General features: G+C 47.2%; 5 protein-coding genes across 10 annotated transcripts; 3 read left to right on the top strand and 2 right to left on the bottom strand.

Moving 5' to 3' along the window:
• Window positions 1-456: 456 nt before the first annotated feature.
• HTATSF1 (HIV-1 Tat specific factor 1) lies at window positions 457-15,435 on the top strand (the record flags this gene model as incomplete). Its single annotated transcript, XM_082488466.1, has 9 exons — window positions 457-624; window positions 4,449-4,653; window positions 4,972-5,019; window positions 6,155-6,309; window positions 7,365-7,528; window positions 9,120-9,219; window positions 9,736-9,825; window positions 10,314-10,451; window positions 10,847-15,435. 9 exons carry the CDS (start codon window positions 457-459, stop codon window positions 11,126-11,128), a joined length of 1,350 nt encoding a protein of 449 aa, XP_082344592.1. The 3' UTR covers window positions 11,129-15,435.
• Window positions 15,436-20,704: 5,269 nt separating this feature from the next.
• VGLL1 (vestigial like family member 1) lies at window positions 20,705-24,732 on the top strand (the record flags this gene model as incomplete). The annotated part of the gene is made up of 4 exons (XM_082488002.1): window positions 20,705-20,926; window positions 21,457-21,873; window positions 23,954-24,013; window positions 24,692-24,732. The coding sequence occupies exons 1-4, from the start codon at window positions 20,716-20,718 to the stop codon at window positions 24,730-24,732; spliced, it is 729 nt and encodes a 242-aa protein (XP_082344128.1). The 5' UTR covers window positions 20,705-20,715.
• Window positions 24,733-47,835: 23,103 nt separating this feature from the next.
• On the top strand, window positions 47,836-54,511 carry CD40LG (CD40 ligand; the record flags this gene model as incomplete). The annotated part of the gene is made up of 6 exons (XM_082488286.1): window positions 47,836-47,991; window positions 49,839-49,976; window positions 51,248-51,293; window positions 51,540-51,596; window positions 51,903-51,965; window positions 53,954-54,511. The coding sequence occupies 6 exons, from the start codon at window positions 47,836-47,838 to the stop codon at window positions 54,322-54,324; spliced, it is 831 nt and encodes a 276-aa protein (XP_082344412.1). The 3' UTR covers window positions 54,325-54,511.
• Window positions 54,512-58,737: 4,226 nt separating this feature from the next.
• ARHGEF6 (Rac/Cdc42 guanine nucleotide exchange factor 6) lies at window positions 58,738-102,136 on the bottom strand. 5 transcript variants are annotated; one of them, XM_082488504.1, is made up of 22 exons: window positions 101,414-102,136; window positions 100,283-100,366; window positions 91,822-91,906; window positions 86,729-86,856; window positions 86,117-86,318; window positions 83,412-83,482; window positions 81,913-82,007; window positions 80,265-80,360; window positions 79,257-79,379; window positions 77,832-77,970; window positions 76,061-76,120; window positions 73,710-73,856; window positions 72,424-72,510; window positions 70,843-70,921; window positions 69,946-70,079; window positions 68,964-69,089; window positions 66,099-66,119; window positions 65,191-65,284; window positions 64,162-64,251; window positions 63,249-63,348; window positions 62,295-62,349; window positions 59,200-61,638 (listed from the first exon to the last, which is right to left on the bottom strand). In XM_082488504.1, the coding sequence occupies exons 1-22, from the start codon at window positions 101,576-101,578 to the stop codon at window positions 61,498-61,500; spliced, it is 2,322 nt and encodes a 773-aa protein (XP_082344630.1). In that variant the 5' UTR covers window positions 101,579-102,136; the 3' UTR covers window positions 59,200-61,497. The 5 variants fall into 5 exon arrangements, 4 of the variants coding, with proteins under 4 accessions (XP_082344630.1, XP_082344628.1, XP_082344629.1 ...); XM_082488502.1 differs by lacking the exon at window positions 101,414-102,136 and having other exon boundaries at window positions 100,283-100,362; XM_082488503.1 differs by lacking the exons at window positions 100,283-100,366; window positions 101,414-102,136 and adding an exon at window positions 94,952-94,995.
• Window positions 102,137-103,856: 1,720 nt separating this feature from the next.
• RBMX (RNA binding motif protein X-linked) lies at window positions 103,857-120,521 on the bottom strand. Of its 2 annotated transcripts, none has more exons than XM_082488181.1 (10): window positions 120,511-120,521; window positions 118,955-119,081; window positions 118,633-118,739; window positions 112,928-113,099; window positions 111,715-111,831; window positions 111,246-111,360; window positions 111,003-111,128; window positions 110,823-110,926; window positions 108,078-110,320; window positions 103,857-105,579 (listed from the first exon to the last, which is right to left on the bottom strand). In XM_082488181.1, the coding sequence occupies exons 2-9, from the start codon at window positions 119,061-119,063 to the stop codon at window positions 110,013-110,015; spliced, it is 1,158 nt and encodes a 385-aa protein (XP_082344307.1). In that variant the 5' UTR covers window positions 119,064-119,081; window positions 120,511-120,521; the 3' UTR covers window positions 103,857-105,579; window positions 108,078-110,012. The 2 variants fall into 2 exon arrangements, with proteins under 2 accessions (XP_082344307.1, XP_082344308.1); XM_082488182.1 differs by having other exon boundaries at window positions 110,823-110,911.
• Between the last annotated feature and the right edge of the window lie 3,727 nt (window positions 120,522-124,248).

Here is a 124,248-nt window from a genome sequence, read left to right as displayed (position 1 = left end):
CCCCCGTTAGCGCGCAGGAGCGGAAGTGGTACCCCCCCTCTCTCCACCCTCTATTCACGCCGCAGCCACTGAGTCGCAGGCTGGCTGATCACGTGAGGACGGCGGAGCCAATGGAGAGGGAGGGACCTTGGTGCTCGCTGCAGGGGGCGGGGCTTGCTTTCCCGCCTCTGGGCGGGCCGAGGCCTGCAGTGATGGCGCAGCGTCGTACCACTTCCGCTCCTGCGCGCTAACGGGGGCGCTGGGACGGTCACCGGCCACGTGAGGCGGAGGGGGCCCGCGCGCGCACTCGCCCGCCCGCCCGTCGCTCCCGGCTGCGCGTGCTCGCGCGCTCCCCGGCCTAGCTGCCGAGAGGGGCGGGGCGAGCGGGCGCCTCAGGCGGCGGCGGCGGCGGCGGCGGGTGCCTAGGCCCGGTGAGGGCGTCTCCCCCACCCCGTTCCCCCCGGCGAACGGGCCAGGATGAGCGGCGAGGACGGGAATGGAGAGTTCTACCGGCAGCTGCAGCTCCAACAGCAGTACGAGGCCGAGCCCGGCGGCGAGGGCGAATCCGACCCCTTCACCTACGTGGACCCGGCCGACGGGGCCGCCTACGAGTGGGACCGGGAGAAGAAGGCCTGGTTCCCTAAGGTGGGTGCGGGTGTCGCCTCAGCGCTCCCTGAGGGCGGGCCCGGTGCCCCCTGCCCCCTTCCCGGTGTGTGGAGCGGCCTCCTCGCCCAGGCTGCGGCCCTCTCGGCGGGGGGGGGGGGGGCTGGCCGCGGGCCGTACCCCCCGCCCGCACGCCGCTGCGGGACAGCTCTTCGGCACGCCGAAGTTTCCCCGAGGAAGGGTGAGGACGAGGAACAGTTGATGTTGGGTCTCTTCAGCGCGGGGGTGTCTCACTCGGATTCGGCCAAATAGATGTCTGCTGCGAAGTCTCTGTAGCACTGAGAGACTCTGTTTTTACAGGCAGAACCACGGCAGCTGGCGTTGTCTCCGTCTGTAACCTAACCGGCTGCTTTCTGCGCTTTTGTTGTGAAGAGCTTTTCTCCCTGGCTGTGAATCCGTAGAATTGCTCGGGCCTGGCATGAAGTCACAGTTATATTTGTGGATGTTGACGAATCGGTACTGCTTCTGACATGTTTAGGTTTCTTTTTCACAGTAGCTGTGTTGATCTTTGTCTTTCTGTTGGCAGTGAAGAAGCGAGCTAGTCTGTTAAGAGGTCTAGATGAAAATGGACTAGTATATTCCTTTTCTATTATTATTTCGAAGCGAGGCATGTGTAAAGATGTCTTGTTCCTTTTCCTTAGATCTTGGAAATGCACTCGAAAATTAAGTGTATTTGGCTTAAAGGCGTTCCACAGGGTGGAAACGTCATGGTTTTTCATCCTGTTTGTTTTTTTTTTATTAAATATTTTAAGTATTAAAAATGAACTTGCTGTAATAACGGGGTTCTTCAAGGTGAGGAGGAACATAAATTTAATGTGTTGAGCCAATCTACTGATCGGCGAGTGAAATAGTAGTTTTGTTACTATAAAACAACAAATGAGTACAATTACTTAATTTACAAATGTTAAGACATTTTCTAGCATATACTTCATAAATGCAATGTGCCAGCTTTTATTTGTGGCTCATTACAATTCGGAGAATCTGAGTGAGAATGAAGCCTGTAGTGACAAGTTTATATGTGTGTAAACCTAGTAAGGTGTATATGTAGCAGATGGTTTACGGGGGGGGGTAAAAACATATGAAAAATCCAGATTCCTAAAGTGGAGCAGTGGAGAACTGAGTAGCCCCAGCTCCCTGTTGAGTGCTATATCCAGTAAGTACAGTAACTTTTAAAAGGGTTCTTTCTTTCTTCTTATTTTTTTATGTCTCTCTTTTTCTCAGGACCATTGATCTTTCCTAAATGCCTTTCTATGTCAAATTTCCACCTTGGAAAGGAGATGACATTAAGAGTTGGACAGATTATATGGGAACAACAAAGTTCATTAGTAAATATGATGCGTGGTAGAAATTGGTAAAGAATCATTGTGAAGCTTTGTGTTATAGATAAGTTACTGAGCTAGATATCATAGTATCTCAGGTTACTTTGTTTTGCTGATGATTATTCATCAGAGTGTTTTATCAAAATAGATTTAAGAGACTGCAGGAGCAAAAAGTTGTGGTTCTTCTTTTACTCCATGAAGACTAATAAAATTCCTTATATCTGTTCTCTGGCAAAAGGTTAAAACATTCTGACTGGCCTAAGTAATCATCATCTATGGACTAGGGTTGCACTGCTATGCTACTTTGGGAATAGAGTAGCTGCTGAACTTTTAAAGCATTTTTCAAAGCAGTGCGAAAAATTAATGACATTACCTGTCAACATGTCTCAGAAAAATTTGGAGAAGTCAGGTATTTAATAAAAGTGATTGCAACTTTCGATATTATTTAATGATTTTTCTTTCAGTGGTACTATATTGATGGATACCAACTTTTTATAGTCCTTCACAGACATAGGAAAAAATCACATGTTGAATTCACCTGCCTTCCTTCATCACTTGCTATGAAAAAACAGACATTGAAAGTCTTCTGTGAGCGTAGGGTATCTGTTCTTCATTTGGTTAATCTATTCCTTTCCATCTCAGTGTGCCCAGTAGTTAATTACATGCTAGCATGTCCTGTAGTATTGTATTTCTCTTTCTATAAACTTAATTGCCTCAAACTGTACAACTCTGTGGGTATAGAGATAGAACTGATCGCTTTCTGTGATGTTCTCCACCAGAACTGGATTGAAGCCCCAAGTAAAAAATTCTGTGAGTGCTTGTTTTCCATGTAGGCATGATATGACTTAAGTTCCAATAAAAGCCTTTATACTTGTATAAATTCCTTTATGCTTGCAAAAATGCATTTTAAAATGAAGTAGTTGTAATAGTATGTATAGTAGGATGATGGCATGTTATGGGGGGGAAAAAATCTGTTATTGACTGCCAGAATTTGCTAAGAATAAATTTAGCTTTACATGATAATGCAGTTCCTCCTGAAGTTGAAAAATAATACTGCTGCAGGAAGGTGGTTAGTTGTTGAAGGTTTAATCACTAGTTTGTCAGTAAGTTCTGTGATGAAAATGAATAATGTTGTTCACCAGAAAGTTTAAAAGCTTAATTCTCTGGATTTCATCAACTGTGAAACTAAGGGTTTGCTAAGATGGCTAGTGTCAAATATGATGGACCTTATTAGAACACATATTCTGTTCTTCGCTAGATGTGCTTGTACTCTCTCTCTTGTGTTATGTCATGTCTGTGAGAGCAACCACTTACATTCCTGATCAAGGTGTGTTGCGAATCTTGTTTCTCATAGGAGCTATTTCATGCTAAACTTTTAGGTTATATAGGGCTCCACAGCATCTTGCGCTATGCCAAATTGACAGTAACAGGCTTGTCATGAATTTTAGATTTGTCATAATAAAAGCTTAGAGTTGAAACATCAAGCTTCAAATCACTACAGAAGGTATGAGATTGCATTGTCATCATTGACACTACTGTCTGTTTTGCTGCTCTCTTACAATAGCTTAATGACCTTAAGTTTTATTCCTTTTTGAATACAGATGAAGCAAGTGCAGCATGGGCTAGAGTCTGATAACATTTTCAAAGTTTAAGGCTCAGCTTTTGGCATAAATCATTTCAGAGTGTGTAACTTCAGAAAGTACTTCGTAGTGCAGTGGTGCTAGCAAAACGAGCTGTGATGTATGTTGTAAGCATGCAATAGCATGCATGTCTTTGCATGTTATTGCTGGTGGCTAGTATTAAAATTTTCCTGGCTGGAAATGCTGGGTGTAATTTGTAGGGTGTTTTTGTTTTGGTGTCTAAAAGATAGACATTAGCCAATCATATATTTTATCCTAATATGATCTCTAGAAAAGAGCAAGCTAATTATTTATCTATTAGTAGGTTATAAAGTAGAGTATACAGACTTATAAACAGTGTGTTAAGCTACTTCTCTGTCTAAGTGCAATATTTACTGTCTGTCAACACAAACATATGTCATCTCTGAAAATGTTTCTATGAAAAGACAGATGCCTACAAATGTCGGTCGTTCATCTGTGGATAAGTTGTTGGCTTACCTTCAGTGTCACTTTCTCTCTTCAATATGGTCAGGAGCGCTTCATTTCTATACTTAAGGCAAATCCAATTTATGTTGAAAGCAGAAAGCTTTGCTTGAAAAAAGGCAGAACTTGTGAAATACTTGTTAAAAATCTTCATGTGCTGTATGGAATTAGCATCTTAGTCTATTTCAGGTAACGCCTGAACTGATTGTTTTTGTTGTGCATATGGCTTTACAAAGATGATTTAAAAGCATTTTTAAAATACCGTTATTTTCTGCATTGCTGGATTAGAAAATGGCCATCATCAATGCACTAACATTAAAACACTTACAAACCTGAGTTTGTACTTCTTTGAAATTTTGGATTCATTTTTCTAATTTCTTTTCAGATAACAGAAGATTTCCTGGCAACATATCATGCCAACTATGGCTTCCATGCAGATGATACAGACAGTTCGTCTGCTTCTGGCACAACAACTGAAAGTAAGCAACCAGTAGTTTCCAAGACATCGGGAACACAACCATCAGCAAATGAGAAAAGACCACAACAAGCAGATCCAAAACAAAAAGCAGAAAAACGGAAGCTTGAGCCAGGTAAGTGACAAAGGGTTTCCCTCTGTAGGCTGCAACCTGTATAGTACTGGGTGGAAACTGGCAATTGTTCAGTGTTATAATGTACAGCAAAGATACAGGTGGTTCTGGAAATTTCCACAATGATTTTAAAATTGTATGGTACTTCATAGGTATCTTCCTAAGTCCATGTACAGGGTGGGGGAAAAAAGCAAATTAAGGTGTGTTCAGAGGTTTTCCTGTGGGCAAGCAAAAATTCTTAGAAATTTGATGGAATATGAACATTAGTGTATGCTCCCATTTTAATATGTTGGCATAACTGAATTAAAATTCTGTTTTTAGGATGGTTTCATGTTGAAGAAGACAGAAACACAAATGTTTATGTGACTGGTAAGTAATAGCGTTTATTTATCCACTTTGAGCTAAAGACGGTAAAAGAAACTCCTATATGCCTTCCTAACTTCTAATATTACCAATTTAGTTTGCTGCTGCCAAGCTACTTAACGTTAGTTCCTGACTGCATAATGTCTTTGTGACCTTTACATTACAGATGCGGGAAACAATATAAGGGACATATTGCATGCTTTTATCTCTTAAATGTGAGCCGTGTCAGCCAAGTCACTAATGATTTCTTTTTAAGTTACAGCCAAGAAAAACAATCTTTGCGAACTCTTAAAGAATAGGATAATGAGAACATGTTATAATAAGATTGCATTGACTATACATATAATTTAATGTTTTAATCTTTATTTTCTTTTATTTTATAAAAACATAATTATTATTAGATAAGAACGAGGAAACAGTAAGTACAAAAAAAAGCTAGAAGTGGAATGGCAAGTAACAGGGATGCTCCAATGAAACTGTGTGCATTTATTATGGAATTTCTCTAGCTGTTTTGAATGTTGGGGTGCTATCTCTAGATGCATATGCAAAGGTACATGTGGTGGTTCTGAGCAGTCACAGAAATGCACGTGCTTGAATTCTCAGAAATCTTCATCCAGGTCAAACTAGCTTGGAACATTCACATAATTTTCTCCTCCATTTTTTTTTCTTGTCCTCAGTTCAAAGTTCAGGCTTTGAAAACTCCATGCATCAGCAGTTGCTTTTTTTTTTTTTGTTGAATTTGTGGGTGGAGAAAATAGTTGTCTGTTTATAGGTTGTTTGTTGGGGTTTTTTGTTTCCAATCCCTAGAGGTGCAGTAGAACTTAAAACTTGGGCAGGATACTTGTGTCCACTGCAATGTCAGTGTCATGTATAGCACTAAAGCTCTAGGTCTGCATATTAGGAATGCTGTATGTTGCACCTATTAAAAAGTAAAAGAATTTTCAAAATACTGGTATGAAGTAATCTTAAAGGGTAATATAAAAAATATTGGTCCCAAGAGCAGTGGTTTCTTATTGTGCATGTAAAATTTCCTTAAGTTTGATACCATTCATTTAAAGAAACACTGTGGCGTTTTTGTTCCAATGAGGTATTAAAAGAAAATTTAACATACTCAAGCCTTCTATTTTAATTTATTTTGCAGGTTTACCTCCAGACATTACTAAAGATGAATTTATACAAGTCATGTCAAAATGTGGTATCATTATGCGAGATCCTCAGACGGAAGAACACAAAATCAAACTTTACAAAGATAAGGAAGGAAATCTTAAAGGAGATGGCCTCTGTTGCTATCTAAAGGTCAGTGGTGCACTGAAATGCCGATTTTTCTTCCCACTGAAGATACTTGTGGCCACTGTTTCAGAATCAGATTCAGAAGATCCTTGAAATGTCTGAAGTATAACTTAAAATTGAGGTGTCCGTTTTATTCCAGAACTGTCCACTTACTACTTGTGCACCTCATTTGTTTCCTCTTAGCCATTCCCATCCTCCATCTGAAAATATCTGTAATACCTGCTTAACATGTCTCTATATGTTCCTGTCTTGGGTGCCAGTAATCATGGGATGAAATGGGGGACCTCTTCACCTCTTACTTTGAAAATTTGCCACTGTGTGGCCAAGAATACAAAAATAACGAGACAGGAGGGAACATACTGTAGTCCTGCATTTACAGCTTTTAGTTGAGAATGGGTTAGGTTCAGAACTGTTCTTGCATTCTGTATTAACCTATAAAAATTTAGGCTGCAATACTGTTTCTTTCATGTGTCTCACTTGTGAATCATTTGGAAAGTTAGTGATTGCAAGCACTTGCAATCTGCTTTAATTCTGCAAGAAGCACCAGGCAGTACTAAATCAACTTCCTTGTAGTCTGTGTTAGTTTTGTAATTTTAGTAGTTAGGGCTGTTTAGTGCACAAGTATAAAGACCACAAGTATGAAGACCACCTGCACTCTAAAGGACTTTTAGGAAAACATTAAAAATTACTTAAGAGCCTCAACATCTGCTGTTCTTGGAAAAGCGATACAAGCTCTATAGAAAATCAACCCCCTGAATATATTTTTTTATTCTCGCTTTTAAGTTCATCAGCTTGCTTGACCATTGCAGATTAGTTTTTATTAAATAATGAATGAAATGTATGCAGTTGCTTTTGGGAGCGTTAATCTGCTATGACAGTGGTGAAAAAATACTGGGTTTTGATCGAGAAAGTATTGCCAACTGTGTGTCAGGAGGCTTGGAGGAGATGTGGCATTATGGTTTTCAGTGACAGGGAATTAATGCTTTGCACAATAATCTTTAATTAAATGTTATTGGAATAATTTGTGCCATGTGCTTGTGTTCTGTTTTATCTTCAAATAGAGAGAATCAGTTCAACTTGCATTGAGACTTCTGGATGAGGCAGAAATTAGAGGCTATAAATTGCATGTTGAAGTTGCAAAGTTTCAACTGAAGGGGGAGTATGATGCAAGCAAAAAGAAGAAGAAATGTAAAGACTACAAGAAGAAGTTGTCTCAACAGCAGAAGTTTGTATTTTTTATTTCAGTAAAATATTGCTTGAATTCTAAGTGCAATTAGTAAAGTGCTGCTTTCAAATGCAATGCTATGAGTTATGCAAAAATTGAAGTCTTAACTAATAGTGAAATAGCTTAACTGTCACACATTTGGAGGGGAGGAACTCCTAAATTAAATGTTGAGATAATGAATTTTGTGATTGACACATTAAAATAATGCATAGTGAACCAAGGTCCTTTCAGTTGTAGGAGAAAATATTGCAACTCTGGACTTTTTTTTTCCCTCAATGTACAAGTCCTGTCACCATATCTAGGGCTGTCCACATATTGTTTGTACTGTACTTTACTCATTGCAAAGAGGAAGAGATGCTAGGTTCTACAGGAGCAAATACTAAAATACCTCTGTAGATTCCCCTAGACCTCTCTCTCTGGTATATACATATTGTGTTTCTTAAATTTTACCTAGATTCATTGCTTTTGTCACTTAAAAACTGTTTTTCTGCCTTTCGGAATCAAGAAGATGCGGATTAATGAAGGAAAAAGTTTAAGTATATTGTACTCTTAATATTTTAATGAAATCATACCACTAAACATTTTAAATGGTAATGCAAAAAAGTATGTTGCTGTAGTTAAAGTGAACAAAGTCTACTTGACATCTTATCAATTAAAAATAAAAGCAGCTTGAAACTGCCTCAGAGATACATTAACAGTTCATGCTATAAGAAATCTACAGTGTGGTGAGAGAAGTACGAAAATAATGAACTTGCATTTGACAGCAATTTTTGTGAATAAACTGACTTCAGTTGGTGTTCCTTTTGAGTTGAAGAGCATAACTTACTTTCTACTGCCTTCATTGGAAATTCAAGTTTTCTTCAGCTGAAGTAGCAGATACAAGAAGGAACTTAAACAAGATATTTCCCCCCCCCCCCCCAATACAAGATTTTGAGTTTTAGAATTGTAAGTGAATGTCTCCTTTTTTGTAATAGCATATGAACTTGGTGTTTTTACCAGAAGTAACATTTTTTTGTGAGAAGGCAAAGTCATAGAACAGATGCCCTGGGTTACACTGCTAGTTTGTGGCAGTAGCTCTGTATGCTGCAGAACAAAATGCATCTTGTGGCAATGCCTGTGTAAGACTGAAGGTGTTCTTGCATGTTTGTTTAAGTAAAAGCAACTAAATTTTACCAAAGGGCATAGCGGATCTCCGTTTTAACAAAGTAAGTTAGGAAAAAATGGTAAAAATACTGACATTTTCATCATACTTGGCAGCAACTGGTTCATGTATCTGAGCTGATAATTAGGAAGGAAGTAAAACTTGAAGATTATTTTTTCAGTGTTTTATAAAATGCTTTGATTATTAAGATAAATGCTCATAGAGGCACTAAAAATTAAGTACCTTAAAACCTCAACTGCTTTGTAGAAGTGGTAAAACTGGATGATGATTGCATTTTTTAGAAGAGTAACTTAAGTCTTTGTGTCAAAGTACATGTTTTAGTTGATGTATTGCAAGAAATGCCAAATTAATGATTTTTTTTCAACAAATACTTGTAGAAACTGAAGAGACCCGCAACAATATCTTCTTACTGTTGCTTCATTTCATTAGACAGCTGGATTGGAGGCCTGAGAAGAAAGATGGCGCAGCTCGAATGCGACATGAACGCATCGTTATTATCAGGAATATGTTTCACCCAAAGGATTTTGAGGTAGGAAGCTGCAGTTTGGTATTGTAGATTGTGCTGTTATCATTAATGTGCTCTGACCTTTCTGTGCCATAAGAATTTTAGCAAAATTGTAGGCGGACAAGAACAAAATTAAACTTACTCTATAGGCAGGGTTTCTTTTTCCTGTGCCAAGCATCTATTCAAAATTCATTCATCTGTTTCAAAAAAAACTGAGAAAACAAGACAAAGATGCATACTATTCAAATTGATCTTTCCCACTGTGTGTATCCTGACAATACTCCTTTTTGGGATAGAAAGGGGAGTAGACAGTAACTGTGTTAGAATGGAGAAGCCAGCACGAAAGCCTTATTAATAAGTAGCATTTATTAAATTCATATAAGGTCTGTCTGTCAACTCCCAAGTGGCTTTGAAAATGCAGCATAACAACACTTAATTTCTGAACTTTTAATAGATAGCCAGGTGCGTTCCATTGGTGATTGAGCAAATATAAAGCCGAGAAGAAAGTGCTTCTGTTTAAACTGTGTGATTGCATTGCAGGAGGATCCTTTAGTGCTAAATGAGATCAGAGAAGATCTGCGCACAGAGTGTGAAAAGTTTGGTCAAGTAAAGAAGGTTCTCATATTTGACGTAGGTATCCTTTACGGGTTGTGTTGACAGAATTGATGTAATGTGTAAATGTGCAAAACATTTAGGGTTCTTTAAGTATGAGTGGAGCCTTTATTTGGGTTTGTGTGTTTATGTTATGGAAACTTGACCTAATCTTTCACTATTTTGAAATCAGCTGTTTTGGAAATTAATTTATAAGCACCTATCTACTTCAGCCTATATGAAGGCAAACTCTTAACTTTTCACAATAACTTGGATACATGTCACAAGTTTGAAAGTTTATAAATACATTTATTTATAGCTGAACTAGCTGAAACATTTGTTTTCTGTGTTCAAAACATCTGTTCCATGTACCAACAGAACAAAATGTGTAAACTTGCAAACTGAGTTTTTCAAACATGGTTGTGTGTGATTGGGGTGGAGCTATATTTTTGTAAGACAATCTAAAAGATCTTGTAATAAATACACTATTTGGAAAACTATTAAATGAAAGTTGTCTCTCCTTACAGCGACACCCTGATGGTGTGGCTTCCGTGTCGTTTAAAGAAGCAACAGAAGCTGATCTGTGCAAGCTAACTCTAAATGGAAGGTGGTTTGGTGGCCGTCAGCTCAGTGCTGAAACATGGGATGGTGTAACAGATTATCAGGTAGCCTTTCCTGGTCTTATTTTATCAAACGTTTCTTCCAAACTGAAAATCTGTTTTAATTTGAGAAATGCTTGGTGTTTCCATCCCTGTACCCTTCCCACCCGTGCTCCATCTTGCTTTTTGTCAAAAACTGCTAGGATGTCTCCAAAATCATCCTTAATTATTGAATTTAGCAAAAATTTAAAGGACCTGTTTGATGTTAAAAATTGTGTGTTGGAGGTGTCAACTTAGAGGATTAGTTGCTGGATGTACAGATCATTAGTTCACAGTCAACAGGGCCGATTGAAATCTTGAGATATTACCTCAATATAAATGTCTGTATAATTTTATCTGTGTAAATATTTGTTTTTACAAGTATGACTTTGTAATGATGTGTATAAACTTATCTTTAATAGGTGGAGGAGACTGCAAGAGAAAGGGAAGAAAGGCTCAAGGTGTGGGGATCGTTTTTAGAGGATCCTGATGCAAAGGAGAAGCAACCTACATCTGATTCAGATGCGGCAACAAGTAGTGTTAAACTGCCTGAAGGCAAACAACCTTCAAAAGTTAATGACACATCTAAGGATGTAAATGATGAAGCCCATAAGAGGGAGAATAATGGTGAGGGCATTAATGAAGATGGTGCTCCATCTACAGACAGCAGCCTTGCAGGCAGTGATGCTGAAGCAGACACATAACATCTTTAATGCTTTAAGAAAGCATGGTTTTTAGGGTGATACTGAGTTTATCCCTTTCTTCAGGGTGACTGCAGACAATGTTCCTATGAATATATGCATATTAGAATATCATCAACTGTGTGCTTTGAAGTTTTCATTAAAAGCAGTATTTAATGAGATTCTAAAAGTTTGTATTAATTGGCTGTTCAGGTAAAGTAACTCAAGTTGCCAAGATTGCAGTAAAACTCATCAGGCTTCTTTTGTTCTAACTATGCTTGTCAGTGTTCCATTATGTAAGTGTGAAATATGTTCCAACCCTTAAATTTATGTAACGATGTGTAACTTAAGTAATGCGAAGCTATTACAAGATTTGTGGATTTTCCTGTGGATTTACCTGTACCCCTTGGAACTCGGTATCTCATCCTTAAAAATGATTCTTGTCCTGAGTACTTTGGATCATTTTATGGAACAGATGCTGTGATACATAAAGGGTGAATGCGTTGGATATGTTGCTATGCATTACGTAGCAAATGATAAGAGTGGTACCAAGTCACAAACTTACAGTAAGTGGAAAACAAACAAGGTTGCCATAGCCAGGATAAGGCGAACTGAGTGAAGACAGATTATTAAATCACACCATTCAGTAAACTTTTTTTTTTCTTCCTGTGTTTAGATCTTCTCTTGATGCTCAGGTCTTCTGTTGAGGCTGGAATTATGTCAAGGAGACTAGAAATGCATGAGCACACACATTCTAGGGCATAATGAAATAAGATTGACCTTAAACTCTCATGGTCTGTATGCAGTAGGTATGCAAAATAGGCTTTTGATTGATGTGTTGGCTTTGTTTAGTTTTTGCTTTAATATTAGAGTAAAGGTTTTTATTTAACTTTGTTAGATGATGCGTGTGAGTTCTCTTCAGCATTTTAGTTTAGCCTTATGTGCTTTTCGAAGTGGGGAGGATCTACCACATTTCATAAAATTTAAAGGCTTTTGGCAACTTGAACTACAATTTGTTGTGCAAAAGTTAGAATACTTGAAAATATGCTTTCAAATAATATTCTTTTATATGGAAAAAAGCAAATGTTAGCCCTCTTAGAAATATTTCCAAAAGCAAGAATTTAGAAGACATTCTAACTTTAGATATCTTAATAAGTGGCAGGCTTTCAAAAACAACTTTGGGGGGCTGTTCTAGGCACAGTCATTCTTAGTTTAGAATCCCATTATTTTGGTACCTAAGGATAAAAGAATACAGATTTAGGCACTAAGCGATTAAAATATTGATGCTAAATTCATAGCATGTTTTCACATGGATGGTTACTAGTGCGCATTTGTAAGGAGGATTTTTTTTATTTTTTTAATTCATATTGGATTGCAAGAAACCATATATGCTAATGCTTACACTTCCATCCTAAAGTGTTCAGAATACTTTGAAAATTGATATTTTCAAACTTCGTGCTCTGAGATTACCAGATATATTTTTTCCAGAACTATATATGGTACTCTTAAATTTGTTTTGGTTTTTTTTTTTTTTTAACATGTAATTGATATGTATGGGTAGCTATGCCAACCAGAGCATCTAAGTTAACACTTGCCGCCGTGGTTATAAATTATGTCTTTTTGTGACAAAATATCTGATCTTATAACAAAGATGATATTTGAATTCAGGGTTTAAAAGTCTGGGGGCTTGTTGTAAGCTGGCATGACAAATTTCCAATTTTGAATTGCATTCTGAAAAGAACAGCAACTTGCCAACTAAGAAAGACCATTTTTCTCATCTTTGCAAGTGTGCAAATTGTATGTTTCAGCAAAACAGGTGTTCAGGGAATCTGAAACACTGCCTGGTGCGTAGCTGCACGTTGTGGTGTATTCACATTACATCTCTGGGTTGTGTTGGTTCTGCCTTAATTATTTTTATTGGTAATAAGCACCACAGACCTTTGAGGGCTGAAGGTTTTGGCATGTGAAGAGTGTAATTTAGCGTAGTGGATATTGCTTTCAGTGCTCCTTTTCTTCCAGCTTCTAGACTCCAGGCTTTAGGTCTGTTAGACTATTGTGATTTGTTAGCTTTTTTTTTTTTTTTTTTGAGAGCCTAATCATATAATGTTCTACACAGGTAAATCGCCTGTTTTACAGTGGAATTGCAACCGATATAGGGAAACTGGTGACAAATGTATAAATATTGTACAGTTCTATGAAGCCTTATCATGGTATCAGATATAAAAAATAAGGTTAGTGTTAGTGTTTGAAAAAAAAACTTTGAAAAATAAAAAAATCATTATATGTGCAGTAACCTTCCTCTCTCCAGTCGATGTACAAATTTGATTGGCTTGCTTCAAAAGTCAAACATGATGTTAGTCTTTTCACCTTTTCCTCTAGACTTCACACTGAAGTAGAGCACCGACAAAGACTGAGACCAAATGCTTTACTGGCTTTCCTATTAACTAGGATTCTTAAGAAAATAAAAGCTGTTTTTCCATGCAAATACGTTGTTCTGAAGTGCGGCATTACACTCAAACTGGTATTTTCCTTTTGTCTACCTCTGTTACTCCCCAGTAAAATGTAAAAATATATTTTTATAAACTATTCATTGAGTTATTGAGGCATTTAATAGTTTGTGGAGAGGTTAATGCAGCTGTGACTTTCTTTTCAGCAGATTTTCATTGAGATAGAATTCTTTTGATGTTTTCCTTTTTTAAATGATGCAAATTTTTATAAATTAATCTGAACATAAATTAAAATTTTTCACAAAAGTTAAAATTACTATTTTGAAGTATGATGATGAAAATCTTGTAGTATAGAGCAGTAATGTTTAATACCAAATTTTAAGAAATCTGAAGCTGAACAAGCTGAGTTGCTTTTTAAACTTACATTTTTTCTGACTGAGCAGCATAATAAATAAATTAGTGAGAAGTTAAAACGCCAATGCAATTTTCACTATATTCTCTAGTTAAAAGTGCTTTCTAATGATGTGTCTTGCTCATTAGAAGTGACAAATTCAAACTTTTGCTCAGTTTCTACTTTTTCTTAGGTCCCATTCCGGTGTTCCAGTATACTGCGTGTTCCTTCATCCCTGGGCTTTTGGTGAGAGGTTCATTTTAAGAAAAGTTGTCTCCTTCCCTCCGTATATTATGAAAACAATAGCTAACGGCAGGTCGAAACAATTTGTGATAATCAATGTTGTTCAATTTTGAACTAAAGAAATAGCTGTTTCTACTAATTCACGCAGGGTAACAAAGTGGATGTGAAGCCACTTAAATATAACAGCAGGGAAAGAGTATCAACTGGTACTTCAGCATAATTTAGCATAGATAATCACTTTCTAAAACATGCAATACAAAATCAAACAGTTGCTTAGCTTCAAGATATATTGGTAGTTTGCTTTACAATCAAATGCTATTTAGTGGTTTGCTGGCAAGGCAATTGTACGGAGTTCCATGCATTCATCGGAGATTACATGGTTTGAGGAGCGTGGCCAAGGTAGACATCTGGAAAGGAAAAGCCCCAAAAGAGAAGGCACATAAGTTTTAGCAGGTTCTTGAATGTTCATATACAGCTGTAAAGAGAGAATTAGTTTCATTTTGCATCAAAATGTTTATCTGTTTCTCCTGATGACTTTTTAATTTTTTTAATTGAATTTCGGTCCCTTGTACAACTTACATTTTGTATAAGGATTGCAATTCACTTAAAATCATTAGTATGTTAAATGCAGTGCATTTTGGCTAAAACATGTCCTAGACATTATTCAGTTAAGGTTAATCTATTTACAATTACATATACTTAGATTAAATCATTGAAGGAGGCTTAAAGGTATTGGATGCTTCATAGAAACCTGAACTTGCCTTTAAATTTTCCAGGAAAATCTATATCCATACCCTGAATTCTTGAGCTGTATAACCTAACCAAATTCTTAAAAATGAACGAACATACCTATAGGTTTTAATTGGATTTTAAATTCTTATTTTTATTTCTGAATTTGAGGAAACATACTGCAGTATGGTAAATGACCTATGTAAGTTGTGTGCTTGTATTGATTTAACCTGTGTGTATTTTAGTGCTCATTATACAAGGCTTGAAGTCTTACTGTCAGGATACTCTGAAAGTTCTGTAAAATATTTATAGAATTATGAAATCTTTTGCAGCAAATTGTTTTTTGCTCATTCTGTAATATGAAAGTATATTGTTAGATTAAACTTTTCAGTAAGTTGACTTGGAATTTTTCTGCCAGGTTATTTTCCTTTGATAAGATAAATTGATCGTTTTCATTTATCCTTTAGAAAACCAACATTAAAAAAAAAAATATTTGAATAATATATAGACCTGTGACAGCATCTGAGAATCCCTTGATTTGTCTTCAATTTTGTTTCTTAAAGGGGTTGTGTTTTATACTACCTTTTTAATAAACAAACTGTGAACAAACCAAGTCTTTTCTGATTAGTTTTGAGGTAATGTATTTGTCTTACTTTTTTCCCCAGTAAAAGATACTGTAGCATTTGGTGCCCAGTGACTTCTGTTTATAAAGCATATGTGTTAACAAGCCAGAGCTTTCCAACTGGAGTCCAGCGTACATGTTGCCAGAACTGTAAGTGTTCCGTGGGACTCTTGGTGGGTTTTGTCTTGGACTTCATTCTGGATTGGTGTGGTAATGGACCCTGCACGAAGATGAAAGGAGCAGGAGGAACGGCTGCAAACACCACAGTTAATGAAGACTGGAGGGGGGAGGGAGTTGTTAAGGGCAAACAATTTCCATTTTTACTTTCAAAAATGAAGATATTTTTTTTTTCTTCAAAGCTTGACACTTAGAATGCTTAAAAAGCACTGGAAATCAGCTGTTTCAATTCCTATACTACAAAAGAAACAGGGATGATAATCCCATTTTAACCCAATAATTCTTTAGGGTGTTCACTGCAGAGCTTTAACTTGATGCCAACGAACAACCTTGCGAGTGCTCTAACTGCCCAACCTAAGAGGGGATTCTTGAATGAGGTCTTGAAAAGCTTTAGCAGAAGAAAGCTCTGCTATATGAAACAGTTTAAAAAAGGGTATCAGAAACCAAATGATAGAGGTGTTGAGGGTTCTTCACCTGCTGATAGACTGGAATCCGGTCTGTCTCGCAATGAAAATGTGTTTATGCGCAGAGTGTGTCAATAAAAGGCTAAGCCCTGTCCTGGGAAATGTTACAGCCTGGTAGTTAAGTTGTTCTGGGAGATGGCAGAGGGTGGATTCATACGTATTTAGGCAGAAGGAATTGGATTGTGCTTTCTGGGTGAGTAAACAAACTCTTAAGCTACTGCCTAACAGACATAATGTCACCAGTTTGGTGACCAGTCCCCCGGTGTATTTTTCCAGCTGAGAATGGCAAATTTGGCTGTGATTCAGTATTTCTGGAATGGCTGCGACTTGGTAATTTTGGTTAACTTACTACAAAAGAACCCCAAACTACCTGTTGCTACAGCCCTTACAGAACGATATTTTTATTTTCTGAAGATTTCTGTAGTCATTTAAACAGATCTAGCAAAGAGAGAGAAAATGGGTTATCTGGTTTATCTGGGCTGGAGACAGGCGATCTTTTCCTTCCTGTAGATGTTTATAGTCGCCCACTTAGTACTGAAAATCCTATAACCTGGCATAGGAAAGCCCTTTATCATCCTGGCCAAGTTTGGTTCTCTGTCATAACTTGTTTATCATCGTACTCTAAACTCTTCCAAAGTCCAGATGCTGTCTTCTTTATTGTGTACACATTGTCATTAAAAAAAAAAAAAAAAAAAAACAAAAAAAAAACCAACCAAACAAACCAAAAAACCAAAACGGATTTACAATCCTATTTTCCTCATTCCTGAAACCTCCTAACCTGGTTGACTTGTTGGAGTGCATTTCATGCATTCTTAGCAGATAGGCTGAAGGAAACGCCTAGTTCCCTGGCAGCTAGAGGCTAGAAAGCATGTAGGGAGTTCATGAACGTTGCTTGTCTCCTCCTGCAGTCGCTGCAGAGCACACAGAGCTTGCCGGGGGAAAGATCCCGAACTGCTGGACGCAGCATGACCGTCCCACATCTGGGAAATCTTACCGGTGTGACAGCAAGTTAAGGTAGGAGAATTCAGTGATAATTTCAGCCTGTGTTTGCTGGCTTTCTCAAATGTTCCCTTCTTTGAAAGAGACTTGGTGAAAGAGAATGCCTGCTTGTTAAATCGTTGCTTAATACTTGGGAAGTGGAAAATTTTTTTTATTTATTTTTAAAACTGGTCTGGGCTGCATGAAATAAGGAACAAAGGGTTTCCTGTCTGATGCTGCAGTGATGGGAAATGAATACTGCTCGCAAGGGTGGGGAATGTGAAAAATGTTGTATTGTCTCTTGTGGTGAGCAGTCAACAACCATGTCTCTTAAGCCTCTGTTCACCCTGCATCCATACTTGTCCACCTGAAGGACAAATAACGTGGACAATTACTTGCACTATTTTGCCATAATTAACCCATTCTGAGGGTAGCGTGAGGCGAGCTGAGTCCACTTCATCCTGAGCTCCACTTCTACTATATTTTGACAACAGTTTGTGGCAGACACAAATCAGAAGGACTTCTGCTTTTTTGTGCAGACTTCCTGCTGGAGGATGGAAGAATGGGAAGTTCAGGTAATGAAGACCACAGTGCTCCAAATCCAAGTCCTGACTCTTGGGACATTAGATTCCTCGTGTGTGTGCGATAGCTGAGAGGGCTGAGATGTAACCTAGCTTACATCCAGCCTTCTTATGACTACTTGTTGGAAAGCACAAGAGGTTTTTAAGGGAAATGAGGAAAAAATAGATAAATGACCATCCTCTCTTTAAAAAAAAAACAAAACGTATTATTTTTCTAGCATTGTACCTACTGTGGTCACAATTCACACAAGCGTTAACACGCCAATAACCGGCGCTAAAGGAGCATACGATTAATGCCACGAGCAAGTTAAGCATGTTAATAAAGCAGTACAAAGACACAACGGCTGGCTTGCCCTGACCGAGGAATAGGAAAAATAGACCTCTGGGTCAGAGCTAATGCTTTTTAAATTGTACATTGATGTGGAGCAGTATAGGAAGAGCTGACTTGCTGCTTGCTCTCAAGGTGGCCTGATGGAGTCCTTTCTCGGGCCATACGGCCGCTGAGGACTTCGCCAAGCTTCCCCTGCCTGGTTTGAATTTTCTGTGGCAAGCGTTGGCCTCCAGCTGAGCAACCAGAAAGTTTCTTAACCTAAACAGTGGGTTGCTCGCTAAAATGGGAGTGGGGAAAAAATAGCGCCTCTTCCTGTGCTTGAAGTTCTTTTAGTTGTTTGGCTGGGACATGCTGGTTCCTGCTGCCCTCAGCTGCCTTGGGATGGTGCCTGTAAATTGGGAGGAAGGGTTTTCAGTTTAAGTTGCTGCGTTTGGAAAAGTTTGGTCAGTTTTAAAGTTCTGATAGATGGTCTTCTGAATCAGATGGCTGTTACAGAATATCTCCTTGCATTTCCTAGCTGGTGGCCAATCTGGATATGTCCCATCCCCACCACTGTTTTCAGGTGGACCAGAGGCTGGAGCTGGGGAAAGAATGGAAGAAGTACAAAGCAATAGAAATCCTAAGATGAGGACTGAGGGACTCTTGAGCTTTGAACATAAATTGGTAGTTGCTGACAGGGAAATAGGGCTAGCTGAGCAAGGGATCGTGACGAGGGGGAGAACTGAACAGAGAATACGGGGGAGGTAGAGCTGACAAGCAAAACTAGACGCAGAAGCAGATGATAAACATGGACAAGAAGTTTGTAAATGAAGGTTTAAGGTTAAAAAGGGGGATGGATTACGGCTGGTTAACCTTAATCCTCGAATTGCTTAATGTCTGAATACTTGGCTTTGCAGCCTCAACAGTCTTTTCCTATGTAAGAAACGGGCCGTTTGGCGGCAGCCTTTGCAGGTACTCCAGAATACCCTTCGACATGCAGATGAGTGCAATGTTTATTAGGAAGCTTCTGAGGATCAGAGGGTTTATGATTAGAAAAGAAATCAGATAAATGTATCGGAATAGGTTAAGCAACGCTGCATGTTGCAGGGTTAGTTGGATGGAAACACAAATCTAATGATTCATTAGGTTTTGCGTGATACGACTGGCTATCGGCCAAAGGCTTCCCCGGTCTTTGAAAAATAACAGCCTTCTTTTTGCTACCAAGGTAAATCAATTATGTTATGCGGTGTGATGAGCTGACAAGGAGACTGGAAAATTGAATAGAACCAGCGGGCCCTTCTCACTGCATTCATAGCCTGAGCATTGCTGAATATGATTTTGATTACAGCAGAACATATGAGCTCTGGTTGTAGAACTAGCCCCCCTGCGGCCAGAAACTGCACAAATGCATAAAAACAACGCTTCTCCAGGGCAAGCAGTGACATTCCTTGTCCTACTCTTACCATATCTGGCAGCAGAGATTTTTAAGGAGAACAAAAAGGAGTCTTACAGTTTTCTGTTGACTTCCTGCTAACTGTTTTAGAGTGATTCCTGCCTTAAATCCGTAACTTCTGGTTGAAACTACAGTGTGTGTTTTTGCAGTCTTGCTACCAAAGTTTTAAGCAACTGGCAGACCCACCGCCTTGCCAGGTAAGTTGTTTCAAACAAAAAAGGTTTCATGTTTGGTGGGTTGGTTTACTTGAATTTGCCATAATTTGAATTTCCAGTAATTTAATCTGAGTGTCTTTTTCTAACAGGTGAAGTAACTAATTACTCTGAGAAGTCTTTTCCTTGTGGAGGTCTGTACTGACAGTGATCAAGGTACTTTGAACTTCACCTTATCTAAAGTTCTTATTTTAAGTTCCAATGAGTATTTTGTCTCCTTTGATTTTTTTTATTTTTTTTTCCCACTCTGTCAGTGTGTTTTTTGAACAATGCAAAAACCGGAATTGGACAAAGCATTTTGATAAGTTCACCATGAACTTCAGCCAGAGCTAATGCCACCTCTGAATTATTTGCCCCAGTCCTTCAGTTCTTTTAGCACAGTTCCATCCTCAGGCCATATTTGCACAGTGCTGGCTCCTGTGCCTGGGGTTATAAAGGTGGATGAGGGCAGAGTGAGAAATGACAGCTGGTGAATAGATGTGCCCCTTTTATTTTTCAATAGAGCCGATGCTATGGCATTGACAGGTAACTCACACAAGGTTGGTGTCCATCAGAGCCTCTGCATCTCTTTGAGCCATACGCTGCTTTAAAGATGCAATATTGCTTACTAATGTTGTACAGTTATATCAAACTTAGAGTTCACCAGCAAAAGATACTGCTGTCAACAAGTTAAAGACAAACAGGACTCAGCGATTGGGAGAAGTGGACCTCCATCACAATTCTGCAAAATGCAATGCATGTGTATTTAAAGGTTTCTCTCTTTGTTTTATACGAAAAGTATTTCATATTAGAAGTACCTAGTAAGGAAATCTGTAAAGAAAAGGCACATGGAAGAAGCAGAAATACAGATAAAGGATCTCATCTTAGTAGTAACAGTTCTTGTGGCCCTACCAGTTTCAGGAGGAAGGTGGGCTCGCTGCTGGCTGTGCACTTTAAGTGGAATAGTGTTTCTTTGACCGGTCTGGTTTGGTTTTTTTTTTGGCAGGGGCTGTTAGTTACTGAAAATGGAAGAAACAAGGAAGCTCTCTCCAAAGCCGTGTAAAAGCAAAGAACCTGTGAAAACAGAATGGGGATCTCAGAGCGTTGTATTTACATATTTCCAAGGGGATATTAACAGCGTGGTAGACGAACATTTTTCTAGAGCTCTAAGCAATGCCAAGAACCCGCAAGACCTGAGCACAAAGCACAAGGGCGAGACCGTTGACCTGAAGAACGGTGAGCTGCTTTCTGTGCGTGAGGGTGGTGTTAGGCAGGGGTGACTGGATTTCACTCAGGAATTGAAGATGCAGCGTGCTTAAATTTGGAATTGTGGGCAAACAAAAAGCAAGAAAATCATGCCTGCAAAGCCCTGGATTATGTAGCTGGGACTTTCTGTGCTTGCTGGGGACCCCCTGGGTCCATTGGCAGGACCAGGTCCTCATTTGCTGGCCAAGAGCCTCCATCACTGTCAGATGCATTAAGTGCATTATGATTTAATTTTTTGTCTTTGCAAAAATATATTTGTCTAAGCTTGCAATTGTTAAAACCCTGCCTGTGCTAGCGGCCTGTAAGAAAACACGTGTAGTATTTATTTGAAAGTATTGGTGGTGGTGCTGTAGTCCGCTTTTAGTATGAATTTGTTGTTGATTTTTAAGATAAGCAACACTAAAGTGAGTATATATTTCTTTAAAAATGAATGTGCAATCTGGTTGCATTACCTTAGAAGTCCGTTGGACTTCAGATGCTTTCTTTCTCTTTTTAAGTAGATAGCATGTCTCCCCATCAATGGAATTTCTCTTCACATTGCTCCAAAACATATCCGTCATCTTCTGCTACAAGCGTGTCAAATTCTGGTCTGAATTTTTCTCCTGCTAGTATGGCAGGCCAATACCAGCCACCAGCTCTGCGGAGTCATCCAACTCAGCCTGCAGATTTATGGCCCTTCCCTTCGATTGGGACTCCCAGTCTTACCAGTTCGGTATATCATCATGCCTTGCCTGACCTGCACGTGGTAGATGAACCGATCTCTGACAGGAAATACGGTTCTCTTCTTGGTCTTCTGCAACAGGAAAGGTGCCTAACATCCATGCAAGAATGTGCCGTGAAGCAACACTCAAGTTCTGCTTGTATGACTGGACCTGCTAGGTTACAAAATATAAGTCAAAGTTCAGCTCCTGGGGGAGGTAAGGAAATATTTTACTATCGCTTTATTCTTTGATGGCATCTTATGTAAAGAAACAAAATAATACACTCTGTTCCCAAGGTTCTCGAATTGGAGCCATCTTCAGCCCAGCTCACAGAAAATTTTTTCAATAGTTAATCCATGCTGTGTGCTTGGAGTTGGTTAGTTGTATAGTATGGCTTAATCCAAAATATGCATTGCCCACTTGCGCAATATTTTTACCTTCTGGCTGACATTAGGGGGATATTTTAAGTGAATATAAACACTATCCACAGTGCCATTGGGATCTCTACCTTATAGGTAGCAGGTATAGTCCGTACCAGATTGTCCCTTATTATGACCCAAAAGGGTTGGCCAGGTAAGAGCCCTGAGTAACCTCTCTGGCTGTTAACGCTCTGTATGCGTTAACGATATTCTGAATACAGGATGGGAAACTGCAGAAAGGCACTTCTTTCTCTCCGTAGTCCCTGTCTGTAGCTGGAAGGAGCAGGCTAAAGGGGGTGGCAGGGCAGCCTTGCCTTGTCTCCCGGCTAATTGTTGCCTTCCGCCACCCTGCGTGTCAAAGGCTGCGATCGCTCTCAGCAGTAGATCTCCCAGAGCTAATGCCACTCACACAGGAGCGACAATTGTTGCTTATTTATTATTAACAATTAGCGGCGATCCCAATCCTATGTACTGCCAGCACACACGAGAAAGGATGGCTGGTGACTGAAGTCTGTTTCCCGGGAGCTGACGTCCCCACGGCATCTAGGGCTGCCGGATAAAATTGCTCCCTCGTGAGTAACTGCTGCCGTTGAGAAGCTCTGTGGGGTCAGGCTCCCTGGCCACAGCCCCGGTGCCCTGTTTGGGTACGCCTGCCTCGCTGTTCCCGGGCGTTACCCACATAGTCGGTTTGGCACTGGCCTCCAAGAAAAAGGGTTGTGAAATTGTTTAGGCAGTCTGCTGGAAAAATATAGCGCGTCCTACCTGGTGCTTCTAGATAAAAAAGGTCAGGCATGTCAAGGAGCGATCCTGAGTCTTTAAGTTTTCAAAAATAACCAGCTGTGAAATACCTACCGGTTACCCAGTTTGTAATCTGCGTCAGCAGGAATTTGGCAGGACATGGGCTAAAAGTACTGTTAATATCTACAGGCAGCCTTATCCTCTTTGGAGGCTACACCGGAGCTGTGTTATTATGAGGTGGAGGTGTTTTGCTAACTTATTCCTGCTATAGTGTCTAATGCCTCTCTGTGTCCATGCATGGAAAAGAGAGAGTGTGTGTCTTCGTCTGGAATACAAACTCTGCTCATGGTACATAGATAGATGTGGCTGAGACTGTACATATGTGTCGCACAAGCACGCAGCCTAGGCTTTTTGCAGCTAGGAAATGACAGTCTAATTACTTTAAAGACACTGCCTGGACTTCTAGGATTTAATTTAAGAACAAGGTTAGGTGCCCTCTTCCCCCAAGGGGGCAATGTGAGCCTACCAAGGCTTGGGAGCCCGAGGAACCGACTCCTCCAAAAAAGGAGATGTTTCATGAAACTAGCCTTGGGATCGAAAAAGGGAAGCAGTGCTAACAACAGTGGACTTCTCTTCCAAATTTCAGGAAGAAAATGACTGGGGGAAAATTGAAGAGGAGATTATACAGCTCAATATTCCCCAACCGTCACCAATTAAAACATTTTTTTCAGTGTTTACAGGGCCTCTCTGAATATTTGGGGAGCCTCCTAACACCAAATGTGTAATGCCATGCGTGTGTTTATCAAACAAGCCAAAAAGAAGAGATAAGAAATGACTGGCCTGTGTTCACAGGAAGTCTTTGGCAAGTCCCTAGGATGTGTGCATCTAGTCTGGCTGTGGGAGTCCCTGTTTCTTGGCTCTGTCTCTTAAATATACTTCTTGTTGCGCTGTGTCATGTTTAAGAACAGCTGATATTTATATTTATGGAAGTGTATGTTGCTGTGCCAGACAGCACAGAGCTCCCCAGCACCTGTGCTATAAGCTGGGCTGCAAAAGCACAAGGTTTCTTTAGGAACTACTGCCTACTTTTAGCTTTATGTTGAATCTGCTCGTCTCCAGTATTTTTTTTTTTTTTTAAGAGAGAAAAGCAAGCTCTTACCAAGGCTCAGAAAATCCAGGTGTAAGCCATGCCACTGCAGGTGAGTAATGAAACCAGCGGGTTTGGAACAAATTAATACTCACCTATGAAGGATAGCTGCCTTGCTTATGCGCTCAGAATTAAAGATGCTTCCTTGCTTGCTTCCAGACTGTATTTCAAAAGCTTGCTTTTCCCACAATATACACACCATCTCCCATAACTACATTAACAGAGAGGAGGGAAAACATTCTATTAAAATGAGATGCACTATTTTCTTACTCCATCTACCTTAGTTTTTGTGGTTATACCATCAGCCTGCCGCTTCACAATGCCTGTTTTGGGCTGGCTGTCCAAGTTGCAGATCCTGGAAAGATAGGACACCCCTTGCTTTGTGTCTCCAGCACCCAGCTTCAGACTGAGGTCCCTGTTGGACCTGGGTGCTGACATTACTGCAGTTCTCACCACCAAACGCACCGCACTGCTGAGAGAGTTGTTCTAAGAAATTATTCCCAAAATATTCAGGCTTCCGTGTTTTTATTAGTCTCTCGAGACCGTGTCATACCCTGACGTTAGTTCTTTGATGTGCAATATTTTGGGGATACTTTGGATGGGTCATTCTGGTTATTCTAGTAAGGGCCCTCTTGCATCAGACCCAAAGGTGCAATTTTGTTTGCACAACATCTTAAGAGATTGCACGGGCTGCGCTGTTTGACTGTCCGGGTACTGCTGTGTCTTTCAGGTATTCAGATTCATGACAGAAGACGAGATTTGTACTTTTAGCAACTGGATGTTTCTACTTTATTCTGAAAGAGAAAGTTCTTGCTGTGAACTTTTATTATTTGCAACTGTGAATCAAGAAGAAACGAACTGCAGCTATTCTGTGCTTTTTCTCTCAGCTGGAAGGATACACGTGCTACTTACTATTTGGGGAATGAAAAAATCATCTTTTTCTATTCAGTGAATAATTTCTAATAGCTGTGGCATTAAACCTGACGGTATGTTTGTTGTGAAGAAATATTGTCTACTTAAGGCTTTTCACGTAGCCCTCTTGAAAGGACTTGGCACCTTTTAATCTTTCTGTGTTTATTCATTTACCATCTCTTGATAAGAAGCGCATTTCTTATCAACGCAGGTGATAACTGGTAAGTGCAGGGATGCAGTTAGCATAAATTCAGTGCTGCAGCTTCTTAGCTTGATTTGAAACCTCCATGTTGTTTAAAATAGTCTGAGACCATGGGCAAGAGACTTCAAGACAACCACAGGTCAGCAAAGCAAGTAATCGTATTTATATTTTGGAAGTATGGTAATTTGTAACCACGCCTGCAATTCACAGGGACATTCTTCAGAAGCCATATTAATATGCATATGCCTCAAAGCTCTGTTTTGCACTCTCGTAATGTATAATCATCCTCTAGAAAACAGTGAATTAGCACTAGATCTGGGAAGAAATCTGGATCCTCGTTGGATGCAAATGAAATACCATTGAGCAGAAAGCTGGAGGTGGGAATGGTCTGTTTTCCCAGCCTCTCTGCAGGTGTAAAAGGTTCTTTTTCTAAATAAATCCTGTGGGGCTGAATTTTAAATTAATGAGCTTGAAGGACTTGGCCGCCTGAACAAGCAAAAATCAATCCCTTCATGGCAGCTGCATCCCACAGACCTCTGAGCGGCTGAACAGGGGGTGGTCTCGATGCTGCACGGAGGAGCAGAAGTGGCAGCGTGAACTGTGCATTGATACTGCACATTCAGATCCCCCCTCGCTTCACCACTCGCCGGGAGCAAATATGTTTGCTGAAGCGACTGTGAGTAAAACCTCGTGTGAGCGGTGTTTAGGGTTTGTGTATGTAATCCCTGCAGCAAGAGAGACTGCTCAGCCTTTCTTTAAAATCCTAAGGATAAAAAAAGGTTTGGGTTTATTTTTTCCTTCTTCATTAGCTATACATTAATTTAATATGAAGGAGCGCAATTAATGTTTCCTGACAGCTCTACGCAGTTGCTTAAGGAAGTCTGACCTTTGAGATCCTAGAGCTTGTGGTTTTATAGGAGAAATCCATTGCTGGTATAAGTGTTTGTGGCTCTGTTAATGCCAGATGTCTATGCTGCCACTGGTCTGCTGCAGTTATAACACCTTGTGTAATTTTATATATAATTTGAGTTCAGCAACTTTAGATGTTTATGGTAGCAATTTAAAAAGAAAAATTTCAAAACCCCCAGTTTGTATCATGTAAGTTTGCTCTGGCACATACATAAGTTAGACCAACCTGAAATCACGTGCAAGGGGAATTGTTTTAACTAAATAAACGGTTGGTAGACTGACATCCTGTCCTCCTATAGATGAGCACTGAAAAATCACTCATTTTTAATATTTCCACAAAATTATCTTTCTTCCCTTTTAAGTTTAGGAATACCTCTCCAAGTATCTTGTCATCCCAAATCACTTAATTCCCTGATTTTTAAGGCCATGTGGTAATACAATCAGACTTCCTCTATGGGCCAAAGCAAAGATTTCTAAGCTGTGCTCTGTACATCTGTCTCACTGGTGTGTGTTGTAATTCCAGCGAAGCTATTGCTCCAAAATAGGGAAATATTATTTTTGTCTCCCTCTGCCATCCCTCCTAAAAGAAAATGCTTCAATAACTTATCTCTAAGGTCTGAAAAGACATGCAATTTAAATGCTCTTAAAATGCAGTGCTTCTTGAAAGAGTTTGGTCCCGTGCACGTCACAGCTGGGAAGATTCAAGGTGACTTACAAAGCCTGTGTTTTTGAAAAATCAACCAATTGGGATGGGAAAGCACGGGGTGGGGAAAAAAACCTTGGTTTTAAATGCATGTCACTTAATGCAGGAACAGAAGGCATCAGGGGTTGACACGGTAACGCTTTGAGCCATCACTGCAAGGTTTGGCAACGCCGCGTCCTCGCCATCTGACCTGGGGAAAGGGAGCGAGTGTGCGGGCAGCTCCGAAGGGTGCTGCTCTCCTCCCGGGCTGGTAGAAGCAGGATGACCCTGGGGTGGGGGATAGAGGCTCTGCTCCTCCGGCCTTACAGCACCACGGCAACATGCACCGGAGCATGCCGGGGTTTGCAGGCGTCTTAATTTCTTCCGCAATAAACATCGTTAACCCATCAATGCAATTTACCTTTAATGATTTAGTTTGAATAGAGGTTTGAATGTTTCACAGCAGTTTCCTACGTTAGGTGGGCTTTTATATATACATGTATATAATATATATATAAAATATATATACATATATATTCGTCTACAATTTTGTTTGTCCAGAGTGGAGTGTTTCTTGCTTTCCCACTCAGACTAGCGCTGTGTTCCCGATGCTGCCGTACTGCCATCCTGCTCCAGTGATGGCATCTTCATTCCCATTCAGTCCGTGCGCTCTTTCACTCGGAAGGACTTGGCAGACGGTGCGCTGTGTTCAGCAGCAGCTGCCATCTGGTACTTCCCACGGTTATTTTCGGTTCTTCCTCTGAATGCAGCAATCACGGTGCAGACGGGAGGAGAAGGGATGCGGGATGGACCCGTTTCAACAGCTTCCGACTGCCCGAACGCTAGCGGGTTTCTGCAGAGACTGTTCCAAAGGACAGAAGGACAAATGTGGGCTGGGTGTTACGTTTTCTGGTAATTTACTGACCCTGTGGGAAACTGCTATTTCCTTCATTTGGGTACCATTTCTGAAGCTGTAGTCCAGGAAGAACTTTGCACAGGTGGTTTTTCTCCCGTCTTTTTCTGATGGGCAGATGAGATGCAAACCCCCTACCCTGCGAGCCCTGTTTGGAGATTCATGCAGAGCAAAAAATACCCGAGTGTTTGCCGTGCCTACCCTGTGAGGAGTCTGGGGCTTTTTTTTTTTTTAACAAGCTGCAGGAACCGTTGTATGTGTGGCACTGTGCACGTCTTCGGTGTGGTGGCAGGTGCCGTGCCCTGCCATCTCGTGCCGGATGGCCCTGGTCCAGCTCCTCCTCTGATGGTCCAATAAAGCTGGTGGGTGGCTGGGAGCAGTGTAGCTGCCTTAGCTACTCCACCCCATTTTAGTCACTCATTAGCAGTGTTAAAAATAGTCCTGGGCAGCAATGACAAACAAGAGAGATTCTTATGCTATTAAAGAAAAACCTAAAGGTGGTAGGTTGTTTGTTGTTTGGTTTTGTTTGATTGTTTTGTTGTTTTTTTTTTTTTTTAAAAAAAAAAAAAAGGCAGGCAGGAATGTTACCGTTTATATGGCACTCGTGCCCTCTCTTCCCCATCAGCCTGGCTTTTTACTTGAAGCCAGTCTAGTTCCGAAATGTCCCAGAAATGTGATGGATGTGTTGCAGTACGTTTGCACTTATGTTATTCCTAATTTTGGATGAGCAGCTGAAAGAAGGCAGTGTTAGGTTAACGATTGGACTAGATGATCTTACAGGGCTTTTCCAATCTAGGAGATTTTCCAATCTATGAAAGCAAGCGGTTTGGGGTGAGAGAGCAGTGAATTCACGGCATCCTTCCCCCTAGCATGGAAAACAGAAGCACAGGTAGGAAAGAGCTTGCCATCTGACCAGAGGGGCTTTCACCTTCACTCCCAAATGTGATGGCTCCTCGTTCCTGGGTAGGTGAGCTCCCGGTTTCCCCCAGGAGGATGGCAGCCGAGCCCAGGCAAGCCCTCTCTCTGGCTCTGCTCGCTTCACGTCGAGGCAGCCTGGAGAGGCTCGCGGGGAGCCAGAGCTGTGATAAGGAGGGGTACTGGAGCCCAACCTGCCCGCCCCATCAGCGCCTGTGCTCCGAGAGCAGAGTGCTCCGCAGCCTTTGCCAAAGCCAGGGTCAGTAAAAATGCCCCTTAATGGTTTGGTTGGTTTTTTTGGTTTGGTTTTTTTTTTTGCATGTGTGCATATTTGGGACTTTTTTTCCTCCCTTGCACAGATTTACGACTTAAGTGACTACGTGGCTTTGGGACCGATGAAGGCAAACCTGAAATAACTGGAAGAGGTGATTTCCTGGGAAGGGTAAAAGCGTTGTTGCACCACTTTGTTCTGCGAGCTGTTTTCCTGTACTGTCTGGTCTAAAACTACATGGTTTTGGCTCAGGGATCTAAACCACTTAGCTGCTGATCACTGAGATGTTGTTATTACCCTCTGGGTTATCATATTAGAAGACTGGAGCATCTTTCTCATGAGGAAAGGCTGAGGGACGTGGGGCTGTTCAGTCTGGAGAAGAGAAGACTGAGGGGGGATCTTATCAATGCTTATCAGTCCTTCAAGAGAGGGTGCCGGGGGGATGGGAACAGTGTTGTTTTCAGTGGTGCCCAGTGACAGGACAAGAGGGAACGGGCACAAACGTGACCATGGGCAGTTCCATCTCAACCTGAGGAGGGACTTCTCGCCTGTGGGGGCGGCAGAGCACTGGCACAGCTGCCCAGAGAGGGGGGGAGTCTCCTCCTCTGGAGCCATTCCAAACCCGCCTGGAGGTGTCCTGTGCCACTGCTGGAGGTGCCCCTGCTCTGGCGGGGGGTGGGATGGGGGAGCTCCAGAGGGCCCTTCCCACCCTCACCACTCTGGGATTCCGTGATACAGCATCACGCTTGGCGGATTTCAGCAGAAAACGGGTGCAAACTGGTGGGTTTGGTGCCTTGGCTGGTGGGAGGAGGATGCTCTCCTCATTTCAGTATCACACGTGGTGTCAGAGGGCTGTGTGTTCCCACACTGGTGATACTGCTGTGCAAGCAGCTCCGCTGTGGTCACACCATCCAGATCGCAGTTTGTTTGCTGGGGGGTGGGGGGGTATACAAAGGTGGTGAGGGGTGGGAAGCCGGCGGCTGGGCTGCAGAGCGGGGCGCTTTGGGCCACCTCAGGGGATGTTTTCGGGTGGCTGGAGCCATAACGGAGCTGGTTGCCCCAAACTGGCGTTGCTCAAAACCCAGCCCAGTGTGGGTCCCCCCCCGAGCCCACCGTGAAACCAGCTGAGCTCACCCGCACCCACGCTGCTGGTTCAGCCTGCACCCACAGCCCCGTTCTGGGTTAAGCTGGGTGCAGCGCTTCCCACGAGCGCCCCAAAAAGCTGGCTGCTTCCCTGAGCTCTGCCCTCTCCTCTGCACCCCCGTCTCCCCCCACCGCCCCAGCCCGGGCACTGCGGGCGCTGGGGTTGAGCCTGAGCAGAGCAATTCCTAATTTCTCTCTCTCTTTCTCTCTCTCTCTCTCCACCTGGCAGATGGCACAGGGCTATATAAATATTATCAAACTGTCTTTCATACTGAAATACAACAGAATTTCGTCTCCTGCTTACTACCTTTCCACCTGAGACAGGGATAATGTAAACAGCTCTCTTTTTTTAAAAAAAAAAAAAGTTTCTGCGCTCAGTGTTATGACTCACTCCCATTAACTCCCAATCCTGTATTTTTCCCAAAGCGAACTGTCGCTTTAGGTAAATCCCTCTGCCAAACGGAAAAGCAAATTGAGCGGATGGAAGGAAACTGAATGTACTGAACACCCAAAGGGCATCTCGTAACTGAGCACAGCCTAAAATAATCCTGTGCTGGCTGCCTGTCACACGCTGTCTCCCCGTGCCTGGGCACCTGCGAGGGACTCCACCGCATGGACTTCATCCGTTCCCCCGTGTTCATAGGCTCAGAGATGACCCGAGTCCTGCAGGTACCACTGAGGGACGGGGTCAAGGGATAACACTTTGTTTTGGTCTTTCAGAAGATCAACCCTTTCTCGATCTTTAAAGATCCCACAAAAGCCTTGAAAGTCTGTTTGTCTCAAAGTTTTGTGGACCCCATCCAGCTACCGGCCCCATAGAGCAGCTCCCAGGTCTGGCTGGGTCTGGTGGTGGCTCTGGAAACTGGGACCTCTGGATTTGTGTAGGTCACGGAGCAGCACGGGCTGATGCAGAACAGCCGGGTTCTCGGGAGGACAGGGAGGAACAAGACCATTTCTTGTCAACTACCCAAATATCGTCAAGTCTCGAGCGCGTTCCGGATAAATGCTGTTTAACAAAAGTCGCCATGTGCAGCTCACCAGGGTGAGGAACGTTGTGTGCAATCTGGACAGAGTACTCAAATCACTCCAGAGAAAAACACAAGGGCTAATTAAAAATGACAGGCAATTAGGAAAGTCCTCCAGCTGGACTTTTTGATACATAAAGGATTTCTTTTTTTTTTTTAAGTTGGAATAAGTAGATTTTAAGGAAAAATCTCCTGGCTTTAGTCAAGTTGTCACATAACTAAGACGCTTGAGACGTGTGATAATATCACAGTTCCTCCTACCACACGTTTTTTGTTGGTGCTGGGTTTGTGCCACGTTTTAAGAAAAGATTAACATCGAAATACTCTCTTTCCCCTGCCTTAAGGTTGCACCAACAAGTGCTGACTGTGAGTGTGCAAAGAGCAGCCAGGCATTAGTTCGCTCGTGAATCATAAAAGCGCTTTGCTGGAACAGCGGCGTCGAGGACGGCGTCGCGTCGCGGGTAGCGCGAAAGTCAGTGATTTATGCTGAGTAAAAGGGCTGGGGCAGGAGGGGCAGGGGGGTGTTTCCACTCTGCTCTGTGCAGGATCATAACCCCCTCTCATTGAACTCTACAGTTGCCGACAGAGTGGGAAGTGATTGCCCAGCGCCTGCCCTGGGTGGTTTGGATTGTTTTTCCAGGTTGTCCTGGAAATGAGGATCACGGTTGCACCATTTATCCCATTTCTTGGGAAAAAAAAAAAAAATATTGTGGAGGATTGAGTTTGTTAGGTGGATTTAAGGCGTAAAATCCATACGCATCATCTGTAAGATGGCATGAACAAAGCCGGTCAGCGCGTGACTAACACTTGTTTGCACCCGGGCAGGGCCGGAAGGATGAGCTGGGTCTGATGAGGCGTTTTCTAGGTCTGTCACTCAAAACACGCTGTCACGGACCGCCTGTCTCTCAGGAACGCCCGTGGGATGGCACGATGACGGGGAAGACCGGGAGGCAAAGGCACGCTGGCGCTCACAGCCATGGGCAGGCAGGGAGTTGAGAGATGCACCGTGCATCGTCAGCCCCACGCAGCATCCTCCCAGCCCGGGCGTGAGCCGTGCCCCCCTCCCTGCATAGAAACCCATCGGCTGCCCACAGATAGTGGTATCCCAAAAACTTGGGGGGTTGGGTTTGGTTTGGTTTGTGTTTTTTGTTTTTTTTTTTTTTTTTAATTTTTTCCTTGCTTATACAGGAAAGCAGCCTGGAAATACCGGTGAGAAATACCGGTTTGGGAAGGAGCTCTGGGATCACCCTGCAGGGCGCTGGTGCTGCCGGGGCTGCGGGAAGCTGCCAGGCTGCTCTTATTCCAGGCACATTTCCCACACTGACGCACTGTGGGGCACAAAACAACCCACATAACAGCGGCGAAGGAGAATCGCTGCCCGTCTCCGCGCAGAAACGCGTGGGAAGGGAGGGGCTTCAGGGAAATAAGAGCCTTCTCCATCGTTCCTCCTTGCCTGGGAAAAATGTTTTCCGGGGCTTTGCGAACTGGTGAGCGAGGGAACCCAGAGCCGGGTTTATTCTTCTGTGCGTATCCATCCCCCTCGTCTCTCTTTATGCTTATAAAGGCAGACGCAATCTTCCTGGCGTGCAGCGGTGCGCCGGGAGTTTCAGCCTCCCTACTTTGTTTATGTCAATAAGAGCAAAAATGTTGCGCATGTCTGCAGGCCCGACGAAAGGGGGAGGGGGGGGGAATAAATCAGTGTATCTCGTCAATCTGGCTCAGTGCGAGCGGTTCTGGGATTGCGGTCTGAATCTTTTTTAGCGATCGTGAAAGGAGGGAGGGAAATCTGTAATTAAATCAATACATATGTAAACGAGCATCTGCCGCAGAACCGGTTTAACTTCTTTGCGTTAAACGTGTATTTCTGTTGACGCGTTATTTGTGACATATTCTTTGTATATAAGGGTGTTATTAAATTGGATTTTGGCTTGATTTAAGCAATTAAATGAGTCAAATCCCTCTGTGCATTTGCAGGATTTGTTAAGCTGTTATGTTGGCTCTTGATGTGTGTTCCTGAGGCTGCCTCTCCGCTGACGGCTTCTTTTCTGATTTATGGTTATTCAGAAGTAGGTTCGGGCAAATCGTGCGGCTGATAAACTGTCAGTGTTCGTGTTTTCACTGACCAAACGTGGTTTGATGTGAAACTAAGAGCTCTTCTCGACAGGCTACGTTTGGATTTGGTTTGTTTCTGTGCTTTCTAAGAGCCCTTCTGAAACCTCAGCCAACGCTTCGGTAACTTCAGTCTAGCTCTTTGGTGGCTCTAAACCCCAGTAGCTCTCTTTCGGTCGTCTGGCATATTGTAAAAATACCGAGAGCCTGAAGTCTTTATGGCATGAAAGAAGATATTGTTATTTTCCATGTAGGAAATGAATCTGCATTTCCTGAACGCTCAGTGCTGCCATTTACTCCCTGGATAAACATGATTCATTATTCTTTGTTTCTTTTCAGGGCCTGGTTCGGAGCTTAGACCTCCCTAAATCTCCTTTAAAAAAAAAAAAAAAAAAGGAAAGAAAAAAGTATTCCTTTGGAAAAAAAAAACATTATCTTGGTGATTTTTGCTGTCTATGATCACTCATTCTGCAGGAACGCTCCACCCTGCGCAGGGCTTGTGCATTGGACTGGGTGCTGCTGGTGGGTGGCAGGATCAGAGGATGAGCACCTCTTCTTCCTGAGGTGTGCACTTGTTTCTTCCTAAATCGGGAAATCCAGCTGTGTCGATGTGGCTCAGTCAGAAAGGAGGCTTGGTCTGGCCTCATTAGATGTATATTTTTGGCTGCGGCAGGTTTTCACCGTGCGTGTCTAGTCCTGTGTCTGGGTCCCGCAAACGCTGCCTGCGTCTCTTCCCTCTCGCGGGGTATTTCTCTGCTCATAGAACATCTCCAGCTGGAAGGAACCCATATGGATCATCGAGTCCAACTCCCTGCTCCTCATCTCCTGCCTTGCGTTGCTTCCAGCGCCGCGGCAGAAGGAGAGTGGGAGCAGTCCAAACAGCAAGGGGCACCTCTGGCTGCTTCTGCGTGTTATAGCAGATTGGGATTGTTAGTGCTATTAGCGGCGCTTTGTGTGCCTAAAGGTCTGCAGTGTGTTTGCACCTATGCAATTAAGTTTGTCGCCCGTTTGTGGGTGGATTCATTGTGCTGCCGGTGGTTGCAATAGGTATATGGTGCAGCTCCCGGGTGACAAATGCCATGGCATGACGCTGGTATGGTAATTCCGGGAGGCTCCATCAGGACAAGGCTCATCCGCTGCGTAGATGCCCAGAACGAAAAGATGCTCACTGATCCCAAAGACGGTAACATTTGTCACGCTCTGCTGTCGCTGCAGTCTTTGAACATTACGTTTGTTGTGTAGACAGCAGAAGACACGTGAATTAGAAACAGGTTGAGGCAAGGAATGCAAATAGTACCTTTTTGCCTGATGAGAAAACAAGATGATGTTTGGAAGAGCCACCTGCAGTGCCCACTGGGAGAGGGATACCGCAAAGCTCATGCGTGCGTACCTTAGTCCTCAAAAGGAGGCAGTAACAGGCTGCAGGTAGGTCAGTTCTTCTTCCACAGGTGCTGGATCCCACAGTCACCGCTGTTTCCCGGGGAGTTCACCGTGTCCCAGAGCCGCCGTCAAACGGCGCAGTGTGGGAAGCAGACTTCCCACCAGGTTTAGCTTTAAGAAGTGCTACTTTACCCTATTGCACCAGTAAAACTAGTGAATTCCCACTGCTAAGGAAATGAAAACTGTGGAGCAGCTCGGCAAGGATCAGCCAGACAGGTGGAACGAGGGAAAAGAAGTGTTTCTATCGCAGCGTGTAACCAAACCGTGGTGCTCCCAGCTCGGGGGCACAACGGGGGACAGCAGTACGCGCGTGGCTCTCCTAAACGCAACCCCCAGTGTGGGAAGTTACAAACTTTGATGGGCACAAGGTGGCACAAGGTGGGTCCTTCCTTTCCTTGGTTAGCGGCTACTCTTGGAGGTGGGCACTGGATCTTTGATTTTGATGTAGGGTGGCTTTTATGCCTGGTGTCTCCGGAGCTCCGGCTGGGCTGCCGTTGTAATCCAGCCCTGAACCCATGTGACGGTGTGTGCTGAGCATCATGCAAGCCCATCCCGCACCCTCTAACGCCGTGTGTGGGAACCAAAACTGCCGGTCAACGTGCTGCCAATCCAGGTGAGACTTTCTGCCCTGCCACCACCGAACCCTGTAGGGACACAGCAATTCAGGAGTCATGTCTGCTGAGGGCTTCCTTGGCCTTAATCACGTCCCAGAGCTGCTGAGCTCTTGGTGTTCACCAAGGCTGTATGCTGGGCTGATGTATGAAACGCTCAAAGGCTCTTTATTAATTTTGTATGTTAATATCCCCAGGACAGCTATGTAATTTGAAGAGCATTTCATTTCCCATGCAGAGCTCTGGCCTTTTTCTTACCTGAGGCATAATATTACGAATGACTCGCTGGCGCCTTGCCACCCAGCAGAAGCCACCACGATGCAAAGGATTGTAGTGGTGGCTGTTAGAGAAGAAATTTCCTCCTCCTTCTGGGAAGGAGAAGACAGTTGACTCATCCCATGAACACGGGTTATCTGCAGGCTGTGAGAAGGCCATAGGAGCAGAGGCTGCAGGTGCCCTGCGATACTCCAGGGCATGTCGCTGCTCCTGTGCCATGAAAGGGGTGGACACATCCACACCTGTACAAAGCACTTGTAAATTGTGCTTCCTCCTGAGTCCTTACATGCAGCTGGAGAGGGATTTCTCAGGGTTTTTGGAAATCTGCTCAGAGGAAGGAATTGGTTGCTGCAGACCTCTTTAGTCTCATCCCTCTCATGACCTGGAAAAGCGTCCCTGCATCAAGGTGGGCGCTGTGTCCAGAGCTGACACAGCTCCACAATGTGTGCGCGCAGTGGGGTTCCAGCTTGCGCGCCTTAGTGCACACACAGCTGTGGCCTTGACCATCCCTTATGGATAGAGATGGTTTCTGCTCCAGATCCCGTGGCGCAGCTGAGGTGGCTTCTGCACCCCCACGTCCAGGTGGGCCCCAGAGCTTGTTCTTCAAAAAGACTACTGCAACTTGCTTACCTTGACTTCACTTCAGTGGGATTTTTAATAAAAGCAGCTAGTCATTTTATCGGGTTTGTAGAAGAGGGAACATCACATAGGCATTGCAGTGGTCTCTGTGGTTACCAGCACTATCCTCTGCCAGATGCCATGTATGATAGTGCCTTTGGCTGCGACCAAAGAGAACCTGAAGAACCTGGTCTGGATTTTGGCAGGGACAGTGTTTGGCAGCTCCTGAAATGGGCTAAAAGGACATAGTTGGGTCTAAGAGGTGCCCGTTATCTAATGTTAATCCAGATATCGCCTTTCTATGTGGTTCTCAAGGCACCGCGGACCTCAAACTCCAGCCTCCTGGGAGATGCCCATCCATCCTTGGCATGTACGGAGGAAAACTTGCTTCACGTTTTCTCTATTTGAGCTCAGGTATGTGAGGGAAGGTGATAGGAGAGCTCAGGGTTTGCACCGAAAGTGTTTTGAGCACTTGCAGGATTATTTGAAGACCGGGGCTCATTCTTAGAGACCTGAATCATGCGCTTCTGCCCTCTAGGACAAACTCTGTGGTTTTTCTAGCAATAGCAGACCAAGAGGTCATTTCTACCACTGAAGTATTCTGGGGCAGTTTTCAGCAGCAGCCAGCGCTCTGAAAATGAACCTGGGAAACATTAGAAGAAGATTGTGTAATTGCCTGGTTTTGTGGTTCGTTACAGTTTTGCTTGGGTGGGCACGGTGGTGTGAACCTACTTTCAGTTCCATTGATGCTCTTGCCTTGCAAAACTAAAGGAAAAAAACCTGAGTCCCCTTTGCAAAGATCCTGGTGACCGCCCTAGAGGCTGCACGCTCTGCTGCCATTTCACACATCCCAGGAGGAAATTGGGGGGAATTCACCTTTCTGCACCAAATCCAGGCTGTCACTTAGAAACTGTCTCTGCATCACGTGGCACTGGCAGACACCTTCATGATCTGGGGGGCTGGTTAGTAGAAATGGGGGAGGAGGTGCGTGGCAGCGCTGGGACTCAATATCACACTGTGTAATTATTAGCTGTAGCGATTTAGCTCAGTTCTTTGAGAATTAGGGTGAATTCACTGGTCAGGAAGGGCAGTGATGCTCCTCAGCATGTGCGTTGCAGCAGGGGAAGCGAATAGGGCTGTGGGAGGGCTGGGACCTTGCGGTGGGTTCACCGCAGACGCCCACCCCGCTGCTGTCTCACCACCCCCTTCCTCAGCCGGAGAAGGTAAAAGATGAAAAACCTCATGGGTCGAGAGAAGGACAGGCAGATCGCTCACCAGTTGCTGTCACAGGCAAAACAGACTTGACCTGGGGAAAAAAAGGGATCTGCTAATCCTACAGCCCCACCTCAATCCACCCTGAAATAATAGTGCTCTGAAGATTAGAGCTGTCGTAGTGATTTCTTTCTTATACCCACTGAATATGTTTGGCTGTTTCCATCTCTGGATCTTCACATCTTCCAGAGATGCCTCATTTCACCCGTGATGAAATTGGGATGAGTTGACTTATCTAAGTATCATAAGCAACTGGACAGCAAGAGAAAGCCGGTGTCCTGCCTTCCGGATCTCTCCACCTATAGGATCAGGTGGTGAAGGCCATGAGGATCCGCATCCCGGACGGCTCCTGGCCTGCGGTGGGGCCTGGGGAGGCTGATGCTGAGGGAACCGGCTGGGATGTGCCCTGGGCTTTGCTTTCCTTTCTCTCAAACCACTTAGCCTTGTTTCCCTTACGGGTTCCCCCAACTTACTGTCACGAGGCTGACACCACTCAGTACTTACGTGGGTAGATTTTCTTGTGGCTCAGCAGAATGGTGATAGTTTCTTGACAGCTGCACGTTCTTCCCCCCCCTCCCTGAATACGGGGCCGGGGAAACGGTCCTTTTTTCTGTCCCTATGGTTAGTGCCATTTGGGTGTTTTCCTTGAACAAGGTGTTTGGGGTTTTGCTTTCGCTGTATTTTGCAGCCAGTGGGCATTTCAGCCTGCAAACCTCTCCGACCGCGTCACGTCTGTGTAATAGTTCCCTCTAGGTGTGCAGGGTCGGTTTTTTCAGGCCGAAGATTTTCTGCTTTAGAATAACGGTTGCTTTTCTCCTAAAAGGGAATTACAACCTCCGGGATTTGGTGACTCATTCAAGCGAGTGAGGAGAAGTGCGTCCCCCAGGCTGGGCTTATAAGGAGATGCTCTGGGAAGGAAAAGGGGTACCCTGAGCAGCGTGTGCGTGTCCCCGGGCCAGCTTTCACCTGCTGGCACGGTGGGGTCCGAGGGGAGGTGGGGATGTGGTGCCCGGGGCTCCGGCTGAGCCTGGGCATCACCAGCAGAGCTGAATTGCTACAGCTCTGCAATTTGATGTCGGGATCTCTCCCCTGAACCCATACCCAACACCCGCCCAGGAGGCACGTAGCTCTGTGTCCGATTTATTAAGTGTGAGATATGTTTGGAGGAGTTTTTTCCACATGAAGCTCATTCCTCTGATGTGGCTTGATCCTGGGGGACCTGCATGTGGATAATCATCTTAACTTTAGCTTTTTAGCCCCATCCCTTCCTAAAACAAAGGGCCTCAACAAGCCATGTTTTTCTGTAGCCCTACAGGAACTTTGTCCGCACCTTATGGGAAACCTTTGGGAAGGATGAAGACAGGCAACACAGAGTGCTTCCAGGTGGGTTTCCAGCCCATCGCAGCCCAAGCAGAGCTCCCACGTCGCCGAGCAGCGGTGCGAGAGGGACCGGGGCCGGGTGTGGGGCTCTCTGCCGGAGCCACCCGGGTGCACGCCCGGCCCCTGTGGTGAACGTGAGATGAGCTGAGGTCTCTCAGCCCTCTGCAAACAGGCTGCAAGCTCCGAGAAGCACCGTGCGTCTGCTGGTAAGAGTGACTTCTACCTAGAAAGTGCAGCGGATTTGCTCCCAGCGTCAGCGGGACGCAGGGGCTGGGGCTGCAGCATCTTCTGCCCTTGCCTTCCTGGAAGGGTGGGAGATGCCCTGTTTGCACATCAGGGCTGCGTTTCACCCGAGCTGGAGTCGCTTCTTGGAAATGCCGCTCCTCTGGGCCGTAAAGGGCAGAGGGGAATGCTGAAGCTGGCGTATCCAGTGCCGTACCATCACCAGGCGCTATGCGTGGCCACATCTATTGACCTCCTTACTCATTTTCCAGCGTGCAGCACCCCTTTGCAGACAGGATGCACAGGACAGACAGCTGGGCAGGGTGTGTGGAGGCATGCATCCCTCTGGGCAGCGACCAAAACCGATTCAAAGCAGGTCTTCCTGGTGACACCTGCGTCTGGCTGTGGTAGAAATGGTGTGCCAGTGGGCGTGAGAGCTGAACCTGCAACACAGCCTTTTGCCATTAGTATCTGTGTTGAAAAGGAAATATCTCCCTTAGGAAAATAAAGTGTTGGTGGAACAGCTCACCTGCACAGTGACCATGGTTTTAGTTTTCACACTGTTTAGAAAGAGAAACATCTTAAAGACTCGCACTTTGACGTTTCTGTTCGCACCATCCCGCTGCAGCACTGCCGTGGGAAGTCTCCATCCTCCATCTGGTGCGTTCTCTGAGCACTGCAGGGAGAGGCAGTCCTTGGCCTCCGAGATGCAAGCTTGACGTTTGTCATCATGCTGCCACCATTTTCCCCTGCAGAAGCTCCCAGCATCACCGGGACCGCGGGCGTGGAGGCAGGAGTTCGGGGCTGAGGCCGTGATGCTCCCAGCAGCGTGGTGTGCGGTCCCACCAGCCACCTCCAGCCGTAGAGGTCCTGCACACGTGATGCGCACCGGGACTCTGCTGCAGAGCAAAGCGAAAGAGAAAATGGATTCCTGGTGTGTTTAAACACTCCCACTTTATCACACACGGCTGCCTGTGCACTGCTCAGGGGTGAACTTAGTATGGTGCGAGCTGGGGCCAGGGTGCTGGTGATACCCTTGTCCTTATGGCCAGGTGTCTCCCCTGATCTCTGCAGCTGAAGCTCCTTTGCTTTGCGGCGCTGGGAGGAGGGAGCAACCCCGGTGGTCAGGATTTAGTGCCGGTGGTGCCGGCCCATGCTGGCAGGATGGTTTCCATAGCACCAGGGATGTTCTTCTATTTCCACTTCTGGGTGTGTTGTTTCTTTCGAATTTTGCTAGCCAGGCGGCGCTGAGCTGATCTCGCCGCTCAAGTTTCTGCGCATGGGGCGGTCGTTCCTACAAAAGAGGTGCCGTCCACCCCTGCCCAGGGTCAGACCTCAGCCCAGACATGGGCTTTGCACTCCCTCTGGTCACGGCATCGGGACTACCGGGCTGGCTTGGGGCTGCCACTTGCTCTTCCCCATGGTGGCCACCGGCGCTTCGGCTGAGCACACACTAAGCCAGACCTGGGCTCTGCTCTGGCCCTGCTCCCCGGGGCTGTGGGGACAGTGGAGGTGGATGGACCTCGAGGAGGCACATGCCAGGCACGGGGCGCTGCTCCCTTGGCTGTGCCGAGGAAAACCTGCCGCTGAGGTTGGTTCAGATGGAGAAATTCCTGAAACATCAGTGCTTTATGGAAGTTGGAGTTGCTCTCCTCTTTAAGCAGGTCTTGTCCATGGCATGAGCGCTAAGAATGTTGTTATTGTGTTAGGGGAGATTTGGATTAGATATTCAGAAGAAATTCTTGGCTGTGCGGGCGGTGAGCCCCTGGCGCAGGGTGCCCCGAGAAGCTGTGGCTGCCCCATCCCTGGAGGTGCTCAAGGCCAGGTTGGACGGGGCTTGGAGCAACCTGGGCTGGGGGGTTGGGACTGGGTGATTGTTAAGGTCCCTTCCAACCCAAACCATTCTGTGATTCCATGATTATGTTGGCAGCAGCTTTTGCAGCTTTGGTTTGCTCTTGTCCCCACAAAGCCGGTTGCTCTGCAGCCTGAGCCGTGCCCGGGTCCCCGGGGCGCAGGGCAGGCGAGGCAGCGTGCCTGCTTGGCCACAGGACTCCTCCGGCATCGCCCGCGGCACCACGTCCCAGCACAGAGGCCCTATATTTTTAGCAACAGCTTTCAGGGTGACTGTGCGCGGCAGGGATGGAGGGACGGACGGGGCAGGGAGAGGAGCTGGAGAAGTCAGTAGATGGCAGAGTTGTTTTAGCATCTGCTCACTGCCGTGTCTCTTGAGGGCTCCCAGGGATATTTATGATGGATTTGTTAGCAAGAGAACGCTCCAAAGCTCCAACCATGGCAGCCTGGCCTAGGAGCAAGCCGTGCCTGGGGCTGCTGCGAACCAGCTGGTCAGGAGAAGCGTTCCCACCATCGCCACCCTGCAGGGAGAGAGGGCTCCTCGCGACGCCCACGTGCCTGGCTCAGAGCATCACGGCTCGCGGCGCCCAGACGAAAGGGCTGTGGGTTACCATCGCAGTATCTATTGCGTGCCATCACAGGCGACGCCGCTCTGCCGTCGCACCGCTTCACAAGAGATTCACCATTGGTTTTGCTGCCTCCGACCGTGTGCGCGTCGTCTCGGTCGGGCTCTCGGGGTGAGCATTACTAGAGAGCGTGGCTGCGGGTGGATTTCCATCCCAGCACAGATCCCTCCTGCCCTCCAGGCGCTGTCTTCTCCGTGGGGATGGTTGGTCCCAGGCAGGAGCTGAGGATTTTCTCCCCAGAGCCCCATGTCTGCCCCTCACCTCTCCAGCTGCTCACCCCTGCTGGTCGGTCTCCTGCCACCACCAGCACTGTCACTCTCTCTTGCTCCCCTTGGGGCTGTGCGTGACCCCCAGGGGGATCCCGGTGATCCCGAGGGATGAGCACAGCCTCCCAGGGCAATCAAAGGTCAACGAAGGGAGAGGGGAAAAATGCCCGTGTGGGCTGAGAGGGGGTGCAGTGAAGAGCCACGGAGGAGATTCTCATAGCGGTGAAGAAAGCCCTATGATGAGAGTCTTACGGAGGTCGCTGCGTTTTAAGGTTTTGAAAAGGATGAGTAATTTGCATTAATATTGCCTTGGCGGAGGGGGGGGGGCTGTGGTTTAATGCAGGAGATATTAAATTAGCGGCTGCCAAATCAGCCCTTGGGAGATTGCCCATCTCTTGATGATTTCCAATCAGATGATTTTCTGTAAGATGTGTCGGTGCTGTGCAGCCCCGCGGGGGGGGACCAGGCACGGCCAGCCCGGGGCTCGGCCAGCCCGAGGGCTCACCGCAAACCTCCGGCAATGGAGGGAAAGGCTGTGCGGGACAGCAGGTGAGCCGGCTTACGTCTCGCCCACCTCCCACGGCAGAATCCACCCAAAATCCTTGGGGTCCCATCCAACCCAGCGTTGCACGTGGCACCACCTCCCGAACTGTGGCCAGGAGCTATGAAACCCTCTGCGCAATGCAAATCATGACCTGTGGGCATGTCCCACCAGCGTGGCCGGGGACCCTCACGGGGCGGTGGGAGCCGAAGATGGGTGGCTTTGCCATGGCAAGGCTGGGTTTGGAGTGCTTGGAGTGCTGCAGCAGCGGCTGCCAGTGGGGGCTCAGCCCCACAGGGTGGGGAGGAACGGCAGCGTCCCCTCTTTTCCTCCCGAGGCTTTTGTTTTGTTCGCGAGTCCCACACGGATGCAGAAGACGTGGTCCCGGCTGCCTCTCGGTCCCGTCCTGACAGGGTGGCTGGGGGAGGAAGGGGCGCTGCAAAGGCGATGCTGGGACCCTCCCCACCCACCCCATGGCGCCGCGCCGTGGGAGGCAGCCGCTGGCACCGGCAGCCCTACAACCTCCCGCGGGTTTTGCTTTTCCCCCGCTCCTGCCCTCTCCTTTCACAACATGAAAGGGCAGAGCCTCGCCGGGGCGTTTCACTGCGGCTTTGACGGTCGCGGGCCCCCGCAACCCGTGCCGGGGAGAGCTGCTTTCGGCACCCGGGCGAGCGCGGGATGCTCCCGCTCCCTTCCACTGTGACTCAGGCAGCAGGGGCTTGTTTGGCAGGGTCGGGGCCGCAGGGCTCCCCACACCAGGCTCTATTTTTAGGAAGCCCGGAGAAGTAGGTGCAGCCGTCACAGCAAGAAGTTTCTAGTGCGATTTGTGGTTTCACAGCTTCGGGAAGGCGCAGCATCAGCAGTTTAGGGGCCAGGTGCTCTCCGTGGCTCAGCACAGCAAGGCTGGCGTCACAGCCCAGATGTGCAGCCCAGATGTTGGCATGAAAGCCACGTGTCCTTCAGGGCCCTCCAGCCTCCATGGAGTCACTGGGGCTTGTTCCTCTGCCTTCCCTGCTCTTCTCCCACCTCGATCCCCTTGGGAAGGGGCGGCTTGGAGTGCATCCGTGGGTGGTACAGCAGGGCCGGGAGGTGAGGAGGGATGGAGGGAAGGGGGCGCAGGGGATGACGGCCCTCAGAGCAGGGCAGCTCCGAGGGACAGCATCACCCCAGTGCCATCCCCTGCAGCTCTTTCCCATTGTTCTTTGCTGTTCTGGAGGGTGGCAGAGAAGGGTAAGATGTCCCCTCACATGTCTGGGGACAATGTAGTGGAGATGGTGCTTCAGACCAGGTTCTGATCTATCTGCTGGGCAGTGGGAGCCTGGGACAGCCTGTGTTCACGTCTGCTGGAGCTCGGAACTTTTGCTGACCTCCACATGGGTGTCTCCATGGCTGAGGGCCGTGGCGAGCGATGGGGCTGCAGCCTGCTGTTACCACCACAGTGGCTGCAACCACCATCTTCTGCTTTTTTCTTCCACAGAGGGACAGGACCATCACAAGTATGGAAGCCCTCTCATGTTCCTGAGGCTGTGTCTTGCTCCTCTGGACTCCAAGAGCTTTCCCTCGTTCATACAGAGGTAAAAAAAATGAACGGAAACTGCAACGCAACCTTTCCTTCTCCGGATGCTGGTGATGTTTTCTGTGGTGTTCTGGCTATGTCTGTTCCCTCTTCCTCTCCAGTGACGGGGTTGTCCTGGAGACACGAGAGCTCAGAGGATGCAGGAGAGGGAAAAATCTAAAGAAGTGACAAAGCAAATGGTGGTAAAGCTCAAATTTCCCTTCTGCCCGTGGCCCTGTGCTGAAGGAACTAATTTAGGTTTCTCTCATAGGTTCCCTTCTACATCCCTCCCACAGCATCGCAGGCAAACTCCTTTTGTGACTCAGAATAAAATCTTCTTTTTGAATTTATTGTTCTTAGTACCGAGCAGCACCTAGCTTTTGTTAATTGTCAGGAGCATGTGGCTGAGCAGCACATTTTAAAGAGCTAGTCACGAAACCGCAGCAGGCACCTGATTAAAAAAAAAAAAAAAATAAAAATCACTCTCTTCTCATCAGCTTTCACCTTGCTGCCTTCAGTTGTGCTCCCAGCCTTTGACAGATCACTGGGGTAGGCAACCGGATATTTTCTCGGTAAACAAAGCTCTGCGCGCCGAGTACAAGTGGAGACAATTTGCTGATCAGCGGAAATACCGCAACTAGGTCAATAGGAATGCAAGCGATGGATCACATTTTCCCATTGTCTCACCCGGGGGTTATAGGGCCGGAGGAACTGTGCCAATTTGGCTTCACAAGTGGATGGGTACAGTTACATTCAGATGGTTTGGGGGGGTGAGGGTGGGGGTGTGTGAAAGAAAAGCGTGTTGGTTTTTCGGTGGTGGGCTCATCACCAGGTGAAGGTATCACTTCACCTTCTCTGGGGTTATCCCATGCAGGCAGACTCTTCCCTCAGGTGGTGGGTCCTCTCTCTGTTGCCCCTCTGGCCCATGCCCCTCTTTCCCCAAGGCTGTCCCCCACCTCTGCTACACTCCTGCCATGTTCCTGCAGTGGCCAAGTGTCCAAGGATGTGCAACCATGATGCTGCCTGGCCCTGACATGGAATAAGGTGGGTTTTGAGGGATTTGAGTCTTCCCCCCATCCCTACCATCCATGTGAAGCAGTGAGGTGGCAACAGAGCATGTTCCCAGGGGCCAACACCACTGCACACCCTGCGGCAGCCCTGTCTTCCCAGGCTGCCCGGCTTTGAACAGCGATGGTGGTGGGACGACCTGGTGGGGCTCTACCTTCCCTAGTGCTTGACTGGCACCTCCTTGTAGATGTCGTGCTACTGGCATTGACTCCTGGCTTGAGCCGGAGCAGCTGCAGGACCTGGTGGTGCGGGGTGGAGGAGATGGCTCTGGGGGGCTTGCTCCCCCGGCGAGGGGCTGGATTGCCAACGTGGAGCAATGGTTTCCTTGAAGAGGAACTGCCAGCCTGCCCTCCCCACTGACGAACCTCTGCCAGGATCCCCACTGTCATATTTTCCACCTGGTTTCTCCCGTCAGGGTGCCGGTGACTAGCGACTCTCAGTTTCCTGGTTTACAGCATGAGCTGGCCAACCCTCTGGTGATGTTTTGTGCCGGGTACCCAAAATTGGACCATTTCCCCATCCTACTTCCCGAACCCGGCAGCATCTCTGAGGCTGCCGCCGACTCCGGCCTCCCCAGCAAGGTGTGTGTGATGGAGCTGGTGATGCGCTCGGAGTTTCCGGCATTACCTATAGGTTCTTCTCATTTCGGCGAAACAGTGACAGGGGGTTATCCAGAAACGGCTTTGAAAAAGTTTCGTCTGCAGGGGACAGCCAGGGCTCAGGAATAGCTGCGCAAAACCTTGCTTGCCGCGCTCTGCGCCGCGCGTTGCTGTGGTTTCACACGTTATCGGCTGCCTCGCGGTCCCGGTACTCAGGATTCGGGGAAAGTATTTAGTGATGACTTCTCATGTCGTTGTTTCTCGTGTAGAGACTTCCCCCAAACGTGAGTGTTGAATTCAGGGGAAACTCTGAAGAGCCCTGGAAAATGCCGGCGAGCGCCATGGGGCTGAGGCACGGGGTGAGGACTCCGGGGAGCTGTTCCCCACCATGCCCTCAGCTGTGGAGGGGTGTCCTTGGGGTGTCCACCACGAAACGGCTTTTTGCCTGTAGCAAGCTCACCATGGCAGGGACAGTGTGTAGGAGCTCGGTGTCAGACCAGACCCCTGCGAGGAGGTCAGGGCTGGTCTTTCCAAAAATAATGCCAATTTTAAGACAAAAAGGACTAAAAGCAGTGGCTTGGCAGTGCCCCCAGGCTGTGTGGGGGCTTGATCCCACGCACAGCAGGGATGCAAGCCCAAGGGACCAGGTCCAAAGCCCTGAGATGCCGAGGGGATCCCCTTCTGCGACCCAAGACGGTGCGTCCCCAGTGCCACCTGAGTCACCTCGCTGCTGCCGGGAGGATGCTCCGCTGGGGGACGCGGAGCCCCGGTGAGCTGAGCCGCAAGCGTGTTGTACACGTGAGCTGGACATCCTTGGCATGGAGGGGTGACAGTCCCCACACGGTGAGGGGTTACATGACTCCAGAGAACCAGCCACGGGCTGTCCTCTGCCCAGCCACTGAGCTGCTGCCCACGAAGACCCTGGTGCCATCCCACACTCGCTATTTGGATGCTATATTTAGGAACACGGTGACCCGCCAAGGTCAAACTCTGGCTTGGTTGCAGGGATGTTTGTGCTTTGCCACCAGCTGGTGCATCTGCAGCTTGCAGCGCCCTAACCACACAGGACAGGATGCGAGAGAGTGGGTAGGTCGCAGAAGTGAATGCTGGACTCCATCCTGCAAGGCTCTGAGCGGCCCCGACAAGGCGCTGCGTTCCCTCCTCTCCTGGGGCTGCTCGCCCTGCTCAGCGCCCCGCTGCTTCTAGCAGGATCCAACCCTTTATTTGCTGCACACACATCTGATAAGAGCCTCGTCTTTAGCATGCTACTTTCAAAACAGCTTTACACCATGGCTTGATGACTGCCTTCAAACTCGCTCCGCGGTACAGCCCCACAGCCCTCCTCCTCTGTGCCCCAGCAGAAACCCACATTCATCCTCTTTACATGGAGAAAAGGAGGTCTGTCCCCTCTTGCAAGCGCTGAGGACCCCTCTGTGTTGACCCTGAATTATTTTATTGGTGGTGTATGGCTTCAGAAGTGTTGGATGCCTGAAGAGCTTGGGGGCAGGACCTCACCTCCCCGCTGCCGGCTCGAGAGGTGTGGGGGCATAGAGGGGACACGGATTGCCCAAAGTTGCGTGGAGGTGATGCTGGGAGGTCAGCAGCTGCCAGGAGTGCCCAGCATCCCCAACAGCACTTCCCATGCCCAGATATAGAAATATAGGTAAGTGGGGACAGGGTCTGAGGTGGCTTGTGCCCTTGGGTGGAGGGTGAGCACCTCACCAGGGTTCCGAGAAAGCCGCTTAAAACTTGTGTCTCCAAAGTGATGGCCAAGCACCAAGACCCAAAGTCTCGCCGCCTGTCATGGAGCATGCAAGCTGTGCCTCCCACACGAGGGTCACAGTGCCCATAGAGATGGTCCTTTCTCCAGGAGCCTCCAGACTCCTCAGGCAGAGGCTTCACCCCTGTGGAGCGCAAGGGAAGGCCAGAACCCAGCACAGCCCGCCTGCCTCAGCCAGGCACCTTCACTGCAAAGTCATCCTCCTCATGAAGGGAAACAGAGGGCAAAAAGCCTTTCTTCCCCCTTTGAGAAAGAACTGACTTTCTGAGTGCTTCCTCGCCCCTGGCAGCCCACGGTGCTGTTCAGCAGCTCCCTCCATGTATTCACGGTCTTCATTTCTTTGAAGACAACTCACCAGGAAACTTTCATCCACAGCAGGAAAAAAAACACCAGGGCATAGTCTGGAGTGTTTCGAGGGCAAATATGAATATATGGAATAAGAACCTCTCTCTCCTTCTGGTAGAACGGTAGGAAAAAGCATGGAAGCGCACCAGAGAAGAAAGTCTAAGCAACCTTTTTTTTTGTTGTGGGAGACGGTAGTGAACAAACCTACCCACTACGAAGAGGTTTTTCCAGGAAGTGTAGGTTGCTGCAACCTGTATCCCTTGAGCAGCGGGTGCTCACACAGCAGTTCTCATGCTACTTGCAAGCAGCGCATTTGAAGGAGCCCCAGCAACGCGCACAGAGGATGAACGAACCCTACAGCCCTGCGACACCCCGACCCATGAGCAGCACCTCGCCCAGCACCATGAAGATGTTCATGGGCTTCCTCACTGTATTTATCGTAGCGCAGATGATTGGGACCGTACTCTTCTGTTTGTATCTTCACATGAAGATGGATAAGGTAAGTGGAGAAACAAGGTTGTCTCTGCCGGAGTGCCAATGCTATTTGCCCTCGGCCGTGGCGAGATGTGCTCACCAAAAGGATGAACACGGTAGAGGACGATGCTGGCCACTGGATGGATGCAGGAGTGGCATTTATTACACCTGTGTTCTCATTTCTGCTTTAATTTGCCCCAAAGGCATACGCTGAGGATGAGATCTGTTCCCTTCATTAACAAAACGAGAATGGATCAATCAAGAAGAGCCATTAATGGCAAACCCGGCAGCCGATGGCCGGTCCGGGGAGAGGAGCGTGTGGCTCAAACACACAAGTAGCTATTTTAGACTCCTTGCTGGTTTTTCTGGTGCCGTAGCACTTGGCAGCACTGCAACACTAATGGAGAGGATGGGGGGGTCCAGAAGTTAATATTTTTTTTTTTTAGTATTTGCATGTATGAATTTTACCAACATCTCACTTCAGATGCTGCCTTTTGTTGAGGGAAGAAAAGAGTGGATCTTAGTACTTGTTCTTTTTTTTTTTTTTTCGGCAACACAGTATCAGTGACCCTGTCCCATAGGTGGGACAATATTTACTAAGAAAATTAAAAACTGAAAAGCTATTTTTGAGATTGCCACGACTGCAGCCCCGCTGCACAATGCTTAAAATCACCGATCTAAAGCTACTTTTCTCCAAACCAGAAAAGACCCCCAGCTAAAGAAATGAAGACCCAGAATGAGTTCTCCTTACCAGATACAATGATAAGATCATCATTACTGACTTTTAAATTTGTTGTCTCAGATTAAAATTTAAGTGGGTGTCCACTGATTTTCAAGGGTGCAGAGCAATCCTGAGCTAGAGGGGCTTCGAAGGCAGGGAATTGGAAGGGGACTTTGCTGCATGGGGGTTGCAACCTGGGGGCGAGCAGGGGGTCCCCAGTGGAGTGACATGGGGCCATGGAGGAGGATCAGAGGCAGCACAGACGCAGTTGGAGGTGGCAGGAGGGTTTCAGCTGCCTTCAGAGCTCGCGACGGGGCTTCAAACCCGACCTTCTGCATCCCTGCGCTGAGCGCTCTGCCAGGCTGTGTCCTCGTGCCCGTCTGCACTTCTCTTTACCATTTAGCCGAATGTTAGGTTTTTACAAAAAAAAAAAGGTGTAATTTAAAAAATCAGTATATATATGTGTATACACACATATTATTTATTATTATTATTATTATTATTATTATTATTATTATTATTATTATTATTATTATTATTTTGGCTTTCTGATTTTTTTTAATCTGCAGCCCTTGGCAGGATTCAGCCCCAACCCACAAGTCATTTTGGTCTCCTGGCAGCTCTTTTAGTCGATAAGTTAGTTGAAAAAAGACAAAAAGCCACCCTGCACGGGCAGGGCAGTGCAGGGCTGAGTGGGCATTCCAGTTGCCTGCTGGGGCCACTGGGGCAGCAGCAGCCAGCCGCTCGCTGAGATTTCTGTGCCACTGTCTGTTAAATGCAAGTGGGTGGGTATTTGCCACCTGCCTTTTGGAAAAGGCAGAGTGGGAAATTTTATATTAATGATCGAGGTGATAGAAAATAGGAAGGGGTCCTGAGCAATCCATCTCTCACCCAGCGTGGCCGAGCAGGGTCAGCCCCGTGGGTGCAATTCCCGGCGGATGCGGGTGCAGATGCTGCACGGGGCGGCTGGTGGGAGCGCGTGGTACCCGCTGTGTTTCTGCCCATCTCATCCCGATGCTGAACAACCCACTTCGAGTTTTCCAGGCTGCGATTTACCGCTGGCAGGAATGCAGCGTGGCTCCGCTGCCAGCCGTTGCGGGTTTCCCACTAACATCCCGTTCACCCTCTCTTCTCTCACCCCCCACCGGCAGATGGAAGAGACGTTGAGCTTAAATGAAGATTACGTCTTCCTGAGGAAAGTACAGAAATGTCAGACGGCAGAAGGTCAGAAGTCGACATTATTGGACTGTGAAAAGATTTTAAAGGGCTTCCAGGACCTCCAGTGCAAGGTACGCTGCTCTTAGGCAGATAAAGAAGGTTGCGGGGGGGGGGGGCTCCCAGGCACACACACAGCTTCAGCCCAGGTGTGGGTTTTTTTTTTTTAAAACCATGGGTGCCCTTTACCTTGGGGCTGCATAGCATGTGCTGGTTTTGACACTATATTTTTACACTATATTCTTTTAACACTATATTTTTACACTATATTCTTTTAACACTATATTTTTACACTATATTCTTTTAACACTATATTTTTACACTATATTCCTTTAACACTACATTTTTACGCTATATTGATATCTTTGAAAAATCTCATTCTTTTTTTTTTTTTTCTTTCTCAAAACGGTCTTGGTGAGAGCAGCGGCGTGCCGAGGGATGCTGGGGGCTTGCTGTGGGAGGGATGGAGCTGCAGCCGCCCGGGATCCGTGCTCTGATCCTGGTCTGAAAAACACTGATTTTCTGCTGTCTGGCACCTCGCTCCAACCCTGTGCCGGGTGCCTGGGGGGATGCTTGTGGCCACCTGCAGCTGGGAACACTTTTACGCCCACTTTGCCCTGGTGCCGACGACGGTGCAAGGCTCAGGCCAGGCGGCACGGCTCCTGGCAGCCGGCGAGGAGGAGGAGGATGCTGTGCAAAAGAGCCAACCTGCACTGGAATGTCCTCCTGGCGCGGCTGGGGGCGGCCTGGGCAGGGATGAGGTGCTCTCAGCCTGCTCAGACCTTCAATTCGCTCTTTCGGAGGGGCTGTGCTGGTCAGAGCAGGCAGGAGAGGGACATTTCTTCCTCGTTGTCAGTGCCCGAGGGCATCAAATGCCTCACCTAAACCTTCAGGATTGCATCAGCACCCAACTGACAGCAGAAAACTGTCTGAGGTGGGTGCTGCTCACCCATCCTGAAAACTCCCCTTTGTAGGGGCAGGGACATGCCCGCTTTGCAGGGCAGCATGTGCAGCACGGCTCTCCAACACGGTTTTAAATGAAAAGGAGATGTTTGTTTGTTTGTTTGTTTGTTTTTTTCAAATAAACTTTCCCCATCACATCATTTGAATGGTGTAAAACCTAAGCTCATAAACCCTACCAACCCCCGTGGCCGTACGTAATGCTGGGGAAGGTGCTGGGGGGGCTCTGAGGTTTTGGGTACCCTCCGCCGAGAGGTGGCAGGGCTGTCGGGGCCAAAAAACACCAACCTGGGTGATGGCCGGAGCATCCTTTACACAGAGGCTTTCAAAACCCTTGATTTGTACATCTTTAAAAAGAATACGTATGTTTTTGCTGTTGTTTCAGGATGGGGGAGCCAGCAAGGGGCAGCCCAAGTTTGAAATGCAGAGAGGTGAGTTTCCAGGTGCCACCAGTGGCTTGCTGGGGGCAGGAGGAGTCGCTTGGCCTGGGAAGGGGTTTCCTTCATCATGCAACAGCACACCAGTGCCCCAGGGCACAGCATGGGGGCAGGGGACAGGCTCAGGGTTTGGAGCATCCCTATGGGGTGGGACAACGCGTGGCATGGGGCTGGCACGGGGGGGGGCAGGTTTCACGAAAATGAATCCAAAACTAAATCCGTGACCTTTTCGCATTGCAGGCCATGAGCACCATGAGCATCCCCATTTGATGCACAAGAACGAGACATCCGTGGCAGGTAAGGAGCGGGCGCATCCAGGTCCTGTTCCCACGGTGGGCACGGTGGCATGGGCTCCTCCACGGAATTTATCCCCCGGGGGCTTCACCTTGAAGGTGGCTGAGAGTCTTTGCTGAGCAGAGGCGAGACCCTGCCTCACTCAAAGCTGGGGGGGGGGGACCTTGGAGACTGTGCCTCTGAGCTGGATTTGGTCCAGAGAGAAATACTAAGGTGCTGCGGTCCCTGCAGAGGAGCCGTGTTGTCCGGGGTGGAGGGCGGGAGAGTGGGTGCCAAGGCGTCGATAACACCCGCCTTTCCGAATTGCAGTGGAGAAGAGGCAGCCCATCGCAGCCCACCTGGCGGGTCAGAGGAGCAGCAAGTCGGTCTCAGGTAAGACAGACCCGCTCGGCACTGCCTCGGCCGGGGAGCCGGCAGGGCACGGCAGCGCGCATCCCCCGGCCAGACCCTGCGCTCCTGTCCCCTGGCTCTGTAAGGGCAGGGACGGGGACAACACAACTCCAGCAGGAGAGCACGTCCCCAAAGCACAGCAAACCTCCCAGTGGCCACATCACCACGTGCACAGGTGCCACATGGGGTCCAGGTATCCCGTGCCGGCTGTCCTCAGTAGTCTTATATGTGCCTTTCTAGAAATGCATCACAGTGGCTTAATCTTTATAGTGGTGTTTTGTTTTTTTTTTTTTATGAGGGAAAAGCTATTTCTCTTCATATTTAAGAAAACCAAGCTCTCGCTTTTCTTTGGGACTCAAAATGCAACGCTTTTGCTCTCCTGGCCATGCCTTGCCGGGGTGGCTGCCGCAGGAGGGCTGTGCTGGCACTGCTGAGCTCATCCTGGGTCCTTGGCAGCAATATGGGCTGGCTGGTGACTTTACAGTCACACCATAAACAGCTCCGAACTTATTTAGGCACGTTGTACTTATTCACAGTACATGGCCACCGTTAGGTTTGAGAAACGCGTGAGTCCGTTTGCGTTTGCGCATCCCTCTGCAGGGACCGTGGTTGCTCTCGCGGCCCCGTCCCCCAGCGTAGCCTGAGCTAAGGGCCACCCTGTAAGAGCAAGGATTAGCGGAGAGAGTAAGAGTTTCAAGGTCGGTCTCTCGGTCTGGCAAGGATTTTGCAATCTGAGCGTGTTTGATTTAATTCTGGAGTAACTGCCAGTAATCAGCAACTGCTCTTTCCATCTCTGACGCAGCATTTCACCCAGAGCTCAGTCTACCTGTGGAAAGCTGGGTGTTAGATAAGATCAAAGAAGTGAGAAGCTTCGCCGCGTTTTAAAACTCCCTGCTTAAGCGCTTGTTGAGCCTATAACGCCGGCCAAAATTGCGCAGAGAACAGCAGCTCTCTGGAGCTCGGCTCTCTGCACCTCGGCGGGCGAGAGCAGAGGAAACCTCCCGGTGGGATGCGTGGCCATGGACCACGGGCGGCGTGGCTGCCCCGGGACCTCCCGTGCCACCCCGCTGTGGGGACTGGGACTCTGAGCTGGGACAGTCGAACCCGTTATTTATTCCCCGTGGGGCTGGGTTGCTCGCCCCTGATGCTCTCGTGGGTATCTCTGTAGGGTGGGGAAGGCAGAGGTCCAAAATCCCTCCTGGAAGTTGTAGCTAAGCTCAGCCCCCGGGGCCGTGGCTTCCTGGTCTCTGTATTGACTGATCTCCACCGACTCCAGCGGGAGTTCATGAGCTCTGATGATACCAATAGAGCCCCAAAAGCCATGCCAGTAGCAGGTCTGCGTGGGCAGTGGTCCCGGCGGTGGGAGGTAGAACTTGCCATGCCAAACCCTCTCAGCTCTGCACCCTGCCAGGGACCAAAAGCGTGGGACGCTTATTTTTGCCCTTCCTTGGCAAGATCTTGCCTTCTCTGGAGGCCAAGTGGAGGAAAGACTTTGGAAGAAAGGCAGCACCCAGTTTGGAAAAACTATGTGCCCTGGGGTGGGTTCCTCTGAAGACAGGAGCTGCAGTGTGTTTTGGCAGTGCTGTGAGGGCTCAGAGGCTGTGCCACCAAAAGCCGTGGAGATAGCAACCCTACGGGGCGGACACGGGGCTGTTTGCCCCGTGGCGGCAACTGTGTACAATCTCCCACCCTAAGCATTTCCAGTCAGTTGGATGAAGGAAGCAAAATGCTCCTCTGCTCGCATAACCGATTCAAGGGTGGCGAGGCCAGGGACCCGAAACCCGGGTTAAACATGTCCTGACCTCGGGGAAGGGGACCCTGTTTCCCTGGGCTGGGGACGGGCAGGATCCACCCCCGCACCCCGCAGCAGACAGAGGCTGTCATGCCAAATGTCTGTGGGGTCTCCCCCAAAAATCAGCCTGCCAAAAATCTCCTGCTGCCAGCTCATCTGCCCTGCTTTGCCCCTACAGTGCTGGAGTGGACGACGACGACGTATGGCCCCATGAACAACAACTCAATATCCTACCAGGAGGGGAAACTGAAGGTGAAGGAAGCAGGGCTCTACTATATCTACTCCCAAGTCAGCTTCTGCACCAAGGCAGGGACTTCGGCACCCTTCACCCTCTATATTTATTTGTATCTCCCCATGGAAGAGGACCGGCTTTTGCTGAAGGGACTAGACACACACAGCACCTCCATGTCTTACTGTGACCTCCAGTCCATCCGGGAGGGAGGCGTCTTCAAGCTCCGGGAAGGTGACATGGTCTTTGTCAACGTGACTGACTCAACGCAAGTGAACTACAGCCACGGCAGCAACTACTTTGGCATCTTCAAGCTGTAGTGAGGAGGGGGCCACCCCGAGCTGGGGGTCCAGCCCCACTTTGTTGAGCAAAGTGGCTTTCCCTGTTTCCCGTATTTATGTTCCTCTGCCTCTTTGGCTTTCTTGTTTCTTAATTTGTATATTTTGTTATTTATTAATGAGGGCCAAGGGGCCTTGAGAACACAAATGGAACAAAGTTTGAAGCTGTTGTTGTTTGCACTTCGCTTTTTTCTTTCGTTGCCAACGGTTTGGTACGGGCTGGTGTTGTGTGTCCGGGTCCCCCGTGTCCCACGCACCTGGCAGGGTGGATGTCCCCGTTATGTCACAAGAGCTTTATTTAGCAAACTCTGCCATCAATGTTTCTTTCCTAACGATGTAGGATGGCTCAGGGTGCTCTGGCCAAGCTAGGTTCATACATATCTCCCGTACCAATCTGCTTACAAAACGCCAACGGAAAAACATTAAAAGGCTTAGGAACATCTCCTCTAAAGGAATCAGTCAGCCAAGTGCTGTCCTTACGCGGTACCTGCTGGTGATGCATTGTTGCCACCCTAACTGTCTGCTTTGTCTTGAGAATCCCCTTTTTTCCACCCGTGCCTATCTGTGAAACCCAACCAGCCTTCTTGCTTAGGGTGACACTGTCTTGGCCAGCTTCATGCTGGGTGACATTTACCCTGCACCAGAGGGGCAATCGGTGGCTGATTTCAACCCAGAGCATTGGTAAGGTGCTGGCAGTGCTCTCTTCCTGGGGAATGGAATCTGCTTGTGAGACTGTCCTCCTCCCACCTCTGCAGGTAGAGGACCCTCTGCCTGCGGACTGTTTCACTTCCCTGTCGAAGGGGCATTGGCCACCACTGTCAAATTTGGACCTGTCTCCTCTTCTGAGACCTGTCCTCCCCTGGGAGGAGGACTGGGAAAGTACAGGAGTGGGAGGACCAACTGCTTCTTCTCAAGGCCTTCGAGATGTGTGTGCAGAGCATCTTCTGGCTGTCCTCGGTAGCACCTTTCCTAGAGCTCCAGGAGAGCAGGACTGCGCAGATGGACAGGACCCAACTCTTGGGCAGTGGGTGCCTGGGTGACACTGCACACTGGGGTCTCTCCGATCTTCTGTCCCGGCTTAGCCCACAGGCAGGGTGAGCTGAGCCACAGAAGGGTACAAGGATGCTGATGTTGGAGTGAGTCCAGAGGAGGCCACGAAGATAATCAGAGGGCTGGAGCCCCTCTGCTGGGAGGACAGGCTGAGAGAGTTGTGGGGGTTCAGCCTGGAGAAGGGAAGGCTCCGGGGAGAACTTTGAGCCCCTTCCAGTGCCTAAAGGGGCTCCAGGAGAGCTGGGGAAGGACTCTGGATCAGGGAGGGGAGCCGTGGGACAAGGGGGAACAGTCTTACACTGGAAGAGGGGAGATTTAGATTAGATATGCAGAAGAAATGTTTCCCTGTGCGGGTGGTGAGCCCCTGGGGCAGGTTGCCCTGAGAAGCTGTGGCTGCCCCATCCCTGGAGGTGTTCAAGGCCAGGTTGTATGGGTCTGGGAGCAACCTGGGCTGGGGGGAGGTGGCCCTGCCCAGGGCGGGGGGGTTGGAACTGGATGATCTTTAATGTCGCTTTCCAACTCTAACCATTCTGTGATTTTATGTCACATGTTTTAAAAACATCTGAAGATGCCAAAGGTGGCAAGCCCGGAGCACTTGGTTGTACAGGTCACACTTGTCGGAGTGCAAAGGTTTGGAAATACTCCTGGAAGCCGGTAGGTCTGCAAGAGGAAGAGTTTTCAGATTTGGGCAATTCTTAGGGTTTGCTTGGCTGGAGGCTGCAGGTCTGGTCCTAACATGGTGCCTGAGTGCCACCACTGCCGAGACGGATGGGGCAGTCTTTGCAGAGCCCATCGCAGTGCTGGGTGCCCGGCACGGCCCCCTCCCAAAGTCAGGCGAGGAGACCTCAGAGCCAGACTGGGTTTACTATAATTTAATACATATTTCTTGGCTGTTCTCCAAAATTGCGTAACTCCATCAGGGAACGGACCGCTCTCGTCCAACACCATGGACAAAACCTGTTTATTTAACTAAAACTGTCTTATATTCCTGAACAGAGCGGGACTGTGTGCCAAGGGACTGTGCGTGGCCATAGCCATGTTTTGACATTCCCAGTTCCTCCTTCCTGAGTGTGGGGGTTTGTATTTTGGCTGAAAGAAGGAGCAGGGACACCCCCCATTGCCCTGGGAAGGCATTGAGGCACTGGGGCTGGAGCCCCTGGCACAGCTAATTTAAGGGGATATAGGACACCTGGCTGGAAAGGACTATTCCTGCCTGCCAGGTCATGGAGCCTTCAGGGATGGCTCCACTTTGGGTGCTGCACAAGGCGGGATCCTGCAGCTGTCTCATGTGGTCACCTCCTGCAGTGGTGTGGGTCCCACCACGTCCCTGCCGCTGCTGCAACCCAGACAGCCCCTGTGGGCTGGGGTGATGGAGACAGCGCTGGGGCGGCTGGAGAGCCTCAACCCTCCGCGGGGAAGTGCCCAGCCGCAGTGGGAGGGCTGGTGGAATCCACAGGAGAAACCAAAGACCATTCATGGTCTGGGAAAGGGGAAACAGCTGGATGGAAGTGAGCAGATGGGGAGGGGGGGAGAGCTGTGAGGAGCGTGTGCGTGGCCATTCTTGGGTGCCCCAAAACTTTCAGGAGCAGAAACACCGTCACGGGCAGAGGGAAACCGTGATCGGTTGGCCTTGGTGGCCAGGAGCACTCGCTGGAGGGTTTGGGCCGGGCCGCACTCCCCAGCCCAAATCACTGAGAGAGGATGCGGGAGCTTCAAATCTCACAGAAAAACAGATTTTCATGCATGGTTGGGGGAAACAACTGAAGAGGGGAGAAGAAAACAAACAAACAGGCATAAAACAGCTCAGTAACTTCTGCAGCGAGAGCAGCAGATGCCAACCGCCGCCTGCCCTGCCCGCGCTGCTGCCTTTCCCGGGGCTTTTGTTTCTTGCCTCTGTTTCTTCGCTTGCCAAAAATAGCCCGTGGGATTGAGACGTGAGGCAGCGCGTGGGCGGGGAGGAGATGCGATTGTTACCATCCAGCTGTGGCCTTCTCCTGAGCGGCTTTGTTCTCCTCCCCGGCCCCTGCCCGGTGCCGCGGCGGGTGCAGGTTTCCTCTCCCCGTGGAAAGTTTGAAGGTCGTCAATACATTGATTTTTCCCCTGATGTGGGGCCTCTCCGTCACGCATTGGGCCGTGGATTTTACGGTTTCTGAAGCGATTTTGGTTTTTCTTTCTGAGTAAAGAAGGGAGAAGGGGATGAGAGGGTGATGAGCACGTGGGGCACATCAGCAGGACTGGCACGGGGGGGGGGTCGCGGATGAGCTGCAGCAGGAGCGAGCAGCAGCACGGTCATCTGCTGGGAGAGGTGTTTGCACTGCGCTCACTGGGAAATGTCCTTTTTTTTTTTTTTTTGTTTTGTATAAAAAATGAGACTTTTGTTTTGGGGTGCCAGTTTCCAAGTGGGGTCTTTCCAGCTTGTGCCATGGAGCTCGGGGCTACCAGGCAGCAGGAGCTGGAGGATGGAGCTGGAAGGTGGTTGTCCACGTGCTATGTGGCTGCGCACGGTGGCCACTCGGGTGCCAAGCCTGTCCCACCACCTCTGTGCACGACTTTGGGGTCTGTCATTTTATTTATTTTTTTTTCCAATCCCCCTTCCCGGTTAGGCACTGGGTCCCCGGGTGCCGGCCTCACCTCGGCACCCCTCACTTGGTGACAGCCCTTCCCCCTGGCTGTCCCATTGGCAGGGTCTCCGTCTCTTCTAGGTGGCCAAACACCTTGCGTGCACCCTTGCCCCGGGACGAGGGAGATTTCTCCCCCCTCCATGTCAGTTTGGGCCCTGGGGGCACTTGTGCCGCACTGGGGCGGTCGGTGGGAGCAGCCCACCACCAACGGGCACCTCCAGGGCATCCCCCACAGTGGCTGTGCAGGTTAAGCTGGTGTTTTGGGTTTTTTTTTCTGTTTTTTCCACATTGATGGTCATTTGGAGCCAAACCCCATTGCTTGGAGGATGCTGGTGCTGCCTGTGTTGGAGTGGGGTCATGTGAGGGGCCGTTTGGGAGCTGGTGTAAGAGAAGGGGCTTAAGGGAGCCTGTATGCAGCAGGAGAGCGGGATGGAGGGTCCCGGGAGTGGAGATGGTCCCTCGGAAACGAGCCTGGGGGATGCCTCCTCCCTGCTCCCCTGCCCAGCACCGGCTCTGGATGCAACCCTGCTCTGTCTCTGCATCAATTCCCCAAAGCGGCACTGGGGCTGAAGTGGGCTCCCTTGCAGACTTCAGTCTTTTTCCATGATGTGCCCAAGGCCAGTGTTTCTCTTTTCCTTGGACTTTCTCCTGCTCCAACTGCTGATCCGACCGCTTTGGCTGCGGGCTGAGAGTGCGGCACGTCTCTACCAAAGAGTTAAAAATACCAGTGTGCAGGAGAGGTCCTGTCCAAGCGGTAGACCAGAGGAAATCCTGTCACCACACCTAATCTCCAGGAGAAAAAAAAAAAAACAGAGACTAACTTAAAAAAAAAATATAAATCTCAAAACAGGCAGGAAGTCACTTATCTACAGCAACGTGCCAGTGCAGCGGAGAGCAGCTAGTTCTCCATGAAGCATCCTCGTTAGCAAAGTGCAAGTGGGGCTTGAGGGATGGAAATACATCTCCTTCCGCTGGGACCAGGCGCCCTTCCCTGCTGCAGGGCTGGGTGACGGTGGGAGCGATAGCCCAAGTGCCAGCAGCACCATTCGCACCAGTATCCCTGCCAGCATCCAGTAAATGGGAGGGTGGGTGACGCAGCCACAGGCATTTTGAGCAAATCAGGGATGCCCAGAGCAAGCACTGGCTTTGCTTTCGCGGCGGAAACAAAAGAAGCAGCACCGAGAGCTAAGAAGCGACTTTTATCCTTCTTTATTTGTTGAAAATGTCAATTAAAAAACTGTCCAAAATAAAAACATGTTAGAAAAGTTGAACTTGCATAAGTAGTTACAGTAAATAAACCTACATGACAAAGATAAACTGGAAGGCAGCTGACACAACATCCATCTAAAGACAGACTCACTGGAACCTATTTACAAAGCACTGTAAACAAAGTAAATATGGAAACATTGCTGTCCATCCGGCATGGCTTCTTTTCCTTTTAATTTTATTTTCTTGTCTTTTTTGGCTTCTAGCTCTTGACAAACGCTTGATCCAAAAAGTCCCAGTGTGCCCTCCATCACATTACATCTTACAGACATGCATATGTACACAGCACGGGTTTCAACTAAACCGGGGGGGCAGCGAGGAGATGTTTCTACCCTCTCCTCGGAGTGTAAACGGCCCTTGGTTCGCTTCCTTGCATGGGCTGCACGGTGCGAGCCCGGTCCCCAGCCCGGTCCCCAGCCCGGTCCGACCAGCGAGTGCCGGGATGTCTGGGCACAGCATCCCAGAAGAGCAGCCTGAGCAGCAGAGGTCGTTATCCTGGAAAACTATTAACCAGGAGGGCTTGCCTGCTGCCCAAACCGCTCAGCCGTGTGCCTGGTGGGGACGTGGGGAGCTGCCACCCGGCTGGGATGCTCCGGAGATGGCAAATGTAGCCAGGGCAAAAAAAGACCTCTGGTTTTGTCCTAGAAACAGCTTAGATTTAAAGAGGGTTTCTTTTTACACTCCTCGTGGTGTTTTGGAGTCCAGCTCTCCTCAAACACCATTTGCTATGTTCTGGCTAAATTTTAATTGCAAGGAGGGAGTTGTAATTATTGCCTCTGTTACATCCTTCACGAGTAACGTTAACAGTTATGGCTGCGACGAGCTGCGGTGTGTCTGCACACCCTGGGACCACGCTGCCCTGCGATATACGGTAAGACTTAGCATTAAACTTCAACAGAAGGTTACCTTTATAATGCTGCTAAGGAAGGAAGGAAGGAAAACACCAGTTCTAAACTAGGCTATAACACCAAGTAAGATGAAGACAGCCGATACATATGCATGTTGCCCGCGTGCTGTGTTCGAGGAGCTGTGCAGGGATGTGGAAGGGCGTTGCACGTCCTTGCCCCAGGAGCGTTCCAGCTCTCGTCTAAAGCGCAAACAGAAATATCTTTCCTATCCCAAGAGAAAGTTCCTTTTTCCTAGCTGAAAGCCCCTTCGGTTCGGGGCGACGGGGGGAGAAGTGGCCGTTGGCTACGTTCCCAGCCTTTGGGGAGGAGCGACGGAGAGCCTGATGTGGGCAGAAGGGAACGGGGAACCAGCACATTTGGGGGGGTCGTTTGGTTGTTTTTTTGTTTGTTTTTTTTTTTTTTCTTTTGGTTTTTTTTTTGTTTTTGTCTTTAAGCAGCGTTTACATTTCATACAGAGAAAAGCGTGTCCTGCAAGGGGAAGCACAGCAAAACTAGAAAACTCATACGATACCCGGACACTCAATGTGAAAACAAAGCAGGGGGTAGGAGTTATCCGGTCATGCGTAAGAAAAGGGATGGGGGGCGGGGGGGACGGGGACAGTTACCTGTTGTGCTAATCGCGAGCTGTTAGGAGGCAGTACGGCACAACATACCTTCCCATGCGCTCTGACAGGTGCTCCAGATCCGACTTCCCCAAGGAGTTCAAATGTCTTCACGTTAATTGCACATTTTAATGAGTATCAAGGCCACACGGGAACCACAGTATTGCTGGGCTCTAGTTCGCTACAGTCAACTAACGGGGAAAAAGAAGGTGGACGGGAAAAGCTTCCCCGGTCATGATTATCTGAAAAGAGGAGCGTGGTGCTTTTTGGTTTCTGCTCAATGCCACCTCAATAATGTTTTCATTCAATAAATAGGTACCGGTGCTTTTGAAAAGAATGAAAGCATTAAAAAGTGCTTAAGCTTCCTCTAGGAAACTGCTGCCAAACCCTCCGCGAGCGGCAATCGTTAGCAGAGTTTGTATTTGCTCCCAGTAGCAGGTACGATGAGGTATTAGTTGCTGCAGATGAATTGTGAATCATGGACCGCTTGCTTACTGGTTTAGTTGTGACGGATTGTGTCTGCTTTATTTCCTTATTGGATGGAAGAAAAACTATTTTTTTTTTCCTCTATGACTCTTTTTTTTTCTTTTTGGTAACAAAATTCCCAAACCCAACAAAACACGGAGCAAGAAGAGGCAAAGGATCCAGTTCCACTTCCCAAAAAAACACCTGAGGTCACACACCACTGCCAGCAGCTTCTCCCCGAATTCAGGCGATCAGGGACGACTTGCGCCCCGTGTCCTCCCTGCCACACTCGTCCGTCTGCTTCAGCAGCCTCCTAACCAGCTTCTCCAAGTCCTTCCTGGATTTAAGCTCTTCCTCCAAACACTGTTTCATCCTTTTGTTCTCCTACCAAGGGAAAAATAAAGGAATAAAGACGCAGTCAATGCCCACGCGCTTTGTGCCACGAGGTGCTTCCACACGCCTGGCTGCCTGTTGGCTCAGAGGTGGTGACATCCTGTGGACATTTGACAGGTCACTGCCGGCTCGTGAGGATCAACACCGCGGGTTACTCACAGCCTGATCTGCTCAAGCAGACCCTTACTACCTTACAGACCTGCACAAAAGTCCCAGGGACTTTGAGCAGGCAAAAACATCCTCCTGGAAACTTAATTTTAGCCTGGGTTGGAGGACTCTCTTCTTCTGGGACGGCTTCTCCCACCCCCAGGCTTGGGGCTGGAGGGAGGAGGATATATTTCCTCCGAGTCTACAAGAACTGGTACCCACCAAACCCCTATAAAATGAACAGTCAGGCTGAAAGAGCTTTTAGAGTAGGAGGAAAGTTTCACGTTACCACAAAGACCAACTACTCCTTCCCTCCTGCTGGCTCTGGTGCTCAAGGGACTGCGTGGTGAGCTGGTTCAGGGAGCTAAACCAGCAGAAAACTAACGCCGACTCGGGAAGCTGCAGGACCACACCAGCACCGGCAAGACTTTTCCTGAGCACCGTCCAGTCGAAGACAACGACCCGGCGCAGCCAGCACAAACAACCCCACTTCTAATTACCTGCTTCAGCTCTTTGACTTCATCTTTCAGGGCATAAACCGTGTCAACAAGGCTCCTGCAAAAAAAAAAAAAAAGAAATAAAAAGAGCTGGAGCGCAGCAAAACTGCAACAGCATGGGAGTTTTTGTGAGTGAGGCGCTGATGAGGAAGGTGCTTCCAGCTTCTGCTTTGCAAGCATCACCTTGCAGCTATGGCTGCTGTCCCCGAGAGGACTCTGGAAATGCCCCGGGGCATTTATAGGCCACCGGTCCAAAATTCAGGGCTCTTTTCTCAAAACTCAAGAAAAATACCTCGTTCTGCTATCTTGAACTTATCAACAAAGATCTGTGGTTTCGGCTTCCTTGTTTACGCTACTGCAATAAATAACAATGACTTTAAAACTGGAAATGCCTGAGCATCTTTTGTAAAATGGCCTTGATTCCTTGAGGTTATGCTGCCAAAAAAAAAAAAAAAAAAAAACCAAAAAAAACAAGCACGAAAGGAATGCCCTGTCTGGGTTAGAAAAGGAGTGGATTGACGCGGTCACGCAGATGCTGAAGCTCCGTAAGAAGGTGAGAGCACTCACGGACAGCAGGGCCCGGTGGTCAGGCAGGCTCCCGAAAGGTAGCACCAGCCCAGTGTGGCAGCAGTTGAGAAATAAAAAAGCCACTTGGTCTGGTTCTGGCCTCCCCGACCCCATTAGCTGCATCCGGATAAGCTCTGGGACTTTGGGGACCCGGCACACAGCCTCCCAGAGGGCTCCAGCCACGTCAGAGCAGCCAGGAAGGCAGCTCTGTTCTTAAGAAGGGACAAAATAGCCACCGAAATAGCCCAGTGGCTCTCGCCAGGACTAAGGCAGCAGTCGGTGGCAGCAGCCTCGCTCCTCCGCAAAGCCGCAGAAGGAGAGGGCGTTAGTTTTTAACACCTTTCCAAAAAGCAACAAGGGGATGTGCACGTGGAGGGCACTTGCGCTTACTTTTCCTCCGTGACAGTCTGGCCGTTGCTTCGTGTTTCCTCTATGATGATTTTCTCTTCCTCGGGGAGAAGGACTTGGGGGATGGAGTCTTTGCGGGAGCCTGTGTACAAGAAGTAACTCATCAGGAGGAAAAAGGGAGACTTTCTCTGATGCCCACGTCGCTCTGGAGCCAGCAGCCCTCGTGCTCCCCGCTCCTCCGCAAGCCCGGGGCGGGCTGGGGATGCGGGGGCTCGAGCTGTCTGCCACGGTTAAATCCGGGCTTAGACATACCACTAACCTGGGGCTAAAGCAGCAAGTGGAAAGTTTTCAAGGGCACTCACTGCATCGAAAGCTACATCAGGACTCATAAATGAAATCATTCGATTAGGGTCAGGAGCTCTCAGAAGAAACATGGCCTCTCCTTTTCAAACGTACCACTATTTGATAGCTCAGTGATTTAATTTGACACCTCACCAGCAATGATAAATAGTTATATTTCCAGAGTCGAAGATGTTAGATAGGTTCTTATGAAGCAGCTTGTTCTTAAACACGCAGCTGATTGAAAGATAATATTCATGCTTCCTTTCTAAAGCTATATGCAACCTGAGATTACCATCAGGTTTTCAGCGCTGACAGCCACAGGCACTGACTAGGTTTGCTTAATTCCTAACAAGCGCTGGTGAAATAGCTGTGTCTCATCTGCCCTCCTACCTGCTTCATCCTCTGCGCTTAGAAGAAAAACAATGGCAACTAAACCACTGGGTAGATGAAGCTGCCTTATCTTGAAGATTGAAGACCACACAGTTTCCTAGCATGAGCCTTGCTGCTGTATGATGCAACCATCTGGGTGTTTGGTTTTTTTTTTTTTCCCAGAGGGGTTATATCAGCACTGCAGGCAGAGTAAGAACGACATTAAATCTGGTGGTGTGCCCACCTGAGCTGAGAGCTTGCTGAAAGCCTGCCCCGGTACAGTATGCCTCAATCACCTTCAGGATCTGAGCATCTTCTTCCAGCGCTGCGGTACCTGTAAAACAGCGCAGACAACAGCTATCACAAAAAGCAAAGTGAAGAAGAGAAGAGCAGGTTGTTTTCTTGACTGACACTGTCTCTAGGACTCTCTAGGACTGCCTAATTCCTTTTTGAGGTCCTTTATATTTTCTGGCCTTTGCAACATCCTGTGGCATTGAGCACCGCGATGAAACAGTACGAAAATGCACTTCTAGCTGCTCATCTCAGCAAAACTCCGGGGGGGGATGCCCGACTTTGGGTGCAGGGATGACCAGGGATGGGTGGGCAGAGCAGCCCTGCTAGGAGGGGTCTGGTACAGCCACATCAGAGCAGCATTTGGAAACATGAAGCCCTCATTTCCAGCCCTAGCTCAGCATTGTCTTCTCGAGGGAGACAACTGACCTTCAGGCTGCACACCGTAGCAGCTCAGTGCTGGCTGACCATGGCCTTTCATGTAAAACCCACCCAAGAGTGTCCCAGGGGGACTTCAGGGAGCTGTCAGGACATCCTTCTTTGCAGGTGAACACCCCTGCAGGGATGGGGTCTTTTTTTGTTCCCTGGTCCCCAGTGGAAACTGTTCCAGCTGGTATGGCCAGCTAAGGGTTTGTCCCAGCTCTCAGACACAGTTTGATGACTATTGATGTGCAGTTTTAATGCAGCTTTTAACTACTTGGAAGTAGTTCCTTTGTTGCGTAGCCAGAACAAGACCACCCCCAACCATGCGATCACGAGGAGGGTGGTAGCACGCCTGGCAGTTGTAACGGGGAGGGGATCTGCCAGAGGCTGAGGACCGGTGAGCTTCCAGAAGCCTCCCATGCTCAGCAGCACGTCAGCTTGCTCATGAGATGAGCATCCTGTCGCATCCTGCACCGTAAGAAAGGCTGTTCTCAAAGTCCCATGGAGATCACGGAGCACACAGAAACCTCCAAAACCAAAAGAAAAACACAACACTCACTTTTCCGAATAACAAACTCTTCATCAGACGGTTTTCTCTCAGTTTTCCTTTTTGGAAGAAACTTCTTCATTGTTTTTGGACTTTTGCTGGAATCCTATAGAGAAACAGACTCTTGTGATTAACCGGAGCCAAGGCAGCTCAAACAGCAGAGCAGCGCAGCCGAATGCAGCTATCTGTGTTACGCACAACACATTAGAGAACTACAAAGCAGACAATGACAAAGTCGGGGAAAACGATGCTTTTTGCTTTTCCCATGCGCTAGTTGGAGCGCACTGCTCCCTGGAACAGCAGTGGGAATTGCACCTGCAGCTCTGGGACAGGACAAGCTCCTTCAGCAAATCCAACCCTCGGCTAAGATCCTTTAGCCAAAGAATTCAAACCCATTCACAGCACTTTTAGTCTGCTTACCAGCTCGGGGGCCTTTGTTAGAAAACCCTATAATGTTGTTTATTTCCTTGGCTCAATTTGTTTTCTAATATAAAACAGTTGGCAAATGACATTGTTTCCAAATGATTTGTTTGAGAGTACAAATCCCACACACACATACACAGGAGAACAAACAAATACACACAAAGTTAGTGTTTGCTATGACTCCACAAGTAAGAAACACAAGCTTTTATCTCCTCCACTGAGTTATGAGTCTTGCTGATCTGGAGAGAATTAGTGTATTAGTAGGTTACATGCAATACAGATTTTACGCAGGAGAAGAGGCATGCCAGGAAGTTTAAGTACCACAACACTAAATCCTCCTTGAGAGTTATCTCCAAATGTATTTGCCAGTCGCCACTGACTCTCGTGATAACCTGCTGGTGCAGCCAGGCAAAATTAGGGTCATGCAAGCACGAGAAGCGTGAACAGGAACAAGCATTCTTTGCCACGATAAGCCAAAGAGATGTATCTACCCTTACCTTTAAGATATAAGACATCCTCTACAATGAATATGCAAAGAAAGAGAAGATGAGTGTGAGAGACTGATGATTTTATTGACCACGTCCATTAAATCCACAATTCTAAAACACATTTAAATGTTAGTCTTGCGATTAATGCGGCACACCCTCTGTACTGGTTTTGGAGCCCTACCAACATGCAAAGGAGCACGGTGTCATGCAAAACTGAAAAAAATTACATGTGAAACGCATGGTAAGTGGGCATTAATACACTCCGAACACATCAAAATAGAGAACATGCCTCCTTGGTTAGTAGCAGGTTTCTGTAGATGTTGGTTGCCTAAGAGACCACTGCTTAAAAATACAGCATCCTTTGGTACCAGCCCTGCGAGCCTGTCTCCATCCCAGCCCCAGGGAGTGGCCCGGGGTCCAGTCCCGCACTCTGCAACCCAACCCAGCTCTGGGATGCTCTGCCCACACTGGGGACAACCTCCCAGAACCGCATCTTCTCAAACGGGACCCTCCCGGAGGGGATCTGCCATCCTCACAGGAGACCTGACAGCATCAGGCATCGGCGAAGCAGCATCTCCCCGCTCCGGGAGCACAGCCCGTGAGGGGTCCCATCCTCGGGATGCTCGGCACAGGGAGCTGCACAGCTCTCCTGCAGATCGGGCCAGCAAAGTCCCAAATCTCCATGTTATAAACCCATCACCTAATGCAAAGCAGTGCACTTAAAAAAAAAAAAAAAAAAAAAGCAGCAAAAGAAGTCATCTGTAAATCTTTTTTCACTTCGCTAACCTGAATCCGGACACAGCGCTTTACCCACAGCACCTGCTCTGTCATTTCAAATGATTACTGGAAACAGAACAGGAAAAATGACCCAATTTCAATGGAAATAACAAGAGTGCTGTGCGGTACACAAGCAGGGTCTGGGGTTTCCTGAGCACAGCTAGGTACAAGGAAATGCACGAGCCTCTGCCATCCCATCCTACACTACTAGAAGCCAATTAAAGTAACACTGGATGTCTGAAATTCTCTAATCTTTTAATCAAACTCCCCCACTCCCTTCCCTGCCAATAACCTTTGAAATTTGTATTCCTTCATTCTATCTTCGTTATAGGAAGGTGACTTGCACCAAGCTGTTAGCATAGTTTATTCTGTGCCCTACTTTAAATTTAAAATAAAAATAAAAATACAATTAAATAGGAGTCGTGCTTAGTGACTGAGCACCCTGGAGGGAGGAACGAGGCAGATGCCGATCTGCCTGGCCTAACACCTGAACTTATTTCATATTTGTCATCACTGGCTGGTGTCCACGCATCCCTCCCCTGCGAGTCCCCAGGCTCAGGCTGGACCGACTGGGTACCCGGCAGCTCTGGTGGACATATTGTCCTTTGGGTTTCCACCAGCGTGGCCAGCACAGCCTGTTCCCATGCAAACCACATTTTTGCGGTCCTTTGACACCTTGCACTCTACCCATCCAGCCTGCAGCAGCATGCCGCCCCGCGGGGCTCCCTGCCTGCTCGGCCTCCGCGGCAAAAACCTCTCGCCTGGTTTCGAGGCAGAGAGTTTAACTCCCGCCGTGTGCGGCAGGGGACAACAGAGAAACTGCAAAGGACCCTGGTTATTAATGATAGCGCTCAATCTGTGGGTTTGGCCTGCCTTATAAACAAATATCAGCCTTGCACTTTCACGCAGAAAAAAATTCTCTTCTAATTCAAACCTCTTTCTACGTTTTAATTCACCGTGCAAGCATGAACCATTTTAGTCTACATTAAGGATCTGAACCATGCAAAGATTAAGGGGTGACTTCCAGGCTACTTGGTTGGGTTTTGAACAACTTCATTCCTGAACTGAAATACGTCGTTTTACAAATTTTAAGAAATAAGTGTAACAAAATGCCATGAGGCTACCCAAATTCTCTAACCTGGAGCAGCGGACCCACAGCTCCCCCCGCCCCCGGCTGCCGGGCTCTCCATCCCTGAGGGTGGGGAGGGGCTGGGGGGGTCCAAACCCCCCTCCCCGTCCCCATCCCCACTGGGAGCCTGGGCAGGGACGCTCCCAGGGCTGCTGTACCAAGAAAAGCGGCTGACTCAGAACCGGAGTGCTCATTCAGTAAGAGGAACGTTACCCGAGTTACTGGTGAGTAATCCCAAAAGTTTAATGTGAGGTAGGGAAGGAGAGCACTGCAGTTACAGCGGGGGGTGAGAATTGGAGCTGGGTTGTATTTTGGGTTTCCCCACGCCGCCTCCTCCCTCTCAGGCTTGGGGTTTCTGCGGGGGAAGCGATCCCTCGCGCTGCTGCGGGGTCTGGGAGTGTAAAACACTCTGGTGGGCGGCGGAGGAGGGTCGAGCCCCACGGTGGCTGCAGGGAGCCCTGCTCCGGCCACCAAAACACAGGGTGGAAGACACGAAAAATATCAACGGGTCTTCTTCCTCTTCCTCTTGGTGCAGCGTTGCTGCTCCATCCTGCAGCATGGGCAACGCCGGAGCTGGGGCACGTCCCGGTGGGGAGCCCAGCGCCCACCCACGGCTCCCACAGAGGACAAGGAGGAGGAGGAGGAGGGGAGGCAGCTCCCCCACAGCACTGCCAAAGGAGAGGGCTTGATGGGACACACAGGGCCGGTGACATCCAGCAGCCGAGAGCAAACATGAGGAACGGGGCTGAGCCTGCCAACACACGTGCTCGTGCCTCCCCTGCAGCGCCAAGCCAGCCATGGCGACAAGCACCCACCACAGGACCGGGGCAGCACTTTGCAGAGTCATTTCTCTCAACATCCCCGTTACCCTAAGCTTCTGCGCCCCTGCTATGGGGTAAGAAACCCGGACATAAGCACAAGGGATTGCCCTGAAACCGTGGTGCTCTGCAGGCCAGCGGGAGGATTACCTCTTTGTAACTCAGCGCCGCCGACGGTCTGAGCGGAGGAGCAGGACGGAGGCAGCTCAAGCTCCATGGCTTGAGGATTTTAGGGGGTTCCAGAGGGCCACGGATTTGTCCGGCTGAACTAAACGTCTGCGAAAATAGATGAGAAGCAAATAACGGCTGTTAGTTACCAAAAAACGTAGAGAAGCAGAGGGGGATGGACAAGGGCTCACTGTCAACACCTTTGAGACATCTATGTTGTAACAGAAATCATCATAGAATCATAGAATGGTTTGGGTTGGAAGGGACCTTGAAGATCATCCAGTCCCACCCCCTGCCCTGAGCAGGGCCAACTCCCCCCAGCCCAGGTTGCTCCCAGACCCGTCCAACCCGGCCTTGAACACCTCCAGGGATGGGGCAGCCACAGCTTCTCAGGGCAACCTGCGCCAGGGGCTCACCGCCCACACAGGGGAGAATTTCTCCTGACACCTCATCTAAATCTCCCCTCTTTCAGTTTAAAACTATTTGTCCTTGCCTGTGGCTCCCCTCCCTGATCAGGAGTCCCTCCCCGGCTTTCCTGGAGCCCCTGTAGGTACTGGAAGGCCACTATAAGGTCTCCCCGGAGCCTTCTCTTCTCCAGGCTGAACACCCCCAACTCTCCCAGCCTGTCCTCCCAGCAGAGGGGCTCCAGCCCTCGCAGCATCTCCGGGGCCTCCTCTGGCCCCGCTCCAACAGGTCCATGTCTTTCCTGTGTTGGGGGATACAGAGCTGGAGGCAGTGCTCCAGGTGGGGTCTCCCCAGAGCAGAGCAGAGCAGAGGGGCAGTAGGGCAGGACACATGTCAAACGGTACGGGCACGACAAGGTTACAAACAAAACTGCAGGATGTGTCTTAGAGCTGTACACATTACCTCAATATCAAGGTGCGTTGCTAAAAAAAAACAAGAGAGAACGGCTAGGGCAGAGGAACCCTGGGCAGCAGAGAGGTTGGGGAAGGGAGACGCTTACCGAGTGAGCGCTCCAGGACTGCGTTTTGGGTACGGTGTTGCAGGTCCCTTTGGTCAGCCTTTGCAAGTGGTCGAGCCATTCGTGCAAGTCCTGGCTGGTGTTGCAGGAGACAGTGATCCGCTCCGTCATGTTTCCTGCGGCGGAGGGTTAAATAACCGTCTTTAGCAAGTGGTAGAGAGCTGGGAGGAAACACAGGGCGAGCACAACTGGGCAAGTGACTCCTCAATTTGAAAAGTCCAGTGGCTGTAAAAAGGCCAGGGCAAAGATGTGATTCCACGTGAGTGCCCTTCCTGCCCCAGTGCCAGCCAGAGTGGGAGCAGCGCAGAAAAACTAAGGGAATTGGCGAGATGAATGTGCAAGGAATTATTTACTGTTAAAAGTAAGCAAATGCAACATTTCCATCATTAACGGGACCCGGACACCAGCACAAACAGCTGCACTGCAGCCAAGTCACTGAGCATGACAACCGCGTATAGCTACAAGTAATAAGATAAATTGAAGGGCAAAATTGGGAGGAATATTAGGAAAGCTATCTGATGACTGGAGCCCTTAATCAGTCGATAAATGAGGTGCTCACAGCTCCACTGAATGGACCCTGAACGCAGATGGGGCACGCACAGCACAGAGCACTGCTACCGGGGCCACAACCAGCCCTGGCAGCAGATTTGTCCCTTGTGAAACACTATGGTCTCCGAAAGCAGCCCAGCGCCAGAGACAGAGCTCAAAGGGAGGAGGTTGCCTCCACCCGGAAGGAGATGCTCAGCAACTCCCGACCACGCGTGGTAAAAGAACCAAAAGAAGAGCGTGGTGCAGTGGGTGGAGGGAGGAGTGGGACCAGTACCTCCAGTGGCAGCTGCTGCCTGGACTGGGATGTCCCCAGGCAGGGGCCACACTGACCTGCGATTTCAAACATGTGCTCGTTCCCTTCGGCATCTTCCAGCTTTGTCAGCGTCATTCCTGTCAGAGGCAGCTTTCCCTAGGAAAATTGAGGAGGAGTCAGCGTCTGCATCTGCTCCCCAGCACGCCTCGTTCTGCTTGTTTCTGCCGATTCCTTTCTCTTTGGGAACTGTCATTAAAAACTAATTTGTGAAGGCTTCAGAGTGCAGGAAGAGTCTCCGTTAATGTATGGATCTAGATTTCCCTGCACAACTAGGTCAAACCCCGGAGAAGAGGCTCCCGTGACGATTGAGTCATCCCCAGCTCATCTGCCACCCTTTCCCTTCACTAGGTGCAAACCCTTTTTACAACCAAGTCAGGAGGATAAACTTCCCGTGGTTTTTCTGACAGCCATCCCTGTCCTTCTGTTTTGCATGCTGAACTGCCTGCTCACCTTAGTCCTGCTGGTGGGTAAAAATCTAAAGCACCCAGCCAAATCCTCCCCAAATCTTTCAGTCCCTCATCACAGGATGGTCAGGGCTGGAAGGGCCCTCTGAAGCTCCCCCAGTCCCACCCCCCGCCAGAGCAGGGGCACCTCCAGCAGTGGCACAGGACATGTCCAGGTGGGTTTGGAATGGCTCCGGAGTGGGAGACTCCCCCCCTCTCTGGGCAGCTGTGCCAGTGCTCTGCCGCCCCCACAGGAGAGAAGTCCCTCCTCAGGTTGAGATGGAACTGCCCATGGTCACGTTGGTGCCCGTTCCCTCTTGTCCTGTCACTGGGCACCACTGAACAAAGACTGTTCCCATCTCCCGGCACCCGCCCTTGAAGGATTTATCAGTATTGACAAGATCCCCCTCAGTCTTCTCTTCTCCAGACTGAAAAGCCCCGAGTCCCTCAGCCTTTCCTCGTAAGAGAGATGCTCCAGTCCCCTCATCGTCTCTGTAGCCCTTTGCTGGACCCTCTCCAGCAGTTCCCTGTCCTTCTTGCCCTGGGGAGCCCCGAACTGGACACAATCAGCACATCACTCTTACGTCCCTCATCACCATTGTGTCCTTCCTCACAAATGACACATCAACAGGAGAACATCCTTTCCCTGGAGGGTATTGATGCTTTCAGGCAACTGGAGAAAAGCCAAGCTCCCAACAGCCTGATTGCAGCCATTCAAATGGTAAACCACAAGTTTTGGGGTGCCTCATGGAGTGGAAATTTGCAATAGTGAAGTATTTAGCAGAGATGGCCCAACCCTGAGAGCCAGCTGGTTGGTTGTGTGGGGCAAAACCCTACAGCTGGGTCCGGACACCTTACACGCACACACAGACAACGTTCTTGAGAAGAACATGTAGGACAACCTGCTTCGAGGGTTGGTTGTTTTTTTTTTTTTTTCTCCTAATTTCACTACATTCACAACTGTTTAACCAGTCGGCAGGACAAAGGCACTACATGTCCTGGCACGCAAGGTAAAACCAAGCCCTGGTTCCCTGCCTGGGTCATTTGCATCACAACAGAGAGGTTCAAGGAAACAGAGGATCTGAACGTGATAAGAGCTATCTGATTTCCTTTTTCACACCTAACGCCTTGCAACTTCAAATTAAGCATGCCTACCTGATAGATGAACCCACTCATCCGTGGGCTTGCAGACAGCATCAGCAAAACATTTGAAAACAACAAGAAATACCGCTCCTCTTTCTCCTGAGGGGGGAATAAGAGTTTAGGTTAGTCCGCTTTGCAATGTGTCACGAGCACTTTCCTCCAGCAAAGTGAACCTGTTCCAGCTGGAGTTGCAGCCTTCCAGAGACCACCCCCAAACCAATTATTCTGGCTTTTTTTTCTTTGCAGCAGCTCATTTCTGCACTAGCTTTTCCTGCATACATTTTGTCTGCATCCTGCTCATCCTGAAGATATAACTGATGTCCTCTTCCAATCACTTCAGAAGACTAAGACCTTATGTTCCCCAGCAGTTCACATCCCAGACAAGACTTGGGGACTACACTCTACAGGGCTTCCCTTCCCATGGAAAAGTTGCTACGGCAAGCAAGCAATTCGGTGGTAACCAGTACTTTCGCACACAGCAAACACCAAACATGGCTTTAACACCACTGGTGAAGGTCTGTGGCAAGCACTGGTGCGATGCTTTAGGACCAGTAGCACAGGAATCCCTCCAGTTCTTTCCAAAGCGCAGTCAGCTCTGGAGTGGGATGTCACAGCAGCCGCTGCGCTGTGCACAGGACGTGGCAGAATGGTTATGCTAATGCACACTTTCAAGTCACTCTCATTTCTCAGAGTAAGTCACAGGGGGAAAAGAGGGAAATTAATGTGCTATACAACACTGAGATAGTTCTTTTGCTTGAAAAGTGTGTCACAAAAGGCCTTAAGCTAAGCCCTCAGGGTGCCTGACTCCAGAGATGTGCCCAGTCCCATTGCACAGCCCTTCTCCAGGTAAAATTATTTATCAGCATTATGTCATAGAATCATAAAACGGTTTGGGTTGGAAGGGACCTTGAAGACCATCCAGTCCCACATCCCCTGCCCTGGGCAGGGCCACCTCCCCCCAGCCCAGGTTGCTCCAAGCCCCGTCCAACCTGGCCTTGAACACCTCCAGGGATGGGGCAGCCACAGCTTCTCAGGGCAACCTGCGCACTCACCACCCACGCAGGGGAGAATTTCTTCCCAATATCTCATCTAAATCTCCCCTCTTTCAGTTTAAAACCCTTACCACTCATCCTATCGCTACACGCTCTTGTAAAAAGTCCCTCCCCAGCTCTCCTGTTGGCCCCGTTTGTCAGCACTTTGCTGGCCCGCAGTGACAGTAGCTGCCACCTTGCATCACCGACCTCGTGAGCAAGGGGGTATTTGAACACGTCTTCAGCCAGAAGGACCACTGCACTCACCTCACTTCCCCCACACTGTACCATAACCTGGGACATGTAGATGATGTTTCCCATTGTTTTTATGTCCTCTCCTTCCCAGCGCTGGATGGATTCGGAAAGGATCTGCAGTTCGAGTTGTTTCCTCTTCCTCAGCTCTTGGCATTGTGACTAGGAATCACAGCAGGGCACTTCGTTAGCCGAAGGGCAGGCACAAACCCAAACCACCCCAACGAAGACGCTTTCACCAGCAGTGCTCCCACAGCCACATGGGCTCAGGTCAGGGCTGGTCACGTCAAGGGATCAGGAAAGCCTGCCTTGCCTCTATTACACAAAGTTTGTTAAAAAAAAAAAAAAAAAAAAAAAATCACACCCTAGCAATTTATGAAGTAATGAATACATTAAAACGTCAAAGAAATTGCGAACTGCACTGAGCAAACTTTTCTTTCCAAACCAGTCCTACCTCTGAAAGTACAGGGTCACATTTTCCAAACCAAGACAGCCGCGGTTAAATGTCTCTAATTTTGCTGCTGCTTAGAGAGATTTTGCCCATTTTGGCTGAACAGCAAAGAGATAGATATACTTGCAGCAATGCAAAGCTCCCGTGAATCAGACCGGTGGATATTTTCTAACCAAAATTTGCAAACCCAAACACAGGACGTGGCGCAATATTTCAGCGGTGCAGTTAGAGTAGCACAAAAAGCAGCTTTTGAAGGTGCTGTAATTGAAAAGACTGCATGGACGCTCAACAGCTGGGGACTGGTAGAGCGCCCCCGGAGCGGCCAGTCCTTCAGCAGCCTTCACCAAGCAGAGGACAATGCCGACCGAACAACGTCAGCCCTGCAAATCCATGCAAAACTTGCTTTAACTAACCCCTCTGCCAAAGGGGAAAAATTGCTGCAAAGCCAAACCCGGGCTCAGTTTTCACCAGCTGCTTGTTTTTTTCCAAACTCCTGTTTCTGACAGAGGTTTTCCTCCTTTCCAACTAAGTTTTGTGCAAACTCTTTGACTCTCCAGATCTTCAAAGAGAGAGACTGCCTTTGGTCTAGTCTGAAAACACACAAATTTGAACCGAACTGCAGGGGCTTTCCCTGGTTTTGCAAGCGTTGTGTGCTTTGATGGCTCCCCGAGTGTCCGAATTCAGTGTTCCCAGGATGCAAATCCATATAAAATCCCCAGCAATCCGCCCCAGTCTGTGCAGAGGCACCGCTGCAAATCACGGCGGCTCTGCGGTCCCTCCCTGGTCCTACCATGGAGCCACGTGTCCGTCGCAAGGGGCATCTCTGCCTGTCTAACCTCAAATCCACACTGAACCTCTTCAGTCGCATCATAATTACATTAAATTACTCAGCACCCAAGTACACGTTTCAAGTAAAACCATCCATCGCTTGCGAGCATTCCTAAAAATTAACGACATCTTGTAATTTAACGGAATTATTCCCCTATTATCTACTAGAATAAATGGAAAGGGAGCCGAGTTTCTAAGTAAATGTAACATGATCGCCCTTTCCTGTTTTCTATGAACTTTCTCCTCCTCGTCTTTTATCTGCACTGCTAAGCACCAAAAACTCGCATCTGCTGCGCTAAGGAAGGAAGTTGGACCACATCTGGAGTGGTTATAGTGAAAGGTATTCAGTGGCTACAAAGCGAGAGAGACTATAGCTTTTTTAATAATCTAAAAAAGCTCTGCCGGGTACAACCTTTGTGCACGCGGATGGCTTTTCCCCCTCTTTTTCATCTCGGTGCAGCAGGACTCTGAGGGGTGTAGGTAACACAGCTCGCAGAAACAGGTGTGTTATCTCTGATTCATCCCTTGGCTGCCACTTGCCCCGTTCCCCGCCGATGGCCACGGCACCTGGAGCCGCAAATTATCTGCAATACGGTCAAAGCCTCCCGGTGCCCGTGGAGCAAACCTCAACCAAACCAAGAGTCGCTCAATGGGCTCGGAGGGGACCTTCTGAAAGCTGTTGAGTCAGACACCTGTGTTAACCTTTCACAGCTCATCTCAACGAGCAAGGGGCGGTCTAGTTTCAGGTGGCAAATCATTAGGGTATGGAGGCAAAAGGAGATGAAAGGGACCCTGCCACCACCACCACCACCACCCACACGTGGCTTTCTGCAGTGGAGGAGAAACTCGGAGATCCTCCGTCTCTGCTGCTGGGACCACGGAGCCCGCATGCAATTGCTGAAACGGGCAGCTGGAGGGGCAGCTCTAGGCTTGAAACTTGAAATTAAGATTCTTTATAACCCATCTTTTCCATTCCAAAAGACCTTTTTTTTTTTTTTCTAATGAGGAGACAAATGTCAGGCTTGACTCACTCTTCGTGAAATGCAGCCCTGAAATGGAGCGCTCTATTTTAAGAATCGCCACCTACCACGAGGGACTTGAAGGATGTGAGGGCTTTCAAAACCTCTTCGTGATCTGCATGCGCCTCCTAGTGAAGGGAGAGAAAAAAAAATCCCTCAGCCACCAGCAGCATCAATTTAATGAGTGTAAAGTGACCGGAGCAAGAGCAGGTATGATTTTACTTTGAACAAACTCGGCTTGCAAAGAAAAATCAATCAAAACAGGCAGAGGAAGGGGGTGGATTTCTGCTTTCACCTTCAGGAAGGAAACTTCTGTTGGAATGCAAGGTATTCCAGCTGTGGCGCCGTCGAGGGTGCCATTTCCATGAGCATCAATGGGCGCTTCACCTCCAGGTTTTAGGGAGGGCATGTCTGAGCAGAGAGCTCTTGGGCCAGGGAGGGGAAAGCAGACACTGCCCCTTATCTCTGATGATGCCCCTTATCATCTCTGACTGCACGCTAGTACTCTCCCAGCACCTTCTCCTGAGCATCTAAGGCCCTACATCATAAGATCTTCACCATCCAGATCTCATGCCAAGCAAATCCTAAGGTGTCTAGGTTGTGACGGAGCTGTCCCCGCGGCTGCCAGAGGCTGCAAGGGACCACTCACATCTGAATCCGGGATGAGGGCTGCCCTGGACAGACCTGCCCCGTCTCCAGCTGTGCAGCAGCGCAGGGAATGCTGTGGTACGCATCCACACTGCACGTATCTATATTGCCTACATCCAAACTCTTCCCACGGCATCGCAGCTTAAACCGCAACCCTACTGATTACTAACAGAACCCCCACACTCGGCTAAGAGAAATAGGTGACGTTTGTGTCCCCGAATCCACTGCCGACCACTATACAGCGTCCTGCAAAGAGCACGGGGTCTCTGGATGGGCACGGTGGCCGCAGCCAAGCCCAGCTCAGCTCAGCTAAGCCAGGCGAGCGTGGGACGGGTCAGGTCTGCGGTGTGCCCACAGTGCCGGCTCTCATCCCTTCTCCTACGCGGAAAAAAACCCCAGCGCAACCACAGAGGTTTTAATCCTCTGGCTGGGATGTGGACTTGAATGATCACGGCTAAGCGTGCGGAGTAATTAATTGGTAATTAATTACTGGACGAGGGGGAAAAAGCAAACCTGGTTAAAAATAGACTGTTACTTCTGTTTTCTTCACCTCCTTGAGGTCTGCATCCCCGTGGCCGGCGTGCACCAGCAGGCAAGCAGCAGAGCTCCAGCAGCAGAGATCTTTAGATTCCCCCGGGGAGGGGGAGAAATGACCTAAAGCAGATCTGCCACCCGCCAAGGAGGGCTCCGTCCCCCTTTGCTGCTCTCCCTGCTCCCAGGCACCCGCTCCTCCGCCCCCGTGTCTGTGCCGGCCGCCGGATCCATGTCTGCCTGTGCAGCTCTGCCTCCACCCGGGAGCACAAGCCTCGGGGCGAGGGGTGGGGATGTGCAGGAGCAAGCAGCCGAGGATAGGCATCTCATAAAACGATAATAAAAACACTGATTTATGACCTGCCATGCAAATAACTAACAGCTGTAGCCTGAACCTGAACTCTGCTTTTACTTGTGCTAGAAACAGCCCACCTTTGAGGAAGGGCTGGGGTGAAGAGCAGGCAATGCCTTCCCACAACATCCCCCAGGCTCCACCACTTTCCCACGTCTAAAAGGTAGATAACATCCTACGGAGGTGGGACACCTCCTTGGAGAGGTGGGTGAGTACTCTTAGCGATGTGCTGCTCAAATACCGAGGGGCAGAGGTACCTCTTTGCATCTCAGGGAGCAGCATCACGGGGCATCCTGCATCCCACCTACCTCCATGTGCCGCTCCAGCTCCTGCAGCAGTGTCACATATTTATCCAGCCGCAGGAAGGGTTTGCTGAGGCTCGTGGTCAAGATGAGGATGCCCGGGTTAGCTGCACCCTGGCTCTCCATGAACTTCTCCAGCTCATCGCTATAAATAGAGACGACAACAACAACAAGAAGGAGGGCTCGCCACCACTGAGGGCTGTGTTTTGCTGCCTCCCACGCTCTCCTGATGGCCAGGGCTCTGCTCCGAGCTGTGCCTTTTTAAAGGCAGCCCAGCCCCTCCTCCGATCACCCCCCCGCCACCGTGAAGCCAGCAGGGAGCTGCCAGCTTCCAGCAGAGCAAGACCCCGCTCCTTTGGGATGCAGCAGAGGATGCTGCGTGGGGCGGGTGCTGGTGTGCACAGGCTCTGGGGTAGGTACACCGGTGCCGGCAGCCGGTCCCCCGGCACAGGGTCAGGCATCTGGTGGACACTGGGGGCTGCAGAGGCTGGTGCCGTGCTGCAGGACACCCCAGCAACCCACCGGGACCCCGCTGGGAGCCGTGACACCGTTGCGAGGTCATACATAGCTCTGGAAAACATGGCTTGTGCCTGTCAGCACATTTGCCAAAGCTGATTCTTTGACTGATTTAAGAAAAGGGGTCAGACTGAGGAACCACATGAATGAGTCATTTACAGCAGCCAGGCTGGCTAGGCTAAATTGAAGCCGGATTTCAGCAGGTAAGTAAAGATATTGCAAGTTCCCATTACAGAATGGGAAGACTTTAAGCAGTATGGCCGGGGTCCTGGCTTTCCCATCACTGCGGGGAGGACAGCTAAACTGCATTAGGGATGACCAGTTAGAGCCTTTTGGCTCGGCAAGCTCTTTAGCACGACATTATACAAATTCAAGTGTCTACTCAAGTGGGACGTGCTGAAGGAAGATGTTATTACTGTGATCTACCAACGACCCTGCAAATCAACCGTTTGGCTGAACAGCAGCTCAATTATTAAATTGGGTAATTCTGGGTGACTTGATGACCACCCTCCTTTTGCAACGATGTGCCCCCACACCATAGTGCCACAGGGGAACATTCTCCCATCTGCCGGTGTCTGAGCGCTTCAGCAGTGGGTCTGAAACAGCATCTGGGTCCTTTAGAAGGTACAATCATAGAAGATGCTATTGCAAGGGCTGAATTTGCCTCTGTTTTACCCAAAGTAAGAGTCCTGTGACAGAGGACCTGTGAGACCAGTCTGAAGACAAGCAGCATGAGCTGTCTCCATAGCTGAGAGCCCAAAGCCTCAGCAGTTTTCCCAGCAGCAGCATCCCACGTTATCCCCCTTGCCCTACAGTCCAAATACAGGTCAAAAGCCATGCCAGGCCAAGTATTGATAATAAAAGTAACTTTTTAAAGGGGGGATTTCAGACTAAACCTCCTCCTCCATCACTCACCTGTGTTGCGTGAGAACGTTGACTGCAGACGGGTGATTAGCACAGTATGTCAGGTACAGGGAGCGGAACTGCGGCATCAGGTTCATGAAACAGCCGCCCACGCGCTGCTGGTTCTCGGGGAGCCTATGGAAACCAGCACACCAGCCACAACGTTAAGCCTCTTGACCTGCACCCTGCAGCTATGGCATCTCAGGTATCTGCCCTGGAACCACCTCAGGGTTCACCCACGGGGACATTCCCAGATCCCAGATCACCGCATAACTGCGGCACCGAACAAAATACCCACACCTGCCACTTGGGGAGGAGGAGGAAGGAGGTCCTCGGATAGGACAGGGTTTCTGTGGTGCAGACAGTGAGTATCACAACCCGTTATCAGCCCGGGACAAGGTGTGACACCACATGTCCTGTCCCACCAGCAGAGCTGCAGCTGGGATGCTGTAGCCCACTGTGGCTGGTAAGGATGCGGAAAGCACTGGGTGCAATGGAGGGGCGGTCCCACTGTCTGCACTGTCCGTGAATACGAGAGAGGAGATGGAGAGAGAAAGGGAAGCCACAGCCTGAATATATTTCCAATATTCACTATTTTCCCCACCTCTTTTCAGCCCTTCCAAAGGAGAAGGTGGGCTAAGGCTGCCCGTGTCTGCCAGCCTTCCCCAGGGAAATTATCAGCTCTAATAATTTGCTCTTTGCTCCCTGGCAATCCCCATCTTCACGCCTGCCAGATCTCCCACCCTACATGTGTCTGCATCTTTGGTCTAGTGACACCTTTGTGTCAGGTCTAGTGACACTTTCATTTAGCAGATGCCTTAACAGTAGAAATGTCAGAGTTTCTTCTACCTTCCCTCCTGCCAAAGCACTACCTGCTGCCTTTCTTCAATCCTGTTATTTTCTTCTATATTTAACAAGTCTAAGACAGCAGCCAGGAGGAACGTTAATGAACGGGTCTTTCTATTATTTTTAGCTGCAGTTTAACAGCTTAACACCCTCAGTGCTGTGGCACAAGCTTACTTGGCAACTTCTTCCAAGGCTTGGTTCAGCGTTTGCTGAAACGCAGAGATTTCTTCCACGTTTCCCAGCAAGGAGGCGATGTCCACGGCGCTGAGCCTAGAAGAGTGAAATCACCGATTACCATCAAAGAGACGTTGCTCTGAGGAGTATCCCCATGGCACCTGTAAGCAGTCCTTCCAAAAAAGACCCAAGAATTTTTCTTTCCCCAGATAACACACCACCAGACACGGGAAAACACAAAATCCATGATCTGTGAGCTACAGCCCACAGCTTCCCGGAGAAGATGTCTGCTGTCAAGGATTATCTTAATTGGATTTTAATCACTTAATCACACTAATCTTCTCAGATGTTTAGCTGTCTAATAGACACAGACATATGGGATTTCAGCCAGGGGTGGGGAGGGAGGTGTGTGCACAGACACAGAGACAGCTTTGTCTCCAGGGATTCATGCTGTGGGGTTCCCTACGGGAGGAGGGTCCTACAGAGCAGCCCCTCGGGTAGTGGTTGCTTTTTTTTCTTGAGCGAGGTTGGATTTCTCCTAGCCAAAGCTAACGTGTCTGCTTCTGTCATCCTCAGAGTCACTCTCGTACCACCCTCGTTTAAGCCATTTGCCACCTACAAGGCTGAGAGCACAAGAAATCTTCACAGCTAAATATATCCCACGTGAAGATTTGGGGAAGGAAGGAGAGATTTAAGTACAAAAGCCTTAAGACACCACTCTCCTGCGTCTCTCCAGACTGGACAATGTCTAAGCATCTGACCTCTGCCTGTGATGCCCCGGGGCCACCCGGTCCTCCTGAAGGATGCTCAGCCGGAGGGAGCCTGGCCCCAAATGCAGCTGGCATGGAAAGGGTCGCCGAGCCGGCACCGTTTGGAAAAGACGGCTGTAAAGCTGAAGCAAAAAGCAGGAGGTGCATCTAACTGCACCGGGTCTCTTACGCAGGGTGGAACTATCGATAGGAATCTGCTGAAAGGCACCAGCGCGCTGCCTGGGTGAGGACAGGACGGCGTGTGCTGCCCCTGCATCACTCACCCGCACGGGTGGGAAACACATCAGCTTATTCCCACAGGTAAGCCCTGACAAAAACCCCCCGTCGCCCCGGCGGTGCTTGGGCCGTGAGGGACGGCAGCACGCTCTTCCCAAGGACAGAGGTACTTTAAGCCGGGGATGGGGAGAGAGGGAGAGTCGCTCCTTGCTGAGCAGCAGTGCGGATTCAGCGAGAGGCAATCACAGAGCAGACGCGTCGCCGCGTGCGAAATGAAGAGATGATGAGGAGGTGCCACTTGGGGCTGAGAAGTCACAACAAGGCAAATGACAAGGGAAGAAGCCATGCATGGCATGCTGCCAGGAAACATGCACGCCGGGGAGAGCCACACACGAGCCTGCGGATGGGGTCTAACAGCCACTCAGCCCTCCGCCAGGTGGAAATGCCCATCTCTGACACAGCCCAGCGCCTGCACGACCTCTGAGGAACGGGAAAGAGCAGAAACCTGTACAACGTGGTTTTTTTTTTTTCTGGTTCACAGAGAAGCTGCGAGGCTTTACAAGAAGAGCAGCAACAGTCCCTAAACATTCAAAAGCAGGAAAGTAATGAACTATAGTCGATTTTACAAGGTTCTCTCCACCTCAGATGCCCTTATATCTTACTTATCATAAGACTGGAGGGGTCTTAAGTAAGTTCCCAGAAGTGACTGGAGTTCCTTCGCATAATCTCGTTCTGTTTCCAGAATATTTTGCAACACCTAGGGTGAGAGACAGAGCACTGAGTAGATCTTAGTACTAGCGACCAGTCAAAAGGAACACGACATCAGCTTCCAAGCGTGGAAAAGCATGGAAGTGTTATTTTAAGTCCATAAATCACATTTGTTAATGCAGAACCCAGGGAATGCTCAGGGAAAAGCCCTGGGGGGCCAATTTCAGGATTGTACTTCGCAAACCGGGGGAGGCCTGGGAAGCAGGGGTTAAGGGCTGCTCCTTCTTCTTTGGCAAAGCATGAAGACAATGTCAGTTCGGACCCGAGTTTAGTATTCGACCCTCCCCGAGAGGCTCATGCCTAACCCTGCATGCGTAACTGGCTGCCAAGGTACGCAAACAGATGGTTTGTGCATGCATCCTGGGAGCGCCGCTTGCACGAAGGCGGGCAATAATTTCCGTGCAGCAGTGGCCGGACTGAGGACGGTTCCTGCAGCAGCTCAAGCCAGGGCACAGCTCACTTGCCCGCTTCAAGGATGTGCCGAGTTGGGCTTGGTCCCACTAATCCATCTCAGCAGCCAATTTTATCTCCGGCAAACCCACTGCCTGCACACTCCCAGTTAGCGCTCAAGTTTCTCCATGTAGAAGTGCCTTTGGAGACAGCGGAGGTGGTTCCCAGCTCTCTGGACATATTGTTTCTGCTTTGCTTTGCTTGAAATATATTTAGACATGCTGATGAGCACGTTTCACCCCCGGCAACGAGAGCCGGGGCCGTTCACATGCAGGCATCTTAATTCTCTTACATCGCAGGGCTCGCTCTAGCCTGGACACAGTAAGGAAGTGCCTGCCCTGCTCTGACAGACATCACCGCTCCAGCAGCAAGACGGTAGAGGAGGTGATGCTTCTCCACCCCTTCTGCAGCCACAGTTCACGGCCTGGCAGGCTGAACCTGCCCCAAAACCAAGCCAACGAGCCAGGCGGTGAGCTGCGGCGGCTGCCCCTTCTCCGAAGGCAGAGGCACAGGGCAGGCAGCTCCGGGCTGGCCAAACTCCCGCAGGGGATCACGGATGAGAGCCCTTAACGTGGCTCGCTTCACGCCGTGACATTATTTCCCCATCTTTATCAGGCAGGAGATAGCCCACAGTCGACAGCAAGGACCGGACCACAGACACTGTGCCTTATTCCCCAACACTGACCCCAAAGCTGCCGCCTCCCCTACGTTATCTCAGCCGCCTGCTCCGAGTCTCTCCTTTTGACATCTTGCAGCAAGTTCCATTTGTGGTTTATTGTCTCGACAGCCCCGAATCAAGGAAATGGCGACAGCTGCATTTAAATACAGAGTCACGTCCCCAATTGTTACAAATTGCTTCAATGATTTCTAAGGGAAGGAGCCAGTTCAGAAGATTAATAATATGCTACTTATTAAAATGTACGATCAGCACTTTAAAACTTACCACAGGGTAATAATTCTTTGTCAGCTGAGTGCTTTCAAGTCCTTTTAATGCTTTGGGAGAGAGCGGTTTATCTGTACAAAAAAAAAAAAAAAAAATCAATAAATTACAGGGCACAGCTTTCATTATTCCAGCAGGAAACATCACTACCACATCACATCCCGCAAACGCAACTTCACCCCCGTGAAGACGAAAACTTCCATCGCAGGGTTTGTTTGCCTGCTTCAGGAAAACCAGGAGCAAACAGGAGGCGTGTGTGCCAGGGAAGGCAGCCCAGCCAGGCACGGCAGAGGCATGGCACAGCCTCTTGCCAACCACCGCACAGGTTCGGCCTGAAGTCCCTGGCAGCAGCCCCAGTGTCTGCCACCACCCGGAGCTGCAGTGTGGCTTCACCCGCCCTGCAAAATTTGGGTTTTAAAACCAGGTGTCTATCAGAGATGTTGGATACAGTGTTTTGTTCCAGCTGATGAACGTGGCACTTGAAGCCAATGCCATTCAATACGCCGAACCCCGATCCCCACGGTCATTTGTCATACAAAATCCTTCTCTGAACAAAGGTAGATTTGAATAAAAAGCTCAGGCAAACCTGGAAGTCAATTCTCATCTTCTTCTGCATTTGCTAAATCCCTGCGGATGCCTCCAGCCTGACACACTGCAACTCCCTGCACCATCTCTCCTTCCCTAGAGAAGTCCCTTCCCTGCCACACAGCTCCACCAGCTCTCCCGGCACGGCAGCGGCACCGTTCCCCCTCCGGACTGGCACAGGTCGGCAGCGCCGCCGGGGCCACGCTCCACACCGCGTACCGGAACGCCTCCGTGCCGCGCCGAGCAGCCACTCTCTCCTCTCTCCCCGCAATCGCTCTCAGAAGGCAATTACTTTCACACCGATAGCAGGGGAGAAGCTGGAGATTGATAAATTTAGCCCCTGGAAACCGCAGCTTGATGTATTGTCTAATTATTGCCCGTGTAGTGTTTGCTGTCACTTCCAGCTGGGAGCTCTGCGCCTCATTCAAAGACTCGGAGGAGCTTTGCTCCACGCAGCTAGTTATTTCCACCCAAAGGGCACGCTGAGGACACAGCGGAGGTACAGACGCCGCTGGGAGACAAGTAACTCCATTTAGAGTGACGAGTCCCACACTTTGGGGGCAAGGAAAGCAGCTCCCGTGGGCTTGCGGCGAGGGGTCCCCCCAGACTACAGCCCCCCAGGCAGCGGTCCCGGGGCAGGAGAGGGTTAGCCGATGGTCCCTGCATCCATCATTTGCAATATAACCACACGTCCTGAGCAAGAGGAGACCAGGGGAATGAACCCTCCTCCCCTGTGGAATGGGCGCCGGAGGGAAAAGCTCTGCAAATAAGAAATATCTGATGGGCTCCTACGTCAGGATCAATGGGAGACCTCTCCTTCGCTTCAATGAGGTGTCGTTATTTCATGCAGCTCCCATCTGATTCTCCCCACAGGACTGAAGTTTGCTCTCATTTTTTTTTTTTTTTTAATTTTTTTAAAGCATTTCTCTTCTCCACTCACTGACTTAATTAGTGATTCCTGGGTTGTGCCAGACAAGCCTTCAACCTCCGCTGCAACGTCCTGCTCCAGCTCAGACATCATTTCCCAGGGGGAAACAGTGGGAGATGAGATATCCTAACAACGATTTTTTCATTTAGAATTAAACAAAAACTGGCCTAAATCTGAGCACTCTCTCATTAACTTTATTCTTTGCTGGTTTTGCTCGCCAGCGTGGCAGCAAGGATGTCTAACAGGGGGTGCACATTTTGCAGCCACGTTGCAGAGCACTGCTGATGTCTCACAGTGTTTGAGGCCAGGGCTGATCCCGAGCCATAAAATCAGCAGCGAGCACGCAACAGGTCTCTGTCTAGGGGTAAGCCCTCAAGGCACATTAAGGAATTAAAGTCGGATTTTGTAAAAAAAAAAACAAGTTTACTGTCACACAATGGCCTCGGAAGCACAACGGGGCGAGCTGCTTGAACGGGTATGTAACGCTACGGGGCAGCTAGCCAGGGGCAATGCTTCATGTCATCGCCACCCCACATCTGGTTAAAATCACATCGCAGAAAATGTTAAGGACGCTCAAGACAAAGCTCAATAAAGGCAGATGTCATCACATGGATCGTCCCCTCCCTCTTCCTTTCTCAATACCGCAGCACAAGATGCATCTGGGGGAAAACGTACTCTGTGAAATCAGCCATCTCCATGGACACAACCAGGGCACTGTCCCCGGTGGCCATACAGGTTTTGTTGGTGTCCTCGCCGCGACCGTGACCGTCCATCCCACCACTGCCACAAACAGCAGGATCGACCGCAAACACTTTGCCTGACCCAGGTCTCTAACAAAAAAAGCTAATTCTGTGCTCAGACGCTGGAATGAGCTGGCAGCTCCCCAGGACAAAAGGGACCCAACGCAGCCATCTCCAGCCTCGTCCTGCGGCGACGTCCCCGCTGCCGCGCTGCTGGGGCTCAGGGGAACAATAGAAAAGCACGATGCGCTGGGGAAGAGGGTGAAGCAGCTCTCAAACAACTCAAGCGAGAGACCAGGCTTTACCCTTCTGGCCTCGTTCATCTTTCCATTAGCCCTGCTGCTATAAGGACACAAGCGGTCCTAAATAAATAGTGGCAATTTCCCGAAGGCACGAGGACCCACACTGCATTATACCGCTGTCATTCAATCAGCCCTTGAAAGCAATTTGCTTACCGGTGGATTTGATTTCTCTGACGTAGTTGCTTGGGAACCAGCCAGTTTTTCCATTCAAGGTCCCTTCCCACCAGCCCCCTTCTTCAACCCGGGTGACATAAATAATGTCTCCTTTGTTAACGGAGAGTTCATCCTCATTGGTCTGCTTAAAATTGAACCTGGCCTTTACCACAAGCTGATGACTGCCATTCTCGGTCATCTCCTAAGGAAAGAAACATGGAAAAACATCAGTAAATAGTCCAAAGAAGCAGAAGCCACTAGGACAAGCTATTGTTCTTCTTTGTTGTGACAGCTGTTTTTTCAGTATTGCTCTTTATAATAGCAATAATGTCTTGCTTTTGTGTAAGCACTTCTGCCAGAGGACCACAAGGCCCCTCCCGAGCATTAATTTAGTTTCACAGTGCAATGGAGAACAGATAAGAATCGCTGTTTCTCATTTCACAGAGAAGGATTGGAAGAAGCCACGAGACTCTCTCCAGCCAGGGCAGCAAAGACGTGATGGAGATCAGGGGAGAACAAGCCCCTCTGTCCTGCTCGACCCAGAGGTACCACGTACACCCCTCTACCCCTGCAGCCACCAAACCCTTGATGATATGCTAAATTAAAGGATACCACAGGCTTGGACTGCCTCCTTAACACCCTCGCTGACTGCGAAGCTGTGCTGTTGGAGTCAGTGTGGGGACCTCCAGCCGCAGAGCTAAGAGACGACAGATGTGAACATGGCCCTTTCGACGGCTGATCTGGTGAAGCAAAAAAAAACAACATCTGAGTTTTACCCAACTGTCCACCAACCCTCGGCATCACAGCAAAGAGTAAAGCCTGTAAAGAAAAAAAGAGGGCACAACAGTTGAAAGAGCCTCTATCAGAGCAAGACGGCAAGTGCGCTGCATCTCCAGGGTGGGTACTCCTAGTCAACAGTGAGGATGGTTTTGCTGGGCTGGGTCAACCCTTCCACGGCGGAAGAAGTTGAATTGCATCCCAAGTCACCTCTAGGTTACACCAACTCTGCAGCCATACAATCCCATCACAGCGTTTTTTTGAAATCCCCTTTAAAACTGTAGAAAAATAGAATAGTACTCAGCCCACTGCTGCTCAACTGGGAGCATTTCTGGGATCCGAGGGAGCGCTGTTGAAGGTGTTTCAAAGTTTAGCTCGCAAGTGAGGGCTCATAGGTCACCTCCGCAGCTGCAGCGTGGGCTTCCCCGCCGAGCGGGGAAGAATGCCGAACAGCTGGTCAACACAATCGCTTCTCTATGTAGATAAGTCCTTCTGAGTTCATTATACAGCTGCAAGAGGCTAGGCACAATTTTGATGACTGTCCGTGGACCGCTGCCATTAGCCACATGAGAGAGGGATTCAGAGCACCCTGAGGAAGGACAGGAGTGTCACCCCCAGGAGATGGAGAGCCCGTGGAAAGGTTCAGATCATCCCAGCAGCTCTTGGAGTTGCCTCCTTCACACGCTCAAAGCTCCTCGCTTTGCAAACGAGCCTCTGGGCTTGTTCCTGCCACCACCTGCCTGATGCTGAACATAATGCTGCTGCTCTGACACACGTCAATTTTTCACAATTAGTGATTTGTTTCTATATTAATACCAAAAAACTTGCCGGAGGGTAAAAGGCTTCCTGGTCACAACTGCCCTGTGCTGAGATTGTGCCAGTGGCATCGTCCCCAAAAGCAGTCCCAGCTCCTGCAGGACCTGGCAGCACTCGGCCCCAGAATCCTGCCTGGATGCTGCAGAGCACTAAAAACATGGGATTGAAGCCACCCAGTAATTCCCAGTACTTCTCTGCTACCTCATACCACACTGCGGGACAACACTCCGATCACTTCCTTTCTACGTGCCAACGCCGCTCAAATGAAGCGGCAGCAGATACTATTGTGTCAGTAAACTGTGAAGAACTTTTAAGAATTGCCCTGTAGCTTCTTTTTTAGTTTTAAGAATGTTTCTGCATTCCAGAGCTGTTGTTTTCCACCTGCGGTGTGGACCAAGCATGCCCACGGACCTCAAGAGGAAGACAGCGAAGAGCGGTCTGCAGGCACCGCTGTGCTGGGTGTCCGAGTCCCCTGGGTAACGTTTGGAGCTCTTTTTGGAAAACACTGCAAGAGGAGAGGGTGACCAAGCCACCAAGAACACACAGCAATCAGAAAACACAACCTCTAAGGCTGCCGTTCCCCCATTCTCCTCAGGTCTGAACGTCAACATGGAAAAATCATTCTGAAGGGGAAGTTTGGTGGGAGTTACAGGAACCCAGCTGGGCTTTTATTCTCCCCAGAGGATTTTTGTTTTAATAGGAAAACACCTCATCCTTAGATTGGACCTGGAGCAACAACAAACCGAGCTCTCAGAGAACAGACTCGCTTTGTCTTTCTCCAGCACGTTGCACAATGGGGACCAGGTCCGTGACTACGACTTCCAGGCGCCGCTGCCTTACAAACCCCCAACCATACCATACCGTACCATACCCAGGCACTGGTCCGCCCAGTCCACACTCCAGCGATGGACAACGTTCTCATGTGCTGCCAGTGAGTCAGTTTTCTCTCCCTCGCCCTCCTCGTTACACAACTGCCTGATGACCGCACAGCGAATTCCTGGCTCCCCAGGATACAGCAACAGCAAAACTCCTCTGCATGGAAAACCCACTTTGCAAACACAGTGTGGGGTGGTTTGTTGGTTTTTGGGGTTTTTTGTTTTGTTTTGTTTTGTTTTTTTCCCTGAAGCATCCTGATACTTGAGCAGGAGCGGTCTCGGCTGCTCCCGGCGACTCACAAGGCCAAGGAGGGGTGGCTGCCTGCCAGCGGGAGATGTTCTTCCCCTGATTCCTTCTAAAATGGGAGGGCGTAAACCGCGAGTCCAGACTTCTCCGCTTATTCAAGCCATCAGCAACAGTCTCACGGAAATGACTCGGTTACTGTAGATTTTATGCTTCTCCCTGCCCCTCCCAACCTTCCAAAGCTTTTATAAATATCTGCAGCAACCTAGAAACAAATGTAAAACTGACTTTGACAGTTTGGCAGGGAAGCGTATCATTTATATTGCATCATGACAGCGTCCTATTTTATGCCTGGTCCAGCACGGAACACTGCTGCCATATGTTGCTTAAACTATGGTTAAAATAACTGTGTTTTCTGCTCACATTCCTACACTATTTTTGGCAGACGAGCCTTGTCTGATCCAGCACAGCTGGTTTTCCTCCCCTGCCCTCTCTTTGAGATAAAAGCATCGAGCTCTGTATTGCTGTTAGTTGACGGACAGCTGCTGAACTCTGAGCTTATCCGCTACCAACGATGCCTCCAGTTATTTGCATAACAAGATCTGTGAAGACATGAGGATTTGGACTTCAAATGGATGCTCAGAAGCATATTCCCACGGCGTTTCCTTAGCCGTCACCTACTTCCCCCCGACTCCGACAAGGGTGTCGGGATGCAGCAGCCTCACGGGTGTCGGGATGCGCAGGCAAGCCAGAGCCCCGGCCACAGCAGGAACCGCCGCAGCCGGTCTCAGACTTCTCCTGATGCTCCGTTCAAGCCCTCGGCCTCTGGCGAGACGGACAAACCGGACCATCTGCAGTGGCGGTTTGGAGGACACAGGCTCTTGCTTCCCAGGAACATGGCCAAGCCACCAAAAAGCAAACGTCTCAGACATGTATTTATTTTACCCTGTACTTTTCCCAAGGGCGCTCTCTGCCCGAGCAGCTAATTATATCGCAGGCATTGCGCTTCTTAACATTTAAACAGAGAAAGCATATGTTCAAACAGATGTTTTGCCATGAAACCAGGAGGATCCCAACTTCCCTATAGCCCCATCGGTAACGTGTGACAGAAAACATTCCCCAGCAAAGCCCCCTCCCCGGTGTCGCCCAGTGACTGCGCGGACTGAGCTGGGACACGGGCAGCTGCAAGAACAGAGTTGGGGCTGCAAAGAAGGGGACTGCTGTGACAATGCCACCGCAGCCTTGCCGCCCCGTACCCCATCACACCCCTCCGCTCCAGCTAAGGGGCGAAGCACAGAGGCAGGAACGTTTCCCACTCGTTTTGCTTGCAGAATAACAAAGCTAAATGTCAATCATTAACGACAGCACAGGTTGCTCCAGGTAACCTGCATTTTATATCCTCCGTCGCGCTGAACCGCGGCAGCGTTGTACACGGGGTCACCGGGTGCTGCTGTTTAATGGGGAGGTAAGAGGCTGTGAGGAGATGTTCTGAGCATCAATTACCATCACTGCCTTCCAGGGAGCGAGCTGGCGGCAGAGCCGAGTGCTGGCTGCAGAAAGGCAGTCTAAGAACCTGGATTTCTTCAGAGCAGCATTATACACACCTACACATACGTGTGTGTGCACACAATATAATATAATATAATAATATACTATTATTATTATAACACATTATATAGATTATTATACATTATATATTATTATATGTGCTGCTGTTTATATAACATATACATGCTAATTTATACAATAGTTTATATAACTATAGTATATGTATTTTTATATATATATGATTTTATAAAACCTTGCACCAGGACCCAACAGAAAAGAGGAAAATGGAGGAGAGGGTCCAGGTCCAAGTCCCAGCAATGGGGTTGTTTCGTGGAACACCCGAGCAGCTTCTGTACCAGCTGAAGAGAACCCAAAAGCAAAAACTCAGCTGAATGAGAAGCGAAACAACTGAGAAAACCACCGCAAACCAGACCTAGGCAAAACGCATTAAGTCGACAGAAAAACCTCCCCAGGAAAGGAAAACCGTGGGTTTGGGGTTTGAATTTTTCTCCTTTTAATCGCCTAAAATGTAACCTGCAACAGGGAAATCAAACTCTCCTGCTGGCACCGGGCTTCGGTGGGTGTGCAGGACTCCCCGTGCAAATCCGCACGCGTGACGGGGGGGCCATAAAGGCTTTCCACCCTGCAAAGCCCCTCCAGCTCCACACAGACCTGCTCCTCACCCCCTCAGCAGAGACCCTGGTCCTCTCGTGTTCCCCCAGAGCACCGCACTGGCATCGTCCTCCCTGCCAAACTTCTCCTTTCCCAGCCTATGTGACCAAATATCAGTTTGGAGCAGCCTGTAGGGAGCAGCTACATATTTGGGATGGAAACAAGAGGAGCTGATTTGCTTTGCTTCAGCAGCCTGCTCCCGCACCCAAGGGAGGCGGGACAAGCCATCAGCTCGATTCCCAAATCCCAGAGCCCACTCCACGGACCCAGGGAGAGGAGAGAGAGAGAGAGAAACATCAATACAATTGATTGAGCATCTGGCAATGATGTTTGTTTTCACAGTCAGTAAAGATATTATGCAGATGGATCTGTTTTTCTCTTCGGCTTTAAAACATGCTATTTAAAACCTGATATTTGCATTTTGGGAGGTGCACGCTCATTTACATCAAGGCTCTTTTACGATGACCTACTTCAAGCTCCCTTAATACTGTCAAAACTGAGCAGAGGTCCCTTAGTGTAAAAGCGATAATCGAGCTCTGCAAAGTGCATACAGCGGCCCTGGAACGCCACATCTAAACCCAGAGCTGGCAGAAGCACGAAATGGCGATTCTACTGTCCAGCATCAGGCATCGCTGCCGCCAGCACAATTTGCCAAACCTCCTGAAATCATCATAAACTAGGAATTACAAAAAAAAAAAACAACAAAAACCAACAACACATCAACCTCACCCCAGAGTACATACGAGAGAAAAAAGATCTTTTTTTTTCCTTACCTTCGGTAGCTTTATTTACAGCTGTTAATGTGCTCAGGACCTTGGAGAACTGTTCTCCGGTGTACAAATCCTGTGGATCAAACACCTGCGAAAAGAGGAACTTGGTCAGTCGAGCCCGAGACATCTTGCTCCGGCCACCTGAGCCGCCCACGTAGAGGGTGACAGTCAGGATTAAGTAAACCCGCCTGTCTCTGCAGGGGAAGAGTGTTCATTCGGGGCCGACAAGTCCCGTTTCCTTTACAGCAAGGGAATTCCTGGGGCGGGGGTGGCAGGCGGCACGGGAAGGGCAGGGGCAGCCGGCAGCGTTTGGAGCGTAACGCCGGGGGACGGGGAAGGAAGAACTCGGCGCTGCCCGCAGAGAAGGGGCTCCTCGGAAAATCACCGAGGAGGTTATCGCTTGCCTTGAGGGAAGGAAAGATTTTGCTGCTATTTTTGTGATCAGAAGCTGAAGAGATTGAGGCTGTACATCTATATGTACACACACACACGCATATATTTTCCACAGCAGAAGAAACAAACACACAGAATTTTCTGCTGTTGCAATATGACATATATAAGACGTTTACATTTTTTACAGGAAGCCAAACCCAGTTATTTTATGTGCAAAAATTACACCCTAAAGACTTCTGTGTTCCTAAGCCTCAATGGCAAAACAGATAAACATCATTAGCAAGGGCTTATTTTCTATGACTGGTAACCCGGACCTCACACACCCAGCCCTTCAGAAATCACCCCCAGCACAACGGAGGGGCAATCTGAGTTCCCAAAACACTGCAGTCCCCTCTAACAGGTGAGAAACGGCCTCAACTTCATACAGACTGTAGAAATCCTACCATAATAATAATAATAATAATAATAAATATTGATAATGATATATAAAAAAAAACATTATTGGTACACCAAGGCGCCATCTACTAATCCTCAAGTACATGTTGCCGCAAACCCAATGAACAGGAACGTTGATTTTAAAGCTCTCCTGGCAGATGCCACCTACTTCCAAACACTTCCAAAGGACTAGAGTCTATCCTGCTAAGTAAGTACACGAGCATTAATTACCTTTAGGGTCGCACTGCCCTTTATAATGGCCCTTTCTTGCTTTCCACACACAGCTCCGTGAGTATGCTTGGCATAACGCAAATAGGAAGGGGACCAGCCTCTTCCGCAGCCCTAGATGCTCGCGGCATCTCTTCCGCCCAACACATCAGAGCAGCAACAAAGTCCAACAGGAGCAGTAACAAAGGCTGCTCTTTGTTGAGAGCCTATTTAAAAATTGACTCAGCCACTCAATACTGGGAGAAAGGCTTCATCCTAAAGAAATCTAATCCACGCTGAGAGGGGGAACAGCCTGTCGTCGTCACAAGTATTAAAATCAGCAGCTCCGCTCTGCGCATTTTGGGGACATCCCCACCTACCTCGGGCTGTCTGTGAGATGATCTATCACCCGCGCTCACTTGGGTTCGCTCCTTTGGACCACGCGGTCCCCATCCCCTCTGCCAACCAGTGCGTGAACTAGTTTTCCTGCCTTGCAACTGCAGCCGGTGCTATCTGAGCATCGCCTCCAGCCTTACGCGGCGACGCTGGCATCTCCCTGGAAAGGGAGACAGTAATGGAGAGCCCGGGGGGTGCGCTGACCCTGTTGGCAGCCGCTGAAGAATGTGATGTTACCGTAACGTGCCTTCAACCCTCCTGCCGAGCAGAGGGGGAAAGCAAACAGCGAGGCTGGAGTGTCTGCGTGCATCTCTCTGGTGTGGCATTTTCTCAGTCATACTCTTTTTCTTCCACTTCAGTAAGTCCAGAAAAACAAGTCCTGCCTTGAATGAACAGCTTCTTTTTTTTTTTTTTTTTTAAAGGACCAAAGCAGTAAAATACATCCCTGACCCTTCAATGCACAGAATAATGCTGTAAGCTCAGAGTCATCAGACTGACAGAAGTCCAGAGGAACTAGTGGCAGGAGGGATATGCAAAAAAATCCTAGCACAAAAGCAAGCAATACCTTTTAGGACTTTTTTTCATGGAGAAATTGTCTGGAATTGTTATTGTGGAAGAACAGCTATGTGGAAAACTCTTTTGGATCAGCTACTGTAATGTAAATATACCCCGCAGCTTGTTCCAGAATAAATTCATCATACAGAAAACCCCCCATTTACGAGCTAAAAATTACTTTTTCCAGTGCAATCCATCCATAATTCCATTCTTAACTAAAAGACAAGCTGCAACGCTAGAAGAAAAATAGAGGGGGGGAAAGGCTTTTTCGCTCTTAGCTCACAGAAGACGCAAGTAAAAACCCTGCTTAAATCTACGGCCGTCATCTGAGGATCTCCATTAAAACGCTCTTCCTACTTTCAGAGCCGCAGACCGCGTCTCCCCTTGGGGAAACGCTCCGGCTGCTCCGTCGGGCACCGCACCAGGAGAGAGAGAAAAAACCTGCACTGCCGCACCGCCATCCTCCTCCAAAGGCAGCGAGAAGGTGAGGGGCAGCCGTCGCCGGCAGGGCAGCACCCATCTCTTCAGGAAGGACCAAGAATCAAACCCAGGCGCATCTCAGCAAGTCACCACCACCCAAAATCCCAGTACTGGGATGGGAGGTGCAGAAAAGTTAAGGGAAGCTGGGCTGCGTGTCGAGCCCGAGCTGCTTTATTCGCACAAACACGATTAAGACAAACCCCCAGGTGCAAAGCCCAGAGCTCGACCCTTCATCCCAACCCGAGGACGAGAGATGGAGCCCGGGGGTGTCCCATGCCCGCTCCTGGGGCGGATGGCGGCGCAAACGTCCCGGGCGCTCCCCGGGGCAGCAGACACCGGCGAGACGGGGCCAGGCAGGTGGCTGCGGGGGGCCGCCCGCCCTCGGTCTCCCCCTCCAGCCCTGGTTCTCACCTCCCCCCCGAGCCAGCCCCAAAATCAGGGTTTACTTTCCGGGCAGCACCGAGCCGCCCTCCGCCGCTGGCACACTCGGCGGGGACACCCGTGGGGGACGATAACACCCGTGGGTGCTGCCGGTTCCCGAGGAGCGGCTGGGGACACCCACGGGGGACCCCCACCTCGGTGACAGCCGCGCGGGGCCGGCGGAGGATGGGGCCGGCGGTGAGGCCGGGGCGGGCAGAGCCGGGGGCAGACGGCGGTGGGTACTCACGGCGGCGGGCGGGCGGCAGCGCAGCCCCGGGGCATGGCGGCGGCGGCGGCGGTGGGGGCCGCGGGGCGGCCGCTGCGGCTCTGACCCGGAGCCGGATCGCGGCGCGGGGAAGAAGGGAAGGGAAAGGGGAAGGGGAAGTGACAGGCGGCGCCGCCGCCCCCGCTCCGCCCCGCCGCCGCTCGGTGCGGGACGCGGTCGGTCGGTGCGGCCGCAGCTCCCTCCGCCGGCAGCGGGCGGGAGGAGCGGGGCCGGGGAGGGGGAAGGGGGGTGGGGGGTGGATGGGGAAGGGAAGAGGAGAAAGGACAGGGGAAGGGAAAAAGTGAATCGGGAGAGATCAGATGAAAGGAAAAAAAGGAAGGGTAAAAAGGGAAAGGGGGAGAGGGAAAGGGGGAGAGGGAAAGGGGGAGAGGGAAAGGGGGAGAGGGAAAGGGGGAGAGGGAAAGGGGGAGAGGGAAAGGGGGAGAGGGAAAGGGGGAGAGGGAAAGGGGGAGAGGGAAAGGGGGAGAGGGAAAGGGGGAGAGGGAAAGGGGGAGAGGGAAAGGGGGAGAGGGAAAGGGGGAGAGGGAAAGGGGGAGAGGGAAAGGGGGAGAGGGAAAGGGGGAGAGGGAAAGGGGGAGAGGGAAAGGGGGAGAGGGGAAAAAGAAGGAAAGGGGGAGAGGGGAAAAAGAAGGAAAGGGGGAGAGGGGAAAAAGAAGGAAAGGGGGAGAGGGGAAAAAGAAGGAAAGGGGGAGAGGGGAAAAAGAAGGAAGGGGGAGAGGGGAAAAAGAAGGAAAGGGGGAGAGGGGAAAAAGAAGGAAAGGGGGAGAGGGGAAAAAGAAGGAAAGGGGGAGAGGGGAAAAAGAAGGAAAGGGGGAGAGGGGAAAAAGAAGGAAAGGGGGAGAGGGGAAAAAAGGAAAGGAGGAAAGGGGAGGAAAGAAGAAAGAAGAGGGGAAAGATAAAGGGAAAGGAAAAAAGAGAAAGGAAAAAGGAAAGGGAAAAGGAAAAAAATAAAACAAAAAAGAAAGGGCAAGGAAAGGAAAAAAGACAGGGAAATGGAAAGAAAGGAAAGGATAAAGGACAGGAAGAATGAGGGGGGGGAAGGTAAGAAAAGAAAGGAAATTCCAGGCTGTTGAAATGGCAATTGCAGTGTTTCTGCACCACTGAGAAGAGAAGCTCCGCAGAAGGGCCTGCGGATGAGGCACATTTGAGCCGCAGCAGTGAATTCTCAGAGACAGCATGTCCTCGCCGCGGCGAGCGCGGTGCCTCTGCTGCGTGTGCCCATCTGTTCGGGGAACACTCTGCTGCCGCAAGCGTGAAAATCCCCGGACACTTCAGCGCAACAGCAGGCTGCAGGGTGGAAAGGGAACAAAGCGCTGCACTGACACCCAGGGTGACACCCGGCTGTAGGTCCTAACCCCACGCAGGGACACGGGGGTGTCAGCGACATGCCAGACACCTGCAAGCCGGCGGTCTCAGGGACACTGAATTTAGATATAATAGGTCAGCGCTGGGCTGGAGCTTTCAACTTTTGAAGTGACCCAGCAAGGAAACCAGGAGGGAAGCCAAAGCAGAGCGGGCTTTGGCAGCATGTGGATGGGGAGCCAAGGGGGTGATGATTTTTCATCTGCCTTCCCAAGAACTCCATCCAAGTACAAACAGATCGGTGAAGGTTGCGAGCACCTCCAGCTGCACGAACAGCTTCAGTTCTGCCCATAATGGCAACAACACACTGCACGCTCTGTGATGGTTCTGGACAGTCAGGTTTAATCCAGCTATTGATTTATCTCACAGATACTGTTCTTAGTTCACAAAATCCAGCCCCTTGCCAGAAGTTTTGTGGTCATATTAGCAATAAAGCGCTGCTGCTGAATGAAGGTCTTGTACTTCTTCAGCAGTAAATGATGCTCAGCTATTGAGCTGCCGTTACTACATGGGCAGTGGTATCAACAGCAAAAGCAAAGACGAAGAGTTCCCATTTGTGCCCTCAAGAACAATCTGGGCCAGGAGCTTTCTGCCTGATTTTTCTCTTTCCTCACGATCTTTCTCTCTATCTTCTAAATTAGACTCCACCTGACCACCACGCCTGAGCTTCTTTGCCTTCCACTTTCCCCCTCAACCCGCTTGCATCCAGCCACCACTGCCTTAGCAGTACGCTCACCCACTGGACCAAACCCTGGGTCATATACACAGTTCCTCTGAGACAGTCTCATTATTTCACCTAATTACAGCACTTGTCTTGTTAGAAGGTGGTGTTGATTCCCTCTGCTTGTCTTCTTTTTTTAGGACTAACACATTTGAAGCAGCAAATCTTTGCAGGCTTCAGTCCTGGGCTGAAGCTAAGGAAGAGTTTGGCTATCTATACCCTGCAAAGAGATGGACTCTTCCAGTTCAACTTTGCGCCCATAGAGCTGCTGCAACTTAACGGAGCCACCTCAAAGCAGGAAGGTCACGGAGTGTCCTTCTCCCTCCCTTCCACTACGTCCAAATCTCTCACCGTTTCCCATAAAACGGGAGAAGGTGCTGTTTGCCTTGCTGTGTCTGTCTTCCTCTGCCTAGGATTGAGTTACCAGGACAACAAAGAAGGGTAGGAGGGAAGCGCGTATGTGTAGCTCTGCAGGAGTAACCTCTTTGCATGCTCCTCCCACTGGAAGAGGTTGGCAAGCGGTCCCCGTTCGGTGGAAGGTGAGACCCGGGTTTCAGCCAAACACTGTTGGAAACCCCACTTTCCACTCTGCTCACCTTCCCTGCACGCTAGCAATGCTCAATGGGGTATTCAGCTCCGAACGGCAGCTGTGCCAACGCCTGCGACAGAAACAAACCCCAAGTTAAAGCACAGTATGAGGGCAGCTGCTGCTTTGGCAAAGCTCGGAGAAGCTATGGGATGCTAGGATGGGATGCTAATGTCACGTATGAAGTTTCTCATGCTTGAGATTTCCCAGGATGAGGCCTTTCATGAGAGTTAGAATCCAGACTAGAAGCTGTGAGCTCTGAACCTCCTCAGAACATCCTCTTTTGCTCACATCTGCCACAGGAACAGAATCTCTGACCTTACCACACAGTTTCAAGACAAGAGAAGTGGCCCAAATCCAGTTCCAGGCTACTTCTTGTTCTCTGGGGCGCTTGGAGAAGGGCAGAATTTGATGGAATCATGAGGGTTTTATTGTCAAATCCAAAGCGTGGGTAAACAGCAGGATGGCAGTCAGGGAATTCAAACCTATTAAGCCAAGAGCTTTCCTCATGTTACTCCTTTCTCCAGCTAGGCTGCTGGAGCAGAACAGATTTTCCACCCTATGTTCGTCTTCCTTAGACATAAGACCAGATCACCGCAACTTCAATGCCAACGGATCTTGGAACCCAAAGGTTCCCTGCCTGTTCTGATGCTCCAAACATGCTTTCGGAGTAAACGGGCTGCAGAGAAAGTCCCTCTGAAGGGCAGTGGCCCTTCCCAGGGCAAACTAAGCATCAGACATGGGGGAGGACCACCTCTAGGTACGCATCTTTGAGTGTCTTTGCCAAGAGGGTCCAAACAGGACAGCATTGAGAAGGAACAGATGGCAGAGGGTTTTCATGTCTCCTCTGGCTTTGCCTTCAGAGCACTCAGAAAAGATGGCAACACCAGCGGATGAGAGCCAGAGAGAAGCATACGCACTCTGACTTGTGCAATGTCTTGCCCACCATCTCAGCTGTCCTACCTGCCTGAAGCTACAGAGAGGAGCCAGGAAGAAGCAAAATTCCTGTCTTCACTTGGCGTTCTAGTATGACTTAATATTTTGGAAAACAAAAATAAGAAGAAATCATTTGCATTTTGCCCCAAAATCTAAACTCGAGCTTGAGAGATTTGAGCTTTTATTCAGCTTTTGAGGTCTCTTTTCACAGCAACCAAGACAAGGGTAACCACATGAGCACTAGGGAAGTTACTGAAGCATCAGAATATTTCAAAGACCAAAAGGATTATAAATCAGAAGAAAAAAGACGTCAGAAACCTTTTCTTAAATTAAAAACAAGGAAGAAAAGGCACAGGGAGGATCGGAGCAACACCCAGAGCTGGACGCACAACGTTGCTGGTTCCTAGGATCTGAAAACCGCCGAGCGTGACTGCAACATTGCAGAACCAGCTTTCAAAACTATGAGATGTTAAAGCACAACAGCTGAGGACTGTTCCCTTGTCCTGTCATTTAGCTGTTTAAGACTCCTATTTTTTTAGTATCTTCCATCACAACCATTATGATTAGTTTTCAAATAGAAAAATAAACTCTCCGAAAAACAGAGGGAATCACATGGTCCGTGCCAGAAAACTGGCAACAACCGATTTCTGATGGGATAGGCCTCCAGTGAGTCTACATACATCTGCTCTTAAAACTGGGCTGCTGCAGCAGGCTCTGAGAAATGCATTACTGGGAAACAACAGGCTAGTGAACCAGTTCTGCAATGAGCAAATTTTCATGCTGGTTAGCTAAAGAGCTCTGAAGAGAAGAAAGGCTCTGTGCTTGGTTAGACCTTCAAAGGAAAAGAGCAGGCACGGAGCTGCCATGGGCTGGACTTTGCTCACTGCGGTGCCTGAATATTGTGTAGTGCCCTAGTGCCCAAGGATGCTGTCCCCGCTTCTGGCAGAATCTGCATTCAGAACATTTTTTTCTTCCACAATGTTGATCATATTTCAAACGAGACGGCGATGGCTTTTAGTTACAGGTTTCTTTTTTACTGTGTGATACAAAAGTCTTCACATTTAAAATCCATATGCACTTAGTAACAAATTTGATGACAAAATTAGCTGAACTCTTAAGTGATTCATTTAGACTGATCTTGCACATACGAGCTATACTTAAGCACAAGAATCAGCATATAGATATGATCAGGAATAGCCACTGTAAAGGTGTCTTTTGTCTTCATTAGGATTATTTTTGTGTGTAAGAATCAATGTAATATTTGGCAGAATCTCAAGCAACAGTTGCAATGGGATGAAAAATACTGCAGTATTAAGAATATTTCACCTTCATGTTAAAGCAAGGCTAAAACCTGCAATCCCTTCCAATAATGAAAAAAACATTAAACAGGTGCACACTGCTTAACTCTGTTTAGAAAAAGCTCCTGTTATTGCTGCACGCATTTTTTACCTGACCATTTAGATTTGTCTCAAAAGACGAGAGGGAATCTGTTAAGCTCACAGTCAACACACTCCGTTTCCAAATTCTCCAGACAGAATACTGAATTACCCATGCTCTCATTTACGTTATTAATACAAAATATGAGGAATGACTACCAATGTCATCCCTCTGGCATCTGGCGTCCTTTCAGACGGCTGATTAAACAACCACGTTATGACACTAAAAGAAAGGATCCGAGTTGACTTACCTCCACTTTAAGGAGTGCACAGCCTTTCAAGAACTCTTGAATATTACTGATGCAATCAGCTTCATTTTTAGGCTCCAGGCAATACTAAAGAAAGAAAATCCACTGAGATCATTGCACCACCTTCTGTGTAGCCTCCATTCGGAAGGCCTGCATGAATATTGACATGTGCGTTTTATACTGAATTAGGGAAGCTTCTTCAGGGGGCGGATGGGGGTGGCAGGCAAGCTGTCGAAGCAGGAAGAAAGAGCCAGCGGAGGAAGTGATGCATACAGCGCAATGGTCGGCATCTTGTTTTGAACGTCAACAGATGACAGTGCCCTAAGTGACAGTGGGAAACCAGTGACCTTTAGGAACACTCTGTCCCCAACCATCACACATAAGCAAAAGATAAGGAGCTAGCAAAAGTGATTTTTGCATCATAAATAAAGGCTCCCGGCTTACAGGGTGGAGAACCTGGGTTTTTTTTGTTTTTTAAAATTAAACAGCTTCTCTTCTGGGTTGCCATTTCCTCTCTCTCATTGGACTCCTTCCCTTTTTTCTCCTGCAGTTACTTATCACGCTTTTGGACTGTATGAATATCTGCCTCGTAAAACTAACGGGAGGTACTCGCATGGCTTCAGTACCAATGGATTTGCTGGCCTTGGCACAGGTCAAGATGGCACGCGTGCAAGGTTTGTTATTTATTCTGAACCTCATCTGCTCCTCTAGCGTATGTCCTGCCTAACAAAGTATTTTACAGCAAGACTCCTGAAAGAGTGGATATATTTACAGTGGTAATTAATGGTATTTACGTAAATACAGACAAACTGCATATCCTTCTATTCAAAACCAAGATATTTTGCTCTCTGGTGGGCCCGGTATTTCCTGCCGCTGAATGAACACGCGGAACTCAGCCAGCTGCAACCTTTTGGGTTTTTTTTCCCTGCACGTAGACAAAATCAAAGAACTAAAGCTACAATTGCACTCTGCCCTCAATTAGACACAACTAGTAACTGAAATGTAAAACATTCATCTCTGATGCTCCTCGCTCAGCTTACGTCCCAAAAAAACCCATACCTGGAACCAACCAGGGCAGTATTTTACTGAGCAGTGCTCCCCTCTAGACTAGCAAAATACGTCTTAAAGAGTTACCTTTTCTGCAGATCCCGGAAGAAGTCGATTAATGAGTTTACAAAGCACAGTTCCATCTTTCAGAGAAGTTTTCAGGAACTCTTCCGGATCATCTACCATTTTCTTAGGGGAATTTAAAACTCCTAATGAAATAAGCCACGTTACAATTTGCTCTTCTGGATTCATCGTGGCGCGCTACGCCGCCAGCGCAGTTCTCCTGTGCAGCAGCTCGCTGGAACCCACATCCGTGATTACATCTTCCTGCTGCTGCCTGCAGAGCTCAACTCTTAAACTACTTTTTTTTTTTTTTTTCCTCCTTGGCAGAGAAACTCACTAAATCTTAAGAACCAGAAGTACTGTTACTCTAAGGCAAAAAACTTTTTTTTAAATAAAAGTTTCTAGCGCTCTACTTTAAAGTCGGACAGTGAAAGCAGATCTTTAACCACACATTTTCAAAATTATTGAAAATATAAGTATTTTATGTGGATCCTTATTCCACCAAAAAGATCTTACCTAGTGACTTCCTCCTTGTGGCAGCTGGCATCCTGTCGTCTGGTAAACCTGGTCCTAACTTGTAGCTATTGCCCAAAGAAGTAAATTTGTCTTTAGTACTATAAATAATGAGGTAGCTACAGTATTAAAAATGAACTTCACACTAAAGATGATTGGAAGGAACGTTTCACCAACTTTAAATAGACACTTTTCAATTTTGTTATTAAAACTGCCTTTTAAAGTAGTTTACTTTCAAGATCTGATTTTTGAAAATAAATTGATCATGCACTTAATATGGAAAAAAAAAATTACTTTTTTAAACTATTTTATAGAAGTGCACATATAATCCAAAATGGATTTCTGGAAGATGATAATCTCTGAAAACAAACATCCTGGATAACTTAGCGAAGTTCATAAATTTAAGTCATCCAAAGCCAAAACTTTCCAACTACTTCACTTGTCCTATTAAAATGTCCCTTTCCACCAGTGCTTTGGGATCCATTCTGTGAAGATGTAGTAGCAGCAGTTTTTCACCCTGCTCTGGGACAGCATTGTCCATTGCTATTAAGTCATCCTGATTTAAAAAGTCCAGTCATCTTGCAAATTTTCTTACCCTTTCTAATTCTCCTTTCACCAGAACAGGTGGGAAACAAAGCAATTTTATCAGTTTGCAACGCCAAAGTTAACTAGAGCATCATGGACTGAAGCAATAAAACAGGAACAAATTACCTGAGAGACCAGGATTTCTCAGTGGCAATATTCTGAGCCAACTCCCAACCCTGGTACTTGAAGCAACTGTTTCCAAGACATCAGTGCTCTCAACCTGCTTACACTAGTAACTTAAAGGGTAGGGAGAAATGGAACAGCAAAAGGATGGATTACATACAATAAATATGCAGTTTTGTGTGTCCACTTTCCAGGTCTTATGGCTGGTACTGGGCGCTACATAAGGATCATTTCTAACAGCCACCAGTAAGAAATCAGAATTGCCCTTTCAGGGTTAGACAGACTTGACCTTTACGAGGACATGGGGATGAGTTCCAGTTCTCGTGGAAATACTAGCAACACATAGCTGCAGGCAGTGCCAACGGTAAAGCTGGCGGAAGCTAAATCACAAAACTCACTGCCATCTGGTGAAGTACATCTACAACTATCCATATGTGTGCTAAACATTTCAAATTTATGACTAATTACAAGAACTTTAGTGTTGTTTTTTTTTTCTTTTCTCCAGTTCTCATGAGCACTACTATTTTGTAGAAGCGAGTACTTGCAGTCTCCACTTTTGTAGCTTGCTTTTTCTCAATCTGTAGTAGGGCAGACAACTGGTAATGCTCATTCATCTACTGGGGACAATCATTTGTACATGGCAGACATCCACTTCAGTCATCTCATCAGAACATACCAGTTTCTGATGTAAAAAGCAAAAGAAGTATTTCAACACAATGAAAATTACACACCACCTGCTTCATTAAATTCAGCATTACAAACCCAAACATGAAAGAGGACTTCACCCACTCCCTCTTTTAAAGCAAATGAGGTTTTAAAGGTTTTAAAGCAAGGAGGTTCAGTTTCATGACTCTTTCACATGCAGCTGTTGCACCCAAGCAGATGGTAATGGTTGCATCTACAATTAAGTGGAAATACTTCCCACATCTTGAACAGTTACCAACTGCTTGAAAGATTGACCTAGAGACACATGTATATTCAGAAAGCCCCCAAATTTAAGGCATTTCTGATTAGCCACCTCAAGGCCATCTTTTAGAAGAACATCAGGACCCACCTAAAAATGTTGCAGCTTGTTCACCCACTCCCACAGCAAAATTTAACTCTGCGCCAGAACTCAGGGTATGAAGGTATAGCCACCAAGTGAGCAAGTTGCTGGTCTGGTCTTTTGGAAAACTTTGGTTGTTTGCTGACAGGGACAAACCAAATGAATTATCAGTCATCTCTTGTAGTCAGTCTCTACCCTCAAGTTACGAACACACTTTTATTTGCGGTCTGATTTACATCAGTGACTTTAGTACAGTATTAATAAAAAAAGGCCAAAAAAAAGGGGGGGGAGGGGTAGCCTATACCCACCACTTAGTAAAAGACTCTGATCATACATCAGCAACAGCACAGTAACAGAAGTGAAGAACAGCATTCAGGTAACATTCTAGAGTGACAGTTCTCAAAGTCATTCACTTTTATGTAACTTGCTCTTTTTTCAAAGGGAAAATACCCAATACAAAGAGCAACCCTGGAGTGTTTTTCTGTTGCAGAACCTACTGATGCCTTACATTTAAACCAGAGACCTTCCATGATGAAGTTGGAGTCAGTGCATGAGCTACCACAAATGTACCACCAATCTAAGTTATTTAGTATTTTAGGCAGGTACAATCCTTTTTTCACATGATAGCTCACATGCTGGCATTAGATTTTAGTTAGGATGATCTGGTTTAGCCTGAACAGCAGTACCCAGATTATAAACTACTGCTTAAAAATGAGTCTGTTAATCTTACAGCATATTATTCTTTCTTGCACAACATGCTGAGACCACTCTGTAACAATAAACCTCCATCAACAGGTAACACTAGTAATCTTTTCTACCACGTAAGTGTCGCCAAGTAACAGGTTTGTTTTTTAATTTAAAAAAATCCAAACCCCGTAATATTTTGTTTAACAGTAAATTTATTGGCCCTGGGAAATACTTCAATTCTTCCCATCTGCTACATACAGGCAGACTTGTTCGTAGAATCTGCAGTCCATAACTGAAGTTTAAAGCCAAAACCCAAAGGTAGTTTTAAATCCCTAGACAACGTATGTGTGGTTTTTCTTCTTTAGCTACTCATTATGCATGCTTTTTCTTCTTTAGCTACTCATTATAAACCCATTCTAGTTGTTTAAATGAGATCAGTTTATGTCTACCACAGAAGTCAATATAAACTTTATTAGCAATGACTGTTTTCAGTCAATCCAAAGTTAAGTTTTCTACATACAATACCAGTGCCTGAAGATTCCTCTCTCATACATTGGCTCATCAACATATACGTAAGCCAAAAATGCATCAAAACCCAAGGCAAAGTTTTGGAGAAAGCATCTTCTTGCAAGAGATGCAGTGCTGTACGGAGGTTTGCAAGAAGCTAGTACATACAAGAACGCTAATTATTCTGGGGATTTATCACTAATATTGTCTCAGTACATCAACACTCCCTTCCTTGCTTCCAGAAGGGCTGGATGATTACAAAATTGTTAATGTAAGAATACAGTAAAACCTTTCATGGTTCCTTGGTGAGGAAGAATTTCTGACAATTTAGACCTCTGTATTTTAGAGGGCTAAAACTCACTTTTATATAACCTGGCTCTTTTTTTTTAAGCATAAATGGAAAGCACCTTACGTACAGTTCAACCCTGGAATATTCTTCTGCAGCAGAATCTACCAATGCATGTATGCAGACTGAAAAAAAGACTTGACTTGACTCTTGGAAGATGTTAGCTATGGCAGACAGCAACAGACTTCTACCTGAGAATTTTTTTTATATCCAAGAGATTAGTAGTGGTACTTTCAAAGGCCAATTCCTGAGTGGTAACACAACCCTCTAAAACAAATAGTGGGTAAGACCACACTCAAAAGCCAAGCTTTATCAGTTGCACTTTGTTATCCTTTGATTTTCCAACGCATATCCACTGCTGCACTGCCTTCTTCATCACCGTAACTGAAAAAAGGAAATGCAAGTTAATACACTCTCAGAAACCAAGAGACAAAAAAAGCTAAATGATCTTTGATTGGTTTTATATACACAATGCATACATTTGGATTATATTCAGTTTGCCCCAACAGTATCAAAATAGATCAATAGCTAACTACAATAATCAAATCCATCTGAGGACTACTTGTATTAATGCACACTTCTTGTACAACACTGTCTCCAGAGCAAGTACTAAGTAAAGCCTCTCTAATTCCTGTGCATTATGCCCCTCCAAACTCATGCCTACCACAAAATCCCACTAGCTCTTGACTGTCTCAGCATGATACTCAGGAAGCCTATAAAGAACTGGTATACACACTGGTACTAATCTGTAAATAATGATGTGCTATAAATTAAATAAAACTCGTGAAAAAGAAAAGTTGAACAGCTTGCTGAATTAATATAATTACAACCTTATTTTTTACAAAGTTAGTATTGCCTGTACTGCCACGTAGTCAGTTAAGTTCTATTTATTGCTCACTGAACTAACATTCACATCACAGGTGTTAAGAGTTTAGAAATATTTATAGGCTGTAGAGGAAGCTAAGAAAGTGTGCTTTTACCTTTTAATAACTTTTTTTTAATTACAACATGGCCCACTACCACCAGTAAGTGACAAAACACATCAAGTGAATTGAGAAAAAAAAGCACTTAATTTTTCCAAAAGAGAAGCTTTTTCAGTCACTAGGAGTAATTAACCTTCAGCTTCCCAGCTAATACAGAGAACTGCAGCTAACACGGCACGTATAAGTAAGTTGAAAACATTCTGACACAACCTATATGACGCTTTGGCAAAACTTTTTAAGGTCGCCTAGGATGCTGCATATCAAAGACAGTATTCCATCTTTATTAGAGGAGTCATGGTCTGTATCGGCCTTAAACTGTAAATATAAAAAATGACTCCTGCTAATTTTTTGCAGGTTGATGGGGGTGCAAGACAGAAGAGCTTATTTTTAGACATATTTCCCTAATCCACTTTGGTGCCATACCACTGATGTCAGTGATTTTTTGAATGGAAATTGATTTTTGAATGAAAAAAGGTTAGTTTTTTTATCTTTAAAAAGACACTTATCGTTCAAACGGTGTCCTTTCTAGTAGGTTTGTGATTTAAATATTTCAACAGTCACACTCAAGAGGAAAACAAAGATAAAGAAATTAACATTTTTTTTGTTGGTTGAAATTTTATCAAGTGAAAAATAAACAGTTGGTCAGATAGCAGCTTTTATTTTATTTAACTATATGCTTCCTTTGACTCAATAGAGAAAATACCCATGATGCTTCTGTATTTGATCTAAAATACAACCAGTACCCTGAAATAAAAGTGTATATTTTCTTTTTTATCAAGTTAACAGTAGCAATTTGTCAGGTGTATTTAGAAAATATTACTGGCATATTCTGACAAAAGCATTGCACTGGTATTTAGTTGCTGTTGCTGAGACTCTAAAAAGAATAACCATAAACCAACTGAGATTACAAACATCAGACGGTATGGCCCAGAACCTGTCCTTCACGCAAAATGGAACTTCCTTGAAATCAGCGACCATGTGTCAGATGAACAACACTGTACCAACTACAGCTTTTTCTTTTCACCAAAGCTGGTTCTTAAAATCAGTATTTGAAACAGCAAAATATGTTCCTAAATTTACAGGGTACTTTGAAAACTAATTAAAAAATTACATAAAAGAACACATACTCCTTACGTAAATATTTGCCTCGGAAGAGGGATTTATCTTTATTCTTCACTCTAAACTAGATTCTAACAGATTTTGCACACATTAAAAGTTATTTCCTTTTTTTTTTAAATAACAATTATTTAGTAGAAGTTTTCCAAAAAGCTGTGTTAGCACGATAACTCACCAGGGGAAAAAAGTGGTAGTGGCTATCAGAGACAGTCACTCTTCCACGTAAAGTCTGAAGAGTTGCTCCTACATCTACTTGAAAAATTATTTTAATAGGGTAGGCTTCAGAGTCATGAAACACACCTGACCTACAAAATTTTAAACCTTTCTGGAGATGCAGGAAGTCTGTGATTTAATCCAAGGACCTCTGCAAAGATTAATTACTAATCAAAGATTATACTCAGTATAATCACTAAATTGCATCTTCTAGACATTTAACAAGACTGATTAAATGCCTGTACTGACATTTATTATTCTAATTCAGATTTTTATGCTCTGGTCTTATGAAGATTCCTAGACTAAGTACTCTCTACAGCGTGATTTAAAGTGCATTTGTAATCGTATTTTCTGTTCAACCATACCCAAATTAGACCAATTTCTGCACATGAAAAGTCTCTTACTGTCATTCCTAACTTGGTAGGCTTAAAAAGCCTATTTAAACCTCTTCCCCCAGAACTCGAACAGGAAGTTCAAAATATTATTTGGCCACCAGAAATGTCCATACAGATCTATAAACAGAACCACCAGAAATCTTCCTTCCAGCTATTACACAAGTATAGTATTTACCCCGTGTATTGGTACAGGCACCACACATCTCTGCCATCAACACAGCTGAACCAGCATTACTTCAGTGATTATCTTCTAGAAGGTATCACCCTGCAATCAAGAGAAGATACAACAAATTGAGAAAAGTGCATTTTATAACACAAGTCAACCTATAGTGCTTCCCCCCATTTCAAAAAAGTCACAAACTTGGGTTTGCAGATTATTCTGTTGCAAGTTTTACTACTTCTTTTTTAAGTGGTGGAGGATTCACTGGCTTGGAATGGACTGGAATGGCTTAGTGACAGGTTGCATGGCTTATGGATTCTCATTCCTTTTCAATGGTGCACTGCCATGTTAAATCCATAAGTTGAACGACAAAATTTACTGAGGACTAAACAGTAGTACAAAGCTTTTGGGTTTGTGGGTTTGTTTTTTTTTTTTATAGTTGGTCTTCATGTCTACTATATTCAAGAGCATCTTTTGAACTTCATGGCTTTACCTGAGTCATAACAACTTGCCACAGGTTCTGCCACACGTACTAGGTATCCCTGTAACGCAGTGTCAAACTAAACAGAGTCAGGCATCCAACTAAACGTCAAGTTTGCAATGGCTTGCTTCAAACTCCCAATTGCCGAGCTGGTTATTTGTCAATCTAAACCAATTCCTGATTTCACAAGGCTTTAATTTTGTTAAAATATAGGATATGCAGCCTCTTTAAGCATCTTCACTGAAAGATACTGGGCACAAAATACCCCCTCCCAACCCTACTTTGCAATATTCTGTCTACAGTGAGCTGCATTATGTCTTTAATTTCAAAATTGATGCCATAAATTGCTTTTATCCAAGAAGAAATGTTGAATTTGGAGAACTTCTAATGTATTGAAGTATTTTCTTTTTTTTTTTTTTAATCTAGACAGCACTTCCATTGCCATGACGTGCAGCTTGTCTTACTGTACTAGCAGAAGGTTACGTGGTTCAATTTTGACTTAGACTGAAAAACTAGTTTGCTTTGCTTACCATCTTTGCTGTTTCACAGGCATTTGATGCTTTAAATCAGCTGTGGAATGCTGAAAGATTCACTTGTTTTTATGAAGCCATAAGCCTTTGAGAAGTTGGAGAGAAAGACTTCTTTGCTTATCTTATTTTCTCCTTTGGAATCAAAGATGTTCCTTTAAAAGTGAAACACTACAGAGTTGCAAAAATTTGAAACAGTATGAGTAAGCATCGTTTTGCAGCTTCTTTGATGGAATTGGTCAACTTTTTTTTTATTTTTACAGTATTCTGTAGCTGACTTACATGTACATGATTTATTTGGAGGGGAGATCTTTTCAAACTCCCCATTAATCAGTAGAAGGCAGAAAATAGTATTATCCACTTGCTTTTTCAGGTTAAGTGAATGATATCCTCTATTTTTCTTTACCCAAGGATCAGAAGGCATTTTGTACTGGGAACACTGAGACTTCAAATTCTAGGCAAAACTGTGTGGAATATCCCCACCACCCTCCAAATCACAAGCAATATTTTGTTTAAGAATGAGATGCTGAACCTGTAGAACAATCCATCTCCATGTTAGATGGTTGGATGTTGTGTGGAAGATCTTAAGAACTGCTTGTTCCATTCATGAGGAAAATCAGATGGGAAGTGTGGCATTTCAGGGAAACTTTACTTTGAAATTACAACACTAGTACACAGCTCAAGTTTTATACATTTAACATCTGCTTTTTGAAAGAAATGTTAACAATTTTGAAATGAAATTAAACATCGGTTTAACTTTTCCTCACAAAAGCATAAAAGTCATGGAGGGGAAAACTTAACAGGCAACAATAAAAAAAAAGGTAAAAACAACTTTTCCTTTTAGTAGTCCTCTGGTAGTAAAGATAGAACAGCTTCCACTTTTCTTTTTTTTTTTTTTTTTTGAGAAGTAATCTGTCTTGGTCCAAAAGTTTAAGAGTGTTTTTAGTATCTGCTTCTGCCTCCACCTCTATCAGATCTGCTTCCGCCACGGCCACCACCTCTGGGTGCTCCGCGGCTTGAACTACTGTAAGAATCACGAGGAGGTGGATAGCCCCTTTCCATGGATGGGGGAAGACCCCTGTCTTGTCTTCCAACACGATCACGGCCACTTGAGTAGACATCACTTCTGCTGCTTGAGTAACTTTCTCGGCTTCCATATCCATCTCGTGTGCTGCCGTAATCATCATATCGACTGCTTCCACCATAAGATGGCGGGGGCCCTCGTGCAGGTGGAGCACTACGTGAGTTACCTGCAGGGTCAATGGTCAGGTAATATGGCAACACCATAAGTTATATATAACAATTTCAACCTGAATTTACAGAATTGCTGTATTTAAATGTTTACTGCTACTCTTTTGTATGTATTGAGATGTTCTTAATATAATCTGCCACGTTAATGGTATTTAAAGTGGGGATTGCATATCAGGCAGTGAGTGGATTTAAAGACTCTGAAGGAATGAAGACGGTGTTTATTCAGGCAGGCTCTTTAACTGGGTATTGCAGAACAGCTTGTTATTTTAGAGAAGAAACTCAGCCATATTTTCCAGAGACAGTTGCAATTCTGAACTGTAGACTTTGCTTCTTTAGCTTATAGCTTATTTAACAAGATGATCAAATGATAACCAACAACTGCACTTTCACTGTAGGGGGAAAAGAGTGTGCCACTTCCCCCTAAAACACGAGCAACCTAGTAAAAGTCAGTTTTATGACACCTGTACAGATTACTACATGATCCTCAAAATGGATTCTTACCATAACTCTCATATGAATCTCTGTAGGAGCCACCACTTGGATGATCCGAGTAGTCCCGGTCACGTCCACCACCGTATCCATCACGATCACTATAGGAGGAAAGACTACTAAGACTTAGTACAAGTCAGTGAGATTACAGCAAGAACAGAATGACAGAGAGAAAAATCCAACAGTAGGTACCTATATCCCCTAGAGGGGTATTCGTCACGTGAACTGGAATGGCCATAATCACGATATGCATAGTCTCGTGGAGGTGGCGCATAGTCCCGTGTATCCCTGGAACTGGGATAATCTCTGCTTGAATAACTACAAAAACAAGAATTGAGACATCAGCTGTAAGTCACACCTCAAAAGGTCAGGGATCAAACTCCCTTCCACAAACAAAACCAAAAAAAGCCAAACTAAATTAGTAAAAGAATTTACCCATCTTTAGTGCTATAACCATCATCTCTTGGAGACATATAGACATCTCTTCGCGATGGCATTGGTTCTCTGCGTGGAGGACCACCGTAACTGTCTCTTCCACGTGACACAGGAGCTTAAGAGAAACAGTCCAGATTTTTTAATCTAATTTTCGTTTAGCCACACAGAAGACTCTCACAGCAAATAAGTATTAGCAGACTGTTTAAAGCAATTTAAAAGTATCTCTGTAGCCTATATTTACAGTACTTCACATTTCTGCTTATGCCGTTTTAAAGCAGCACTACAAGGAACATACTCATCAAGTCACACCAAATTATTCTAAACAGCTACAAAATTATATTGTTATGAGGAGAACAATACACTACCCCACTGCAGATTTAAGTTGGAATCAAGGATTTGAAACAGTTTAGGAAGAAAGACTAAGGTGCTACAGCTGACTAAGCAACAAAATAAATTCGGAAGTCCTTACCTCTTCCTCCCATACTACTGCTACGCACTGGTCCTGAAGGAGCAGATCTTTTAGGTGGAGGGCCTCCACTTCGTGGAGGTGGACCTCTCTTCATAGGAAGTGGCCCTCGAGAAGACCCTAGAAGGATAAGCCATGAACCAACTTGTTATTTCTGTGATATTCACCTGTATGCCCCTAAAGCCTGAACTGTAACAACCTAGGCACTGTTATTACCACTATGTGATCAACAGCAAACCTCTAAAATTAGCCCTCAAAGCCTTCTCTTATGTTTTGGCCACTACTAGATGCTAGTGGCAGAAACGAGAGCCTACAAACTTAACTTTTCCACAGCCTAAATTCCTGCCAAGAACTGTCTTTTAGAACTTATCCAAAAGCCACTGGGTGTGACACAAGGGAGAACGACAGCTGACATCTGTATTCAGTCAAAGCTAAAGTGCTCAACAAGTTACTGTTCTCAGAAGACAAGAGCCACCTGGGAAGATGTACCAGAGAAGATCCTACACAGAGAGGGAACAGAGGCACTACAGAGTCTGTAGAACCTACTACACAGACTCTTCAAGACAGGAGTTTTCACTATCTCCAGGGATTTTTTTCTCCATTACAGCTTTTACTTTTTAACCTCAGGTGCTGCTTGCTTTTTCTTTTAAGCAACAGTTTTGTTTTGATACTGAAACATCTCTGAGTAAATAGTTGTACCTTAAGTCCAGTATCAAGTTATGTACTACCCACTTCAGAAAGCTTCAACTCAACACACTACTGTTTTGTAACAACAAACAAGGCTTAGCTTCCCTAACTCTTTCTGTGATCTGGAAGGATCAGTCCTAAAATTTAGTAAGTTCAGGCCTCTTGGTAGTAAGAATGAAAGGCAGTTCCCTTTCCCTGGTGGAAGAGAATCGCTTTTTCAACTTGAATACCAGAAAGCTTCCTTCCTCACGTGCAGGGCAGGAGTTTTGCTTTTCTTTCATAGCCAAAAGCCAAGTGGAGTGTTAGTTGTAGAAAGTGAATCTTCGTATTTGAAAGCCTTTTCTTAAGGTGTATTTGCCTAATCAAAACTGTGACTAAACTGCCGAGACCATATTTCACCATTTTAATAAAGAACAAGGAGTGCACTATTCGGCTGTTTGACTTTTTTTTCCAGTAGGATTATTGTCATCTTCCAATGGGATTGTCTTGTATGTTGTCCAAGTATATAATGAGAGAGGTAAATACATACCCAAGTGACTCCCTCTTGAAGGTGGTCCTCTCGCGCCACTTCCGCCTCTTCCACCTCTAAGGCCCCTGGGAGGACCTCTGCTTCGTGGAGGGGGTGGTGGCCCACGCCTACCACCACTCTCAAAGGATGGCTTGGTTGCTTGTTCCACTTTAATTGCTTTCCCATCTAATGACTAAAGAAGAAGCTGCTTTACTTACTGCTCAGTTATGTTTGTATTTCTTAAATTAAGCCCCTCTTGCTTCACTATTATAGGGCTTCCATTTTATAAAGTTAGATCAACTCTAGAACTGATTTCAGTCTTCAGTATTAGTCCCCACGTACTCAGCAGCATGTTGGGCCTAATTTCTACAATACTTCATTCTTGTGGTATTGATGAAAAAAAAAAATAGAGCAGCATCAGAAAGGACTTTCAGTGAAAACATAAGTGTCCAATGATTACGGCAGCCCCATGTCATTTATTCTGTAAGTGAAACACGATTTATGATCTCCAATTTACTTTCAATTGCCACCGACTTTTGTACCAAACTAGGACTGCACCAGTAGTTACAGGATTAAGCTGAAGATATCTTAGCTTCAGTTGGGATTTCTGGCAATGGGGAGGCCGTTTAGCACATTTTCTTGATGTCCTGATAAAACGGTGATCACTGAAGTATTTAGCAGTAATTTCAGCATCTACAAAGCAGACCGAGTATGATAATTCAACTTTCTTTTCTACTGTTTTCAAGCTGGGGTTTCAAAAAAGGTGCCTGTCACCATTTACTCTATTACTTGCTTTTCCAGGGTGGAGGTGCTTTGGGGTTGGGGTTTTTTTTTGTTTGGGGGGAGCTGTGGGGAAAATAAGTGGAAGTTTTGGCATATAGACCTGCAATAACAGGAACTCTACAGACAACTATTATACCTGCAACATGAGCAGGTGGCAAGACATATTCAGTAACTCAACCTAATAAATCAAATTTCTGTATAATCTTTCAGATACCACACATTTGGCAATTATAGCAGAGCCAAGATTATAAGCTCTACTGAAGTTAGGTTACTGCATATATATCCTGGCAAACATGGTTTATTTGCCTTTTTTAGCAGTTAAACATTTAACTCTATGACAACTAATGAATTATACAGGCAAGAAGTGTTTATTGCACTCCTTTGCAGCAATAAATGAACAAGAACATAACTGCTAGTAATTTCTTACTCTCAATTGCTGATCATTGTTTACAGAAGTACTGAACCTTTTTTGGTCTCCACTGAAATACACCCCTCTCTGAAATCATCCACTTTAGTAGCTCATGTATTCTGCCACCATATGTAGTTGTAGCTACTGTTTGAAAAACCTGTGTGTATATTCACAGGTCCAATTTGGCCCGTTATGAGGAAGACAAGTTAAGAAATACTAGCAAAATCATATTAGTCTTGGCTTAGACTTAATTGAAATATTTTACTTTAAAAAATTTTACTTATAAAAAAGCCGTTTGGCATGACAAGCTGAAACATTCCAGGTGCAAACATTAGTACATCTAATCACCAGAACTTCTCAGTTTGTATCAATGATTTTGCTATCATCATTCATCAGTCTCAGTCATCCTTCTCAAAACAGGAACAGCAGGCGTGAAGCCTTTAGCTTTGCCATCATGACCACTGCTGTCCCCAATTTCATGGCAGATTCCCAACAGCTTATTTGAAGTTTGGAAACCAAATACCATCCGCTTCTGCTAGCACAGGTTCTGAAAACCTGCATGCTAGGCCCAAGCTCTTTCATTTTTTATGTAGGAGGTAGTTTTCCTTGTAATTTCTCCTCCTATTTCCTTCTGCCTTGCTCTTATGCATCTTTCCTAGGCAAAAGATAGGTTTCTTTCAAAACAGCTTTATGCAAGCCGTCTTAAAAAGCTATGCCCAACATCCAAAAAGACCTTTCATTAGATTAAAGTTGGTGTTTTTTTGTTAACCAGAAGATATTTGTCAAGGTTTGTCAGATTTTAAAGTGGGGGGACAACTTCAATTTATAGGTTCTTAAGTCAAAGAAAGGTCTCATCTCACTGAACAGAAAATTCACACAAGCCATCTCAGAGCAAGGAATTTTTTTTTTTTCCCAATGAGCCCAAAGCACCAGCTGTCAACATGAACACTCAGTAGTTGGTGTTTATAACCTTGATTCAGAGTGTTGCAGTAGCATTTTTAGTATGATGTGGGCACCATAGAGAGGAATCACCTTGGTGCTAAAAAGCAGGAGTGTCATTTAAGATACAAGTCATTTAAGGATAATAATAGATTGGCAATCAAAAACTCCTCTATGTGGAATGAACAATCTATACAGCTTTGTAAGGTGAACCAAGGAACCTTCACCAAACAGAGTCAGAACTGTCTTGCAAATTGTTCCACATTCTGACAGAAAAGATGAATGAAATTTGCAAGTTTTGGCAGTGGGGCAGAAATCAAGCATTCTGAAGAAACTGTTACAGAAACTTGCATGAAACTGCAACCTAACACTGCGTAGGGCTTTCCTCTCCAATGGATCATTTCACTGTTGATGCAGCAATGGCTCCACCATTACTGCATGTTCTGTGATGGCACACCAAGCAAGCTTCCTTTCACCAAATATATTCAAGAACTGAAGATCATTTCTTATCAGGCTGAGCTTCTACGTATTGTATCACTTCTTCACCAAAAGAACTGGAAACACTTTCTGTTGATTAGAGGAAGACAACCTTCTGTAGTGCTGAGTACAGTTTAGACCGTTGTTTGGATTGTATATTTGCTTCCAACCACTTAACATAGTCCAGCTGGCTTGGCAAGTCTGCACTGGAATGAAATCCTTGGCTTGTCCCAGATGTTTCCTCTAAGGTCATATTCTCCTTTCATTATCCATTTTGTCCTCAGGACTTAAAACCAAAAGATCATGAGAACAGCTTACTGCACAGAACATGCACTACAGACTTTAAGTGTTCACACTTGTGTCCAGATAAGCATGTGCATTTCATTATATCAGGATATAGACTTGTAATTACCACACAATTAAGGTTCTTCTCAAAGAAGGCTAATAATTCAATGTGATAAAGTATTTAATATTTCTTCAGTGGTGCTCAGACATACTAACATTGATCCAATTCTGCAGAGAAAGTAATTTAAGTGAAAAATCTCCATCCCCACTCCAAAACCATTATCTCCTGACCTCTTTCCGCAGGACGGAAATTAATCTTCAACAAGCAAGCTTAGGCTAGTCTATGCTTGTCACATTTTAGAATAAAACATAATTAACCCTCTTCCTTCCCCCCACCCAGAAAGGAGCAAAACATTGGAAATACACTTTTCATGAACATTTGCAAAGAAAAAAAAAAAAAAAACAAATCCAAATTTACTCTTGCAGAATCTAAATCAGCCTCTTCTACTGGCTGCAACTTTGAATTCCTTTGGAATGACAGAATAAGCAACACATTGGCGATGCAGAACTCTTCCCCCTGGCTAGACAGGTCAACTAACTCCTTACAGACTGCTTGAACTATTGTCTTCACAGTGCTTCTGCTGCTGCTTTTTAAGTGCCTGAAATTCTCATGAGTGCTCCAACCCATCATTTCCAAAAGGACAGAAAAACTCCAAGTTCCAATTTATTACAATGATCTCTTCCAACAGCATGCCTCAAACATTGCTCCTCCTCAGATCCAGACTGCAGAGTCTTTGTGAGGTACAGGCAGTACTGATTGTCCAGAAGGCTTTCTGAAGACGAGGACGAGAGACTACCTCATGAACATCTTCAACATTTTTCACATCCATGGTCAAACCAAGCTAGACCAGTACTGAACTGGAACTACATACAGCAGCACCTGAAGGTTTATGCTGAAAAGGTCATTCTAGGCTAAATCCCGAGTCTTTTCAAACACTATTTGATGTTCAAATGTGAAAGCAGATGAAGGCATTTTTAGATTTGTAGTGTTGAAGACAGAAACCATGAGAACAGTGATCCACAAGGCAGTTATGTTCTAGCATTTCTTGACAGTGATGCAGATGGTGCATTCCAGAACACGTAGACATTACTTCAGCCACAGTCAATATTATTTAGCCACTTTACTAAGCATTACTCTGCTGCATGTTTCCAATGTAACCAAACACATGCCACAACATTCAAGAATTAGAACAGTTGGTGATTATTTTCAGAGGGATTTTCATTTGAAAGCTGCACTCCACAAACACTTAGGATTAGTGACTGAATTCCTTTCAGTCTGACTATTAGCTGTTGGTGCTTGATGTTACCTTAGGTGAAAGTTCAGTGTAATGACTACTTCAGAGGAAATCAGTGTTTAAGAACTGCAGTAAACAAGTCTTCAGAACTGTAGCAAACTACACAACAGAGAAATAAATTCAATAAAAGAGGCACCTTTAAGGATGTTTAGGGTGGTACAGAAAGGACATTGTCTGACTTGTCATTCTCTGCCTTAAAAACTACTAACTTGTTTAAAAAGGAAGCAAGTCTTCAAAGAAAGTAACACTAATTGTCACGAGGTTGTCCTGAAGCCCCCAGAAACTAAGTACATGCAGCAGAAAGCCTGCTATAACACAAAACGAAGAAGTTTTACTATTTGTGTTCACTGTGAACACTACAGCAAGCTCATTTTCTTATTCCTAAATATTTGTTATGGTTTAATAACTAACTGCCATGCCTAACATTTTTCTTGCACTTCAAGGTATTATACTAACAAGACAAACAGCTACCAAAATTCCACGTTAATCAGAATCAGTCGAGGCTTCTTCACCTTACATGAATAGCATCTCAGAGACACTGCTTAGACGAAGGCCAACGCAACATGACCTTAACACGACCATTCAGATTACGCATGAAATGACCAGAGCAGAATTCAAGTTAACTAAGAAGATGGTTTTCACTGCCTAAGGAGACAGCACCTCTATGAAGATAAGCAGCTGTTGATGATTAAGTTGCAAACTTGTATCTAGCTTTTCAAACACATGCTGGAACAGACAACACAATAGCCGACAATCCTTTCACAAACTATCTTGGTATTTTATCTCAGAACTTTTGCTCCAAATCCTCAGGTTTTTGTTTTTAAAGACATTACATATGCATTAAATTTGTATTTCCTCCTAAAGTCATACCATTGCATTGAAAGGTATAAACGAGCAAATTCAACTACTGGCTAACTGCAAAGCTATTTCACATTAACTGGCAAGATGCTGCTCATACATGCCAAGTAGATTAATGATGCAACCCACAAATGTACGAGGATATCTACAGATTACCAGATAGTGCATCAATGCACCAACACAGTAGGGAAGTCACATGAAACCCACATTAAGGGAAACATTAATAGTTTTCAGGTAAGTTACTTCCCTCAATTGTAATTTACATAGTACTGCATTCAAATATGATGAAACAAAAACATTATAGGAGACAGGCAAGAATGAAGAGCTGACTACTTCTAGAAAGCCCCCCCATCACCAATTAAAAAAAAAAAAAACACCAAAAGAAGAAAGAGCATATAACTGACAGTCAGACTTCACTTTCTACCATCAAATCCAGACTCATGAGAAAGTGATGTCAGCTTCATGGGCACAGAGAAGTTTTCTTAAATTTAAACTTATGACTTGTCTCCAGGACCTTTGAACTCCTTCCCTTTCCAACTTTTATTACTAGTTTACTGACCAGCAGTATTGATCTTTGGGGTAAATAACAACTGTGACATATAATTGGTCTTAATTCCTACCTTTCCATTCATATCTCTGGCAGCATCTTTTGCATCCGCTGGACTCTCAAATGTGACAAATGCAAATCCTCTGGACTTGTTGGTTTCACGATCTTTCATCAAAAGGACTGCAGAAATAAAGCCATGTTACCCTTTCCTGTAATTAGGCAGTAACACTTCACCTTTATTTAACCTTTTAAGCTCAGAACTTCTTAGAGGACATGAAAGCACCATCATTTCAGATGATCAATGCCAAAAGAGTCATCACAGCTATGTTATTGCTTTTTAATTTTTAGTATCTTAAGCATCTTAAAATAGCAAGTTTTTTTTTTTTTCTTTTTACCTTCCACAATGCGTCCATATTTGCCGAATACAGCCTCAAGGGCCTTCTCATTAGTCTCTGTGTTCAGGCCACCAATGAATAGTTTCCCAGGACGATCAGCTTCAACCATTTTGATTCCACAAATGACCTATTAAAAGCATAAGGTTGTTACCAACATTAGACTGCAACAGACTTCCATACCACCTCATGGAATATAAATTACTTCTTTCCTCAAAAATACAAGCACATTTTCTTGAGCAAGATGTCAATTAAGACATACCAGGTACAAAGAACATTAAAAAAATTAAAATTTGTAGACTGAAGCAACTAGAAGCAGTACTGCCTTCAGTTACTTTGTATTATATAGTCTATTTCAAATGGATCAACTGTAAAAACTGGAACAAAGCACTGATGAGAACTCTTAAGATCAAGTAGTACTGGTGAACGCGAGAAGTCTCTCAGGGTTACTGCCTTTTTGCTCTCAATGGTAATCCTAGCACTCCCTCCCTCTAAATCCTAACGTAGTTGTTTCAAGAAATTTACTTAATATGTCAAAATAATACCAAAATATTAACTTTAAAGCCAGCTTAGACCAGTATTCTTAATTAAGCTCATTCTCTAAACTATTTAAAGTACATCGACACTACACCAAAGTCCTGGCCTACAAAACGTGTCAGCCTGAACGGATACCAGACCATCACTGCAGTTCTACACAGCAAGGCCACTGCTAAGGCGAAGGGGGGGGGAGCAGGGAACAAAAAAAAGGACCAAACACAAAGACAAAGCAAAACCTCGAAATGCCTGGCAAAACGCCTGGCGCCTGTGGACAAGCCTTCCCCGCATGCCTCCCTCCAGCCCAATGGCGGGAAAGCCCGCAGCAGCGTGCAAGGCGGGCCTGCGCAGCTCCCCCGGCATACCACAGGCGAGCCGGGACAAAGCCGCCCCCCCTCCCCGGCCGGCGGGGGCCGGACCGCACAGGAGACCGCGGCGCACGCCGGGCCACGGAACGGGGGAAAGTCGGGGGGGGGGGGGGGGGGGGGGGGGGCGTCGGACCCTCCGCCGTCTCCAGGCACCTCCACAAAATGGCGGCCACCTTTGGCAGGGTCTCTTCTCCCTCTCACCGCCGAACGACGGCCTCGGAGCTAACGCGGCCGCGCAAATCAACCCCCTTTTAAAACTACCCGCCCGGCCCTCCGGGCGCGGCCGCCGCCCGCCCTCCCTCCCTCTTCCCCAGGGATGCGAAGGCCCACGCGGCACGACCCCGAGCAGAACCCCCCGCACCTAAAATGGCGGCCAGCGCCTCACGCGGTTGGGACCCCCCTCCTCGTCCCACCACAGCCGCGCTGCTCCCTCCGCCCTACACGGGGCCAGGCGGACGGGGAAGGGAAGCAGGCCTGGCCCCGCCGCGCCGCGCCTCGGGCCCGCAGCGGCGGGCGTGCGGAGCGCAGCTCCCTCACGCGCGGGCCCGGGCCCTCCGCCGCGCCGCCACCTTCCGCGGCCCATCCCCATTCCGCAGGGCCCCGTTGCCCCCCTCCCCAGAGCCCGCGGGCCTGCTCGGCTCGCCGGGCGGCTCTCACCTCCGCTCTCACCGACCTGCAACTGCGCAATGAGAGCGAACAAAGGCGCTGCAGGCCTTTATAGCGCTGACGTCACCGGCCGGCCGGAGCCCCGGATGCAGGCGGCGGCGAGGCCGGCAGGGGGAGGCAGCAGCCCGCCACCCCGCCGCGGGGCTGAGGCGGTCTGGAGCGCTTCGTCCTGCGCGGGGGGTCCCCGGGCTTCCCGGTAAACGGGGCTTGCATTGGCCAGGGGTGTGGTGGGGTGAGCCGCCATAAGCGAGCGCGGCCGGATCCGCCCGCCGGGCAGCAGTTCCCGCTTTGTCTGGCGGCTGCTCCCCGTCCCGCTCCTGAGCGGGATCCCCAAAGGAGCGGCTGCGTCACGGCTTTGGAAGCGAAATCACTCGCGATGGGGTCAGTTCAACTTGGGGAAGTGTCTGTGCGGGAGGTTAACCCTGTCCGGCTACGACAGTCTGAAGGCGATTTTAGTTAATTGATACATGTGCATGTCAATGCTTCTTCCTCGGAGCCTTAAACTGAAATAAGTGGAGTTTAAAATGAAGTACGTTGCTGATAACACAAAGTTTTGTGCTGGTTCAACTAACTCATTGTTTTAATTATACCTGAAGTTCAATTGGGTGTCCAGCCTGAAGAAGAGAAGGCTCCGGGGAGACCTTAGAGCCCCTTTCAGTGCCTAATGGGGCTTCAGGAGAGCTGGGGAGGGACTTTTGATCAGGGAGGGGAGCCATAGGACGAGGGGGAACAGTTTTACACTGAAAGAGGGGAGATTTAAGTGAGATATGAGGGAGAAATTTTTCCCTGTGCGGGCGGTGAGCCCCTGGCGCAGGGTGCCCCGAGAAGCTGTGGCTGCCCCATCCCTGGAGGTGGTCAAGGCCGGGTTGGACGGGGCTTGGAGCAACCTGGGCTGGGGAGAGGTGGCCCTGCCCAGGGCTGGGGGGACTGGGGGACTAGATGGTCTTCCAACCTAAACCATTCTATGATTCTATCACTCTCTTTTATTTTGTTGACTAAACCCAATAGCTGAAAAGTTAGGAGGAAGCCTGTGCATACAGATATTAGGGCTAAGTTTTCATAATTTGAACTTTTTAGTATCTGTGGCAGGTCACCAGGTGGTTTTTCCTAGAGCTTTTCCAAGGGTATCCATGCTGTATGGTAGGCAGTGCTGCCTGGTACCTCTTCAGGCTCTTGCTTGTACATACCAAGGTCCCTTTCCTACAGGTACCACAGCATGTCTTCAATGAGACATCCCTAGAGCTGGCCTCCACAATGAACCTGCTGGGAGCCAAAAGAAAAAAAAATGCCACCTTTCTCATCTATCTACTACCCTCCCAACTCCCTCCTGCACGGAGGAGGGGGTGTGCGGGGTTGAAGCAATCAGAAACGGTGGAGTAGTTTCCCAGAGTGTGTTGTCTTGTCAGTCACAGGAGACAATGTGGTCCACTTCTTAATGCGTGGGATGGGCATTGCTCAATTCCTCCGTGACTTTTGTTCTCCCTTGTGGAATTTTACAGACCTTTATTTCTGAGAGGTGCCACAGAGTCTATAGACTCTACCGGTACTGCCCAGTGCCATTACAGTCACAGAGCCACATAATCGTCGCATCCCGATATGGGAACATCAGACTCATCTTCAGTTTTTCAGCCTCCTCTGCTCAGATACTGATATTCAACTGTTCTGTGTGTTAGGGAAAGCAGAAGGCAACGTTGCTTCAGACTACCTCATAGATCTGTTGAGAATACAAAAGAAGGTAGCTCTCAAACACTTCTCTAGACTGTAGTACGTATTTAAAGATGATCACCTTTCCAGCATAGATGCTAAGAGTTTCCGGATGCTGTTACTGTGTGTAGGAAAAGGGAAAGATGACCTTCGGTAACAAAGTGGGAGGGCACTGCGTGTGATAACAATGCCGTTGCCGAAGAATGGCATAGCTAGATACTCATCCAATTATCATATGAAAAAAAGGTTCAATTTCTAGTTTCAATACAGAAGAATTTAAACCTCAGAGTCTCCCTGGAACGGATAGTGAAAACCAAAGCGAATTGTTAGTTCTGTAAGAAACATGCTAAAATAGTCTCTCTGTGTGAAGTCTCTGTGTGCTTCTATGACCTACAGTAGCGTATTTGCTGACCACCTCCCAGATGATTGGAAAGATAAACAAATGCAAACTAAAGTCTCTTTTCCCTCCTCTGATTAGAAAAGTAAAATATTTCATTGGTAACTCCAGGCTTCATTTTATTAACATTCTGTTAACACATACTGTACATGTAGCTAGATGGGATTAGCATGAACCTAATTACATTTGAAACAGTGTTTGAACATAATTGCTGTGATTGTATAAGGCCCAAATTCTTCTATCCTTTGTCCTAAAAGGTATCTTCATCAGGCTTCTTATCAAAACCTCAGTTCCATCTACATTGCAAATTGGAACAGTATTTTACTGTATTCCACTACATAGTTGATGTATGGTCTTACTCCAAGTTCAGTGAAACACATCTTTTTCCTAGAGGATTAGAGGATATATAATTCTTCATATTCTCCCCCTTCCTCTCCTTTTTCTTTTTTGTAAGTTTGAATTTTTGTAGAAAAATTACAGAAACCTTCACCAAACAAACTGCAGTGTGAATGGAAACTAATCCCTCTTATGTTTCCTTCAGTAAGAAGTTCAAGGCTGAATAGCCATGACAGTTTCTTTTGCAAATGATCTCTCAACTTTGAATTTTCTGATAGGAAATTAAGATAGTAATAAGAAGTCATAATATTGGCACCTACAGAATAGGAAACAGACTTAGATGGGATAACTAGGGAAACGAGATGAGGAAAACTCCACCAACCTCTACACAGAAGACAGTTGCTATCTAACAGCATAGATATACTTGCCCTTGCTTTATCACAGCTTAGAAAATTTTCCTTACATTTTTAAAAGTGGAAGAAATGCAATTATGTTACTTACAAACCTGCATACATAAAGAAACGCATCGCTTCGTGCCTTTTCACCAATGACCATAAAAATGAACCTACTAGATGGGAAAGGTGGACAATATTTCATGAGGGTTATATTTTATGAATTTTTTTTTATAGCTTTCACCTAAAATGTAACTCTTTTGAGTGGATCCTACGATGTTTAACAATGTGGTTGAATTTACACTACAAATCTGTTCATACAGAGAGCAGTACTTTGAATCTCTCTTGTACCACGCTGCATATTTTCATTAACAATATTGGCCTTTTACCAAGTTCATCATACTTTGGGTTTAAATTGGATAAAGGGTTCAGGAAAGCTGGGGGATGAGGACTAATGAATACATAAATAATCTGATCACATAAGGCTCATTCAGAATGAATAAAAAAGGAATGTAATTCCCTTTAGATATATAGTCAAAAACTAATAACTGAAAAGATCAGTTTAATACTTTCATGACAAAGAGCAATTTTCTAGGCAGCTGTCACTTGATGGGTATTTATAGAAATTCAGCATTTTTCTTCTGTAAAACTCAGACTAGAATGGATGAGAGCAGCACGAAACAGTTGTTTCTGGCACTAACTTTGTCACCCATTTCTAAACTGGAACTCTGTAATGTGCTTCTTCCAAATCACCTATTTGGGATCTAATTGTGGCCCCTTTCAGTTTAGCAATACAGGGTGGATCACAGGTCCCTAAGAGATAGCTGGAGCTGCCTGAAATGACAACTCAAATTTTCCAGGCTCAGCTGAAAAGACACAAGATAAGCAACTATTATACAC

This window comes from Vanellus vanellus, assembly GCF_965231255.1.
Source record: "Vanellus vanellus genome assembly, chromosome: 10".
Lineage (NCBI taxonomy): Eukaryota > Metazoa > Chordata > Aves > Charadriiformes > Charadriidae > Vanellus > Vanellus vanellus.
The sequence above is the reverse complement of the archived record's forward strand: the minus strand, read 5'-3'. Positions and strand labels throughout refer to the sequence as shown.

Excerpts from the sequence above, each read along its gene's own strand:
- ARHGEF6 (XM_082488504.1), bottom strand. The coding sequence starts at position 101,578 with ATGAATCCAGAAGAGCAAATTGTAACGTGGCTTATTTCATTAGGAGTT. Across the intron at positions 79,380-80,264 it reads GCCTTGGAAGAAGTTGCCAA|GCTCCCCGAGAACCAGCAGC; the intron begins GTAAGCTTGTGC and ends TGGTTTCCATAG. Across the intron at positions 76,121-77,831 it reads AGCTGGAGCGGCACATGGAG|GAGGCGCATGCAGATCACGA; the intron begins GTAGGTGGGATG and ends TCCCTTCACTAG.
- RBMX (XM_082488181.1), bottom strand. The coding sequence starts at position 119,063 with ATGGTTGAAGCTGATCGTCCTGGGAAACTATTCATTGGTGGCCTGAAC. Across the intron at positions 113,100-118,632 it reads CCAGAGATATGAATGGAAAG|TCATTAGATGGGAAAGCAAT; the intron begins GTAGGAATTAAG and ends CTTCTTCTTTAG. Across the intron at positions 110,927-111,002 it reads TACCCCTCTAGGGGATATAG|TCTTTCCTCCTATAGTGATC; the intron begins GTACCTACTGTT and ends AAGTCTTAGTAG.